The 135,372-nt window shown below is 41.2% G+C and overlaps 3 protein-coding genes and 1 long non-coding RNA gene across 8 annotated transcripts; 2 read left to right on the top strand and 2 right to left on the bottom strand.

The window, feature by feature from the left end:
* Positions 1–13,799: 13,799 nt before the first annotated feature.
* On the bottom strand, positions 13,800–76,953 carry galnt1 (UDP-N-acetyl-alpha-D-galactosamine:polypeptide N-acetylgalactosaminyltransferase 1). 5 transcript variants are annotated; one of them, XM_026317227.1, is made up of 15 exons: positions 76,537–76,953; positions 75,877–75,947; positions 46,275–46,385; positions 39,905–40,044; positions 39,658–39,826; positions 25,400–25,566; positions 24,616–24,743; positions 22,790–22,869; positions 22,242–22,412; positions 20,463–20,580; positions 19,953–20,133; positions 18,738–18,877; positions 16,843–16,941; positions 16,531–16,665; positions 15,732–15,878 (listed from the first exon to the last, which is right to left on the bottom strand). In XM_026317227.1, the coding sequence occupies exons 4-15, from the start codon at positions 40,041–40,043 to the stop codon at positions 15,732–15,734; spliced, it is 1,674 nt and encodes a 557-aa protein (XP_026173012.1). In that variant the 5' UTR covers position 40,044; positions 46,275–46,385; positions 75,877–75,947; positions 76,537–76,953. The 5 variants fall into 5 exon arrangements, with proteins under 5 accessions (XP_026173016.1, XP_026173012.1, XP_026173011.1 ...); XM_026317226.1 differs by having other exon boundaries at positions 75,877–76,953; XM_026317229.1 differs by lacking the exon at positions 75,877–75,947.
* Positions 46,979–71,824, top strand: LOC113136411 (uncharacterized). The gene is made up of 2 exons (XR_003296259.2): positions 46,979–47,421; positions 70,482–71,824. It is a non-coding gene; the product is annotated as an uncharacterized LOC113136411 (long non-coding RNA).
* A 12,115-nt stretch (positions 76,954–89,068) lies between the features above and the next one.
* Positions 89,069–91,737, top strand: ino80c (INO80 complex subunit C). Its single transcript, XM_026317264.1, has 5 exons — positions 89,069–89,398; positions 90,140–90,256; positions 90,346–90,457; positions 90,957–91,024; positions 91,121–91,737. Exons 1-5 carry the CDS (start codon positions 89,192–89,194, stop codon positions 91,250–91,252), a joined length of 636 nt encoding a protein of 211 aa, XP_026173049.1. The 5' UTR covers positions 89,069–89,191; the 3' UTR covers positions 91,253–91,737.
* An 18,639-nt stretch (positions 91,738–110,376) lies between these two features.
* LOC113136734 (vegetative cell wall protein gp1-like) lies at positions 110,377–111,387 on the bottom strand. Its single transcript, XM_026317771.1, has one exon. The coding sequence runs from the start codon at positions 111,385–111,387 to the stop codon at positions 110,377–110,379; it is 1,011 nt and encodes a 336-aa protein (XP_026173556.1).
* Between the last annotated feature and the right edge of the window lie 23,985 nt (positions 111,388–135,372).

The following is a 135,372-nucleotide window of genomic DNA, read 5'->3' as shown; positions in this document are numbered from 1 at the left end:
TTAAACGCTTTGATTCATGTAGCCCTCTGAAAAAGAAGTTAGTGATTCAGAGAAGACTAGCCCCATGGTATAATTTACATGTTCGTACCTTAAAGCAGGCATCACGAAGGCTGGAAAGGAAGTGGCGTTCCACAAACTTAGAGGAAATTTTTCTAGCCTGGAAAAACAGTCTACTAACATATAAAAACTCTCCGTAAAGCCAGAACTGCATACTATTCATCACTAATAGAGGAAAATAAGAACAATCCCAGGTTTCTTTTCAGCACTGTAGCCAGGCTGACAAAAAGTCACAGCTCCGTTGAGCCCAGTGTTCCCTTAGCTCTCAGCAGTGATGAATTTATGAGTTTCTTTACAAATAAAATCACAACTATTAGAGATAAAATTCAGCAGATGCTTCCTATACCTGCAATAAATGAATCTTTTACTACAGTAGCTCTTGAATCATCTGTAGGACCTCAGTTATGTTTAGACTGCTTCTCTCCTATAGATCTCTCTGAATTTACATCAGTAGTTGCTTCATCGAAATCATCAACGTGTCTCTTAGACCCCATCCCGACTAGACTGCTTAAAGGCACCCTGCCATTAATGAACTCATCTTTATTGGACTTGGTAAATTTATCTCTAGTATCAGGCTACGTACCACAGGCCTTTAAGACTGCAGTAATCAAACCTTTACTCAAAAAGCCTAGTCTTGATCCAGGAGTCTTGGCTAATTATAGACCAATATCCAACCTGCCATTTATTTCTAAAATCCTAGAAAAAGCTGTTGCTAAGCAGCTATCAGACCACTTACACAGGAATGAACTATTTGAAGATTTCCAATCAGGATTTAGAGCACATCATAGTACAGAAACAGCACTGTTGAAAGTTACCAACGATCTTCTCTTAGCCTCAGATAATGGACTTGTTTCGATACTTGTCCTCCTAGACCTTAGTGCAGCATTCGACACCATTGACCACAACATCTTATTACAGAGACTGGAGCATGTGATTGGTATCAGAGGAACAGCGTTAAAGTGGTTCCAATCCTATTTATCGGACAGATTCCAGTTTGTTCATGTCCATGATGAACCTTCCACACGAACAAAAGTTAGTTATGGAGTTCCACAAGGTTCTGTGCTAGGACCGATTCTGTTCACCCTGTACATGCTTCCTTTAGGATATATCATTAGGAAGCACTCTATTAATTACCACTGCTATGCGGATGACACTCAGTTATATCTATCTATTAAACCTGTTAACACAAACCAGTTAACCAGACTTCAAGCCTGTCTAACTGACATAAAGGCCTGGATGACCAGTAACTTTTTACTTTTAAACTCGGAGAAAACAGAAGTCATTATATTTGGGCCTAAAAATCTCAGAAATAACTGCATTCTTTCACCTGCGCAACATTTCCAAAATTAGGAACATCCTGTCTCAAAATGATGCAGAAAAACTAGTCCATGCATTTGTTTCCTCAAGGCTAGATTACTGTAACTCATTACTATCTGGATGTCCTAATATCTTAATAAAAAGCCTCCAATTAATCCAGAATGCCGCAGCCAGAGTCCTGACAGGAACTAGCAAGAGAGATCATATTTCTCCTATATTGGCTTCTCTTCATTGGCTCCCTGTAAAATATAGAATAGAATTTAAAATCCTTCTTCTCACATACAAATCCCTTCATAATCAAGCTCCTTCATACCTTAAAGACCTCATAGTACCATATTATCCCAATAGACCACTTCGCTCTCAGAGTGCAGGCCTACTTGTGGTTCCCAGAGTTCTCAAAAGCAGAATGGGAGGCAGAGCCTTTAGCTATCAAGCTCCTCTCCTGTGGAACCAGCTCTCAGCCTGGGTTCAGGAGGCAGACACTCTCTGTACTTTTAAGGCTAGACTTAAAACCTTCCTCTTTGACAAAGCATATAGTTAGGGCTGGCTTCAGGCAACCCTGAACCATCCCTTAGTTAGTTATGCTGCTATAGGCCTAGACTGCCCGAGGACCATCGGTGCACTGAGCTCCCCTACCCTAACCCCCCCCCCCTCTTCTCTCCCACCTCATGTATATTCCACCATTGAATGTTACTAACCTTGTGCTCTCTCTCTCCCCTAGTTTGTGCTCTCTCCCTCCCTCTCTCTCTCTCTCTCTCTCTCTGTACCTTCTGCAGGTGTCCCTGGTCCTGGAGCTGTTTATCGCTGATGTGCAGTTACTGGCCCCACCAACTTGCAGTGTCTATTTGTTGTTTATTGTTGCTGTTCTTTTCTCTCTGCTCTATCCACTCACCCCAACCGGTCGAGGCAGATGGCCGCCCAAACTGAGCCCGGTTCTGCTGGAGGTTTTTTTCTTCCGTTAAAGGGAGTTTTTTCCTCTCCACTGTCGCCAAGTGCTTGCTCATAAGGGAATTGTTGGGTTTTTAGTTTTAGTTTTTGTAAAGTGCCTTGAGATGATTTGTATTGTGATTTGGCGCTATACAAATAGAATTGAATTGAATTGAATTGAATTGAGTACTTTTACCTTTTTGCAGTGTGTTAGATGAATCCAGGAAGGTCTTTCAACAATTCTCACAACCATGAGTATAGACTGCAGTACTCGGTAAGGTCCTTCCCAGCACAGAGAAAACCAATACTTCCTCTTGATCATTTTTACAGTCCCAGTCTCCTGGTTTCATTCTAGAGTCAGGTTCAGGCTCAGGACCCTCCTGTTGTGCATTAATCACAGATACATTTTTATTATTCAACATTTTTGCCATATAATCGGCAATGATCTCAGTCATGTGAGCATCCTCCTTAATGAATGGTTTTAACTCAGGAAGATGATAACACAGTAAGATGTTTAATTACCCGATTTATAAAATATGTACCATTATCACAATAGATTTTCTCTGGAATTCCAAATCTGGGAATAATAGTAGTTGTCAGTGTTTTAGCTACTGTTAGTGCATCAGGATGCTGGAAACACTTCAGTCTATTTAGTTAATGATTCAATGATCACTAAACAGTATTTCTTTCCCTCACAGTTATTTAATTCCATCCATGCAAATGTCTTGAATGGATATTCAGGTAGTGGAAACTTCCCACTATTTCTTGTCACAATCTGTCCCTGTGGGTTATTTTTACACATATTTCACATTGTTAATTGTTTTTTTTTTAGAGTAGTTTGTAAAGCCATATGTTGTAAACACTTTGTTTACTAATCCTACCATCCCTCCTGCTGACGTATGCACATTAGCATGCATCAGTACAGCTGTGTATCTAAATAAACTTTTAGGTAACACTACTTTTCATCTTTACATCTTCAAACGTTATTGTCATTTAATTTACACTCTTTTATCTTTGTTTTTGTTGTTACCCATGAGTCTTTTCATTTCTAAGGTACACTGTTCTGCATGTCTTTAAATATCTGCTCATCAGGATGTTCAACTGTAACTGTAGCTTGTAAAGGCAGTGGTTTCTGTGCTACTGATTTAGCAACTTTGTCAGCTTTACAATTACCAAAAGAAATCGTATCTAGTCCTCACATTTGTGTCGAACTTACAATTAGCAACTTCTTTAGGCAGCTACACAGCATCTAACAGCTGTAAAATAAAGTCTTTGTATGTGATGGCCTTACCAGATGATGTGATCATTCCTCTGTTCTTCCACTGCTGAGCAAACACATGTACAGTTGAAAATCCATAATTGCTGTCAGTGTAGATATTAACTACTTTTACTTCTCATAATTTACAAGCTTCTTTTATGGTAATAAGTCTCACTGCCTGCAATGATAAATGAGATGGTAGTGATTCAGCTTTAAAACATCTTTAAGGGTTACAACAGTATCTCCTGTAGAATTAGATCAGTCTGATTTATTTATTTATTTTTTTTTTTTTTTTACAAGATCCATCTACAAACATTGTCATTTCAGCATCTTTATAAGGTGTGTCAGTTTGGTCAACCCTGGGCAACACTCTATTCTCAGTTTCAGCAATATAATCGTGGCCCACCATCCTCAGCTATAGGCATTAGTGTAGCAGGATTAAAAGTTGTACATCGTTCAATTGTGAGGTGTGGCTGTGAAAGCAATGTAGTCATCCAGGACAGATGTTTAGCTGGTGACAAGTATGCTAATCTTGTTTTGCAACAACAGGACAGAGACTGCATGTGGAACCTTTAGTGTCAGGATGGAACAACATGATGTTTGCTGAAGCTTGGACTGTCATGGAGGCTGCAACAGCTTGAATACACACAGGCATTGCTATTGGATCCAATCGGGCAGAATAATAAGCAATAGGCCTGTTTTGTCAGCACTGAAGTCATGTGACCATTTTTACAATCAACAGTTTGCATAAAACAGTTTTCATAGTTACGCAGTCCTAAAATAGAGGTGCTGGTCAGGGTTCTTTTAAGACCATCAAAGGCTTTTTCTGCAATTTCAGTCATTTTATTTTATCATACGTTGCCATAAATCAATAAATCAATTTCAACAATGGACTAGACAACTCTGAATACTTTGGCATCCATGCTCTGCAGAAGTTTGTCATACTTAAGAAAAACATAATCTGTCTTTTAGTTTGTAGTTTTGGTACTTTAAGTATAGCTTCTTTTCTGTCTGAGTCTAGAGCTCTAGGTATCACTGCTCTATTTACAGCTTGTAAGTCCTGCACCATCCTCCAGCCAGTGGATGGGGCAGCCTTTTTAACAGGAAACAATGGTGTGTTGCATGGTGAATCTGGACACTCTCTGATAATGCCTGATTTTAGTAATGAGTCAAATACTGGTTTAATTCCTTCAACAGCCTCAGGTTTTAGTGGATATTGTCTTTAAAAGGGCCTGAAGGTATCTTTTTGGTGTTATTGTAACTGGTTCTACTCCTTTGATCTTCCCTACATCTGCTCAAAATGTTAGCTTCAGTCAGATGTGTGTCTCGTATCTCTTTATTCTGTTCAGTGTGTGTATTTTGCATCTGACCTTTTTTTTTTTTGCTGTCTAGTCATGCAGAGTAGCCTGCTCCTCCCTCCTGGTGATCAGGGCGCGTCTTTCTCTGTGGGCAGCTCTTAGCCCAGTGTCCTGCTTTTCCACAGACGTAGCAGTAGTCATGATCAACTATCTGCTGTCTGCCAGGTCTCCGGCCACCACCTTGTCCCCGCCCCCTGCCCCGGCCATCAAGCCATAGCTTGTCCCCCTGAAAATAACACTCAGAAACCATTTCATTATTATAGTCAGTGAAAAACACTTCAGCTGTTTTTCTAACTTTCTTCTGTGCTTTTCCTCTTTGTTGGAGAACAGTGGCCACAATCACAGAATAATTTTTTGTATGTGTTAGGACACAAGTTTGCCAACCAATCTGATGCTTTCGAATAAAACCTGAAATTTCAGGTTTGAACCCATTAAAGAAGGCATTTCTTAACTGCTGTGCATAAGGCCCATCCCCATTTTCTGCAGCACTTTCAGGTACCAATATTCTACTGTGAGTGTTAAACACCTCTTTCAGTCTGTTAAAATAAGCCAGCACTCCCTCACTATCTTCTGCACAAGGAGATTGAGGCTGAGGCACAGGATCAGAAGGTGCTGTGGGAGGAAATATTGCTCCACCGACAGCACCCTCCTCTCCCTGGGCGTACTGATTAAGCTAAGCCAGTAGTGGATTATTAGGATGAGGAGGTGGTCTACAGCATGACATAGTTTGTTCATCTGTAAATTTAACAGTTTGCCCTAAATACAATGTTGGTGAAGAGGCTTTTACCTGTTTTTCTATTTGCTTCTGTCTCTTTTCTCCTTCCTTTCTCTCTCTCCCTCTCTGTCCACTCTAACTTTCTTTAACCACGTTAAACTTTAACCATATCTTTTGCTGCAAACAGCCCTTCTTTTCTCTGATCCTTCTGATTTCCCTTAGTCTTACTTTTTATGTCCTTCACTAAGTTTCTACAGTCCTCACAGTTTAACTTCCCCGAAAAACCATATTATTATTTTTCCATTTTTTCTAATTTTTCTATATTTTTTAGGATCCTTTTAATGCATCAATTTTTTGTCACCGGTGACTAGTTCTTCTAATTTAGTGTTCTTATTACCCATTTTATTTTCATTATTATTATTATTATTATTTTATATTCAGTTACTATTTGTTTTTACTCACTGCTACTCATTTATTTATTTATTATTATAATTATTGTAGGCCTACACTTATTATTTTAACAGGCTCCTTATCCCCCCCTTTTTTTGTTTTTTAAATTAATTTAATTACTGTTATTGTTTAGTTACTGACCTGATTGGAGGAGATGGAGCAGCTGATTAACTTGCTTTATGTCACTTTAATTATTTCTATGCTTTTATTTTCTTTCCTTGGTACCAATACTCTCTCTTGGCCTTATGCTCAAAAGCACTATCGACGCTGCATCGGGGTTCTTTTTGTTCCAGGTCTCCTACAGACCGCGGGGTTAGTTTACGTTGGGTCTCCCACAGACCTCGGGTTCATCCCGAGTTTCTGATTTCTTGAAAGCCCTGCCCGGTTTTACCCGAATACGTTTGATCCAGTGCGCCGGAGGCCACACAAATTTCGGTTTTGTTTGAATTTCAGAACTCAAGTCAAGTCAACGATATTTTTAGTCAGTGAGCCGTTTTGAAATCACCAACCCCTCAGCCTGATATGAGACCACAATTCACTGAGACTCTACTCAGCTTGCGTGACCCGAAGGACCCAGGACCACCCGGGGCTCCCAGAGAGCCAGAAACTCCCAGGGACTCCCTTCACACGGTTTTGTTTGGGCCCTAATTCCCTGAGACTCTACTCAGGTGACGGTTTTGTTTGAATCCCACAGACTCCCTGAGACTCTACTTAGGTGACGGTTTTGTTCGAATTAGACCCACTGAGACTCTACTCGGTTTTACCAAATTAAAATTCTCTTACCTTACAGGAGTCCGTCTCTGGTCTCTCTTTTCAAAGTTCAATCGTGTCACTCCTCTCCCCTCACAGCAGATCCTTGCCTCTCAATGCTCCAAACCGTTCCCTTATGGGACCGGGGCGGAGGGCTTTCAGTCAGGAGTCTTAGACTCCCCCGTGCACGGTTTTTAGGTCCAAACCTGGAAGGAAGAGGAGATATTGCGATCCCGGACGAGCCCCCAAGTTGTTAGGTAAATTCTTTTAACAAATAGACTCGGTACTTCGACTTCGACATAGACTTCGGTAAGATTATATAGAAGTTTTACTTGCAAGGAGTAACAGTCACACAGCACCTTGGTGAAGCATGAGGATCACTGGCTCTTAGCTGGGCAGCACATCATTTTAATACTATGATACAAACAGTCATGTGATAGAAGAAGAAAGAGGAGGCAGTTTCCCATGAAACTGCAAAACATCTGGGTTTCGATACTAAGTGTCTTATCAGTCTGTTCTGACCTTAGGAAGAGACAAGCAGTAACAGGCCCTACTCAACAGTGTTTTTGACTTACATTAAAGTAAAGCAGATTAACAACTTGAGGGTAACATTTTAATTTCTCTAACACACACACACACAAGGAATTTGTTTAGGTACAGGGGGGGTACTCCAGTGCAAACAAACATAAATACAAATGCTACAAAGGATCAAACAGTAAACATAAATGCTACAGAAATGCTACAAAAAACTAAAAGATCAGCGTATCTCTTACACCCCATTCTGACTAGACTGCTTAATTAAAGACACCCTGCCATTAATGAACTCATCTTTATTTGACTTAGTAAATTTATCTCTAGTATCAGGCTACGTACCACAGACCTTTAAGCTTGCAGTAATCAAACCCTTATTCAAAAAGCCTAGTCTTGATCCAGGACTCTTGGCTAATTATAGACCAATATCCAATCTACCATTTATTTCTAAAATCCTAGAAAAAGCTGTTGCTAAGGAGCTATCAGACCATTTACACAGGAATGAACTATTTGAAGATTTTCAAACAGGATTTAGAGCACATCATAGTACAGAAACAGAACTGTTAAAAGTCACCAACAATCTTCTCTTAGCCTCAGATAATGGACTTGTTTCTGTACTTGCCCTCCTAGACCTTAGTGCTGCATTTGACACCATTGGCCACAACATCTTATTACAGAGACTGGAGCATGTGACTGGGATCAAAGGAACAGCATTAAAATGGTTCCAATCCTATTTAACGGACAGATTCCAGTTCGTTCATGTCCATGATGAACCTTCCAGACGCACAAAAGTTAGTTATGGAGTTCCACAAGGCTTTGTGCTAGGACAGATTCTGTTCATCCTGTACATGCTTCTTTTAGGCAATGTCATTAGGAATCACTCTATTAATTACCACTGCTATGCAGATGACACTCAGCTGTATCTGTCTATGAAACCTGTTAACACAAACCAGTTAACCAGACTTCAAGCGTGTCTAACTGACAAAGGCCTGGATGACCAGTAACTTTCTACTTTTAAATTCAGAGGAAACAGAAGTTATTGTATTTGGGCCTAAAAACCTCAGAAATAACTTTTCTTAAATTATAGCTACTTTAGATGGCATAGCCCTGGCCTCCAGCACTACTGTGAAAAACCTTGGATTAAATATAATCATATTCTAATTTGGCAATTGAATGAATGATCATTAGTGTTGTAGCAGGTGGAGGGTGACCTCCGTTTAACCACTTAATATACATTATATTTTGGTTTGTTTGGTTGGTTTAAAATGTGTAAAAATGAACAAATCACATGTTTTAGATGTAAAATGTGGCAGGTAAGTAACAGCTTATTCTACCAAATACAGGTAATAAAATTAAAAAGTACAGTAGTACAGCTACCCCTAAAATGCAGTGGAGTAGTGGTATGTCATGAGGCGGCAGTACCGGTCCTCCCAATTACCTGGTGTCTCTATTCCCTTTCTACCTCAGTGTGTGATGTGCTGTCTCCCGTGTGTATTTTCCGCAGGTGTGCAACGGTAGCTGCTGATGAGCATCACCTGGTTCCAATTACTCACCGTCTACAATAAAAGCTCTGGTTTATCTCTCCAGCGTTCCCGTTAACTACATGCGGTAGCATCTCGCCAGCTTCACACAGTTAAGTGAATCTTAACAGCTGAATACTTACCTGTTCTTTGTTTCTCCAGGTCCCTGCATGTCAAGTCAACAAGTCATCCGTTCATTTTAGCCATTTTGGGTGTTGTAATTAAAACCAGTCAGTCAATGCAAACAGGAAAAGCGGTAACAGGAAAAGAGGTTCTGAAATATAATTTACCCTTTAGAAAGCAGTTTAGTGGCCTGCAGCGAAGGACAGTGAAGGTGTCCTGAAAAACTCACAGAGCAGATTGTGTTCAACTGTGTGAATTTAAAGCACACTACAAACTGAGAAAAAGCAGGGAGTCAAAATCTACCTTTTCCCTGAATAAAGTAAAGCAGCCCTCATGTTACTGGGAGTTGAGTCACAGCGTAATCTGTTCTGTAAAGGATTTACAGATTGTCAGTGTTTTCTTGTGAAGCTTTGCGCAGATGGACTGAATACATAACAAATCCAAAGAAATATATCAAGTTTCCAGTAAAACTAAGGACAATATCATGCATTGTGAAGCTAGTTACATTCAGACCATGACATATTCAATGTAAGTTAAAAATAATACATTCAGTATCACAAAGTGAAAACAGAAAATATGATCCTCCTACCTAAGAGCTGATGGTGAATGAAACCACAGATCCCACACACTGATAATCTGGGGGGAGAGTTGAAAAAAAAATCATAATCATAATTATTTATAATTATAAATAAATTCTGTCAAGCAACTGAATACCAAATAGTCATAATTTTTTAACTTAACATTGTTTGCCTTATTCATACAAAATTTTGCAGTAGTGTTAAATATTTTCAGTATTTCCATGCACCATCAGCTAAAACTCACTCATACTATGAAGTATGAATGAGTTATTTCTCTTGAGAAAACATTTAACATTGTTGCACAGAGACTTAGTGCAGTGTCTTAGTAATAAAATACAAAGATTTCACAAACAAGAATCAAAACACTAAAACAAATAAATTAGACATTTTCCTCCTCCCTGGGCTGTAGTCGGATTTGACTTTGATCCACATCTTCAGATCAAAGACTCCACAAAGTCTTTCTGAAGTTTGCAACACATAAACCGCAGCGAAATCTTCCTGAGCTCACCCAGCTCTAAATCTTTTTAACAGAATCATTCATTTCATTTGCACACAGGAACAGAGTAAAGCGTCTCTGAGTGGACACACAATCTTCAATGAGGACCAGGAGAAGGAAGAACAGGGTCAGGGTCACACTCAGATTTACACTTGAACATCTCTGCTCTCTGTGTTTCCAATCAGTGAAAGTCAAACCAATACAACTTGAAGAGCTGGACAGACAGTGGCTTCAGAAAAAGTTTAAACTTGATAATTGGATTTAAAATGCCCTGTTTGCTCATCAGTCTACATTGTTGGCCCTGTACTTGTTTTAGAAAAAGATTGCCAAAAATATTCAGAACACTGACTCAGTACTCTAGTTGCTCTTTGGCAGGAATCATAGATTCTAGACTGGAGCATGTGACTGGTATCAGAGGAACAGCGTTAAAATGGTTCCAATCCTATTTATCGGATAGATTCCAGTTTGTTCATGTCCATGATGAACCTTCCACACGAACAAAAGTTAGTTATGGAGTTCCACAAGGCTCTGTGCTAGGACCGATTCTGTTCACCCTGTACATGCTTCCTTTAGGATATGTCATTAGGAAGCACTCTATTAATTACCACTGCTATGCACATGACACTCAGTTATATCTATCTATTAAACCTGTTAACACAAACCAGTTAACCAGACTTCAAGCGTGTCTAACTGACATAAAGGCCTGGATGACCAGTAACTTTTTACTTTTAAACTCAGAGAAAACAGAAGTCACTACATTTGGGCCAAAAAATCTCAGAAATAAATTTTCTAAAATTATAGCTACTCTAGATGGCATAACCCTGGCCTCCAGCACTACTGTAAAAAACCTTGGAGTTATTTTTGACCAGGACATGTCCTTTAACTCACACATAAAACAAATCTCTAGAACTGCATTCTTTCACCTGCGCAACATTTCCAAAATTAGGAACATCCTGTCTCAAAATGATGCAGAAAAACTAGTCCATGCATTTGTTACCTCAAGGCTAGATTACTGTAACTCATTACTATCTGGATGTCCTAATATCTCCATAAAAAGCCTCCAATTAATTCAGAATGCCGCAGCCAGAGTCCTGACAGGAACTAGCAAGAGAGATCATATTTCTCCTATATTGGCTTCTCTTCATTGGCTCCCTGTAAAATATAGAATAGAATTTAAAATCCTTCTTCTCACATACAAATCCCTTCATAATCAAGCTCCTTCATACCTTAAAGACCTCATAGTACCATATTATCCCAATAGACCACTTCGCTCTCAGAGTGCAGGTCTACTTGTGGTTCCCAGAGTTTCCAAAAGCAGACTGGGAGGCAGAGCCTTTAGTTATCAAGCTCCTCTCCTGTGGAACCAGCTCCCAGCCTGGGTTCAGGAGGCAGACACTCTCTGTACTTTTAAGGCTAGACTTAAAACCTTCCTCTTTGACAAAGCATATAGTTAGGGCTGGCTTCAGGCAACCCTGAACCATCCCTTAGTTATGCTGCTATAGGCCTAGACTGCCCGAGGACCATCGGTACACTGAGCTCCCCTACCCTAACCCCCCTCCCTCCCTTACCCTCCCCTACCCTCCCCTACCCTAACCCCCCTCCCTCCCTTACCCTCCCCTACCCTCCCCTCCCTCCCTTACCCTCCCCTACCCTCCCCTCTCTTCCTCTCCTCCCACCTCACATATATTCCACCATTGAATTTCACTAACCTTGTGCTCTCTCTCTCTCCCCTAGTTTGTGCTCTCTCCCTCTCTCTCTGTTCTCTCTGTACCTCCTGCAGGTGTCCCTGGTCCTGGAGCTGTATATCGCTGATGTGCAGTTACTGGTCCCACCAACCTGCAGTGTCTATTTGTTGTTTATTGTTGCTGTTCTTTTCTCTCTGCTCTATCCACTCACCCCAACCGGTCGAGGCAGATGGCCGCCCAAACTGAGCCCGGTTCTGCTGGAGGTTTTTTCTTCCGTTAAAGGGAGTTTTTCCTTTCCACTGTCGCCAAGTGCTTGCTCATAAGGGAATTGTAGGGTTTTTAGTTTTAGTTTTTGTAAAGTGCCTTGAGATGATTTGTATTGTGATTTGGCACTATACAAATAAAATTGAATTGAATTGAATTGAATTCAATTGAGACTTTACGGACCTGGATTTGAGCATTCTTCTCGAGTAGATCCTTTAAAACACCATCAGAATGGATTGGAAGCGTCCGTGAACCGCTGTCATCAGGTCTCTTCACAGATGTTCTCTGGGGTTTAGGCAAGGACAGCCAGAGATTTGTCCTAAAACCACTGCAGTGTCTCTGTCTGTAAAATTCAGTTCATTGCCATGCTAAAATATAACCCATTGCTCCAGTTTCAGGTCACGTGCACTTTGGGATTGGTCTTAGCTCCATGTTTCCAATCATTTCAGTTTGTGACAGGTGGATCCAGTCAGGTATGAGACAAGATGCAGCTGATCAAAGCAAAAGGTGTGAATACTTTAGAAATAAGATTTCAGCTTTTGACTTTGAACAAATTTGCAAAATAGCATGTTTTTACCTTATTATGGGTTACTGAGTGTGGATAGATGGGCTATTTACACAAAATGGTCTGGATACTTAATGGAGCCAGTGTGTTAATTTATTCTTTTGAGTCTGTTTCAGGTGGAAGGTGGACTGATAATCTATAATGAAAAGCATTTTTAGTATGAATCCACTGCAGTGCCTTTAATATAAAGGAGATGCTTTCAGAAAACAATGTGGAGATAGCAACATGTAATATTAAAGATCTTTATCCAAAACACTGCTGACTAATACTGTATGTCTTCCTGGTGGCTCTCTGTGGGCATAATCCTGACTGATGAATAATTCAACAGATCAAGTCAAGGAGTTCGAATAATCCACTCTCCACAAAACATGTACCAAGTCCTGCCTGACTCTTAATACTACACTGCTCTGTCATGTTTATTAAAAAGACAGAAAGAGCCCCATTTCCCCTCAACACTTCTCTTGTTTCTGCCTAGACCTAACTTTCCTACAACCTTTTGTTACTGTGGGGAGATAAGAGAGATTAATGAGCATTCACACCCCATGACTGTATCACTCCTCCTCTTTCTTTTAAAAAACATTTTTCAAGCAGCAAGGCATCGAATTCAATTAAAGGTTCACTGGAGAGTTTTATCAAATGCTGTAGTTGATTGAGCTGTACAATAAGGGTCTAGCAAGCAATGAAAAATACAACTTCAAGCTAGGTAATATTTCACAATTTAAAATAATTTTAGATAATATGATAAAATGTTTGTGGACTGAGGAAACTGGAGTACCTGGAGAAAACCCACACAAACACAGGGAGAACATGCAAACTCCACACAGAAAGGCCCCTGCTGGGTTTCGAACCAGGAACCTTCTTGATGGCTAAAGGTAACAGTTCTAACCACAGATCCACCGTGCTACTATAATACTTGTTTGAATTATGAATTCTCAGGGGGAAAAAAAACAACAAAAAAAGAAAAAAAAACAATTACTAGATATATTTTAATATATTAATTTTTACTAATACTGGCCTAAAAAAAATCATTATTAGTCTGACTTTATTTAAGTTTATTTATTTAAAAATAAACTCACATTTTTGTGAAATATTTAACTTATTTCCTACTAGTTATTATCAGTGACCTTTGTACACGGTTACAGTGCCTGACTGAAGAACAACTGTGTGAGTTATATGCAGATAAAAAAAAAAGGCAGAAATCGATATTCTCCTTGTACTCTTCTGTAAACTTGTTCACCTTTATTTTCTACATTTGGATCAGCTCAGTGTGGAAGCCTGGACATGTCAGTTAACTTCAAATCCTTGCCCCATCCCAAATCAGAACAACTGATGCACTCTGTCTCACAACCCCCCAGAAAAACAAAAATGTTCACATCTCATCATGCAGTCACTGACGTGTTGTACATGTAAACCCTTCCTCCACTGGAGGAAGCTGAAATGGGTAAAACCTTTGTGACATCACTTCTCCTGACCTGACTCACAGCTGCAGGGGTGATACAAGAGAAAAAAGAAAGCAGGATGGTTGAAATGACAAACTCATAGCTGTTCTCTGAGATATGAACAGTGAGATACTGCAGGTGAACTTGTAAAGAGAGATATGTAATTAAGGATTTAGATATGTCACCTGCTACTGGTGTGCTCTTTGTAATCCACAGTGGAACCCTTTCGCTCCGTTCATGTTTAATTCTGCTCCTGACTAATTTTCCTAACACACCTCAGTCTGTTTGATATTCTAATAACTGCTTTCCATGCATCCTTTCCTATTGTAGATATGTCCTGAGGACAGTGTTTAGACTCAGCTGTTTAGGAAATAAATGCAGCTTTTTGTATAATGGAAGGAGTACACTGATCTCCTGTCAGTCTAGGGTATGGGCTCTTGGTTGTCCAACAGCGAGGAATCTGAAAACTGCTTGCTCTAATAAACAGGGAGCTGATGGACTGGAATTAGTAGAGAAGACACGCTTACACCCAAGCCGACAAAGCCATCACACACTCCACTGGAGGAAAGAAGCCCTTGGAGTGTATTTTTAAGAGGTCATTGAGAAGATATGACAAAATGAATTAAAGTATCAGACTAGTGCAGCCTTTTTCCTATGTGTGCAGAGGATGTGTGTGACTATGTAGTGTGTTATAGGAGAGTTCCCGATGCTTTAACACCACATTAGGCAGTGAACACCACTTATATATGCAGAATCCTCTGTGTGTGCGTGTATGTATTAGCTCTATGATAAACATCTTTAAAGACAGAAACTGACAGACCATAGGACTGGGGTTACTGCTCTGTGGCACTCACAGGACTGTAAAAACAGACAAAGCCAGGTAAAAACTGGACATAGAAATCTCAAGATATCACAAACATTTTTCTCAATCTCTAGGTCTCTGCTCTGGGCAGATGTCACATCCTCTCTTTAGTTTAAATGTGCAGTCCCTTGTAAATTGCTTCAGTTTGTGGGATGAAATACAGAGGAGTAACACCAGAGGGAGACATACACTGCTGCAAGACTGTAGGAGGGGCGCTAACACAAGCATACATCGCACTCACACACAGACACACACATCCTTCTATATAAGAGTTCATTTCCAAAATGTGTTACAAAATTAAATTAAAAAAAAAAAGAAAAATCAACAAGAAATTCAACCCTCTTCTCAAGGCATACATTCATTTCAGAGTACACACACACAAATAAGTGCACACACTCTCATAAGAGGCAGTCAACATTAAGTAATGTTGAGGGTGGACTGCTTTGCCCAGGGAAGCTGTGAGCGCAGAACCTCGACTTCACCGGCCAGTCACAAATTCATTCACAGGAGCGTTGCACTCTGGTTAAAATCTCTTTCTAAAAACACAAAACAAGTGTGAAACAACAGCCATTGTCTCCTAGAGGGAGTCTTTCCTCTCTTCCTGCTCTAAGGAGGGTCCTACACACTCTTCCTTCTGATCTTTGGCAGTGGTAGTACCGTCCATCTGTCCAGCACTCTTCCCAAATTCCGTCATGGGAAGTTTTTCCTCTCCCGGTGCCCATTTTTAATAAACATGTCCGCTTCCGATTGCTTGCTCTGGGCTGCTGTGTGGTGTGTGGTGTGTGGTGTGTGTGTGTGTGTGTGTGTGTGTGTGTTTGTGAGTCTGCAGAGTGTGGTCAGAAGACCTCTGGTAGTGTGACGTTGCGCAGCAGCCACTGTTGGGAGCGTGTGTGTGTGCAGTCTCTGACACTTGGCACTTGGCTGTCCTCTTCGCTGGCTTTGTCCAGACACTGGTTACTGTTGACGTGGACCAGAGTCAGCTTCTGCAAAGCAGGGAGACACAGAATGTATGTGTGTGTGAGAGGATGCAAATCAGGCATGTGACCATTGCTCTGAATTCACACAGCTGTAAAAAAAATCTTTATTCAACCATATATGTATGTACTATACATGTATACAGGGTCTTTTGCATATTCAATTTTAAAATTCAATATTTTTTTCAGATTAATCTTGATGTGGAGTTTAGTTTGGGTTCTCAGTGTGATAGTTACCTAACACCACCACAGTTTCTGTGGTCAAGTTGGATAATGTGGGTAATCTGTCAATTACAATACATCTCCCTATAATGCACGACAATAAATATCTGACTGAAATATGTGTTGGTAAACACAGCGGTGCTCCTTTTTATTTATTCAATAAAAATTGAGGATAATATAACTTAATTAGACTTGTAGTTTGGCTAATCAGCACCCACCTCATTTTGTGTTTTCTATTATTGGACCATTTCTTGAGGTGATTAGTGAACTAACCAATCTGTTCCTTTTAACAGATTTTGCATCACTTTTTGAGGTGTTATATTATTTTTAACTGTTCTGACAATAGATTAATTCATTTCAATATCAAATATTGTGAGCCTTTGGAACATAAACTTTGCAAGATTTCAACATTTACAAGTCCATAATTTCTTCCACTCACCACAGGGTCATATTCCCAGAGTTGGTTGCCTTTAAGGTGGTGGCACTTTAGCATCATGACGGGTCCATTTAACTTGGATACATCCAGACATAAGTCATCCGTTCTGATCTCTTTATTGGCTGTGTAAGAGAAAACCTGCAAAAACAGTTTTAAGATTTCAAAACAAATCATCTTTGTCTTCCTAAATCTTACTTGTGTTTGGACTGAAGATAAAAGTATCTACAATTAACCCCTCTGTTTATTTGGTGGTGTTTCAACATTTGTTTCTTTATGTTGTTTATTGCTTATTGCTCCATCTTGGTTCTCTTTTACCTGGTTGCCTCCCATGCCGTGGCAGTTGAAAATGCCAACCTTCTCATTCTCCTTGCGGGCCATATTGTCCAGGCACTGGTTGGTTTCCACATTACGGATCTGAATATACAAAGAAACCACAATGACAACCACCATTACCTGAACATAAAACCAATGCTTTTTAATTCCAACTCAGGCAGGTTTTATCCTTAAGGCAGTGAATCATAGATGCATCTCCATCTTATAGCAAATTATTCTAGTTTTGCGAGTCAAATATTATACAGTGGTGTAAAAAAGTGTTGGCCCCCTTCCTGATTTCTTATTTTTTTGCATGTTTGTCACACTTTAATGTTTCTGATCGTCAAAAATTTAAATATTAGTCAAAGATAACACAAGTAAACACATCATGCAGTTTTTAAATGAAGGGTTTTATTATTAAGGGAAAACAAAATCCAAAACTACATGGCCCTGTGTGAAAAAGTGTTTGCCCCCTAAACCTAATAACTGGTTGGGCCACCCTTAGCAGCAACAACTGCAATCAAGCATTTGCGATAACTTGCAGTGAGTCTGTTACAGCGCTGTGGAGGAATTTTGGCCCACTCATCTTTGCAGAATTGTTGTAATTCAGACAAATTGGAGGGTACGAGCATGAACCGCCTTTTTAAGGTCATGCCACAGCATCTCAATCGGATTCATGTCACAAGTTTGACTAGGCCACTCCACAGTCTTCAGTTTGTTTTTCTTCAGCCATTCAGAGGTGGACTTGGTGGTGTGTTTTGGATCATTGTTCTGCTGCAGAATCCAAGTTCGCTTCAGCTTGAGGTCACGAACAGATGGCCGGACATTCTTCTTCAGGATTTTTTGGTAGACAGCAGAATTCATGGTTCCATTTATCACAGCAAGTCTTCCAAGTCCTGAAGCAGCAAAACAGCCCCAGACCAATCACACTACCACCACCATATTTTACTGTTGGTATGATGTTCTTTTTCTGAAATGTGGCATTACTTTTACGCCAGACGTAATGGGACACACACCTTCCAAAAAAGTTAAACTTTTGTCTCATCAGTCCACAGAGTATATTCCCAAAAGTCTTGGGAACCATCAAGATGTTTTCTGGCAAAACTGAGACGAGCCTTTATGTTCTTTTTGCTCAGTAGCGGTTTTCGTCTTGGAGCTCTGTCATGCAGACCATTTTTGCCCAGTCTCTTTCTAATGGTGGAGTCATGACCTTAACTGAGGCAAGTGAGGCCTCTTTGGATGTTGTTGTGGGGTCTTTTGTGACCTCTTGAATGAGTCGTCGCTGCGCTCTTGGGGTAGTATTTTGAGTATTTTGGTCGGCCGGCCACTCCTGGGAAGGTTCTCCACTGTTCCATGTTTTCACCATTTGTAGATAATGGCTCTCACTGTGGTTCGCTGCAGTCCCAAAGCTTTAGAAATGGCTTTATAACCTTTTCCAGACGGACAGATCTCACTTTTTAATTTCTTTTTGAATTTCTTTGGATCTCTGCATGATGTCTAGCTTTTGAGGATCTTTTGGTCTACTTCACTTTGTCAGGCAGGTCCTATTTAAGTGATTTCTTGATTGCGAACAGGTGTGGTGGTAATCAGGCCTGGGTGTGGCTAGAGGAATTGAACTTAGTGTGATAAATCACAGTTAAGTTCACATTTTCACACAGGGCCATGTAGTTTTGGATTTTGTTTTCCCTTAATAATAAAAACCTTCATTTAACCTTCATAACTGTTACTGTAACAAGTAACTTTTACTTGTGTTATCTCTGACTAATATTTAAATTTGTTTGATGATCTGAAACATTAAAGTGTAACAAACATGCAAAAAAAATAAGAAACGAGGAAGGAGGCCAACACTTTTTCACACCACTGTATGTGTGTGTGTGTGTGTCTGTGTGTATACATACCTCTCCCAGGGAGTAATAGTGCCTGGGGATCTGGGAGTCTGGGTAGACATTTTCCAAGTACCAACTGAAAGGTTTACATTGAAGCTTTTGTCTGAGAGCTGTGCGAGACGTGATGTCACCGTAGTCCACTTTGGTCACACCTGGACACGGGCACGCACGCACGCACGCACGCACGGACACACACACACACACACACACACACACACACACGAGGGAGATATGGGGGGGGGGGGCATGCATGACTAAAGTGCAATAATCAAGATGAGAAATAAAAGCATTCATTTCCATATCTGTGAAAGAGAGGAAGGATTTGACTGTACTAAGTTGTCTCATTTGGAAAAAAAAAGCCCAATCACACAACAGAACTGACCAGCTTATCGAATATCAGGCCCTCATCAACCATCAGAGGATTTTAAATATGTAACTAGAGGTCCAATAACCATGTAAACAGTTACAGGAAAACATGCGTACACACTGTTGAGTCACATCATGTTTTAAGTTTTGTTTCGGTCTGCAAGTGAGGTTGACAGCTCTACAGAGAGGATACCCCTTAAACTAGCCGAATGGCTCTCAATAACTGTTACCACTAACCTCTGTTCTTTGTTGAGTTAAAATGATTCTGACAGGGTGGGTAATTCAGTGAGCTGAGTGTTCATAACAAAATTTATACCTCTCCCCAATCAAAAACCAGCCACCTAACCACCATGAACACAAATTCACACCAGATATGGATATAAAAAGAAAATGAAAGTTAAGGTGGTTAACTTTTAAATGCAGCAGCTCTTTGCATGTCTACAAATGCCAGTGTAGACATGCTGATATTTCTACAGTACATCTCTAGGTGTTAAAAGAAGCTGCTGTGTTAAACTGTTCTGATCCTTCAGTTGCTAAATGAAAGTGAGTGAATGATTTTGTTAGTGATATACTAAGAATATCTATGAGGTACTTTGCATTAAAAAAAATTCTCTGTTTAAGGAGTTGTGCTTAAATTTGGTCATCACTCTTTTGCCTAACTTATGTGTGTGTTTGTGCAAGTTAATAAATGCTTCGTAGTGTGAAATTACTCGCCGCCCCCTGTCCCGCACTGTTGGGTCACCACTGCAATATCACAGTGTCACCAGGTTAACAGATAGAGCATACCTGCCACAAAGATTAACTGCCACACATGAGCGCACATACATGCATGAGCACAAACACAAATACACACAAACTTACCAGGAGAGATGATATAGAAGAAGTTTTTAAATTCATCCATCCACACTTCTGCCAGACGTCGGTTGTTTTTGTTGATGATTTGTCCCGTTCCTCCAGGAAATGTGTAAGGTGTTGCCTTTCTGAAGACGTGACCCACGTGAGAGCATGTGACAATTTCTAGAGTTCCACCACACTGCCAGATCTGTGAAGATCAATCCACACATGTACAGCACACTGTGTAAAATAGACATACTGTAACATCTGGTCGGTGAAAGAGCAAAGGCTGACCAATGAGACGGATGACGCACATCAAACCTGTCTGTGCTGACAGAGGACTGATCTGTGTCTGAATAAAGTTTGATTGAGAGCCAGTCAGGATGACGCCTGACAGAGTATTAGTCAACAATTTAGTCAGAGTAGTCAAACTCAAAAGCAGAGTGCATATTTCTGAAACCAAGCAGAACTCCTGAACACCTGCCAGTAAATGGAAGAATACAGTCATGTCAACTGGCTACGAGCGTTTTCACTCACTCTGAAAGAGATTTCCAGGTTCTCTCCACCCCAGATATCCATGCCTGCATCATACGTGCCGATCTCCTGAAAATAGTCTCTGTCTATGGAGAACAAGCCACCTGCCATTGTTGGAGTCCTGAAAAGAGAGCCAGGCAGAATAAACTATGAGTGAGGTGAGCCAGTGCCATTTAAATCACTCAAGGGCTGCTTTCTAAAGGTCACACAGTATCTACAGATCCAATCAGAGTTTTACATTTCACTGGTCTCTACTCCAGGTCTTCGCCTTTTTCCTGTTTTTTTTTGTTGTTTTGTTTTTCTGCTCACTACTGTTGTTGAGATGTCATGTCAGTGTTTAATGACCTTAAGGTTCGCCCCCTGCAGAATGGTTTCCTCTGTTGTAGATCAGGCTTTCCTTACAGTGTTTTGCTTTCGTTTAACATCTAAGTTCACTTACAAACACAATACCTCGCAAACAAAATGAACAAACACAAATGAAACATATCCTGAGAGCACATGGGGTGATTTGGGGTGATGGACTTGTTTGCAGCATTTGGCTGAGAAATAATAAGCACAAGTAGAAAAAAACAATGCACAGATGTCGCAAACGTTACTACAATGAAAAACAAAAAACAAATAAAAAACGAAGCAATGGAAACTATAAAAGGTCTGTTTTTAAAAGTGCTGTGGTACACTTTCAAAGCTTTAAAGGGATCTAATTAAGTCAGTGTCATTTAATATGTTCAGAGGATTTTTCTGAACATCTAGGATACTTTCATTTTTCTATTCAATAGCTATAAACCTTGGATGTAGCCTCAAAATCTTGCACAGAAGAGTAAATTACAAGGTAGATGAGCCCATTACAGCTGTTTTAGCTGCTTAGGTTTCTTTCTGCACTCTGCTTGTTCTCACTGTGTGATGGCAACAAGCCTGTAGCTTGCTATGCAATTGCTAATGAAGATCAATTCCCTAGATAATGATATTAATAACCATTTTACACACACAAACACACACACACACAAATGAATAACACCAGCATACGCTACCGATTTCACACTGGCACATTCTCTGTGATGTGATTTATACTGCTGATTGACTAAAAACCAGTACCAGCAGCTTCATTCTAAAATCTTACTTGTTTATTTATAATAGCTTTTAATAATGAAGTTCAACTACTTTACTAATGTAAACCATGTCATCAATGCAAAGTTTGCCTTCATTTCCTGCCCTGACACAACAACCCACTTTTGGTTTTTTAGGCCACTTACAAGACACAACCCAGACAAGGCACCGTTAGGAAACATTTGTCACAGCTGTGAAATCCAACTGAAAACAGGGGCACGGAGTGTTGCATAAGGTATGTTATGTGTGTGTGACCTTAAATAATGGCATCAAGCATGCTGAGAAATAAGCTCATGATTTCCCTTTCAGGGCCTAGGCCATGAGAAATACACAATAAACAAAATTACACACAATACTGCATACACATCTAGACTTTAACTGTAGAGGAAAGTTCACTGTACTTGTTCAGTACTCCTACATTGAGAACAACCTGCTGAACATTAAATTTTGAAATATTATTATTCTAGTACATCAACTGATCAGTAGAGCTAAAGCTCACATTATTTTAAATAGATGACTAACAGAGCAAAGTGTTGTCGTATATTGCTAATGACTCAGTAACTTGTCAGTAAATTTTCTTTTCACTTCCCACAGGAGAAAGGTCAGAGGTAGTGGGGGAAGACAAATAAGGTGGACCCAGTTTATTCAGCTAAAGGGTTGTCCTACTCTATCACTAACCTGACAGGTAGTGTGCGATCTCCTTTGCGGCGGTCCATCTCTCGCTGTGGTACTGGATACCAACGGAAGTTGAGCTTCCAGTTAAAGCCTCCGTACGTCATGTCGGATCCTGCCATATACTCAAACGTATCATCACTGATCACGTCAATGATAGGGCACACCACTGTTTTCCTACAGCAAACAGGGACACAAACACATCAGCACAAACAAACAGCCGGCTGCTCATCAGTCACAAAGAAATGCTCATTTGCAAAGTGCACCACATCCAGAGGTAACTAGATTTAAACAATAGAGTGTGCTGTGACTTCCTATCAGCCATTACTCATCATTCATTACACCTTCTTAGACCTTATGTGTAGGTGTGTGAGAGTATCTGCTTGTGGGAAGCAGTAAAGAGAATGAGAAATGAAGCATCAAATAAACACAAGGGCAAGCCCCCTACAGGCTCAACAACAGCTTATTGATTTTTTTATGCTTTCCAATGGTGTGTGGGTGTGTGTGTGTGTGTGCGCATGTGTGTGTATCTTTCAAGGATGTGTGTGTTTTACCTGTCTTGCTTGATACGGGCAAGCAGAGGCTCTAGCCACCCTGTTGTGCATTCACAATGAGCATCTAGAAAGGTTATGACCTAGAAACATGGAGAAAAGACATAAGATAATCCCTGCAGTGCACACACCATATGGAGAGCAGGTCACTGGGGGGTGGCTGTCATATACAGTGGGTACGGAAAGTATTCAGACCCCTTTAAATTTTTCACTCTTTGTGTCATTGCTGCCATTTGCCAAAATCAAAAAAGCTCATTTTATTTCTCATTAATGTACACTCAGCAACCCAACTTGACAGAAAAAACCAGAAATGTAGAAATTTTTGCAAATTTATTAAAAAAGAAAAACTGAAATATCACATGGTCATAAGTATTCAGACCCTGTGCTCCGTATTGAGTAGAAGCACCCTTTTGAGCTAGTACAGCCATGAGTCTTCTTGGGAATGATGCAATACGTTTTTCACACCTGGATTTGGGGATCCTCTGCCATTCTTCCTTGCAGATCCTCTCCTGTTCTGTCAGGTTGGATGGTGAACATTGGTGGACAGCCATTTTCAGGTCTCTCCAGAGATGCTCAATTGGCTTTAGGTCAGGGCTCTGGCTGGGCCAGTCAAGAACGGTCACAGAGTTGTTCCGAAGCCACTCCTTTGTTATTTTAGCTGTGTGCTTAGGGTCATTGTCCTGTTGAAAGGTGAACCTTCGGCCCAGTCTGAGGTCCTGAGCACTCGAAGAGGTTTTCTTCCAGGATATCTCTGTACTTGGCAGCATTCATCTTTCCTTCAGTTGCAACCAGTCGTCCTGTCCCTGCAGCTGAAAAACGCCCCCACAACATGATGCTCCCACCACCATGTTTCACTGTAGGGATTGTATTGGGCAGGTGATGAGCAGTGCCTTGTTTTTCTCCACACATACCGCTTAGAATTAACGCCAAAAAGTTCAATCTTGATCTCATCAGACCAAAGAATCTTATTTCTCATAGTCTGGGAGTCCTTCATGTGCTTTTTGGCAAACTCTATGCAGGCTTTCATGTGTCTTGCACTGAGGAGAGGCTTCCGTCGGGCCACTCTGCCATAAAGCCCAGACTGGTGGAGGGCTGCAGTGATAGTTGACTTTGTGGAACTTTCTCCCATCTCCCTACAGCATCTCTGGAGGTCAGCCACAGTGATCTTTGGGTTCTTCTTTACCTCTCTCACCAAGGCTCTTCTCCCACGACTGCTCAGTTTGGCTAGACAGCCAGGTCTAGGAAGAGTTCTGGTCGTACCAAACTTTTTCCATTTGAGGATTATGGAGGCCACTGTGCTCTTAGGAACCTTGAGTGCTGCAGAAATTCTTTTGTAACCTTGGTCAGATCTGTGCCTTGCCATAATTCTGTCTCTGTGCTCCTTGGGCAGTTCCTTCGACCTCATGATTCTCATTTGCTCTGACATGCACTGTGAGCTGTAAGGTCTTATATAGACAGGTGTGTGCCTTTCCTAATCAAGTCCAATCAGTTTAATTAAACACAGCTGGACTCCAGTGAAGGAGCAGAACCATCTCAAGGAGGATCAGAAGAAATGGACAGCATGTGAGTTAAATATGAGTGTCATTGCAAAGGGTCTGAATACTTATGACCATGTGATATTTCAGTTTTTCTTTTTTAATAAATTTGCAAAAATTTCTACATTTCTGTTTTTTTCTGTCAAGATGGGGTGCTGAGTGTACATTAATGAGAAATAAAATGAACTTTTTTGATTTTGGCAAATGGCAGCAATGACACAGTGAAAAATTTAAAGGGGTCTGAATACTTTCCGTACCCACTGTATGTGTGCACACAGATACACACACACGCACCTGGCCAGTGGAGATGGATGCTCCCTTTAGGCGAGCACGGATAAGTCCGGACCGCTGCTCCATTCTCACCACTCTGACGGGGACTTCAAGTTTTCTGACATACTGCTCCAACGGCCGCTTTAGGAAATCTGCAACACAAACACATATATGAATGAAGAAGAACAAAATACAGACAGAGCACATGGATGTATTATTAGATACAAGTTATTCTTTCTCTAGCAGCAGAGCTCAACGTGTCTGGTTGTGTTTTTGCTTGTGTGGAGACATCCCTAGACAGACATGATAGACATCCCTTTCACCTGCAAAGAGTTTCCCTCTCTGCCCTCACACACATGCACAAACACTCTAACTTGCACCGTCCAAACTGAGGACTAGGAGGGTGAAACAGTGTTGTGTGGCGGCAGCTGGGGGGGATTGAGGGTAATAACTGAGTGTAATCCTTGCGGCTGGCGAATTAAAGACCTAATCTCCCACAAACAGGGATTAACAGCATTGCACAGGGTGGAGTGACACACACACACACACACACACACACACACACACACACACACACACACACACACACACACACACACACACACACACACACACACACACACACAAGAGATGCTGACTGGGTGATGAGACCAGAGCAAACACACATGCACAAACGCAGCTTCACATGCACCAAATCATACAGTAGCTCTTTAAAAAAAAAAAAAAAAAAAAGAAGGCTAAGCCTCAAACTAGAGGGAGTGGTGATATTATATGTAGTGTGTGTGTTAGAATATATGTGTCTATATACCTCTCTCGCTAGCATCATCCACCAGGACAATCTCCTCCAGCAGCGTGTGTGGAGAGCGGTCAATGACAGAGTGGACAGTTCGCAGTAATGTGCTCCATGCCTCATTGTGAAATACAATCACCACGCTGGTACGAAGAAGATTATCAGGGTATAACTTGTTTTTGCACCTATGAAATGAATAACACACAACCAAAAATAAATATTAATAGTGCAAACCAGCTTTCAGTGTCAAATGATGTGAAATTACTTATATGATTATACATGTGGCTATTCTGATGCTGAAACGACAACAGTGTCAAAAGAACAAAACTTCAAAATAAACAAGCGTGCAAATTGCACCAAAAAACAACATAGGCGTTAGAGATTAACAGACTTTGAACAGACAAAGCTAAGCTGACAGAGTAAGAGAGGAAGAGAAAAACATTCTAGCAGAGACATCACAGTCCAGTCTCTGTCTGATTGTAAGAGACTGATACAGACAGAGCTGCAGCTGAAGTGAGTCTACAAAAGGGAGAGCTGGACCAGAGGGAAATAGTTAACTATCAACTAAGCAGCAGTCGGTCACAAAAACACCAGATTAATCAGATCATCATTTATGGCCTTGTGAAAATCAGTTTTAATGACTTCAAAGAATACTGAGGGTGAGCAGTGAGAGGGCAATCGAGCGTACATCCCCACATTTAGACAGAGGCATTGACAGAAATAGTGGGTCCGCAAAGTGACAGCTGATTAGTGATGCTAATTGGAGTGTGCGTCATTATTGCAGTAGTGTAAAGCAAACATATTTACTGAGAGACAGAAGGATATACAGTGGGTACGGAAAGTATTCAGACCCCTTTAAATTTTTCACCCTTTGTGTCATTGCTGCCATTTGCCAAAATCAAAAAAGTTCATTTTATTTCTCATTAATGTACACTCAGCACCCCATCTTGACAGAAAAAAACAGAAATGTAGAAATTTTTGCAAATTTATTACAAAAGAAAAACTGAAATATCACATGGTCATAAGTATTCAGACCCTTTGCAGTGACACTCAAATATTTAACTCACATGCTGTCCATTTCTTCTGATCCTCCATGAGATGGTTCTGCTCCTTCATTGGAGTCCAGCTGTGTTTAATTAAACTGATTGGACTTGATTAGGAAAGGCACACACCTGTCTATATAAGACCTTACAGCTCACAGTGCATTTCAGAGCAAATGAGAATCATGAGGGCGAAGGAACTGCCCAAGGAGCTCAGAGACAGAATTGTGGCAAGGCACAGATCTGGCCAAGGTTACAAAAGAATTTCTGCAGCACTCAAGGTTCCTAAGAGCACAGTGGCCTCCATAATCCTCAAATGGAAAAAGTTTGGGATGACCAGAAGTCTTCATTAACCTGGCCGTCCAGCCAAACTGAATAATCGTGGGAGAAGAGCCTTGGTGAGAGAGGTAAAGAAGGACCCAAGGATCACTGTGGCTGAGGCTCCAGAGATGCAGTAGGGAGATGGGAGAAAGTTCCACAAAGTCAACTATCACTGCAGCCCTCCACCACTCGGGGCTTTATGGCAGAGTGGCCCGACGGAAACCTCTCCTCAGTACAAGACACATGAAAGCCCGCATAGAGTTTGCCAAAAAACACATGAAGGACTCCCAGACTATGAGAAATAAGATTCTCTGGTCTGATGAGACCAAGATTGAACTTTTTGGCGTTAATTCTAAGCGGTATGTGTGGAGAAAACCAGGCACTGCTCATCACCTGCCCAATACAATCCCTACAGTGAAACATGGTGGTGGGAGCATCATGTTGTGGGGGTGTTTTTCAGCTGCAGGGACAGGACGACTGGTTGCAATTGAAGGAAAGATGAATACAGAGATATCCTGGAAGAAAACCTCTTCCAGAGTGCTCAGGACCTCAGACTGGGCCGAAGGTTCACCTTTCAACTGGACAATGACCCTAAGCACACAGTTAAAATAACAAAGGAGTGGCTTCGGAACAACTCTGTGACCGTTCTTGACTGGCCCAGCCAGAGCCCTGACCTAAACCCAATTGAGCATCTCTGGAGAGACCTGAAAATGGCTGTCCACCAATGTTCACCATCCAACCTGACAGAACTGGAGAGGATCTGCAAGGAAGAATGGCAGAGGATCCCCAAATCCAGGTGTGAAAAACGTATTGCATCATTCCCAAGAAGACTCATGGCTGTACTAGCTCAAAAGGGTGCTTCTACTCAATACGGAGCACAGGGTCTGAATACTTATGACCATGTGATATTTCAGTTTTTCTTTTTTAATAAATTTGCAAAAATTTCTACATTTCTGTTTTTTTCTGTCAAGATGGGGTGCTGAGTGTACATTAATGAGAAATAAAATGAACTTTTTTGATTTTGGCAAATGGCTGCAACGACACAAAGAGTGAAACATTTAAAAGGGTCTGAATACTTTCCGTACCCACTGTAAGTGTCGAACAGAGGAGAGGATAAACGAGAAGATTAATATTAAGTGTGTGAAGACTGGAACATATCACTATAACATATAACCATACCAGTGCGTTTGCAGTGTAGTTCAAATGAGACCTCGGCACGACAGAGAGCATACTTATTGTTTAAAGGTTGATTTTCTACCTTCCATGCAGCCAATAATTAGGTTTTATTTTAATATGAAAGCAGTCCGGCATATTAAACCTTTGCAATACTTAATTTTATTTCACATGAATTTTCAGAAATCCCAAAATGTACTGCTGTATTTTATGATAGTTGTTGCTCTGGGGACATATCATATACTGTAACAGAACACTATCTAGATCGCCCAACCCTAGCTTGCAGTTTGGAAACACTTTTATTGGTTTGGCCAACAAAATCAGTTTTGGGGTTACAACCTCGCAATTGGCTGGTTTCTACAGAAGAATGACTGATGCCATTTTAGACAGTTCTATTTCCGTGTTCTGCAGACTACAGTAGATGCTGCTGAGATCAGAACAAATTCATATACAATAATAACAATAATGTATAAATCAGTAAATAACCACTGATGTTACAAAAAAAGGCAAATTGGAACATCATATTCACCTTTTCTTAAGGCATACAAGTGTATTATAATCTCACCATTCAAAATGAACAATTTAATATCAAAATGGCTTGGTAAGTATGCTCCACTCCCTGGGAATAACACAGATATTGCAGATGGACTGATTTGCACAACACATGGCACAGAACATGGACTGTTTCAGTTCTGTTAAGAGTCTCAGCAGACAAAGGCACACTGTAGGTCAACAATGACAAAGAATCATCACGTTCCATGCGTTTTTTCAAAAGGAGCTCTGTTATCTGTTGATGACAAAACGAAAGTTACGCATGTAACTACGGTTCTATGAATCCTGAATGACCGCCAGAGGGTGGTGCTGTAAGCACTGAATGTTCCCTTCGCGCATGCGCAGTTCGAGTATTTATACACGATGCAGCAAAAGGAAAAAGTGGGAGAGGGGAGCGTGAGTGCTGCCGTCACCAGTAGAGGTCGGAGGTACTGTCTGTCCGTCCCTCCTCTTGTCTCGTTTTTCTCTGTTTTGTTATATTTTTATATAATTAGGAAGCCAGCTACATCGTCCCGACCGCAGTGGAGACACGATGCAGCAAAAGGAAAAAATGGGAGAGGGAAACGCGTACGCTGCTGTCACCACCAGAGGCTACAGGCGTAGCGCCGTCAAAGAAAAACAACTGAGGCGGTTTAGCCGCAGCGGAAAACACAAGTAAATGTCTGTGATATTGGCAAGCGAAACACCGCTATGGTGGCGGAGCAATCAAATCATGCAGCCGACAACCAGCGGGAGAGGGGAGCGGAGACGCTACCGTCACCACCAGCACTGCAATAGCACTAACGAAAAACAACCACGGCATTTTCACCGAGGTGGACACACAATGCGTCCGATGCTGAGAGAAAAAGAAACAATGGGAGAGGGGAGCGCGATCGCCACCGTCCCCAACAAATTCGGCACTCCAACAGAAAACAACTTTTGCTGCTGCGGTGCACCCACAGCGAAAAAGCGTACAATTATTACCTCCCGGGTAATGTAACAACGGGAAGATCCCGAATCCACAGTCGCAGCCCCTGGAGGGCGAATCCGCTTCTCCGACCACTCGGGTCACGGGGCTCCCAGCAACTGGTAAGGAATGTGCCGCTTGCGAAGCAATCGGCCACCATGCGAACCGCGCGCGAGAAGAAAAGAGGAAAAGAGCCTTGGATGACGTCGGAATATATCACCTCCGGGGGTCATCCAGGATCACACGTGACTGTTGGTATAAATACTCGAACTGCGCATGCGCGAAGGGAACATTCAGTGCTTACAGCGCCGCCCACTGGCGGTCAGAAAGGATGAAATAGAACAGAAACCAGCATCACAATAGCCAAATAGGTTAACATGTGAACTCCTTCCCTCTCCTCTCCGCTGCTAATTCTGACACGGAATGTAACAGCAACAGAGGAGAGGAGGTAAAGAATATACTCCATCTTGCAGCTGCTTGTGGAGCATGTTAACCCTCTGGGGTCGACGCACGCGCCGGCTCGTTTTGACGCATCTTTTTCTGATAAGGCCGAAACAAACTTAAATTACTCCGTCAATTCTGATCGTACAGATAAAAGAAGTATATCATTCAAATCTGTAAAGGGTCTAGTTTTAGTGGTATACCATCATAATAACAACCAAACGTTGTGCTTTTTTTAAATAAAGAAAGCCGACAGGGTGCGCTCTCGGACTTTTCTGTCTCTGCCATTTCTCTTCACAGACGCGTAAATAAAACAACCAGAATCTCAGCGAATACTTGCCTCATAAAAATAAGAATTATATGGCTAGAAAGCTTGAAATGTTTTCTTTTGAGTGAAACAATTCAAGTCAAAAACAAATCATCACTTTTTATTTAATCCGTATGAACGTAAGGAGAAGTCCGTTTTTTCCTGTCTCACCTCATTACAGGTAATGCGACCCCGCCTTGTACACTGTCCACTGTTCACATGTAAATAATCTCAGGTGAACCAGGTAAATATGTGCACACCCCCGAGAAATGACAAAATATCAAACTTCATCATAGAATTTACTCACTTTTTCGGCCCGTTTGGATGATGGCGCGTTACGCACGTGAAGCGGCGCTCCTTACATTCCTCACAGAGACAAATAGTTTAGCTTGTCCTCAGAGTAAAAACACTGATTTTAACTCAAATGGGGATCGTTTGGCTCCTCATTGTGTTGTATTGTACAGCACTAATCCGTCCCATCTACATTGACTGAAAGGCTCATTATGCGCGGCTTTGTCTGGATGTTCAGTGCGTCTTTTGTGTTCTCAGGTAAATCACATGACTATTCATCCTCAGACACACCCTCTTGCATATGGCCTTTCTGGACAAAAAGTGTCTTAGAAAATTTAAATCAGTGTATTGTTTACTGTGAATGTGTGAACAAGATGACATTCACAGCACTCTGAAGTAAACACTTTAGCCTACAACATGCTGGTCTCCAAAGTCTTGTGAACCAATGTCCTGTTTGTGTTTTATGGTCTTATTTCAGTGAGTAAAAAATTGTAGTTTTTCACTAACCATGCATAAACACTTTTTTCTCAAAAACACAATAATGTATAAACTTGCTGCTCACATATTATTGTAGCCAATTTTGTGCTGATTACAGTGTTATTAGACTTTAGGCATTAATATGTTTAAAAGACACTGAAAAAAGCACAAATGTCAGAACATGTCAAAATTTGTCCAGGCCCCAATAACCCCCTCAGACCCCAGAGGGTTAAATAACACACAGTGAATTTGAGGCTCCTACCCTCTGCACAGAAGGCAGACTAACAAGTACATAAGATGATTCACTATAAACACAGAGACACCCATCGAGTCTTTCAACTTCTACACCCATCACTTCATTATTTAGTCTCTGTTTCAAAAAGGAAACGACCCAGACTTTCTTCAGTCATCTTTGCTCTGTAGCTGACAGAAAACAAGACATCTGTGTTTCTACCAAACAAACACAAGTTGGCGTATACACATATACGTCAGTAGTAGTAGAGTGGATTTTAAAAAGTGCGAACTAGTTGCGAGTCCAATGTATTCAAACAGTACGGAGTTGGAACAACATTTGGCAAGAGAAAAGCAGGGTAATAAGTTACAGGCTAGAATTTGTGGAATAGTTAGGATGGGTGGGCACAGTGGTACTGTTTGGTGTGACTTAACACACACACACACACACACACACACGTACGCACATGCACAATATATATACATATATTCACATAAAAAAAAATTTCCAGTCAGCATCTAAAAAGAGGAGAACAGAGGAGAGTTTTCTGTAAGGTGTGGTGATGGAAAGTGTAAAGTCACACATACAACAACACAGGCGTTAACACACTGGCTTGAATGCTTGTCATTTTCTTTTCTTTTTTTTTTTTTTTTTACACTCAGCAACTATAGTTGACACTGAATGAAAATAAATCATCAGTGAGTTTCCATTTCACATTTTCAGCTAATGATGACCTGCTTGGTTATGATGAGTTCATTTACAAGAGTTTTCCTAAAGCTGCTGATCCACACACACATGCACGCGCCCTTACTCGATATTGACTCTGTCTTATCTCCTAATTGGAAAAGAAGATAGACAGAGAGAAGGCTGAGTGAAAACACACCTAGTAATCAACTCCCGCTCAAAGACTAAAACCCATTTCGCGGATCAATGTCCTCTTTCTTTCCTGTCTCTCTAGTGCTGCATGTGCCCCTGTCTGTCAGTCTCGCATCTGTCAGTTTGTCCATCTACCTCTCTGAAAAACTTAATCACAGATGTATGTATGCTCCTATTTTTGGTGAAGCAAAGGGGGGCAAAGGGGAATGACACCTCAAGATGGTTTCCACCTGCTTGAACTAATCTTGACATATCTTCCAATCTACTGGCTGGATACATGCCTGTCTGCTGTTCTGTCTGTTTCTCCCTGTCTAAAGACTGGTCAACCTGCAGCCAATGGCACTAACACACTTAAATAACACTAAACTCCTGATTATAGAGAAGAGGGACACATAACTAGTATAGTTTATGTGTCACTAAAGTATTATAAAGAAGGGGCAGCACAACACATTGTAATCATTATCCTTGTTTTCCTAACATCTTAGTAAATCTGCCAAACTTTGCGTTTAAGGTGTGGTGCACCAGAGGTCAATGGATTGTTATCCTCAAGATCTCCTTAAATGACATCATTACTTCCTTAATGTGATGTATTTCCTGCTGAAACACAACAGTGAGGGATCAATCTTTAGAGTGAACCAATGGGAGAAAGACAGTGGAATTTGATGGGAAAGGCAGAAAAGTGGGATTGCTGAAAATCTGTCATTACATTATTGGTTGGACCAATAGTGCAGCATGAGGTCACCAGACAGAAATGTACTAACTAGCTGTGTCCCAGTTCCATACTGCATACTCTTTCAATGCAGGTTTTTGAGTCTGCAGTGTGTCCACAATGTAAACATGACCAAATAGAGTCAACGCACATTCTAATGATATTTTCACTATTGGTAAAAAAAAATTATTGTTTGCATTGTTGCGCTTTACTTTCGGAATACTTCATAATCACATAGTTTTGTTATGAGCCAATGAGCTATACAAATTAAGTTACACACTGACAAGTAACTGAGATTGGACAGTTTTGGCAACTGTCATCTTACATCAAAAGAGCCACATGCAGCCAAAACCTGGTAAATGACAGCAAGTTATTAAGCATCTTAATGCATGTTGTGTCTTCTCTTGTGTTAAAGTGAAATCACAGTTAAACAATTAATAATTTTAACTGGTATCATTATTGGAAATCCAAAGTGCAAGTGAGATGTAAACAATCCATAAGTTCTACTGAGGTGCTGGATCCATTCAGTCCATTCTGACTGTAGTCTGTATTAAGCATCTCTGTTATCAGAACAGCAGTCTGTTTGTCAGCAGCTCCTTAAAGGGCAGAGACCAGACACATATAAATTGTGTTTTTACACAGGCTCTGCACACAGCAGGCTCTGCAGAATGAAATCAACAATGCTTTTATGTATTGATTTGATTGATTTTGATCTGTTTCATGAGACAGGTGTGTAAATAACTCAAAATGGCGGCGCGTGCACAACGCGAGGCTCGACGTCTCTCCAGCTTTTGCAATCTAGCGTTCATTTACCTGGCTATTCTACATGTTCTCACTCGAAACATTCGAGCGAACTGTACCTACGGCAGATATACACTATTGGATATTCATAAAAGCTGCAAGAACTTTGTTTTGGATGACCCATTCAACTTCGACCATCTAGCCCCGGAGTTGATCAGACAGCCGTGACCTGATGAACAACTCATCCCGACCGGGTATGCTCGCCGCCGGCGACGTGACCGCAAACAGCGTCAGGGTAAGCGTGGTGGAGTGCAAGCTAGGTTAAGGCTCAACCCGCACCGAACTGCACACCCCAGCATATTTCTTGCCAACGTGCATTCTTTGTTGAACAAGCTGGACGAACTTAAGATCTAGACCCTCACACAGAAAAGACTTATGGACTGTAACATCATGTTTTTCACTGAAACCTGGCTTAACAAAGACATCCCAACCTCCGTGGTTGAACTAGAAGGCCGTTCTGTCTTCAGGGCGGACAGGACGCCAGAGGCTTTGGGTAAGAGCAGGGGAGGCGGTTTATGCATTTATGTAAACAAAACTTGGTGCATGGACTGCGTCACTGTTAGTACCCACTGCTCTGCTGAACTGGAATATTTAGCCATCAAATGCAGGCGCTTCTACCTTCCACGTGAGTTCAGCTGCATTGTTGCTATCGCTGTGTATGTACCACCTGATGCAAATAGCAAAGCAGCAATGAAAAAACTTTCCATTGCCATTAACAAGCTTCAGACTCAACACCCAGATGGGGCTTTTATTGTCACTGGGGACTTTAACCATTGCAACCTAAAAACTGTTCAACCTAAATTTCACCAAAACATCTCATGCTTCACTAAAGACAATAAAACCTTGGACCATGTTTATACTAATGTGCCTGGTGCCTACAAAGTCATACCCCTCCTCCACCTTGGTCAGTCCGATCACCTCTCTTTGTTTCTCCTGCCTAAGTACACTCCAGTCACTAAACGTGTGAAACCAACAACAAAAGCCGTTAAGGTCTGGATGGAAGATGCAGACTCCACTCTATAACAACTGTTCCAGCACACTGACTGGAATGTGTTTGCTTCTGACGCCACCATGGACTCCCAAACAAACATTCACACATACACCAACTTTGTCCTGGATTATTATCAACAAGTGTGTAGAGGAAGTGACTACACATAAAACAGTGAAACTATTCCCTAATCAGAAACCCTGGATGAACAAAGAAGTTCACCTTCTCCTCAAGGCTAGGGATGCAGCCTTCAGGTCGGGAGACCAGGAGGCGTACAGCTCAGCCAGATCCAACCTGAGGAAAGGAATATCCAGGGCCAAACACTCCTACAAGGAAAGGATTGAAGAGCACTTCAACTCCTCTGACCCCCGGCGTATGTGGCAAGGCCTACATACAATCACCAACAATTCCCCCTGCAACTCTCCCCTACCCTCCTCTACTTCCCTCCCAGACGAGCTGAACCACTTTTATGCTCGATTTGACCGGGAAAACAAGGAGACAGCCTTCAAGCCAGCTGTTTCACCAGATGAGGACATACTCCAATTTTCCACCTCAGAGGTCAGCGACATTCTGGGCAAGGTGAATGCTCGGAAAGCTGCTGGACCTGATGGATGGCGTGTGTTGTGAGCCTGCTCGGAGCAGTTGGCTGGTGTCTTCACCAACATCTTTAACATGTCTCTGGCCCACTTAACAGACCCCCACAGTTTCAAATCTGCCACTATTGTTCCGGTGCCTAAAAAGTCTACAGCCAAAGAACTGAATGACTTCCGCCCAGTTGCACTGACACCCAATAATTGGAAAGTGTTTTGAGAGGCTGGTCCTCTCCAAACTGAAGTCATGTCTGCCTGCTACACTGGACCCATATCAATTTGCCTACCGACGCAACAGATCAACAGAGGATGCCATCTCCACAGTGCTCCGTGTGTCTAGCTTTAAGTTCCTTGGAGTACACATGTCTGAAAATCTTTCTTGGTCCCTCAACTCCTCCAGTCTGGTGAAGAAGGCGCATCAGCGCCTTCACTTCCTACGTACCCTGAAGAAAGCTCACCTATGCTCTAGGATTCTAACAGACTTCTACCATTGTACCACTGAGAGCATACTCACTAACTGCATCTCTGTTTGGTACGGCAACTGCAACGCTGCTGATCGCAAGGCACTGCAAAGAGTAGTGAAATCTGCTCAAAGGATTATTGGCTCCCAACTCCCCTCCATCCACGACACATATCATAAACGCTGTACAAACAAAGCCAAATCCATTGTCAAGGACGCCACCCACCCAAATCATAGTCTTTTCAGCCTACTCCCATCTGGCAGGCGATACAGGAGCCTGCGCTCCCGCACCAGCAGGCTCAGGTACAGCTTCTTTCCAGAGGCTGTAGCACTACTGAACAAAACTTCACCTCCTGTCTAGCATTTGCACTTTAAGCTATTTCTAGTTACCTGTTTACTTTTTACTATTTGCACTGGTACCTGTTTACATTGACTGTATTGCACTGTTTATCAGTTTACACTACTCCTACACTGTTTCACCCAGGACTTGCACTGCTAACACCCCATGCTATACATTATATTTATATACATATATAGATATATTTATTTTTTTTATATTCCATAGCCTGCCCATATACCCGGGCAATATATTGTACATATATATTACATGCATATATTAGTTATATGGAAAACCTGTATTTATTCATCTATACACTGTACATTATTCATCTCTATTGTCTACACAACCATACTCTACCTGCACTTGGTACTTAATGCTTCTTTGCATTTCTGGTTGGATGTCCACTGCATTTCATTGGCTCTGTACCTGTACTCTGCTAAATGACAAAGTTGAATCTAATCTAATCTAATCTAAAGTCAAAAATTCATCTAAACATTTCCTATGAGAATTGGCCTTTCGACTAAAAATTGACCATGTTGTGCACACTGGCAAACAGGTAGAAATAGGAGGATAATGAGACATCTTGTATAGCGGCACTTTTCATGGGATCTCTGTGTTACTCATTTTTAATAGAATTTTAAAAAGTACTAAAAAAGCACAATACATTTTCAATGTTGACTAGGAAAACCTCAGATGCACATATGTATTACTATGGTTGAAGTTATTCTAAAAACTAGGGCTGTCAAAATTCATTTTAACGGCACTAATTTTATTAAGGTGCGATTAACATAGCTTGCATTTTCTGTTTGACCCATGGCCTAGCCCGTAGTAGGAGAAATAAAAAAATGCAGCTATAGACAAAGAGTGCAGCAGCAAACAGAAATGGAGAAATAAAAAGGTTGTCTGAGCGGTAAATTAATTTACAAAACGATGTCTGCAGATACTTAGCAACACCTGCCACATCCATACCTTGTGAAAGATTGTTTTAAGTGTCAGGACATGTTCAAAAAGCGAGCTGCCCTGTCATCTCAAAATGTAAACAGGCTTGTCTGGCTCAGTGCAAAGAAAGAGAAATAATGGAAACTTGTGTTTTTTCCATGATCTTTTTTCCATGTGTTTAACAGACATGAACAAGTTCTTTGAAAAACATACCTACCATCTTTGAAAAATGTTTATGTTCTTTATGCTGTATGTTTAGGGTAGTTTCACCAAGTTTCCTTTTGCATAAAGCATCCATGTTTGTCTCCCACATTGATTAGAGCTAAATTGATTAGAAAATTATTAATCTAAGGTACATTCAGAACAGATAAAAATGTGCGTTTAACTTGTGATTAATCACGAGTTAACTCATGGCAATCATGCAATCAATCATGATTTAATATTTTAATCGATTGACAGCCCTACTAAAAACACATATCTACTGTATCTACAGTATCTCACAGAAGTGAGATACTGTAGATAGAGAAGTGAGATACTTTTTGTAAATAATTTATTATATCTTTTCATGTGACAACACTGAAGAAATGACACTTTGCTACAATGTAAAGTAGTGAGTGTACAGCTTATATAACAGTATAAATTTGCTGTCCCCTCAAAATAACTCAACACACAGCCATTAATGTCTAAACCGCTGGCAACAAAAGTGAGTACATCCCTATGTGAAAATGTCCAAATTGGGCCCACAGCATCAATATTTTGCGTGACCACCATTATTTTCCAGCACTGCCATAACTCTTGGGCATGGAGTTCACCAGAGCTTCACAGGTTGCCACTGGAATCCTCTTCCACTCCTCCACGATGACATCTCAGAACTGGTGGATGTTAGAGACCTTATGCTCCTCCGCCTTCCGTTTGAGGATGCTCCACGGATGCTCAATAGGGTTTAGGTCTGGAGACATGCTTGGCCAGTCCATCACCTTTACCCTCAGCTTCTTTAGCAAGGCAGTGGTCATCTTGGAGGTGTGTTTGGGGTCGTTATCATGCTGGAATACTGCCCTGTGGCCCAGTCTCCGAAGGGAGGGGATCATGCTCTGCTTCAGTATGTCACAGTACATGTTGGCATTCATGGTTCCCTCAAAGAACTGTAGCTCCCCAGTGCTGGCAGCACTCATGCAGCCCCAGACCATGACACTCCCACCACCATGCTTGACTGTAGGCAAGACACACTTTTCTTTGTACTCCTCACCTGGTTGCCACCAGACACGCTTGACACCATCTGAACCAAATAAGTTTATCTTGGTCTCATCAGACCACAGGACACGGTTCCAGTAATCCATGTCCTTAGTCTGCTTGTCTTCAACAAACTGTTTGTGGGCTTCCTTGTGCATCATCTTTAGAAGAGGCTTCCTTCTGGGACGACAGCCATGCAGACCAATTTGATGCAGAGTGCGGCGTATGGTCTGAGCACTGACAGGCTGACCCCCCACCCCTTGAACCTCTGCAGCAATGCTGGCAGCACTCATACGTCTATTTCCCCTCTGGATATGACGCTGAGCACGTGCACTCAATTTCTTTGGTCGACCATGGCGAGGCCTGTTCTGAGTGGAACCTGCCCTGTTAAACCGCTGTATGGTCATGGCCACCGTGCTGCAGCTCAGTTTCTGGGTCTTGGCAATCTTCTTATAGCCTAGGCAATCTTTATGTAGAGCAACAATTCGTTTTCTCAGATCCTCTGAGAGTTCGTTGCCATGAGGTACCATGTTGAACTTCCAGTGACCAGTAATGAGAGACTGAGAGAGAGTAATAACACCATATTTAACACACCTGCTCCCCATTCACACCTGAGACCTTGTAACACTAACGAGTCACATGACACCGGGGAGGGAAAATGGCTAATTGGGCCCAATTTGAATATTTTCACTTAGTACCCACTTTTGGCTGTGTGTTGAGTTATTTTGAGGGGACAGCAAATTTATACTGTTATATAAGCTGTACACTCACTACTTTACATTGTAGCAAAGTGTCATTTCTTCAGTGTTGTCACATGAAAAGATATGATAAACTATTTACAAAAATGTGAGGGGTGTACCCACTTCTGTGAGATACTGTATATACTAACTGCAGAATAGCATTTAGTACATACTGTATTCACTAGGGAACTGGGACACATCAACAGCTTTTCAGTTGAAGTGGCCTTCAGGTCAACAAACCCTGTCTAGTTTACAAACAGAGAATCACAGTTTCATACTCATACTCAAAGCATACCTGTATGTGTATGATACATAAATTGTAGCTTTACAGATTTTCAGACTTTCATCTTTTAATTATGTCTGAATACTTCTTAATTTCATTTCTGTATATATATGTATATATACATACAATATGTAGCTTGACAAAACATTTTCAGATTCATTAAAAATAACAGTTATTATAGTTCAAATCATTTTGTTTCTGTGCTCCTGTGAAATGGTTGCTGTAGCATGGTAATTTCTCTGTGTATCTATTTACCAACCTAAGATTAATATCTCTATCCTGTCATATGTACCCATACAATTATCTCCCTCCATATCTTTATTCATAAATAATCTTCACAGCACGACAGTGGCTCAGGCAAAAGCATGTAGGTTTGAGCCCAGATGTCTGCCTTTTAGTTTACAATAGATCACCAGTGTGTATTATCATAACACAGGATGTCACTGACAGCCATTTTAAGAAAACTTAAAAAAAACAAACTTAAGAGCGGAGTAAAAGCAAGTGTCAGGACAGATGATCTGCTATAGGGAGGTTGCTTACCCTTCCAGGCGGACATCAGGCAGTGAACGATTGAGAGCAATCATCTCAGAGGCCATGAGGTTGAACTGGTTGATCTTAAACATTTCCTTCATCTTCTCCTGGTTCTCTTTAGGGATGACCACAGGCTTCCCTCCTTCACCAGGCCCGTCCCGCGGCCTGGCCAGGGCATCTGCAGCAGACACACATACACTGGATGAGAGGATGCAAGTGTGTGACTGTGATCACATGTGTGTTAGTATTCACCCACCGTCTCTTCCGGGCAGTCCTCTCTCCTTCTTGTTATCACACTTGTTGCACTCACTGAAGTAGAGCAGAATGAACATGTCTAGCATGACCCACACCAGAGACGTGGCTAACACCACCTTACAATACGCAAACCTCCGCATCCTAAAATGAAAGGAAAGAAACAGCTCATCAAGACTACAAAAGTTGCACACAGAAGATTTTCCAAAACTCTGCAGAGTTCACTATTTCTTCTTTGTTTTGTTCCTCTCACTCCCTCTACACAGTTATGCAGTATCTTCTCAACACCTCCATCTGCCCTTCACCTGTCTGCCTGCCTCTCTGACTCTTGGTTCCTTATCTGACTGTTGTTTATCAGCACCACTCAAAATGGGCACTGTGCACTGTTGTATTTCTGTCTTACCTCCCACTAGAGGAGAAATGGTAAATCTATGAGGACAATTGTAAAGGTTTATTCGTTAGATTAGTTTGTAGAACACTGACATTTCTGTTTTGGTATGTCATGGTATCTAAGCAGTGTTTTAGCTGTCAAGTGTCAAACTACATGGTGGAAACAGACATCTGCTGTATCACATTTTCCAAATACCCTGCAGTGTACAAACCAATCTACCCTTTGTACACTTAACATACCAAATCCTTGTGTGTTAAAGTGCAGACGTACGCACACGCACGCACGCACACACGCACGCACGCACACACGCACACACACACACAGCATAGTGATAGGAGCTGTGATAATAATTGCTTTTCTTTGGCAGGCGGTGAGAGAGAGACACGCACAGCCACATTAAAATTCCCCTGCTCCCCTTTCCTTCTCTCCTCGAACTCCCTCTCGCCTCTCTTTGGCTGATTCTCTGCTTCAATGATCCCTCAGGTTGCAGCACCACAAGCAGAAGGGAGAAAATTAATTTGGCTGTGGTGATTTCTCTCATACCCCTGGGAGGAAACAAAAAGGTGTTTGTGCATAGCTAGCTTAGCTTAGCTTACTTTAGCTTTGCTGAGCAGCCACAAAACACGGAGAACTGCAGAGCAGCATTTCTAAATTCCACCTGATAGGATTCTGTTGGCACAAAGTGCCATGAACAGCTGAAAACAAGATTGAAGATCTGCTGTTCCTACAAAGTTTGTCTTTGCTCAGACTTTTGTGCCTGTGGAACAGGTGTGTTCTGACAATGAAGAAAATTAACCAGTTATACAAGGTTAAAGCCATGTACTGCGTGTATATGTGCCTGCAAATATACATGTACTCTGCAGTGTAAAATCCAGAGCAATACACATATAATAAGTAACATAATCCTCATAATCATAACATCATAATACTGAATTGACCCCTATCACAAAATAGCTACCATAAAGATGCTATTTGTGTGAGGTGAGGGCTGTAATGGATACCCAGTAACAATGCTAAAGTTAGATTTTTTTTTTTAAATATTGGCAATACAAAGCTGATCCCAGCTAGAGAGTTACATTTCATAGCTCTTGCCCAGCTTGTCATGCAGTTCACTGGAGTTTTGAACACTTGCATGATTTTATCTTTCACGTTGACATAGAAACTGGTGCAGAGAAACCACTAGTAGATGAATGCGGTATTGTGATCTCTAGTTTCCAGCGAAGGAAATAAGACACACAATGACAAGTGCATCATGTGATACCATTTGAAAAAATCCCCTCCCCACTATTGCACAAACCACTTGCAGATTGAGTAATATTTAAAATTTGACCCTTGGTTTACAAATCTCTTGGCATCCACATTAAAAAAAAAAGAAAGTAAAATAACACATGATTAGCTGGCCTTTTTAAACTATCAACATTTAGCTTTGTTGTTGTTCCATAACCCCAGAAGTACTGACAATCTCAGACAGTGAAATACGAGGTGGTAAAATGAAAATGACAATGCTCTAAAATAAATTTTAAATTTGCAACTGCCTTTTCTCCATTATCAAACAATTCTTTAACAAATTCTTTTGCTTATAAACTGATAAAAGGATAGATAGATGGATAGAATAGATAAAAATGGCTTGCTAGGTTCTGTAGTGTCAGTCTTGAGTGCAGTCAATGTGAACTAGGTGCTACTCCTAGTGCATAAAGTGAAGAAGAAATGCATGAGTGACAGCTGAGTACTAGAACAAACTGGTTTGTTACCATATAGCATGTTGTCATAAACCTTCTTTGATATACATTATAATGTATGTATTTTGTTGTTCGTAAAAAAATAAAAAATCTGACAAAAAAAACCCCAAAAATTCAATTATATCCCTGCAAGGTAACCTTTTGAAAAATTCACAGATCCTCCTGGATATCCTTACAGAAATCATCAAATTGCTTGCCTCACTCTTTGAATCACTCCTCTCAAAATTCTTGAGATTCCTGGGATAGTGGGAAGCCTGATATTCAGACCTCGCTCTCCTATCTCTCCTTTTTGTTCCTCTGACTGCTGCTGGAGTGTATCGGCCTCGCTTGACCTTCACACAGTAACACGACACAACCCAATAACATAGCAGAAACATATCTCTCTTTTCATCTTACTTGGTGCACAGGCAGAGCTAGGTAAATATGCTAGACATATAGCAGCAATCTCAGATGAAGACAGATACGACACACATATTATTGTTCACAAAGTTATGTCAAACTGCTGTCAGAGGGATGTCAGTTGGTTTCCCTAAATACCATTTGATCATAGCAAATAGAAAAGAAGTAGACAGCAGTGCTCCCAGCAGCAGAGATTTATTTACCTGTACACTGACTGAAAGCATACATGCCTGCATGGAAGCACACACACACACACACACACACACACACACACACACACACACACACACACACACACACACACACACACACACACACACACACACACACACACACACACACACACTTTCTTTGGCTGTCTTTTAGCCATGCCTCTCCACTCACTGTAATCATGCATGCATGGCAGAGGACACCTCAGGTCTTCTCTGTGCTCATGGAAGCCCTGGGCTGTTTCTCTTTGTGTTGCATGTGTCTAAGTGTGTGTCAGTTTAGTTTATGTGGGGCGCTGGTGTCTTTGAAGTCTCTTTTAAAACAGCTTGGATCCCTATGACATTAAACAGACACACAACTCTCCATCCCTCCATCTCTATCCTCTCTCACTAATCCATTAACACTTTCCCTCAGTCAGTCTTTTATATCTCCATCCTGGATCCTGGGCATCTCATTCATTCTTTCTCAGCCACCCTACCCCCCACTCTCTGCTTGTCTCTTAGTGATATTGTCTACTTTCAAGAGCGGTTGCCATCACTACTTCCTTATAAGAACACAATTTCCTATTTCACATCTTTCTCTGTCTCTCTTCATTTACTGTCCTCTCCCCTTCTCCACAGGCTTAATCCCCCTTTAGAGATTGCACAACTAGTGTTTCTCACAACCGCTTGGAAAAACTCCACAAGAGGCTGTAGAGCGTCACAATTTATGACAACGAGCAAGGGGCCTCCCTTCTGAGAAAATGTTTATATGTCTAGAAGAAAATTAAGAGGAAGGGAGGAGATCCTATTTATGTGACTGATTGCCAATGACAGCGGAGGATTTGTGTGTTACTAATCCACACAAAGTTTATGATGCTCATTTATATAATAAACTGCTAACATCGCTTATTTGTTTTTGCTCTCTCAGGTCTAGTTTATTCTTTACCAAACCAGATGCCTTTTAGTCAAACTACTCTCTCTACCATAACCAACTGTGTTTAAAAGTGCATGTTTCTGTTAGAAGCATCTTCAATTTAGAAAGCCAGAGAAGATGGATGTGTGGAAGCTGTCCTTGGGTCATGTGGACTTGATAAGCTCAACAGTTTCCAAGACAACACTGATGGGAGTAGTAATTTTGCTAACAGTTGCAATGTCTCGCTCAACTGGAGCAGAACATGGCACAGACTAATATTAGGCAACTGAAACAGAATGAGGTGGTTCTAAACCTGTCAATGCCCATAGCGCAGGTACACAGCTGCTCCTGGCAGTTTCTGACTGGGACAGAAAGAGAGATGGAGAGAGACCTACAACTAGCTCACAGAGACAGAACATACACAGTAAATTTGATGCATTTGTGACTGTACTGATAAATGTACAAAATATGCATATATTCAAATTTCCTGCAGTGTTTTATGGTGAAAATTGGCCTCTTTGCCTAAAACGAAGACTACTAACCTCATAAAAGTTAATACATTTGAATAGGAGTATGAAATCAAGACATTACAGAGGTTCCCTTTCACACAACAGGTAGACTATTTCATGCGCCTTGCTATGTCTTATCTCAAAATTTTCAAAACTACAGAATAATGGAAATGTAGTAAAAAAAAAAAATAAAAAAAAAAGCGTGACTTGCTTCTGTGTGCTGCTCCAAAGCCTCAGGGGTTAAATGTTAGCAAAGTCAGCTAAACCATTTTTGACACTAGGACAACCTCCTCAACTACTGTCCAGAGGGAGGACTGATGTTTAAGTGATACTTTTTTAAAAAATATTTCTGTAACTATACTGATATATATAAATAAATATATAAATAAATGCAAAGGTAAAACGTAAGATTCCATGTAGGCTGTCAGTGGAGTTTAGTGTAAGACAGTTGCTCTGGACTGTACCTATGAGAAGGGCATAAATATTAGTGCTCATAACTGAAAATGAGGTTTACAGACATCTCTTGACTGTACTGTTTGGTTTAAGTATTTTATCAAAGGTCAAGAATTAACTTTGAAACTACATTTAGGGTCTTACTTTTTTTAAATGATTTATACAACTTTTAAAGTCTATCAAAAGTGTTGTGTTTACATAAAATACAAGAATAATGGTTAATACTGTATATCACTAATGTTCTGCATTATGACTATGTTCATAATTTTTTTTTTTTTTTTTTTATAAGGTAGAGCGGGAGACAGGAAAAAAAAAAAAGAATCAAAATGCAGTGTAGAAAAGGCAGAGTAAAACAATGAAACTGCACATGGCAGCATAAAAGTCCCAGCTGGAATCGATTACCAATGCAAAGCTTGGCACAGGTGCAAAGTGGAATTAAACACTCCAATCTCCAATCACTTGGGCATTTTCAGCCAAAATCAATACACATTACTGTCACAGGGGGTGTTTACTTGATGGCTGGACAGTGTGCAGCTGCCTGGCTACAAGCAAACAACAGACACGCACAGGTAAACTGCATATGAAAAAAGGAAAATAATCATAATACATAAACTCTGCCACCATGCTCCTTGCTTAAAAACTAACAATACATCAAAATTAGTGTTGTTACTAATTTACTAATCTTTCACATATCCAAGATGGTGATGGGGGTAAAAAAATATCCTGTCCACAATCACTTCCCTTCCCTTCCCAAAATCTGTTACATTATGAAATTGGCATTTAAAGGGTTAAAGGATAAAGTGATTTGTAGCTAAGTATTGTTGTACTGGTATTAATCAGCATCATTGTATTATTACAAATTACTACAGAACAATGAGTTTATTGGGCAGCATGGTGGATGAGTGGTTAGCACTGTTGCCTCACAGCAAGAAGGTCGTGGGTTTGCATCCCGGCCTTTCTGTGTGGAGTTTGCATGTTCTCCCTGTGCTTGCTTAGGTTTACTCTGGGTACTCCGGTTTCCTCCCACAGTCCAAAAACATGCATGTTAGGTTGATTGGTGACTCTAAATTGCCCGTAGGAGTGAGTGCGAGTGTGTGAGGTTGTCTGTCTTTGTGTGTCTATATGTGGCCCTGTGATGGACTGGTGACCTGTCCAGGGTGTACCCCTGCCTTCCACCCGAGAGAGAGCTGGAATAGGCTCCAGCAGATCCCCGTGAGCCAGGAAAAGCGGGTATAGAAGATGGATGGACAATGAGTTTATTTATCAATATGCCACCCACATCAGCTTTTATTCAAAGCTGTTTCAACACACATGTACAAAAGGAAATTAACTTGTCATCTTCTCCTTTGGGCTGACTAAAAAGTATCCAAAGACCATATTACACTGGGGTGCACACTTTTTCTCTCTTCATTCAAAACCACCAAACTGTCACCACTGTAAGAAGTTAGAAAAACTAAAAGAACATTCCTGATTAGCACGGTCTAGCAGCTTCGACTGTTGGGTAACCTATAAATCCTCATTGCAAGCTGGTGCAAGCATGACATCTCATCAACAGCTGACACGGAGTTTAATTCTCAACTAGTAGGGCAGCAAAGCAAGAAAATAAGTCATCCTCAAACTGGGACTGTTTTATATACAGTATCATGATAGAAAGAAAGAAAAGAAGAAAAGAAGAAACAAACAAAAAAAAAAAACAAACATCTCACAGCTTATGAAACCATGGTTTCATTGTTGTGCCTGAACTAACATGGTACTTTATTTCATACAGGTCTATCATACCTGTCTGAGCAGCTACAGGGATCTCTGTGAGATGTGCAGGGTGCTCCACCAGCTAAGGGGGGCGGAGCGTCAGATCCCACGTCCTCGTTCGGTTGTCACTCAAACATGCTCCTTGAAGAGACAAGAAAATGAAATCGTTTCACTTCTGATGTAAAAATAATGCAGCATGCTGACTAAACAGTTACACAGAAATGTTACACTTGTGTGATTCTGAAACTGAAAGCTTAAGGCAGAAAATAATCTGTCTCTGCATCTAACTTTTTGCTATTCCCTATAACATTTCATTTACAGTCAGTCGACCAAAACCTGCGTCTTTCCAAATGACATGGACAAGAGAACAGGAATGTTTTGACCACACGCAGAGGACACAAATCTGCAACATGACCATAGGAAGCCTGCAGTAGCTGTCAATCACCAGGCCTCAAACACACATCCTGGCTGTACCAGCACAATAACACTACTCATCTCTTTCACATACTCAACCTCACAATGTCACCAGCATGTTTCCAGATCCACCAACACTCCCTAGTATTAGTGAAAACACCTCATCATTCAACAGCAGACTATGAAAAATTGTCAATCATTTACTCAATTTTCAGCATGGCTCGGTATTTCTTAGTACTAGATTATGAATCCACCATCCTCCCTCCTTGCACACCCACTCAAAGGTCAAACATAACCAAAGACACTCTGCCAGCCTTGAAGTGGGATAAAAAGAGGAGGGTGAAGACAGGAATGAAGGGGTAGAGGGAAATAGACATAGAAAACTGACTCTCAGAACTGCTCATTTCACTGGATTAATCTGCTATTTTTGAAAAATCCGCAGAGAATGAAGATGAGAGTGAATATGACTCAATGTGTGTGATTTTGAGTGTGCGTATGTGCACGCATGTGTCCTTCAATCTGGTCCTTGGCCTACTTTAAAGCCAAGTCATCATTCTGGTCCACTGGGAGTTTATATTGCCAGCCTGTGTCTATGTGTATTAAGTGTTTGCATTACAAGAGGAGCCATACCATAAATCTCTTCCTACCAGCCCACACACTCCTGGTGTTACTGAGTGTGAGGACGCAGTACTGCAGTGCAGGTATGCTTCAGTGTGTTAGGGGTCCTGGCCAGCAGACCTGTCTGTCTATCCGTCTTTCCTGGGTGAGTCATCATTCCTCATCTCCTTTCTCCTCTGTACCTTTTGTCATAAATTCTCTCTCTTTCCTTGCCTCTTTTTTCTTCCTTTATCTTACACACACCTCCACAAAGTTTGAGTGGATTGTAATCCCTCTGCAAATTGGTAGCAGGACAAGCAAGAGCTTCTATAAATATTCATCAGATTCCCTTGACAATCATAAAATAAATCTACAGCACCACACACAACACTGCAGTGCAAATAGCAATCTCTGTCAGCAAAGCAAGCCTCTACTTATTTCCTTTCTGCCTGTCTCAAACATCAGACTTTGCATGAGTGCCATATGTTGAGGAGGAGAAAGACCAATGTGGAAACCACAAGGATGAAGACAGACAGAGAGTGAGGGATAAATATTGTACTACATGGTTTTGCCATACTGTGCTTAATTATTGTCATGCTAAGTCAAATTTAGATTTTAATGAAAGAGAGAGAAAATATTTTGTTTAGCTGGGCGCCTGCCTGGATAGCAGCAAAGTTGGGAGATTTCCAGCATATGCAGCTACTGCAACTTTCCCTACACCTGGGCATTAATCGTTTTCTTATGAAATGTGAACCCTGACCTCATACTTACTGTAATAGCTACTGCTGTTCAAAGACTAACGTGATTTCCAGACACACACAAATCCAGTGGCTTTTCAACACAGAGAAGCACACACACCTCATATACCTATTACATCAAGGTGTGTCCACTCTGTTGCAGGTTAAAAGAATAGGTGTTTTGAGTGCTAGTCTTACTGCCACTCGCACTAGTAAATGTAGCTTTTCTTAAATCCATACACACCCTTTTTTGTAGGAATGCACTGAATGAATACAATGAATAGAACTACTGACCAAATCTTTGCGCAAATATAGCCAAGATGTCATCAATCCATGTTTAATGTCCAGTCCCACTTGACACTGGACGAGAGGTGGGGTACACCCTAGACCACAATTGGCACGCTGAGAGAAAACCCACGGTATGCCAAGCACATTTGACCAGACGTACTCCTTTTCCCATCTTTTTGGGGCCATAAAAAACGTGTCTGGCCGGAATTGCTAAATCACCCCAAAATGTTCAGGATTTTAATTCTACCACAGTCAGACTGCATTTTTCAAACTGACATTTATCATTACGTTCCACCTTCTGGATGCAATTCAGACAATCTTCATGTTAATGGCACAGCACTTCAAAATGGTTGCCTAACCTGGCCCTAGACTGTCAGTATATCACAGGGCTGACACACAGAGACATATAAAACACTCACATTCACACCTATGGGTGAATTTGAGTCACCAATTAGTCTTACCCCAAACTGCATGTCTTTGGACTGAGGAAGGGTGCTATGGTATCCAGAATAAATTCTCACAGACACATGGAGAACATGCAAACATGTCCTCATCATCCCACCCTTTCTTTTGTCACTATCTCTGTCCATACAGAACTACCTGTTATTGATGAGTACAGGCTAAGTGTCTCCTTTCCCCACATAGGCTTCTTTGCATCTGGGTTGTTCAGTTTGCGGTTAATAAAAAGGACAGTGACTAAGCCACACTAATATATGCAAAAGTGACATTGAGCTTATGAGTGGACTACCAATATAATCTCTGGTCTTGTTTAAGCAAGCAGAAATTGCTTAAATCAGTGTATGCATGTCTTCAACACTGTGCACACTAAAACTTGAGATTTCAAAGCAGGACTGGAGCCAAAAAAGGTTGAGAAGCTCTGAAATGACCTTTGTTCTGGACAATTTAAAGGCTAGTGTGGGCTGAGCTAAAACTAACAGCCAAATCAGTCACAATTCCCCAAGCTTAGTGTGAAAACTCTGTGACTAACCAGCCATGGTCAAGTGTTAAACCTAACTGTTCCGCCCTCTCTAAAAAACTGCCACAGAAATTCACAGTGGAGAGCTGAAACTAAGGCAGGGAGAAACATCCCTTTTCAAAAAGACCATGTGTGACCATGTGTGTGTGAGTTTGGTTCCTAGCCAGGGTTTTTGTGTCACACACTTTTTAGCACACTTCATAACTGAGGGAGTCCAAAGATGACATCTTTGGTTTTAGCAATAATGAACAGTGCTCTACCAATCATGTCCTAGCTGCACCTCCACCACCAGCTTTGACCTCCTGCTCTGACAGCCACCTCACGGTGTGGTAAAGAAAGGCCTTGATGGGGCCTGTAGTACCCCAGGAAGAAAGGCAACAAAAGATGAACTGCATCTGCAGTTCAACTGCTATCACAGACAAGTGCAACTGTAGCTCACCATTTCTGACAGCCTTCCAGGGAAAGCCTAGGGAGGAAAAACATGAATGCCAGAAATAGAAAAGAAGAAAATAGGTAAGAAGCAGCTGGTCCAACCTCCCATGGACATACCGTTATGTCACTCTTATCCTGAATGGCGCACCGTTTTGCTTTCCATAATATGAAGATGCTCCTGGAGCCTGTCACTTTCAAGATACATTATATGTACATTATATGGGGGAGGAAGGCAGGATAGGAAAAGGAAGAAAAAAGGGGCCAAAGGACAGACAGAAAGGTATAAATGAAAGAAGAAAGTCAGAGAAAGAAAGAGGACCTGCTTCCTGTTTATGGAGAGTAGAGAGCACAGGAAAATGAACAGAGGGCTGCTACACCACTGTTAGCAGGAATGACAACAATGACAATACAAACACATCCTCACTACCTTCCCTCCCCTGTGTCCTGAGCGATTATGCAGAACAAATTAAAACTCAAAACCTTCCCGTCTATCTCCACGTGTCTTGGAGACATCTGAAGACTTGACTTGTTCTTTGTTCCATACCTCCCTGCTATTCCTGGTCTTGCCAGCAGCCGCGTTAACAGGATAAAGTGTATGCAGGCCCCCAGCTGTGTGCTTACATGTTCCCAATCCAGGATAAACTTTCCATCAATTCAGCATGCAAACTCTTGTGGTGATATAACAAATTTTATGCCACATAAAGAACAATAACATTAATGATCCAAAAGTTTCCATATATCATTTAGCAAAAGTATTGTGAGTATTTAAAAATTTACATAAAAGCAAAGGATGGTAAAATATACAGGACAAGAGCATTTCTAAGAAAACATCTTCAGAACACATTCTAAAAGAAGTAAATATTAAAAGCTGTAAGGAACAATAAGAAAAATTACATAAATTCACATCAACTGTACAAAGATTATGGCAGACATCATTCACACCCTCGAACAATATGCTCTGCACAAAAGCTCAGCGCAGTGAAAAACATGGACATTTTCTTAAATAAATAAATAAAACTAGGAAAATCACTGTGCAGGTTAAACAGATGCAAACTGTTGGACCTAAATGCGGGGCTCAGGAGACTGGATGAGGTTTGGAAGACAAACACATTTCTCAACAGTAGAAAACATTTTAGGTGTGCAAATAATCACAACAACAAAATAACACTGCCATCTAAAACTGATAATATTTGCATTTAGCAGATTAATAAATCCTTATTTTATGTGGTATAATGGACTTATCTGATGTGACCTGCTGGAAGCATGTAGCACAGCTCTTATTCACCACTTTGACTGCTATTCATTTAAAATAATCACATTGATTTGTGAGGAAAATTTACACCTTGACAGACATCATGTCTGTCAACTCCCAGTGTGAACGTAGCAGACAGTATGTCTGCTACCTCCCTGTGTGACCTATGTGAATTCAACAAAGACTTTTGACACTGCTTTGTATTTCATTAGGAAGCAGACAAAAAGTCATGGACACACTAATTATATTATGTATGCCACCAGGCTGGCATGATTTACATGTAAGTGACTCTGATGTGCAAATTAATGCTGCTGAACGGCTATAAAAGTTGATCATTTTCTGTGTTCTCAACCCGATACTGACCTGTTCTGCAGATCGTATGCTCTGGTGTGACTCTGCTGCTTTTGCCTATTGAACTTGCCATCCTATAACGTGAGATTTGCCTCCCAGTATTTTTTGCCATGACAGATTTGGTGTCAGTGAGTGGGATGAACGCGCAGTCTGGACTCTGAAGGACATAGAGTAGCAGTGTGCACTAAATAGCGATTCCTGCCTGCGTGTTGAGAAGCTTTCATCCAAGGAGCCCAGCCGCCGATCCAACCTCGCAAACAAAAGTACGGACCAACGGCGAAGCAGCAGAGACACACAGGCAAACCCGTAACGTTACGGTAAGAGAAAACGCTAAACTCACTATGTGGTTGAATAGTTGATGAGACGTCGTCTTGGTAGAGACCGTTGTGTTATTGATTAACTGTTGTATGCAGCACAGTGAAAGAATGAGTTGCACCAGGAAAGATGATAAGAGAGAACGGCTACTAGAGAAATTTATTACTACTGGGTACTAAGAGAGAAGCTAATGCCTGGTCATTTTCCGGTCTACCAACTTATTTGTCTCTGTTATGTGAAGAAATTAGAAAAAGTACAATGCAAGTCGTAAGCAACTGGTGGGAGCTGGGATTTCCTGTAGAGTTTAGTCTGAGTAATCGGCAGTTAGCTAACTTAAAAAAAAGAAGGAAAAAGAGCGCAGAGCAACACAGGTCTTTGTCCAAAAGAGATAAAAAAGAAACAAGGTGTTCCAAGCTGACTGAAAAGTCATATGAAGGACAGCAGTAAGTTGAAATATGAAGGACAGTGGTATGTTGAGGTATGAAAGGCTGTGGTATATTGAAGTATGAAAGAAAATAAGGAAGTGGAAGTGATGCATTTGACACATGTCTATTGGACAAAGACTGCTGCTGTTGCCTGTTCTACTCTCCCCTACCTAGAAAGAATTTTTTACTGGAAACACTCCACACATCCCACTGGTAAATCTTGTTGACTGGAGTTGGAAAGACCTGAGCCGCTGGTTGCAGAGCTTGCTACTCCTCTAGGACTTTCAACCAACAGCATCAGATCCTAGGACAGAGCATAGCAAGAAGGGCCATAAATATGATGTAGGCCTTGTAAAAAAAAAAAATGCAGAGCCTCGGATAGTACATCCAAAATCAGAGTACAGGCCTTGTAAAAAGCTGTGCCCTTTAAAACAGGAAGCCATCGATGGTATAAAGTCTGTGTTCAATTCTTTGTTAAAAGCTGGCATAATGATTCCATGTGAGAATTCTCAAGTGCGCACTCCCATTTTTCCAGTTAAAAAGATAAGATACCAAGGTCAACAAACTGAATGGTGCTTTGTGCAAGATTTACAGGCGGTGAATGCAGCAATACACCCCCGAGCGCCAGAAGTAAGTAATCCTCAAACCATCTTGTCTCCGGTACCGCCAAATTCGACTAATTTTTATGGACCAGATGTTCCCAGGGTTCCTCTGAAAGTCTGAGTTACTTTCATCAGACTCTATGTAGAAACCTTCAAGGCCTTTATTTACCTGCTGGCTCAGCATTACTACAGTATGTAGATGATTTGCTGATATGTAGTTCATCTGAAGAAGCATGCAAAATAGATACAGTGCACCTGCTAAAACATCTTGCAAAAAATGGCCATAAAGTCAGTCTTTCCAAACTGCCGTTTGTACAACAAAAAGTGACATATCTGGGTCACATCATCACACCAGAAGGAAAGACACCGTCTTTGACCTCATTATGCCAGCTTTTAACAAAGAATTGAACACAGACTTCTGCTGCAATTCAAAATGTTCCTCAGCCAATTACTAAAACAAATTAGTTTTCTTGGCATGACATCGTTTTGCAGGCAGTGGATCCCAAATTACTCGCTGCGTGAAACTCCTTTGTCTGCTATGGTGCATGGTAAACAACTCTCTACATATGACAAAATCATGTGGACTCCTGAAGGAGAAAAGGCCTTTCTGGATTCAAAGGCAGCTCTCACTGTAGCTCCCACATTGGGTCTGCCTAATCCTAACTTAACCTTCACTCAGTTTGTCGACCAAAAAGACAGTTACATGACTTCTGTGTTATGCCAACCTCACGGCGGCAAACTGCGACCTGTTGCTTATTTTTTGTCAAAGCTGGATCCAGTAGCAACAGGCCTTCCTGCATAGCCGTCGCTGCAGCAGAGAAAGCCGTTCTAGCATCACGTGATTTTTTTGGCTATTCTGATCTGACATTAAAGGTTCTGCATGCTGTTGCACACATATTGCACACACAAAAAACTGCACACTTCAACACAGCGCTGGTTAAGATATCACACTATTTTACTTGAAATGCCTAACATCACTGTTAAAAGGTGTAACAACCCTGCAACTTCTTCTCACAAAAATGATGGAGATGCTCTTAACTGTACTGAGATGTTGGAAACCATCTGTACTCCCAGACCTGATCTTGCAGACACACCAATCTTGAATGCAGAGATGGAGTTATTTGTTGATGGCTCTGCTTCCCATGAGGTCAAAACAGGCAAAAATCAAGTAGGGTTTGCAGTTGTCACAAAACATAGAGTGATTTCTAGTGGCAAATTGCCTTCTCATCTATCTGCACAGGCTGCTGAACTAACTGAAGCCTGTAAATTGGCCAAAGATGAAACAGTAAACATTTACACTGACTCAACGTTATGCTTTTGGTGTTGTCCATGATTATGGTTGTCTGTGGAGACAGAGGAGTTTCCTTACATCAGCTGGAACACCCATTGCACATCATGCTCTTGTCGCAGCTCTATTAGAGGTCATCCTGTTGCCTAAACAAATCTCAGTTATGAAATGTGAAGCTCACACTAACAAAAAGGATCCCATTTCTATAGTAAACTCAGCAGCAGACGCCACTGCAAAAGCTGCAGCCACGACGGGTCAGAGGTTTCACCTCACTCAACTTTCTCTTTCACAGGAGCTCAACCTACAGCCTGACTTGTCAACCATGCAGTCACTAGCAAGTAAATCAGAAAAAAAATTTGTGGAGAAACTCTGCCGCAAAATTACAAAAACGGATTTGGCTTGGCCCAGACAACAAACCTTGTTTACCTAAAGCTTACAGTGGGTACGGAAAATATTCAGACCCCTTTAAATTTTTCACTCTTTGTGTCATTGCAACCATTTGCCAAAATCAAAAAAGTTCATTTTATTTCTCATTAATGTACACTCAGCACCCCATCTTGACAGAAAAAAAAAAAACAGAAATGTAGAAATTTTTGCAAATTTATTAAAAAAGAAAAACTGAAATATCACATGGTCATAAGTATTCAGTCCCTGTGCTCAGTATTGAGTAGAAGCACCCTTTTGAGCTAGTACAGCCTTCTTGGGAAATGACATAAAATATCAAACTTCATCATAGAATTTACTCACTTTTTCTGCGCGTTTGGATGATGGCGCGTCACGGACATGAAGAAGCGCTTCTTGTATTCCACAGAGAGACAAATAGTTTAGCTTGTCCTCAGAGTAAAAACACTGATTTTAACTCAAATGAGGATCGTTTGGCTCCTCATTGTTTTGTACTGTGCTGCACTAATCCGTCCCATCTACATTGACTGAAAGGCTCATTATGCGCGCCTTTGTCTGGTCGTTCAGTGTGTCTTTTGTGTTCTCAGGTAAATCACATGACTATTCATCCTCAGACACACCCTCTTGCATATGGCCTTTCTGGACAAAAAGTGTCTTAGAAAATTTAAATCAGTGTATTGTTTACTGTGAATGTGTGAACAAAATGACATTCACAGCACTCTGAAGTAAACACTTTAGCCTACAACATGCTGGTCTCCAAAGTCTTGTGAACCAATGTTCTGTTTGTGTTTTATGGTCTTATTTCAGTGAGTAAAAAATTGTAGTTTTTCACTAACCATGCATAAACACTTTTTTCTGAAAAACACAATCATGTATAAACTTGCTGCTCACATATTATTGTACCCAATTTTGTGCTGATTACAGTGTTATTAGACTTTTAAACATATTAATGTCTAAAGACACTGAAAAAAGCACAAATGTCAGGACATGTCAAAATTTGTCCAGGCCCCCAAAACCCCCTCAGACCCCAGAGGGTTAATACCCACTGGTACACCAGGAGATTTTCTGCATATGCAGCTGAGTACTGTGAGTACCTGTGCAGCACATAATGCCTCTGCTGCCATTAAAATGAAATTGCAAAGCCATCCCCCACCTGATGGCCCTTTTCAACATTGGATGATTGATTTCATTGAACTGTCAACAAGGCAGAATAGGAAATATTGCTTGACTATGGTCTGCATGTTCAGCAAGTGGGTAGAGGTTTTTCCTTCTTCCAGACAGGATGCATCTACAGTGTCAAAAGCCCTGACCAGAGACATCATTGTACAGTGGGGTATTCCAAAGAAGATCAGCAGTGACAATGGTCCTGGGTTTGCCAACAAAGTGTTGAAAGATTTGTCTGACTACTTTGGGTTTGATTTCAAATACCATTGCTCTTATCATCCACAGAGGGCAGGTGCAATAGAACAGAAGAATGGCATTCTCAAGAGCAAATTAACAAAATGCTGTGAAGAAACAGGTTTGACATGGATCCAAGCACTACCACTCGTGCCATTTTACATGTGTACAAGAACAAAAAAATGCACATGGGCTAAGTCCATTTGAAATCATTTTTGGGAAACCTCCTAGTGTAGGACTTAGTCCAAACAAACAAGCTCTAATGAGTGGAAGTCATGAAGATGCACTGATTATTGTGCAAAGCTTTTCTGCCTCTCTTTCAGCCCTTCGTCCACAGGTGAAAGCAGCTCTGTCTAGCCCTGCAGATACCACACTGCATGATCTCAAACCAGGTGACTACGTGCTTCACCGGCAGAATACGGCAGTAAAGGTGGAGGGACGTGCTTCATGGCTCCACGCCAGTCACTGTAAGAGGATTCCAACACTGGACAACGACCCCCACCCAGACGTACCCTGACCGGACGAGGAAACAGCTGCCGCGGAAGACGATCAGCAAGGCACAGAGAGTCAAATTTGTCACCTGAATTGTTCACCTCATGAGGAGGGAGAAGTGCTGATTGGGCAGGGCCCGCACTTCGAGCTCCAATGAATGTCAAGACAGGTTCAGCTGTGTTTTATTAAATTGATTGGACTTGATTAGGAAAGGCACACACCTGTCTATATAAGACCTTACAGCTCACAGTGCATGTCAGAGCAAATGAGAATCATGAGGTCAAAGGAACTACCCAAGGAGCTCAGAGACAGAATTGTGGCAAGGCACAGATCTGGCCAAGGTTACAAAAGAATTTCTGCAGCACTCAAGGTTCCTAAGAGCACAGTGGCCTCCATAATCCTCAAATGGAAAAAGTTTGGGATGACCACAACTCTTCCTAGACCTGGCCATCCAGCCAAACTGAGCAATCGTGGGAGAAGAGCCTTGGTGAGAGAGGTAAAGAAGGACCCAAAGATCACTGTGGCTGAGCTCCAGAGATGCAGTAGGGAGATGGGAGAAAGTTCCACAAAGTCAACTATCACTGCAGCCCTCCACCAGTCGGGGCTTTATGGCAGAGTGGCCCGACGAAAGCCTCTCCTCAGTGCAAGACACATGAAAGCCCGCATAGAGTTTGCCAAAAAAACACATGAAGGACTCCAAGACTATGAGAAATAAGATTCTCTGGTCTGATGAGACCAAGATTGAACTTTTTGGCGTTAATTCTAAGCGGTACGTGTGGAGAAAACCAGGCACTGCTCATCACCTACCCAATACAATCCCTACAGTGAAACATGGTGGTGGGAGCATCATGTTGTGGGGGTGTTTTTCAGCTGCAGGGACAGGACGACTGGTTGCAATTGAAGGAAAGATGAATACAGAGATATCCTGGAAGAAAACCTCTTCCAGAGTGCTCAGGACCTCAGACTGGGCCGAAGGTTCACCTTTCAACTGGACAATGACCCTAAGCACACAGTTAAAATAACAAAGGAGTGGCTTCGGAACAACTCTGTGACCGTTCTTGACTGGCCCAGCCAGAGCCCTGACCTAAACCCAATTGAGCATCTCTGGAGAGACCTGAAAATGGCTGTCCACCAACGTTCACCATCCAACCTGACAGAACTGGAGAGGATCTGCAAGGAAGAATGGCAGAGGATCCCCAAATCCAGGTGTGAAAAACTTGTTGCATCATTCCCAAGAAGACTCATGGCTGTACTAGCTCAAAATGGTGCTTGTACTCAATACTGAGCACAGGGTCTGAATAGTGATATTTCAGTTTTTCTTTTTAATAAATTTGCAAAAATTTCTACATTTCTGTTTTTTTCTGTCAAGATGGGGTGCTGAGTGTACATTAATGAGAAATAAAATGAACTTTTTTGATTTTGGCAAATGGCTGCAATGACACAAAGAGTGAAAAATTTAAAAGGGGTCTGAATACTTTCCGTACCCACTGTATTACGTATGCTACCAGGCCGGCATGATTTACATGCGAGTGACTAATGTATAAATTAATGCTGCTGAACGGATATAAAAGTCGATCATTTTCTGTGTTCGGGGTCAATCGGTATTGACCCGTTCTGCAGATCGTATGCTCTGGTGTGACACTGCTGCTTTTGCCTAATAAACTCGCCATCCTATGAACTGAGATTTGCCTCTTAGTACTTTTTGCCATGATAGATTAACTAGCATTCTGTCTTTAAAGGGTCTTTATTCATCTTAAAGTTTTGAATTGTCTTTCTGTGATCTCTGAGGTTAGAATATGCGGCAGTTTTTTTGACAAATTGCAAGAAAGTGTCACTTTTTTGCTTTATCTTGCAAGAAAAAAAAAAGATTTTTTTTTTAAACTGCAAAGCTGTGAAAAAAAAAACAACTGGAGCTTGGGGACAATGCAGATGCTGAAATCTCTGCCTAAAAATAATGTGATGATCTTATTGTGCATAATTAAAACTGCTGGCAAGGAAGTTGTACTGTTGATATAACAGGCCAATATAGTAAAACCTGAGTTTGTCACAATCTGTCTGGATGTGATCATTTCGTGTAGAATGGAAACATATTTGACCAATGTGGTAGATGAAACAAATGCCGGATCTCGTAAATACTTTTAGTCTCGAGTCTTGAGCACCTATAAATGAAGACAGTGATCAGTATGTAAAACACTACACTGTTTCAATACTTGTTACTTGCTTGTTTTTAAAGTACTGCCAGAAAAGTCTTAATGCTTACGTGATGTCAGTTGAAGAGCACCTTTAATGTAAACTTTACTAGGGCCAGAGTTAGGATAACGTGATGATGTGTGGTGGACATCTGGAGATACCATATAACCTAACTGGCAAAGTGAATGTGCTGAGTCATTCCAAGTGCACTATATTGCTTTACCCTCCAACAAAGTGCTGACACAGAGATCTGTTGCAGAGTGAGCAAACAGAATAAAGAGATTTTTTTTTTCAATTCAAAGTTCAATCATTGCCATTAAAAGTGACAAAGACATCTTCTATTAGCTGCTGTTTGTCAATAGACGTCTGCAGCATCATGTAGCTAGCCATGTGTTGGGTCCTAGGTCCTGATTAATCCTGCCATTTAACACCAACAGCAGCAAGCTCAAGCAGTTTGATCTATGAGACCATATTATTGTTTAAAAAAAAAAAAAAACTAACAAAAAAAAACAAAAAAAAAAACAGACACTCAATTGCTTATTGGCTGCTGTAAAATGGACAATCAATCACTGGCAAAGATCTAAATACACACACACACACATTTCCTAACCAATCTGGTCCTATCAATATTTAATTTAAGCAGCTCCTCAAGGGGTCAATAGCCCCACGCACATGCACACACACCCAGTCACAGTACATAAGCGGCAATAACCTTTAAATGGGATTTCCAAATGGTCAGCAACTGACTTCAGCTTAATGAGTGCAGGTGAAATCCACCAAGAGCCCCAAGGCACGACTCCCCTGGCAATCTTCTGTCCAGGCTAGCCTTTTTAAGCAGTCACACATCTGTTCCAGTAAGTCTAGCTCCATACACATTTTAGATGGCCATGTCTGAATATTTTATCTAAGCACACAAAGGGTATGTGAAAAAAAAAAACAAACAAACAAAAAAAAAACAACTATAAATTTAAAGTCAAACCTCAAGTGCAGGCTGGCTCCTGCTATACTCTGCATTATTGGTAATGCTCCGTAAAGCCAGAACTGCATACTATTCATCACTAATAGAGGAAAATAAGAACAATCCCAGGTTTCTTTTCAGCACTGTAGCCAGGCTGACAAAAAGTCACAGCTCCGTTGAGCCCAGTGTTCCCTTAGCTCTCAGCAGTGATGAATTTATGAGTTTCTTTACAAATAAAATCACAACTATTAGAGATAAAATTCAGCAGATGCTTCCTATACCTGCAATAAATGAATCTTTTACTACAGTAGCTCTTGAATCATCTGTAGGACCTCAGTTATGTTTAGACTGCTTCTCTCCTATAGATCTCTCTGAATTTACATCAGTAGTTGCTTCATCGAAATCATCAACGTGTCTCTTGGACCCCATCCCGACTAGACTGCTTAAAGGCACCCTGCCATTAATGAACTCATCTTTATTGGACTTGGTAAATTTATCTCTAGTATCAGGCTACGTACCACAGGCCTTTAAGACTGCAGTAATCAAACCTTTACTCAAAAAGCCTAGTCTTGATCCAGGTGTCTTGGCTAATTATAGACCAATATCCAACCTGCCATTTATTTCTAAAATCCTAGAAAAAGCGGTTGCTAAGCAGCTATCAGACCACTTACACAGGAATGAACTATTTGAAGATTTCCAATCAGGATTTAGAGCACATCATAGTACAGAAACAGCACTGTTGAAAGTTACCAACGATCTTCTCTTAGCCTCAGATAATGGACTTGTTTCGATACTTGTCCTCCTAGACCTTAGTGCAGCATTCGACACCATTGACCACAACATCTTATTACAGAGACTGGAGCATGTGATTGGTATCAGAGGAACAGCATTAAAGTGGTTCCAATCCTATTTATCGGACAGATTCCAGTTTGTTCATGTCCATGATGAACCTTCCACACGAACAAAAGTTAGTTATGGAGTTCCACAAGGTTCTGTGCTAGGACCGATTCTGTTCACCCTGTACATGCTTCCTTTAGGATATATCATTAGGAAGCACTCTATTAATTACCACTGCTATGCGGATGACACTCAGTTATATCAATCTATTAAACCTGTTAACACAAACCAGTTAACCAGACTTCAAGCCTGTCTAACTGACATAAAGGCTTGGATGACCAGTAACTTTTTACTTTTAAACTCAGAGAAAACAGAAGTCATTATATTTGGGCCTAAAAATCTCAGAAATAACTTTTCTAAAATTATAGCTACTCTAGATGGCATAGCCCTGGCCTCCAGCACTACTGTAAAAAACCTTGGAGTTATTTTTGACCAGGACATGTCCTTTAACTCACACATAAAACAAATTTCTAGAACTGCATTCTTTCACCTGCGCAACATTTCCAAAATTAGGAACATCCTGTCTCAAAATGATGCAGAAAAACTAGTCCATGCGTTTGTTTCCTCAAGGCTAGATTACTGTAACTCATTACTATCTGGATGTCCTAATATCTTAATAAAAAGCCTCCAATTAATCCAGAATGCCGCAGCCAGAGTCCTGACAGGAACTAGCAAGAGAGATCATATTTCTCCTATATTGGCTTCTCTTCATTGGCTCCCTGTAAAATATAGAATAGAATTTAAAATCCTTCTTCTCACATACAAATCCCTTCATAATCAAGCTCCTTCATACCTTAAAGACCTCATAGTACCATATTATCCCAATAGACCACTTCGCTCTCAGAGTGCAGGCCTACTTGTGGTTCCCAGAGTTCTCAAAAGCAGAATGGGAGGCAGAGCCTTTAGCTATCAAGCTCCTCTCCTGTGGAACCAGCTCTCAGCCTGGGTTCAGGAGGCAGACACTCTCTGTACTTTTAAGGCTAGACTTAAAACCTTCCTCTTTGACAAAGCATATAGTTAGGGCTGGCTTCAGGCAACCCTGAACCATCCCTTAGTTAGTTATGCTGCTATAGGCCTAGACTGCCCAAGGACCATTGGTGCACTGAGCTCCCCTACCCTACCCGCCCCCCCCTCCCCCTTCTCTCCGACCTCATGTATATTCCACCATTGAATGTTACTAACCTTGTGCTCTCTCTCTCCCCTAGTTTGTGCTCTCTCCCTCCCTCTCTCTCTCTCTCTCTCTCTCTGTACCTTCTGCAGGTGTCCCTGGTCCTGGAGCTGTTTATCGCTGATGTGCAGTTACTGGCCCCACCAACTTGCAGTGTCTATTTGTTGTTTATTGTTGCTGTTCTTTTCTCTCTGCTCTATCCACTCACCCCAACCGGTCGAGGCAGATGGCCGCCCAAACTGAGCCCGGTTCTGCTGGAGGTTTTTTTCTTCCGTTAAAGGGAGTTTTTTCCTCTCCACTGTCGCCAAGTGCTTGCTCATAAGGGAATTGTTGGGTTTTTAGTTTTAGTTTTTGTAAAGTGCCTTGAGATGATTTGTATTGTGATTTGGCGCTATACAAATAAAATTGAATTGAATTGAATTCAAAACGCACTGTTTTCATTGTTTTATAGCCAGGCGAGTCCTCAGTGTACAGGCAATATCCTGCTTTCGGGTCTCCCTGCAGAGCTGAAGCCACACTGACCCACATCCCAGCCTCTGGCAGATTGCAATGCAGCACACACAACACACACACAAACACACATGCAAATATTCCCAAGATACATGAGCACAGTGCATCTGACATTTGTGGTTCACAGAAATGCAATTTCTGATGGCTTAGCATACACCCCGACACCCCCACACCCATCACACACACACAGAAAAACAACAGCCTTACTGTTCTGCAGCCCATCAGCCAGAAGTTAACTGTTGATATGGCTATCGGTGTGACTGGGCCAGAGCAAATCCACTCAAAGAGACCTCAGACACACAAATATCCTGGCCAACACACAGGCCTGGTAGAAGACAGGAGCTAGCTGGATGATTGTGTGTATATGGGCCAACAGCGAGCACTCTTGATAATACAGTCACACCTTTGATAGTGAAGTCTTGTTTTCTTTGTGGATAGATTTTACTAGGGCTGTAACGAATACTCGAGGAAATCGATGAATTTGAACAAGCTATGCACCATTTGAAAGCTAACACTAAGTGGATTCCAACAGTACAAATCCTAATTTTTCTATCACTAAAATGCAGTGAGAGACCAGCCAAGGAATTGTTGAAATAAATGTCCTATTATAAAGCGATTATGCATTTTATCTTACCTTTGCTGTTTTCTGATCAAGTTGTTTTATATATAAACAAAGCTTTAAAAATGGCCCAAGGTTTAATAGGTTAAATAATACATGACTTCATGTGAAAACATTGCAGTAAAAACAAAGGACAGTCATCTAGGTACAAATAGTGTTCACTTTTTTTTTTTTTTTGAAGATAAAAGCAGCTGCAGAGTTGAACCTTAAATCTGTCCTCTCCTGCTTTTTAGGACTTTTAGCAGGTCTGTGGATACAGTAGCACAGTAGCTCAGCATTAAGAAGTATTACCTCAGATCAATAAGGTCCTGGGTCTGATCAAGGTTGAGCAGTGGTGATGGATATTCTACAGTAGGCAGTAGTACTGCTGCTGCCCTTGACTAGCTAGCCCTAGCTTCAGAGCTGGGGTTAATCTCAGCGCACTATACTGTGGCTGCCTTCCCTCACCTGAGCAGTAAGGCTTAGTCAAATGCAGATGTCAAATAGCCCCATAGAGATCAATAAAGTGTAACTCAGCCAGATCGCCATGCATGAACAAAATACCCTGCCTTTAACTGACAGGTTGACAGTGATGTTCTTTTTAAAATGTAGCAAAGGAAAATGGTATTGAAATTCAAATGACATAATATTTTACAAAACAAAGAGACCAGGACACACTAGTCAATATAAACAAACAGTGTGAAAAAAATAGGAACACATTTACTTCAGGCCAGAGTGAAGAGAAACATCTGTGGGGAAGTGGATGCCACACAATGGTTTCTCCATGAGTCAGCAGAAATTGGACATACTACACTTCTTATGGTGGCTTTGAGGGGGATGGGCAATGAGCAAGGCTGTCACCATGGAAACTATGTCTCTTTCTGTGAGGTCATATCTCAGACTGAAAGAGATGCTGCGAGCAACATATGGAAACATGCACAGCAGACTCAGCAGGTAACTGTTGGAGCTAAGCTGAACACAGAGGTTACTCAGTGCTACTGTTGCCATCCATATTATTTTACTCTATGTGTTTAAAAGTGACTCTCAACGCTTCCTGCCATCACAACACAAGCATCCTGCACACATTTCAAATTTACACATCATGCAGATATTGAGAAACATTAGCAATTACTTAAGAGTGGCTTCTGGCAGAATAAATCATATAATTCACACTCCCTTTAACTAGTTGCTAACGCCCGCTGTCTCATATTTGGTGCTAGGCAGGTATTGTCAATTTGTTGGTGAGGGAGAATCAAAAAAAAATTTAAAGAAGGTGCATGACATACAAGCAAAGACAGAAAGCTGAAAGAAGCAACAAACAGAATCTGCAAATGCTTCTTAATCTGCTCTTGGTGACAAGAAGACAGATTTAGGAGCCAATACACTATTTTAACCTTTCCCTGCCCATTTCTCCCACAATGAACTCGGTAAGTACTGTCAAATTCTTTACACAACTGGTTTTGAGTGAAAATTTAAGTAAAACCCTATGACTGTCCATAAGGCTGCTTGAGAATATGTAGTCCCTATATTTAAGAAAAACACAGCACCTTCACCCTCTCTCTAGTGGCCTGTTTTTCACACTGCCTCCAAGTATGGCTAAATAATAATTTGGCTTCCTGGCTGAATGTCAGTTCCCTTATTTTTAATGCTCCTTGCAGTTGCTCCAATACAGACTCATGGACGTTGTTATTAATTACTGTTGTATGCAGCACAGTGAAAGACTTTGGGTCGCACCAGGAAAGACAGATGTCAATATTTGTCACACTTGTCATTGTGTACTGTCCACCTGTCCCTTACTCAGAGATTTTAACTGAATTCCCTGACTTCCTGTCTGATTTAGTGCTTAGATCAGATAAAGTCATTATAGTGGGAGATTTTAACATTCATGTAGATGTTGAAAATAACAGCCTCAGCATTGCATTTAATTCTATATTAGATTCAATTGGTTTCATTCAAAATGTTAATAAACCCACCCACTGTTTCAATCACACCCTTGATCTTGTTCTGACCTATGGCATCGAAATTGAACATCTAATAGTTTTTCCCCCAAATCCTGTTTTGTCTGATCATTCTTTAATAACTTTTGAATTTAAAATGATGGATCATGCAGCGTTTGGGAGAAAATTCCACTACAGCAGATGTTTATCCGACAACGCTGTTAATAAATTTAAGAAAATTATTCCATCTTTATTTACATCTATGCCAAGTATAAACATAGTGGAGGGCAGCTGCTCCAATCCCACTCCCTACTAAATTGATCATATTGTTGACAGCGCTGTAACCTCACTGCGTGAAACGCTTGATTCTGTGGCCCCTCTGAAAAAGAAGTTAGTGAATCAGAGAAGACTAGCCCCATGGTATAATTTACATATCCGTACCTTAAAGCAGGCATCGCGAAGGCTGGAAAGGAAGTGGCGTTCCACAAACTTAGAGGACATTTTTCTAGGCAGCCTGGAAAAACAGTCTACTAACATATAAAAAAGCTCTCCGTAAAGCCAGAACTGCATACTATTCATCACTAATAGAGGAAAATAAGAACAATCCCAGGTTTCTTTTCAGCACTGTAGCCAGGCTGACAAAAAGTCACAGCTCTGTTGAGCCCAGTGGTCCCTTAGCTCTCAGCAGTGATGAATTTATGAGTTTCTTTACAAATAAAATCACAACTATTAGAGATAAAATTCAGCAGATGCTTCCTATACCTGCAATAAATGAATCTTCTACTACAGTAGCTCTTGAATCATCTGTAGGACCTCAGTTATGTTTAGACTGCTTCTCTCACATAGATCTCTCTGAATTCACATCTGTAGTTGCTTCATCTAAATCATCAACGTGTCTCTTAGACCCCATCCCGACTAGACTGCTTAACCCTCTGGGGTCGACGCACGCGCCGGCACGTTTTGACGCATCTTTTTCTGATAAGGCCGAAACAAACAAACATAAAAATAAGAATTATATGGCTAGAAAGCTTGAAATGTTTTCTTTTGAGTGAAACAATTCAAGTCAAAAACAAATCATCACTTTTTATTTAATCCGTATGAACGTAAGGAGAAGTCCGTTTTTTCCTGTCTCACCTCATTACAGGTAATGCGGTCCCCACCTTGTACACTGTCCACTGTTCACATGTAAATAATCTCAGGTGAACCAGGTAAATATGTGCACGCCCCCGAGAAATGACACAAAATATCAAACTTCATCATAGAATTTACTCACTTTTTCGGCGCGTTTGGATGATGGCGCGTTACGCACGTGAAGCGGCGCTCCTTACATTCCTCACAGAGACAAATAGTTTAGCTTGTCCTCAGAGTAAAAACACTGATTTTAACTCAAATGAGGATCGTTTGGCTCCTCATTGTGTTGTATTGTACAGCACTAATCCGTCCCATCTACATTGACTGAAAGGCTCATTATGCGCGCCTTTGTCTGGTCGTTCAGTGCGTCTTTTGTGTTCTCAGGTAAATCACATGACTATTCATCCTCAGACACACCCTCTTGCATATGGCCTTTCTGGACAAAAAGTGTCTTAGAAAATTTAAATCAGTGCATTGTTTTCTGTGAATGTGTGAACAAGATGACATTCACAGCACTCTGAAGTAAACACTTTAGCCTACAACATGCTGGTCTCCAAAGTCTTGTGATCCAATGTCCTGTTTGTGTTTTATGGTCTTATTTCAGTGAGTAAAAAATTGTAGTTTTTCACTAGCCATGCATAAACACTTTTTTCTCAAAAACACAATAATGTATAAACTTGAAGCTCACATATTATTGTAGCCAATTTTGTGCTGATTACACTGTTATTAGACTTTAGACATTAATATGTTTAAAAAACACTGAAAAAAGCACAAATGTCAGGACATGTCAGAATTTGTCCAGGCCCCAAAAACCCCCTCAGACCCCAGAGGGTTAAAGACACCCTGCCATTAATGAACTCATCTTTATTAGACTTGGTAAATTTATCTCTAGTATCAGGCTACGTACCACAGTCCTTTAAGACTGCAGTAATCAAACCTTTACTCAAAAAGCCTAGTCTTGATCCAGGAGTCTTGGCTAATTATAGACCAATATCCAACCTGCCATTTATTTCTAAAATCCTAGAAAAAGCTGTTGCTAAGCAGCTATCAGACCACTTACACAGGAATGAACTATTTAAAGATTTTCAATCAGGATTTAGAGCACATTATAGTACAGAAACAGCACTGTTAAAAGTTACCAATGATCTTCTCTTAGCCTCAGATAATGGACTTGTTTCTATACTTGTCCTCCTAGACCTTAGTGCTGCATTCGACACCATTGGCCACAACATCTTATTACAGAGACTGGAGCATGTGACTGGTATCAGAAGAACAACGTTAAAATGGTTCCAATCCTATTTATCGGACAGATTCCAGTTTGTTCATGTCCATGATGAACCTTCCACATGAACAAAAGTTAGTTATGGAGTTCCACAAGGCTCTGTGCTAGGACCGATTCTGTTCATCCTGTACATGCTTCCTTTAGAATATGTCATTAGGAAGCGCTCTATTAATTACCACTGCTATGCAGATGATACTCAGTTGTATCTATCTATTAAACCTGTTAACACAAACCAGTTAACCACTTCAAGCCTGTCTAACTGACATAAAGGCCTGGATGACCAGTAACTTTCTACTTTTAAATTCAGAGAAAACAGAAGTCATTATATTTGGGCCCAAAAATGATGCACTTGTGGTTCCCAGAGTTTCCAAAAGTAGACTGTGAGGCAGAGCCTTTAGTTATCAAGCTCCTCTCCTGTGGAACCAGCTCCCAGCCTGGGTTCAGGAGGCAGACACTCTCTGTACTTTTAAGGCTAGACTTAAAACCTTCCTCTTTGACAAAGCATATGGTTAGGGCTGGCTTCAGGCAACCCTGAACCATCCCTTTGTTATGCTGCTATAGGCCTAGACATTCATTCATTATGTCACAAAATTGTCCTGTAAATTTATTGGGTAGAGATTTGATATGTCATTTTGGCATAGTGTTACATTCAACACCTAATGGAATAAAGGTCCTGAAACGGTCCGGATTATCCAACACAACTCATTCACAATTTGCATATAAATGACAGGTTGAAGGTGAGACTCCTGTTACACACACAGACTTTGCACATTCACACTGTACACAAGCAGGTACCCTCACACAGCATAATTCACTACACTGCACAGCACATGTAGATGTAGGACCAGAAGAGGACTATGAAAGGCAGTGGTATGTAGAAAATAAGGAAGTGGAAGTGATAAATTTGACACGTGGACAAAGACTACTGCGGTTGCCTCTGTTCTACTCTCCCCTACCCAGAAAGAACTTTTGACAGGAAACACTCCACACATCCCACTGGCAAAACCTGTTAACTGGGGGTTGGAAAGACCTGACATTGGACACTATTTACATCAGTTGTACAAATTCATTGACCAGTTGAGCTCATTAAGAGCCAGTGGGTACAAACTAGTTATACCATCACAGAAACTAGTTTACCACCAGAGCTCGAGCAAATTCCAAAATTTCTCTGGGCAGCCCACAAGTATGATGTAGGCCTTGAAAAATGCAGAGCCTCTGAAAGTACATCCAAAATCAGAGCACAGGACTTGTAAAAAGCCGTGCCCTTTAAAACAGGAAGCCATCGATGGTATAAAGCCTGTGTTCAATTATTTGTTAAGAGCTGGCATAATAATTCCATGTGAGAATTCTCAAGTGCGCACTCCCATTTTTCCAGTTAAAAAAAAATAAGAGACCAAGGTCAACCAACTGAATGGTGCTTTGTGCAAGATTTACAGGCGGTGAATGCAGCCATACACCCCCAAGCGCCAGAAGTAAGTAATCCTCAAACCATCTCGTCTCTGGTACCACTAAATTCAACTCATTTTTCAGTAGTAGATTCGGCCAATGCTTCCTTTTCTGTCCCTGTACAAAGGGACAGCCAGTACTGGTTTGCCTTTTCATTTGAAGGAAAGATTTACACCTGGACCAGATGTCCCTAAGGTGTATGTAATGTAGATGATTTGGCTGATTTGTAGTCTATCTGAAGAAGCATGCAAAATAGATACAGTGCACCTGCTAAAACATGTTGTAGAAAATGGCCATAAAGTCAGTCTTTCCAAACTGCAGCCTGTCCAACAAAAGGTGACATATCTGGGTCACATCATCGCACCAGAAGGAAAGACACTGTCACAAAAAAGAATTGCTGCAATTCAAAATGTTCCTAAGCCAATTACTAAAAAACAAACAATGAGTTTTCTTGGCATGACATCATTTTGCAGGCAGTGGATCCCAAATTACTCGCCGCGTGAAGCTCCCCTGTTTCCTATGGTACATGGTAAACAACTCTTTGCACATGACAAAATCATGTGGACTGCTGAAGGAGAAAAGTCCTTTCTCGATTTAAAGGCAGCACTCACTGAAGCTCCCACACTGGGTCTGCCTAATCCTAACTTAACGTTCACTTAGTTTGTCAACCAGAAGGACAGTTACATGACTTCTGTTATGCCAACCTCACGGCAGTAAACTATGACCTGTTGCTTATTTTTTGTCAAAGCATCAAAAGGCCTTCCTCTCTGTCTGAGAGCTGCTGCTGCAGCAAAGAAAGCCATTCTAGCATTCTAGCGATTTTGTTGGCTATTCTGATCTGACATTAATGGTTCCGCATGCTGTTGCACACACAGAAAACTGCACACTTGTCAACACAGCACTGGTTAAGATATCACACTATTTTGCTTGAAATGCCTAATATCACTGTTAAATGGTGTAATGTGTTAAACCCTGAAACACTTCTTCCCACAGAAAATGATGGAGATGCTCATATCTGAGGTGTTGGAAACCATCTGTACTCCCAGACCTGATCTTGCAGACACACCAATTTTGAATGCAGAGATAAGAGTTATTTGTTGATGGCTCTGCTTCCCATGATGGCAAAAATCAAGTAGGGTTTGCAGTTGTCACAAAACATAGTGTGATGTCTAGTGGCAAATTGCCTTGTCATCTGTCAGCACAGGCTGCTGAACCAATTACTCTTACCAAAGCCTTTAAATTGGCCAAAGACAAAACAGTAAACATTTACACTGACTCACGTTATGCTTTTGGTGTTGTCCATGATTATGGTTGTCTGTGGAGACAAAGGGGTTCCTTACATCAGCTGGAACACTCATTGCACATCATGCTCTTGTTGCAGCTCTGTTAGAGGTCATCCTGTTGCCTAAACAAATCTCAGTTATGAAATGTGAAGCTCACACTAACAAGAAGGATCCCATTTTTATAGAAAACTCAGCAGCAGATGCCACTGCAAAAGTTGCTGCCACAACAGGTCAGCTGTTTCACCTCAATCAACTTTCTCTTTCACAGGAACTCAACCTACAGGCTGACTTGTCAACCATGCAGTCACTAGCAAGCAGGATCTGGAAAAAAAAAATTGTGGAGAAACTCTGGCACAACAAACAACAAACCTTGTTTACCTAAAGCTCATTTCCATCTCTATGCAAAGCTTGCTCATGGTAAAGATCATGCATCCAAAGGAGGGATGTGCACATATGTTAATACCCACAGGTACACCAGGGGTTTTTCAACATATGCAGCTGAGTACTGCAGAAGATGTATAATCTGTGCAGAACATAATGCCTCTGGTGCCATTAAAATGAAATTGCAAAGCCATCCCCCACCTGATGGCCCTTTTCAACACTGGTTGATTGATTTCATTGAACTGTCAACAAGGCAGAATAGGAAATATTGCTTGACTATGGTCTGCATGTTCAGCAAGTGGGTAGAGGTTTTTCCTTCTTCCAAACAGAATGCATCTAAAGTGTCAAAAGCCCTTATCAGAGACATTATTGTACAGTGGGGTAGATCAGCAATGACAATGGTCCTGGGTTCGCCAACAAAGTGTTGAAAGATTTGTCTGACTACTTTGGGTTTGATTTTAAATACCATTGCTCTTATCATCCACAGAGGGCAGGTGCAACAGAACGGAAGAACGGCATACTCAAGAGCAAATTAACAAAATGCTGTGAGGAAACAGGTTTGACATGGATCCAAGCACTACCACTTGTGCTATTTTACATGTGTACAAGAACAAAAAATGCACATGGGCTAAGTCCATTTGAAATCATTTTTGGGAAACCTCCTAGTGTAGGACTTAGTCCAAACAAACAAGCTCTAATGAGTGGAAGTCATGAAGATGCACTGTTAGATTATTGTGCAAAGCTTTCTGCCTCTCTTTCAGCCCTTCATGAGAGAGGTGAAAGCATGTGCTCATCAAGGACCTCCGGAGGAAACACTGGAAGCAGAGACGATTCACCGGACCACATCAGGTGCTGCTGACTATGAATACGGCAGTAAAGGTGGAGGGACGTGCTTCGTGGGTCCACGCCAGTCACTGTAAGAGGATTCCAACACCGGACAACGACCCCCACCCAGATGTACCCCGACCGGACGAGGAAACAGCTGCGATCAACAAGGCACAGAGAGTCAAATTTGTCACCTGAATTATTCACCTTGGTGAAGGGGGAGAATTGCCAATTGGGCAAGGCCCGGACTTCAAGCTCCAAAAAATGTCAAGACAGGTGAATACAGGAAGGTGACAAAGGCGATATCTGGTGCCTAACAACGGAGAACCAGGCACAACAAGTGCATCCTCTTTCTTCACTGTGATTTTAACAATCACGTGAAAGTGTTACAAATTATGGCAAGATCAGTAGATCACTCAGTAGTTCACCACCAATACAAGACTGACTGAATCTCTTTACATCTCTGATTGGGAAGTTCCTTTTCATGAAGACAACATCAGTGTCTAGCCCTGGGCATTATTTCTGGGAAAATTATGACAAAATGTTAGAAATCTTTAAAAATCTTTGTGAATTAACATTTCTGAGAAAACATCCTGCATTTTGCTCTGCCTTGAGAAATCATGACCATTTTTACTTTTGTTTTTTAATTTTGGTTATCACAGAATGATAAAAGGAGGGATGTGTGAGGGAAATTTACACCTTGACAGACATCACGTCTGTCAACTCCCTGTATGAATTCAACAAAGACTTTTGACACTGCTTTGTATTTCATTAGGAAGCAGATGAAAAGACAGCTGATGGACATGCTAATCATATTACGTATGTCGCCATGCCAGCATGATTTACATGTGAGTGACTCTGATGTGTAAATTAATACTGCTGAGCAGATATAAAAGTTGATCATTTCCTTTGTCTGGAGTCAATCGGTATTGACCCGTTCTGCAGATTGTATGCTCTGCTGTGACTGCTGCTTTTGCCTATTAAACTTGCCATCCTATAACCTGAGATTTGCCTCTTAGTACTTTTTGCCACGACAGGCAGGACTAAGACGCAAGAAAAAGATACAAATGAGTGAAATATGGATGCAATTAGTGGAACAGGGAATTACCCACAAGTGGCCAAAAAGAAGGCTGTAAGAACTCTAAAGAAATTTGGAGTGCAAACCAGGTCCTAAAGTATCTTGTGAGTAACTCCTAGATCACTTGCAAATTGAGACACACTTCTTCAAATTATTCATGTATTCCAAGCCACAACAATGCATCACAAATTTGAGTTCTTCTTGGAAAGTTCATTTACAGAGTTATTTATTGTGGGTTGCTGCATAGTAAACACAGAGGAGGAAAAGGCTGTGTAAATACTACAACAGTTTTGCTACTGACCCCAAGAAACTATTTTCACACTCAAGGGTACCCATTCACTTTTATTTGTATTGGATGGATGTTAATTGTGATCCCTATCACACTGTGCTATAATTCAGTCCTAAACTATGCTTATATTATGTCTTCTCAATTCAACAATGCAGGAACAAGCAAACAGAAATAGACCATTAATTCTCTGTCAGAGGAGAACAAATGCAGAAAACAAGAGATTTTAGTATAAACCTGTGCCACATACTGGGCTAAATCATATTTCCTTATCATTAAGCCAGTAGAAATACTTTGTCCATCCAGCTGTGACATGCTGTATGTGACAGGCTCTGAATCATCTGTAAAGGCCTTATATGCAGTCATACTGCACCATAGCTTAAGCTTGCTGCTGATCGCCTTCACTCATTTACAATATTTTAGTTTCCAGCACAGTTTTTTATGGAGTCAAAGTACAGTGAATAAGAGATGGACATATATCAGTGAATGACAAATAGCAAAGATCACACACTGTGTCTGCATAATGAATACTCACAATAACACATACAACTAAGGTTTATGTGTTTGTGTTGGCCCTGAGGTGGTTCCAGCCTGGGCTGTAGCAGAGAGCTGGCAAGACTCCCTGGTGGCACTGGTTGACCCACTTCTATGCAACTCTATCCCTAATGTGACCCGCTGGAAAGCCAGAGGACACACACATACGCAAGGAAAAACACACACTCACAACTGCCTGTCTACAAAACCTAGAGGACTGAGAGGAAAAATGAAAAAGACTTTTAAATGCTTTTGATGGCTATCTCTCTCCTTATCATCCCTATCTATTTTCCATTTTAAGCAGAAAAGTTGGTTTAATCACTAAAGGAATTATAAACTGATAGCAGATCCAAGCTCAATTTTTTCAATTAAAAGAATGATAAATGCATAACACTGTTAATGGCTCAGATCCAACCAGGGACCTCTCCTCACCACGAAACCCTTTAAAATTTCAAGGTACAAAGTTTATATTAAATTATACCAGTCACACTACATGCTTGTTCCCTTCCCTAAACAAACAAAATCTATGTATGTTAATGTGGCCCATCATTGTTAAGCTTATTACAATTGGTGGAAAGGAACTTACACAATACAATAGGTGGATCTGTGAGAAGCAGTTTGTGCTGTGCTACCACATTGCTAAAACTAATGAATGCAAAGTTTGGAGATAAGTCTGTCTCTTGTGTGAATGACCAGACAACATTATTATAAACAAAAACCGCTTTAAATAATTAGCTGGCTGGGGAACAGTCAGTAATCAGGTGTCTTACTGACGGTTGACATTCGTGCAGTGTGTTCATGGGAGATTTGATAGAAAAACCCATATGCGACATAAACATCAAACCTAAATATCACCAGCTATAACAAATTCACAGAAGAGGTGTCACTATTAATGCTCTAATCCTTTCATGACTATAATTATCCATATCTGTGAATTAAATTTGAATGGTAAGGTCAAAGCTCTTCATGTTTAGTTGATTTTGGTCTGCAAGTAAGTATTTATTTTAATAATATATTAATCTGTCAGTTCTTTTTTGATTAAATGATTCATTATTTGGTTTGGAAAATGACTGACCTTAGTGGAAACTAATCTTTAAAATTTCAAGGTGACGTCAAACCACTGAAAATTTTTGTTTACCCAAAAACCAAAAGCTCATGAGCAATATTGAGCAACATCTTTCCTTAAATTACTAAAACAATTAACTGCTGTTAATTCATTTTCTGCCAATCAACTGATTTATTGCTCAATCATTTCAGAATTAGTTGCAGTTTTAACAACATGACACTCTCCTCACATGCCTGTGTTAGATTGGAGATCGCAGATTGCAGGTTGGAGATCATCGGCCGAGTTGGAAATATTGACAGTGCTTTGTAGCCAAAAATACTAACCAGCCACTCAGGCGAGTGTATTTTCCTGCAGTTAATGTCAGATTTTAGCAGCAGTGCAGTCACATGCCTGATGTTTCACTGCATGTTTTTGGAAGCAATGACAATGTAACAAAAAAGGGTGTCCTAACTTTTGGGGGACAGGCAGGCTACGAGATCCCCTTACATGCTCTGTACATGTCACTGAATATGTGCATGTGCGTGTTTTCATGTGGGTCTGATCTGGCCATAGTCTGGAAGGAAGAACAATGGCATTCCTGTGCTCTGAGCTCCAGGTGGCTCTGGAAACCCAATCCCAAACCAAGCCTTGCTGGCACACAGAGTGCAGGGAACGCCGAATACTGCTGCCTCCCTCCGGAGACATGGGCCAGAATAGAGCTATTGTTCCAGTCCAGCTCAGAGACATAAACGCCCCACAATGCCCTTATATGACAAACACACACACAAATACCAATGTGCTCAATAACTGTGTGTTTATCAGAGATTTATACCTGTATATATATTTCACTTTCAGTTTTATTTACTGAACAGTAAAATCAAGGGAAAGAACACTCTACTCATTTTTGATGATAAAAAATTGGAAACAGTAAGATACCTTGGCTGCATCTGTGCATATGCTCTGAGTATGGCAAAAATTAAACTAATGACATCTTAAAGAATGTCATCGTCCATTATAAACAACTGTAATGCCATTGCACAGGGGAAACACACTACCTGTTACTTATACATACCATCTATAGAAATTAAAACCACACTATTTTTTATTTTTATCCATGTTGATGGGTCCTAGTTCATGTTAGCAACTTCTTAGAGGAAAATAAAATATTTGCATCTAGTAAAATCGAGGTCACAAAGATCAGCCAAAATGTTTCTTGATTTGCAAAAATATCAATTCACCCCTCAGAAATCTCAAAGGAGGGAGACACACATACACACACAAACATCTGCTGTGGCTTAAACACACGGTTAATACAGACACAGAGTGCAGGAAACACATCATGCCGAATTGACGGCCTTGAAATGAGGAACATGATTCATTTCCTTTCAGTGCTGGACAGTCATGCCTCAGCATTGGGTTGAGTTAAGATCCACAGCTCTGAGACAATGTCCTAAATGTGACATGCACAATCCATGTCAGGAAAAACACATGCAAAAACCAAAACTGCATACATTTCACAGCAATAAGCACTGTATTCTACAATACGGACTTACAAGGTCAAATCTGTACTCTCTTTTTGCACTGTAGCTGTACCCCATAGATATTCCTGCTAAAAAACATGATCAAAGTTATCAGCTACAGGTATCACACACACATACAGCTTCCCTCCAGCAATGCACCTTATTATCCTACCGCACACATTCAGGCAGCGCTGCACACAACCTGGGGATAAATAATACATAGGAACATGACAGATTAATTTAACCAGAGCCAACAGCTTCATCCATTTCATCCAGAAATCCCAATGCTTGCAGTGTTGATAGTGAATCAATTTTCTTATTGCTAAAAATAATTACAGCACTGTGGATGCATGAACACACATGCATGTTCAATCTTTGTTCATTCACTCACTACGTTTTGACTTCCACACAGACATGCTTCAACCAAACCATATAAAGATTTTAGGGACTGAATTACATGAAATGTGTTTAACCTGGTCAACAGAGGAGGAGGAAAGCCCTAGAGATTTGCAGTCCCACAAGTTAATAAAGAGGTTAATTTTGGCCACTTGCTTTTTTATCTCATCGTGTTTGTATGAAGCTAAATGATCTGACCTCTATCGGGTCACAGGAGAAATTCCGTGTGTACAGCTCACACTTCCAGGTTGTGATGCAACACCGAAGCTCTGAAATGTTCAGAAATAAATGAGGAAACGTGCACCAGGGCAGCTGCATATACCGTCCACTTTTATATTCAACTTTACACATAAACTGCTGTTTTGAATTTATGCATTGGTTTAATCCTTGTCGATAAGTGAATGTATTTAATTTGAAAACTATCTCAACACTGAATTTGAATAACGCCTTACGAAAAGTCCCTGCAGTCAAATGCGGCAAGTGAGATATAATGTTAACCTGGCCCATTCAGCACGGCGACAGTCAGGAGTCAACGCTGACATTACAAGACTAAAAAAAGTATTTAGGAGCGTCATTGCAGACAAAACAGGCTGTTTCCCAGTTAGTATGTCTAAGACTGAGTTCAGAAGTCCAACTGTCGGTTAATTAGCTGCCAAGTAAAGTGAAATTATGTGTGTTTAACGGCGAGTCGCATCTTATGTACAATGCTTGGCCGCTTCTGTCAACAAGAAACCCTCTGCATACTAGCGCCAGTCTGCTGCTACGCTACTGCTTCACTGGCCGTGAGCAAGACTGCGGTTCCCAATGTCGGTACGAAAAACAACAGTACAAGGTTTTTCATATATATCGTCCGCTTACCCTGAGTGACGACTCGCCTCGATCCAGTAGCTCCAGGAACCGCAGGCTAGCTACGCGGCAGCAAAGTGACGCCGTTGACGATGAAACAAAGTACCGTTATCGCAGCTAAGTTAGCGGGCTAGCTAGCTTAGCGCGCTAACGGCGGGGTGTATGGTCCTCTCCGCGTCGTCGAGACGAACCAAGCCGGGGGAGTGAGGTGTTTCTCGCGATGAACGGGGCTACGACAGCAATGTCGAGCGACAAAAGGTGTTATCGGAGAAGGCATCCATTTGAAAAGACCGTGAATGAGCCTGTCGTTTCAGTCGGCTCTAGCGCTATGCGGTGCGAGCTCGCTTTCTGCGGGTGGACGTGCAGACTCTGCCTCGGTGTGTGTGACTGAGAGAGAGGAGTTCGGCTGCTGATGTGCGGAGCAAACACAGACAGCATCACTACTCATCCCTCCCTACACAACCCGGAAGAAATACTATACCTGATCCCATCGTTGTTTTACATAAATTCTTTTCATCTACAGCTGCACCGTGCGTCAAGGTCAGTTAGTCACGACCAGTGTCTTAGACAACACTGAATTCAAGTCTAGCAGCCAGAGAAAACACTAAATATATTAATTTGTACATGATGTGATTTATTAAAATGTACTTCGTTGAGTTTCGTTTGAGACTAAGCTGAATTGCATGAGCTGAGTACAGTCACTAGGTATATAACAATAAAACTACCGGGGATGCAAAAGGATTTTATCTTAAAGCCTAAATATGATAACTTTTCAAAATTTAAAATGAGTGATGTGGTCCATTGTTGTCAAAGAGTAAGATGAATCATATATGTAACAGATTAATATAATAATATAAGATAAAGCATTCAGTAAATCATACCAGTATCCAAAAATGAAAATCCATGTCACCACCTTCTTGCATGAGTTGGTCAGTAGAACAGTGCCAAGAAAAAGTAAGTAAACTTTTTTGGAATTGTCTTCATCTACAAATTTGTCTTAAATTAAGGACAGATCCTCACTTTAGTAATGTGAATTTACAAGTTTATAAACTTGAAACAAGTAAAGCTTGGTTGATGCAGCTGGAAGATGAGACTGAACATCAAAGTAAATCTACTACATAATTAAATTCCTCCTTTTGGAGTGGCTCAGTCAGAGCCCAGACCTTAACCCAATAGACATGCTGTGGAATAACCTATGAGCTATTCACACCATGTCATAAGAATAAGGCCGAGGTGAAGCAGTTCGGTAAATAAGCGATCTGTAAGGCAGGTCTGAGTCATTAAATACAAGGGATCACGTATCTTTTTCCACCAGCATTGTGAATCTTAAATGAGTGCGTATAATTAAAACACAAAAGATTACAGCTGTTTGTGTATTATTAGTTTAAACACATTGTGTTTGTCCACATGTGACTCACATATGACCAACTGATGCAGAAAACAAGGTCATTCCATTGTATTCACCTACTTTCTCTTTACACTGCATCTAGTGGGTAAAAGGCCTACCCTTTTTGTACAGAAAGAAATAGCAACACTATGAACTTAAGGGAATCTACTTTTTCATGCAGTAATTTAATATCACACAAAAGACAAAGGAAAGAAAAGAGATGAAAACATACTTTCAAACCTTGCTAGCCCTTTATCAAAGTGTGAAAAACTGGCAGCTTGCTCTCCTCCCATAAGCATTAAAATGTCTATTTGTTTTTGAACAATTCATACAAATGAAGGCATTGCCACTCTGTTTTAACTGAAAGGAACATGCATTCAAAGCAAAGAATTTAAAACACATTAGAAAACCACCAGCCTGCCTAAAGTTTTTTTAAAAGTTTGGAACATTTCATGGCCCAAAAAACAGAATATTAAGGAGCTCCCCTCAGTCTCCTATCAGTCTGTATTAATCAAAGCTACCTTCTGTTCCAGTATTCTTGTCATTAGATGATTCAGCCTTGATAGTGAAAATATTGTGAACATTGTTTTAAAAATTAATTCACCAGCTGTCTGTCTTTTGGAAAATATATGCATATTCTATGAAGCCCTTTGTTTCATTATCTGTGAAATACACATTTGTATTGGAATAAATGCACATAAGCCACAAAACAGGGTACAGGCCAGCCTGCTGGAGAACCATAACTTTGTTTTATTGAGCACTACTTGCAAACATACCATCAGTCCAAACCTTCAATGTAGTTTATGGTTTGTCATATATTTCTATATTCTGAGAATAAAAACTAGACTGAAACAAGTAGAGAAAAGAGAGTTGGTCTCTTTTCTACCACAAGGAACTGTTTATGGCAAATGAGATACTGTGGGTAACAAGAAACTATAAATATGATGTCAACAGTATTGCTCACTATTACCTGTTCCATCAGGGGAGTGTTTAAATGTCTTGACTACAGACATAACCTTTTTTCATTGCAATTTATTACCAGAATAAGAGGAGCACTCAGGAGTGCTCAGACCAGTGCCAATATCAGGCAGAGCTAGCTGTCTCACTCAGTCAGTTCATTTTCTTCAGTTGATACCAATTTATTGACTGCTCATTCAGAGGGGTGGTAAATTCTGTTTCTGATTGGCAATGCAGTCCTGGGTGTAATTCTGAGAAAATTCACTGTGGCCAATATAAGGCTTGCAAGATATTGTGTCAGTCCAATTTCTCAGAGTTACATATGCAAATTGGTTTGTGTCAGTATCACTGCCAAACTCCTGTTGCATATAATGAAATCAGTGAGGAGCTGTGTCTCATTTTTATGACTTGAGAGTCTACCTGCATATACTGAAAACACTCTGCCTCAACTTGATGAGATGTGAATAGCAATCCAGCTGCACTTCTAGGCCAGGTCATGGAGAATATATTTAGGAACTAAGTGAATGATTAAATATGTGATACACGCACCCAATTTGCATTCTCCCCTGACAGATTTGCCATCTTGTATTAGTCATTATACATCTGTGAAAAGCTCTCACAACCTTGCTTTTTTCATTCAGAACAGTCAATCTACTATGAGCTGCACTAAATATACAAATTCATTTTTGTATTTTTTTTAAATAAATAAATATTGTCACATTTTCGAGCATGTGTATAGGTTAGAAAAGCTGTCTTGGAATTGAGTTTTAGTTTAAAACACAAACCATGGTTAGAAATAAGAGAGGCTCTTCCTAGGCCCAAACTCTACTGACACACCCTTGAACAAGGCACTAAAACACTTCATAATTTATCATTTCATTTACATATGCATTCATGTATGCACACATGTGAGACATAGCCATTCTCAATTATGAACATTGACACATGTCCAACACCAGTCAATAGCCCGCTGACACAGATCAATATGTGGTGCTTCAGACTGTGGTTTATATATTTGGCTGTAGACTGCACAGAGTGACTAGAGCAGAAAACACAACCAACTGGCTTACAAAATCACTTTCATGGTGAAAATGCTTTGTCTTCAGCTTTTTGTAAAAAAGGACAGTTACAAGAGCGTATTAGACAGCTAAGATTGCTACAAACCAGCCTTCCTTGTTTGATAGAAGGGCTCTGTGTGGCACCCAGGTGTGTTAGACTGTAAGTTAGAGTACAGCTGGTGCAAAAATCTTTTCTTTGATGTTGCTGGTTCTAGCATGCTGCTCGAGCCTGCTGTCTTCCTGATATAGCTGCTGATGTGTTCATAAGGATTTCAGTGTGTGGGTCCAGTTGCTCACAGTCATAGCTCATAGTTTAACTTCACCCATGAAACATTCATATCTATTTGCAACTGAGCTTGCATAGAGTCTTTAGATATACTTTATTCATGTAGCTAGCAGCAGCTTTGTGCAGGTGCTGAAAAATGAATGAGACATTTGGAAAGACCTTCCTCTGAATCTCCTGTGAGTATGGTCCTCAAATCATCATGAGACAGGACAAGGACAGCAAAATAGGACTATGGCTTCTCTGTGTGTGTGTGTGTGTGTGTGTGTGTGTGTGTGTGTGTGTGTGTGTGAGAGTGTCTGTCTGTCTGTCTCAAATACTCAAATACACCTCAGCATCCTTTAGTTCACTGGGGTCTCTGCAGCAGCTCAGAGGGCACTGTGTTGAATTTGGATGTGGAACATCTTTGCTGTGTAGATGCTGACAAGGCGCTCCCTGGTGGGCCAGCACAAACTGATGGATATGCTAGAGGCACTTTCCCCTCAAATGTGTTTGTGCAAAACACTGACTGAATGACAGAGGAATAACCATGTACCTCCTAAGGCATGGCATCCTGCTTCAGTCAGCTAACAGATTACTGAAGACTACTTCACCCTGCAGAGTTATGCTGACAGGTAAGTTTATTTAAGATACTGTTATAGATATAGGACTTTTATAAGTACTTGTGCAGGTTTACACACACAGTACACACAGTTGTACTGCAGTACTTTCCAATCTGTGGTTTGGAACAATGCAAGGTGTTGCAAAATAAATGAAAAGAATTGCAAAATGATCATTGGGACAGGAAAAGAGGAAAATAATGTCTACACAATTTTAAATTGTTATTTCTGTAATTTCTTTAGCCTAGATAGAATAATGGTTTTCTCCTAAGTCCTCTAACACTTTCAGATTCAGAAAAAATGGGGGAAGTTACAGTTAGGTAAAACTGCTCTCAAAGGGGAAACAAACATATGTTGTTTCATTTTAGGGATTATTAGACAAAAAGGGTAAGACACTGTTTCATGGCAGCTCATCAGAAACAAAAATGAGATCAGCATAAGGTTAATTCATTCTATTTCTTAAGAAATGAAAACACAATTGCTACCTATATTTGGATTTTTGTATGTGCGGTTTGTAGTGTGAAAACAGAGCACCTACACTAACAGGTTGCAAGCCAGTGGGTGGCTAACTCATACTGTTAATGTAGAGCACATTAATTATTTACAGTATCTGACTTGCTCCTGGGTCACAATACAAGTCATCTGAAGTGGCTCCTCAGTTTTCTGACAATACTGAGTGAACAGTGTGAACCTTCATGCACATTTAGCAGGAGCACTAATAATTAGCCAAAAACCGATAGGCTGAAACTAAGGTGGCAAACTTAGGCACATAATGAAATGAGATGTAGCTGTGCAATATATAAGTTGCCATATGTGTTTACATAAAAACCTGTGTGTTTGGTATAGATGTACTTCTTACAGCTGTATTATTTCTGCAAATAGAGCAACCTTCTGGCAGAAGTGTTGTCAGGGAGGAAAACATTAATATACAGGTTCTTCAAGACGAAAACTTTATATCTGACAGTATAATATTTTGTGTATATGGATGTATTTAGTTGTAAGTTATTACTTTAAGATAATGATTGTATCTTGAAACGTATAAATCTCAAAGCTCGACTGGAGCTGAAACTCAGGGCCATACTATTATGGACCTGCTTTGATCATTACAACAAAAACACCATCAATCAAAACTGGCTCCAAATGCTGCTATTTGTTCCTTATTTTAATACAACCTTAGGATAAAATTGGGCTGAAGAAGAAAAGGCAGAAATGGAGCTGAGAAGAAAAATGGGTCCCTACTTAACTATTTAAGACGGTAAGTTAAAAAGTAAAGTAAAAGTATTTACAAGAAGGTTAGCAGCTTTATTTTTTGTGTACACTCAGGAGCAAAAAAATTAATTTCTTGGCCTTATATGTTCATCCATTGTGTGATGATCCTCCTTTTCTATGAATTAATAGTCCATCCAACCATCCATCCATTATCTTATTCCTTAACCAGGGTCACAGTGAACTGCTGGAGCCTATCCCAGCACTCTTTTGGGTGGAAGTCAGGGATAAACCCTGGATAGGTCACCAGTCCATCTCAGATGAATTAATAGTCTGGTTGCTTTTTGAGTGTAGAACCTCCCATAAAACACATGAGGGCAGCAGTGCTCCACTGACAGGAGCATGTGTTTGGTTCTGCTGCTGAACCTGTAGGTTGCTACTGTGTCCACACTATCAGTATGATTCTTTTCGTTTTTCTACTAAAATCGATCTTTAAATGTAATTTTAATGCAGTTATATTTTTTATGTAAAGTACTTCAAAACTAACTAGACATATGCATTTCCTGCAGAAAATGCGTGTGAATGCTGAAAGCTGAGTAAGGCTGCCCAACAATGCTGAAAAACTATGAGACCTATCAAAATAATTTCACTAACAGTGCCAGGAGGATTCAACGAAGAGACTGATCCATTTTTTGTGAAGATATTCCAAAAAATGAAGGATTGGTGGCGAGTTAGAAATAGCTTTCATGTATGTTTTTCACCAGAACTCCTGGACCTCTTTTATAATGGGAATGAATGAGAGATTGAGCAGTCACTCTCTGTGGTTTTGGCCACCTGGTGGAAAAACCGTGGGTCCTATCAGAGTGAGAGTAGCATTACCTGAAAAAAGACAAAAATCTCTACTACTTTAAAATATAAATTGTTTATAAAACTGAAAGTTAACACAAAAAGAGAAGAAAACAGACAAAAAAGTTGAAAACAGTTGAAGAGCAAAAGCTAGAGTGTGTGATATCATCAGGGACGTCATGCACTCTAGCTCTGTCCAACAGACACCAATGTAAAATTCAGAAAAGGCCTAAAAACCCCATAAAACGTAAACTGCGATTAATCAAAAACCGTAACAGATATCAAAAAGCTGAATACAAGACTAATAAATTAATGCCTTCTGACCCGTTTAAAGGTCAAATGGTTCTAGCTGAAAGTATGCTGACACAGCTAAAGCTGAAAGAGGACAAAGCTGAAGAGGAACATTCTCTCCATTCATTTCAATGGGACAAAAAATTTGAAAAAAGCTGAATATCTTAAAAAATATAAAAGATATCAAAAAGCTGAATACAAGCCGAAATGTCCTTAAAAAGCTGAACATTTTGATACCTGAATGGTCTTTCTAGCACAAAGTATGCGGAAGGAGTTAGAAATGGTGGAATAATAATAATAACAATAAAGACACAGGATAACAATACTGTGAATGCTGAATCAACATTCACACTACTAATAGACACAGGAAAACAATACTGTGAACGATGAATCAGCATTCGCACTAACCAGAAAATTGCATTTCCTGCAGAAGATGCATGTTAATGCTGAAAGCTGAATGAAGCTGCCCAACAATGCTGAAAATGGCTGAAATGCATTGCTGAATAAGCTGAAGGCTGAACTACAATGCTGAAGAATCCTGGAAGCTGAAATATAAACCTGGAGTTGGAAGCTTAACTTGTTAAGCTAAAAAAACTACCCAACACTGCTGAAAAGAGTGGAAAGAGAATCATATGATGTAGAAATTGCTAAAGAAAGAAGTGTTAAACTAATATAAAAGAAGTGCAGGAATTTTGTAGTAGATTTGAAGAGAAGGAAGGAAGAACTCAAGAAACCAAATATGAGTTAAAGAAAGAAAAAGGGAAGAATGAAACAGCAAAAGAGTTAAATTGTAGAAAGACTATATAGTGGTGTTAAAACCAATAAATATCGTTGAAAATTACAGAAGATAACAAAAGCAAGAATATTTGAAGGAAGTTTTTCTTATGGAGAAAGAAGAGAAGATGGAAGGAAAGACTGAAAAAAGGGAAGAATTGAAGGAATGAAAGTAGTTTGAGTAAAAAATAAACTGATGTGCATTGGTCAAAAGGCTGAAAGGAAAATATGTGCTGGAAAAGAGCAAATATTAGCGAATATTAAAGAGGCTTCCTTTTCCCTGGGCACTTCCTCCAGCAATTCCAGGGGTACACCGAGGCATTCCCAGGCCAGTCGGAAGACATAGTCCCTCCAGTGTGTCCTGGGTCTTCCCCGGGGCCTCCTCCTGTTGGGACATGCCCGGGACAGATGCCCAGGAGGCATCCGGAACAGATGCCCGAGCCACCTCAGCTGACTCCTCTCGATGTGAAGGAGCAGCAGCTCTACTCTGAGCTACTCTCGGGTGACCAAGCTCCTCACCCTAGTGCCCAGCCACCCTGCGAAGGAAGCTCATTTCAGCCACTTGTATCCGAGATCTTGTCCTTTCGGTCATGACCCAAAGCTTATGACCATAGGTGACAGTAGGAACATAGATTGACCGGTAAATCGACAGCTTTGCCTTTCGGCTCAGCTCCTGAGATGAAATCCTGTGGTCCCTGAACTGGACGCCCTCCGGCCCCTGGCTGCGCCTAGAAATTATGTCCATAAAAATAATGAACAGAACTGGTGACAAAGGGAAGCCCTGCCAGAGTCCAACTCCCATGAGCCCTTGAGCACCCTCGAGAGTGTATAGAGCTGGTCCAGTGTTCCATGACCAGGACGGAAACTGCATTGTTCCTCCTGGATCCGAGGTTCGACCACCGGCCGGATCCTCCTCTCCAGCACCCTGGCATAGACCTTCCCGGGGAGGCTGAGGAGTGTGATCCCTCTGTAGTTGGAACAGACCCTCTGTTCCCCTTTCTTAAAAAGAGGGACCACCACCCCGTCTGCCAATCCAGGGGTACTGTTCCCGAACACCACACGATGTTGCACAGGTGTGTCAGCCATGACAGCCCAACAACATCCAGAGACTTGAGGTACTCGGGGCGGATCTCATCCACCCCCGATGCTTTGCCACAGAGGAGCTGCTGAACTACCTCAGTGACCTCAGCTTGGGTGATGGATGGATCAGCCTCCGAATCCCAAGCCCCTGCTTTGTTTATAGAAAATGTGTTGGGGGGGTTAAGGAGATCCTCAAAGTATTCCTTCCACTGTCCGACAATATCCCCAGTTGAGGTCAGCAGCTCCCCACCTCCACTGTAAACAGTGTTGGCAGAGTACTGCTTCCCCCTTCTGAAGCGCCGGCTGGTTTGCCAGAATCTCTTCGGGGCTGACTGGTAGTCCTTCTTCATGGCCTCACCGAACTCCTCCCATACCCGAGTTTTTGCCGCTGTCACCGCCTGGGCTGCAGCACACTTGGCCCGGTGTCAGCTGCCTCGGGATTCCCACAATCCAACCAAGCTCAATACGACTCCTTCTTCAGCTTGATGACATCCTTACCTCCGGTGTCCACCACTGGGATCAGGGATTGCCGCCATGACAGGAAACACTAGAGTAACTGTAGACTTTTATTGTGAAAATGAAAATGTAGCAGATATGTGAATTTAATTTATATTTCACCAAAACCCCATCCCTTTTTGTTAGAAATGTACGTTTTTGTTTTTATTTTCAAAGGAGCTTATATTTTGACAACTTGTGTGACCTTTGACCTTAGATGTCACCTCCAATTTGTTCCGCGCTACATGTTTGGCTGCAAGAAGACCACAGTGCTGAAGTTTAAATGCCTAAAGCTGTATCTTACTAAACAAAGTTGATTTTAAGCTCATATTTGTGTTTCTTGGCTTTTATATTAAAATCATACAGTAAAAAGGCTTTAATTTTGAAAGAAAGGCATGTTGCAGAATGATTATATGACGTTAAATAAATCTTAACATTAATTATGAATATTTATCAAAGTTTAGAAAGATGCATTAACTTCATGCAAATAACTGTAGACTTTTATTGTAAAAGTCTGACCATATGCTCCTGAAGAAGACACTACGCCTGACATTTAAAATGGCCTCAGTTGGTGCCTGAAGCTGTATGCCAATTGCAAAGTCCGTTTTAAGGTCATGTTGCGGTTTCGGGACTTTTATTTTGAAAGGATGGTATACAAAGGCTTTTATTTTGAAAGGAGAGAGTGTTGCAGGAGACCCATATGATCACAGATTACAATCCTAACTTTACTTTCAATATTCATTATACTTTACAAAGTTGTAATAACTTCTTACAAATAACTGTAGTCTTTTATTTTGAAAGCTCAGACATGGCCTCCTGAGAGAACACACCATGGCTGATGTGGAAGACATCCTAAGTCAGTGTGTAAAGCTGTATGCCAATAGCCAAAGTACATTTTAAGCTCATATTAGTGTTTGTTGAATTTTATTTTGAAAAAAGGCTATAAAAAGGCTTTTATTTTCAAAGGACAAAGTGCTGCAGGAGACTCAAGTGATCTTAGATTACAATCATAACTTTGTTTTGAATATTCCTGATACGTTACAAAGGTGTAATAACTACCTACAAATCACTTTCATTGTGAAAAGCTGGACATGGCCTCCTGGGAGAAGACACCATGGCTGATGTCAAAAAACAAAGGTTTATTCAACACAAGATCACTGGAGAACTTAGGAGAACGAAGGACCTCCAGGAACTAGCAGGGATTCAGCTTGTACCGAGTTCCAGCCGTAGATCACGGAAGGCGTGGGATCTGGAAGAGGGTGAACAAAAAAACCAGGTAAGTAATTAGTGACCAAGGCGGATATCTCAAAACAGACGGATCTTCCACTACCGCGTGGGTAAACGGACGAACTGGCGCCGAGGTTGTGAAGATCCAGGGCTTTTATGGAAGCAGGTGAAGGTGAGTGACAGGTGGAGCTCATCAGCGCCTCACGGCCTCAGGTGACGCACCTGCAGACAATCAACAGGACAAGACAACACACACTGGGGAAAAAGGGAGAGAAACAAGAGGTACAGAGGAGCCCGTACTGCCGCCTCATGACAAATACTCACTGTATTGTCCTGTTCCTAGTCGCTAGCAAGGACACTACTTACTACCAGAAGACGTGTCTGATGTGTTGTCCGACTTGTTGGTGATAAAATTAAATGATGGCCTATCAGCCATAGGTACGAATTAAATGTTTACAACTTTATTAAGTCCAAAGATACTGATCCATCGATGTACAATAATGTTAAAATACATAAAACCTAACCAACAAATCTTCCCGCACAACGGTCAAAAGACTGTTGCTTCCTTCAGGTAGCGTCGCAGGAAAGGACCAGCTGCGTCTATTTAACCCCCCCAAACAATCAGACAGTGATCACCTGACCCCATGTAGTGTCAAACCAAATAATACAAAATAAAGGGAGACAAACAAACAAAATATTAATTTGGCTCTAACACCCACTATACTTCAGAAAGGTGCACTCACTTCCTGTAAATAACTGCAGACTTTTATTGTGAAAGTGTTGTCACATCCTGCTTGGAGAAGACAACATGTCTGACACTGAGAATGGTCCTCATGTGTAACAGCAGTGGACATTAGGCAGCCAGTCAGTCTAATTACCAACCACAGACAGCTGTTGTCCTGCTATTACTGTTTGAGCTGTTGCTATGGTGACCTGAGCCCAGAGTGGGAGGGGGAGTGACAGTGACACAGCGTTTTACACACGCAGAATAGAGAAGCTGAGAAAACTTCACCTCACAAAATGGAAGACTATAGACAAACTATAAGACCTATCAAAATAATTCTTTCACTAACAGTGCCAGGAGACTTCAACAAATAGGCTGATCCATTTGTGAAGATATTCCAAAAAATGAAGGCTTGGTGGTGAGTTAGAAACAGCCTTCATTTGTGTTTTTCACCAGAAGTGCTGGAGCTCGTTTTTATAATGGGAGTGAATGAATGAATGAATGAGCAGTTACTCTCTGTGGGTTTGGCCACTTGGTGGAAAAACCGTAGGTCCTATCAAAATGAGAACAGCATTACCTGAAAGAAGGCAAAAATCTTTACTACTTTGATATATATATTGTTTATAAAGCTGAAGGTTGACACCAGAAGAGAAGAAAAGAGAGAAAAAAGTTGAAAAAAGCTGAAGAGCAAAAGCTCTCTCCCATAGACACCATTGTAAAATTCAGAAAAGGCCTAAAATCACCATAAAACGTAAACTGCGATTAAAGAAAAACAGTAACAGATATCAAAAAGCTGAATACAAGACAAATAGATTAATGCCTTCTGACCCATTTAAAGGTCAAATGGTGTTTCTAGCTGAACGTATGCTGACAGTTAAAGCTGAAAGAGGACAAAGTTGAAGGGGATTTGAACCTCTCTATTCATTTCTATGGGAAAAAATTCCAACAAAACCTGGAATATCTTGGAAAATATAAAAGATATCGCCAACCCTCTCCTTATCGAGCTGAATGAGTGATGTTTGAATGACGTTTCTACGTCGAACGGTGTAGGACTAGATAAACGGCGGAATAATACTAATAAAAAAAACTAGACGATGCAATTTCTGAAGAAAAGTGATATCTTCCTATAAATAACTGTAGACTTTTATTGTGAAAGTTTGACCATGTCCTGGGAGCAGACACCATGGCTAAAATGACCTCAATTGGTGCCTGAAGCTGTATACGATCATGTTGCTGTTTCAGGGCTTTTATTTTGATAAAATGCTATAAAAAAGGCGTTTATTTTCAAAGGGAGAATCATGAATCAGCATTCACACTATTGCAGCATTTCTTGCGTGCGTTTTCTCTCTTGTATGTTTTGGCTGTTACGCCGTTTCTCTCTTGCATATATTTTGGCCGTTGCGGCGCGTTTGCCCTTGTGGGCCACCGTAGGGTAAAGGCAGGGAAATCACCGTTTATCATGGACAGAGCAAAATAAGAAATTTAAATATCTATATTATATTATATAGAGAGTATATGAAGTATCTGAAAAATCTGTGTATTTACAATTTGAGATAAAACAGAAAACAAATAATACAATTAATTTTAACATTTGCTAAACGTCAAAGGAAATGAATTAATTGTATTTCCGGGTGAAGCCGTGTTTACAGTTCGGATGATGGATGGCTAGTGCTCACTGTCGAGTGAGAAAGCAGCGTTCACGTCGTACATTACAACTCATCTCAAGCCGTGTCACTGTAAATGGCATCTCAGATCCCCATCACAGTCAAAGCTCAGCCGGCTGCTGCCAGCGTTGCCGCTCTTCGGGCGAAAAAACGTCCCGGGAGTCCAGGGGTTTCTGGTGCTCAGCAGGGCCCCGGTAGCAGCAGCAGCGGCGGCGGTGGCAGCTGCAGCGGCAGCAAGAAGAAGAAAGGCCAGCTGACAGCGACACCTGCAGCACAGACACAGGTGAGAGCCAGACAGAGTCTCATACACACAGCATCTGTGCATTAAAGTTATTGAAGCCTATTGTGGTTTGTTTGTTTTACATTAGTTTACGGTTTTCATACCGAGTGATTCTAAGTGTATTTATCAGTTTGTGTACACTGTATTCAAAGACGGCACTGTATAATACAAACTTATCTCGTTTTCCTCGTATATTACAGTCTCAGCCTCTGAACGCAAAGCAAACCTGATTGTATTTGTTTTACATGGAGCAAATCTAAACACATACCTAATTTAACTTATCTGCCTATTGTTATTTCAGTTAATAATGTGGGCTATTATTTTTTTATGGGTTATTATTAATTAACAGTAATCGTCATATGATTCCTCTCTGCATGGAGAAAATAAAAATATAATGTTATTAGTGTTAACTGTAATGTAGCGTTATGATTATTACTTAAAACTCAAAACAATATTAGTGACAGTATATAAAAGACAAAAAGTACAAATAAGCAGAATAGCACAAATGCATCAGTTATACAGAACTGTAGTATAGACACAAAGTGAAAACATGTTTGTGGAAAGTTTTTCAAAATATGACTGAAACTCATATTGATATGCATGTTGTAACAGCTACATTACAGAGTTGTGTGTTTAGTTTTCAGGTTAGAGTGGATATAGCCATCCTTAGACTTTTTTACATTCAGAACACCTGAAAAACAAAATCGTATCTGACTGTTGCATGTCTGCTTTATGTTTCATCAGGTAACGGCAGTAGAGACCATGGCAGACGTGAAGTCAGTGGTGTCAGTAGACAGTGGACCAACAGCCACTACAGAGTCCACAGCGAAGCCTCCACCATTCAAAGACTCCACATTTATGGTGAGTGTCCACATGGGTTTCAGGTTATCTGTTTGTTGCTTCTCCCTCAATTTCTACTCACACTTTTCCTTCTCTTTTAATTTTGGCAGCATTCTGGGATTGGGGGAGCAGCTGCCGGAAAAAAGAACAGGACCTGGAAGAATCTCAAACAGATTCTGGCTTTGGAGCGAACTTTACCCTGGAAGGTCAATGATCCCAACTGTAAGATTTTATACCTTATTTTACCTTTGATATGTTTCACATTCTCAATAGCTCTAAACAATTATTTCCTTATTCAAATGTATATATATTCCTATGAATGCAGAGTAATAGCTGTGACATACTTGTCTGTTTTATAAATATTTTATGGTGTGCAACAGACCCTTTGATATTTTTTTAAGGACTCTGGTTTTAAAGCAGAATTATATCTTACTGTTTCATAAACCTAACCCTTCTTGCTGTGAGGCGGCAGTGATAGGCTTTCTACTGATGTCTGATTTGAAACTTAACGTCACTTAATAGCAAAATTAAATTCAGTTTGTCTTCAAACGTATCCTTTTAAATCTGGGTCTTTATAGTATAGTGTGTGTCAAAGCTGTATAATATTATTGCATTAAGTATAAGGCTGCAGTGATATGCTATTGTAGAAATTTAGGAAGGAATGCCCATTATTGTATCCTTCTAATCAGTAGTTCAATTTATCACCTCTGTGTGTCCACAGACTACAACATTGATGCCCCATCTTCCTTGAAGCCAGCCAAGAAATACTCTGATATCTCTGGACTCCCTGTGAGTAACTGTGTTGCTTAAATCTTTGTCTTACAATTAATAACTTTTAAGCTGTGTACAAAGCACAAGCTAAAAAAATCTCTCGTCTTTCCTCAGGCAAACTACACAGACCCACAAACAAAGCTCCGCTTCACATCCTCAGAGGAGTTCTCTTACATCCGCCTCCTTCCGTCCGATGTTGTTACAGGATACCTGACCCTTCGCAAAGCAACTTGCATCGTACCCTGAGAGAAGATTGAGACTTGAAACCTGAAACGGGTTCAAACCAGAACTAAACTCGTGCAAATGTATGATGCTGTTGGGCCAGCCAGGAGACACTGAGAGCACACACAGAGACAACCAAGTTGTGAACATTAATGAAAGGATTGTTTATCACAGGCTGATCACCGTAAGGCATTGTTTTTTTAGAAGGCAATCTGAGTCATGATTGTTACTGCATGACAAATGTAAAATGTTTATTTGTTCATTGAATTTAATGTTAAATATTTTTGTGTCTGTTTTTTAGATGTGCCCTTTTTATCTGCTAATTATCTATGTTCTAAATTAAAAATAAAAGCAAATAAAATTTCTGACTGAAATTTTTTCCATCTCACTTTTGCTTTTATGACAACCGGTAAGCACACTTGTTGGACATTGATATAAATCATTTGATAATGATTGCCTTAACTGAAACATTCACACCATACATAACTGTTTTTTAGATAATTTGTTGCACCTAATTTCACATGTGGGATATGTAAATGTTGAATTGGTTCCACATGGTTTTAATTCCACAGCTGCATTTAAGTTACGATTTGCTCTCTGACTGGTAGAGTAAGGGTGTCTCATTAATCACACAAGACAGGCATCCAGGATCCACTTATTTTTCACAAACGTAATGAATGAGGTCTAATGTATTTATCATGAGAATTATCCCTGTTATGCAAATTTCATATTGTATTTACATTTGTATATATATATATATTTATATACGTATAATTATAAATTATATGTGTTATAAAATATTTATATTTAAATATGTATTTATATGTATCAAATTGTATTTCACATATTCATATCAAATTTCCCCTTGGGGATTAATAAAGTACTTCTTCTTCTTCTTCAAATACTAAGAATAAAGGCACCAGTACAGTCATAGAGAGTCATGAGCTTGTGAAAATGACAAAAGTCTGCAGCAAAAATCTGATTTGCAACTCCCCTAAGTCAATTCCTTACCGGACTTTAACTGTTAAGTTTGGGAGACAGACTCACCAATCTATATAAGTATTAAGTTATTTTTTGATATTTGGTTTATATAAGTGGTGTGGGTACATGTTGCCTAAGTAGATTTGCTGTGACAAATGCCTTGTATATATTACAGAAGAATAGCAAATGTGTTACCATTTGAGGATAAGTCTAGTTATAATCTATATCTGTCTCATTACTGTCAAGTGGACAGACTAAAACCCCCAATTAATGGATCCTACTAATAAGTCTGATATTTATTCCTCTCTGCTATTAACCTTTACTGCTTTTTCAAGAGCTATTAAAACACAAAAATGAGTCATGTTTTTACACTAGATGATGCACTCCAGAAATACAAACATATTAGTATTTCTGCAAATGACCAGTCACATTACATGCCTAAGTTGCAGCTAATATCCCAGCTCTGGCCTCAGATGAAGCTGATGAAGTATGGTACATCTGAAAGTCAGACCAGCATTTTCATTCCTGCTGTGGCATCAAAACCTCAGCATAGTGATTAATGAATAGTGTCAGGGTTTTCTGCTACTCAAGCATGCAATCCAAAAGAGTTTGTCTGTGTATGTACAAGCAGGTGCATATGTGTGCATTTCTGCAGTGTTTCCAGCCGAGAACATTTAATTCAATTCAATTCAATTCAATTTTATTTGTATAGCGCCAAATCACAATACAAATCATCTCAAGGCACTTTACAAAAACTAAAACTAAAAACCCAACAATTCCCTTATGAGCAAGCACTTGGTGACAGTGGAGAGGAAAAAACTCCCTTTAACGGAAGAAAAAAAAACCTCCAGCAGAACCGGGCTCAGTTTGGGCGGCCATCTGCCTCGACCGGTTGGGGTGAGTGGATAGAGCAGAGAGAAAAGAACAGCAACAATAAACAACAAATAGACACTGCAAGTTGGTGGGGCCAGTAACTGCACATCAGCGATAAACAGCACCAGGACCAGGGACACCTGCAGAAGGTACAGAGAGAGAGAGAGAGAGAGAGAGAGAGAGGGAGGGAGAGAGCACAAACTAGGGTAGAGAGAGAGCACAAGGTTAGTAACATTCACATTTACAGGAGGAGTATTTGTTTTATTTAGGAGTATGTTAAAGTCACGATCAGGGTAGGGTTTAAGGAATCAGTGTTATCATATCCTATAAAGTGAAGTGACATGAACTTGTGATATGCATGTTGTATATGAGCATATATCTCACATGTACTACCTACCAAAAGAAATTGAAATATTGTGTAACCTAGAGTAATGGTATGTCACCTGTTACACAGCCAATAAATCCTGCAGGTACACCTGTCTTTACGCTTTGTCACCACCTGGGTGTGCCAGAGATCTGCTCATCCTGCCATCAAACCATGCTGAGTCTCACAGTGAGTCAGTAAGGTTACATGAGTGTCCATTTCTAAACCAACTAGAGCTTATGCATCAGAACTTGTATTTATTCAATCACACTTCTCAGACTGCCTTCCACATTGTGGTGGTGAATAAATACTACTAATGTATAAGTAAATGACTGAAAAATCGAGCAAACATGCTAAATAATAATACAATTAATAAAACTGATATGAGTATGAAAAGAAGTACTGTTACACCTTAGCTGACAAACACACCTTGATAAAGTGCATATTGACAACAATTAATATAATTTCATAATAATCTATAATAAAAACATGGGCAAACTGATTTGAACAGGACAAATTTAACCACGGACACAGAAATGGATGTAAGCAATTGGGACTACAGCTCAATCATATAACCATAATTAAGAAATTGATTGTCGTATGCATGAAATGGCTCATCATTTGATGGAGGATTTGGCATTTGCTGCATTGCTCAGGATGTGTTCTCTCAGAGCGCACACACTAATAACTGATACCAAGGAGTGGCTCCTGTGACAATTTTGTATTCGCGCTGAACAGTTTGCTGAACGTCTGGAGCCAAGTTTCTCGAGTACATGGGGGATACACTGAATGAACTTATGTCATCTCGGTGCCCAAGCCCTCTTTATCCTTGGGTGTTTGTCACATTTTAGCACTAAGGGAGAGGGCATCTGTGTTGTGTAATGCAACACAGAATTACATTGTACAGTAATTACATTGTTTCTCCCACTTCTTAGATCATGCTGCTTTTCTTTCACCTGTGGCACTGGATCAATTCTGAATCTCAGAAGCAACTACAACATTATCATTTGACAAACTAGCTTTTGACTTGGTATTTTGTAGACAAGTCGATCATATTTGATGCACACTTGAATGGCCAGGTCAGATCAGTTGCTTCATTATCCAGCGTGTTCCATCAGACTCAGGAAGTAGCTGTGACAACAATACGCACATAAGACCAAGCCTTCCACAGTAGGTTGATGAAAGGCTGTTTACTGAAGTCATATCATATTACTCTTCTGACCTGTCTTTTTTCCTAAAATACATGAGAAAAATTCATGAAAACCATCCTCAAATGTCAGGTCAGAAAAATAGACTCCAGCTCTGGTAAGCTGATCGATAGCTCAACCAATTCCAGTGCCTGCTCTGCCAGCAGAACTTTCATATTTATGTTTTTGACCTATTGGAACAGCAGAAGAAGGATAGTAAACTTCTTTACTCCCTGTTAACAAAGACATAATAGTTTAAAACTGTTAGATGCAACTTCACCATAAATAATTTTGCTACAGCGGTTACAGTTCTATATTTATGATGAACTTCAGTTCTGCAGTAGCTTAAACATGATGATGTTGAACATAGCTGTCTACAAACAAGGACCTAGCTCAGTTGATCTTCAGGCAAAGACGTCTAAGAGATGTCTTAAAGCTGAATGCTTCCACTAAAGTCCTGTTCAGGCAGCTAGAAAGTGAACAGATGCTTTTGTAACGCTCACAATAGTTACGGTCATTTTTTACAGCAAATAGTAGATGTAAAAAAGGGCAGATCTCCAAGTGAGTTTCAGAGCCTCTGTTGGAGATGAGATGAGTGCAGCTTAAAATCTAAATCAAGTTTGCTGGAGATGACAGACGGACCCTCCCTGCACCACCACTTTATGTAAAGCTGGTATTCAATACACACTCAATATTCAATATAAATGTTTTATATCTGTAAATGTAACACTTTTCATTTCTGTACTCTTCTTATAGTACTCCAGTACTCTTGCAGGATGGAGTGCTTAAACTTTTCACTATGTCAGACTGGATTTACTTCCTCATTATAGGGTAGATTCTATGTTTCAAGCAGCAAACAGATTTTCTCTTCTGGGTAGAAATTTTGAGTTCTAAACAGTAACAAATGTTCATGTATCATTTTGTGTGCATTAAACAAATCTGTAAAATTTTAATTAGTAAGCTTTAATAGTGTTCATAGGTAGGCTAAGTTAAACTAAGCAAGTGCTGGCTCTTGTTTCAAATTTATAGTACAGATAAGACATCACTATTGATCTTCTGATCTAAATCCCAAGAAATAATGCCAAGGTATTCTTGCAATGGTTTCCTCTCTACTTGTGCTGTATTATAGTGCTGAGCCGATATTTCCCCTATAAGTCCCATCCTGCCCTCTATTCCTTCCACATCATCACAATTTCCTCATATGTGGCCATCTTTAATCATTGCGTGCATCTGCATTTGTTCTTGCATTCTTTTCTTTTCAGGAAACCTTTGGCCTTCGTGGTTGTACTGCTTGCATGATTTCTCACTGTATCAAAAGGGACAAATCACATAAAAACTGATTTTTAACTGTTACTGATAATTACCATATCTGACCACATAGGGACACAGTTTCATGGTTCGTTTAGCTGAGAAAAACACTGATGACTGCCTCAAGGAGTTCCATGTTTTTTTCTTTTCTGGTTTTAATGCAGCCTGAGAAAATGTGATGAGTTACCAGTTGTAATTGGGCTGTAGAGGTCAAGCGGTAAGGGGTGTCATCAGATAGCTAATCAACTCATTCAGACATCATTATACTGGACTAAATCCCTGTTAATCCCACTGAAGATTCAATCAGTGTTGTCTCACAGGTCAACTTGTTCCTTGGTGTGTGGCATTTCTTTAAGTTGATAGACAATGATTGCCCTTCAGTGGGCCACTTCTTCTTCTTCGTCTTCTTTCATGTCCTGTCTGCTCCTATTTACTCTATTCTCCTTTTCGGTCTTCTCTCTCCTCACCTGGCTCTTCTTCTATCTCTCTATTGGCTAAAGGATTAGCACTTGGCTTTGGTCTTTGGCTGATAACTCCTATGTCAGCCTATTGCTATCATTCTGTGTCCTTGTATAGTTGCATCATCCCCTGTTCTCTCATCACTCATATACAACTCTGTGGACAGAACAACTTGATTGATGATTAATGATCTATCTCTATCTATCTATCTCTCTATCTATCTGTCTGTCTGTCTATCTATCTGTCTGTCTGTCTGTCTGTCTATCTGTCTATCTATCTATCTATCTATGTGGCCCACCACCTCATCTATCACAGACCTACATTTAGGTGAATAAAGTGTTGTTCGACACAGAGAGAGGTAATAGGAGGGATGTGACCCTGCAACTCTTTCCACGACAGCTGGAACGAATCTCACCAATGTCAGACAAACTATGTATTCATACCTACTTACGTACCCACCTATCTACCATGGTGTGTTTGTGTGTATGTGTAATGCACATCCATTCACACTGCGGCTGGTGGTGCAACTCAATACCTCACTGTGCTTAAAAGCTATTACATGTCATGACTGGAATTGTGTGCTTTCAGGTGTGTGTGTGTATCTTTGGACCTGTATCTGAGACCTGATATTCTATCACTAGCTCTGCTCCAAAAGCCAGTTTACCATCTAATGGCTGAATTGCATACTGGAAAAAAATAATCTTGGATGACTTTCAATTAACTTCTAAATGTTCTATGTACAATATATGCTATAGTATTTTGTATTAATCCATACATTAATACATAAATAGGATTGTCAAAACTTATATTTTTATTAATATGTTAAAAAAATTAAAAGTCATTTGGCAAAATAAAACTAAAAAAGCAAAACCCTGCTGTAAATTGTTCCACCGTGTAGCTGTAGTGAAAGTTCATACTGATACTGCGGAGGCTTTATGAGATAAAGTGTCTCCAATAACTACTCCCCCTTCTCTCTCTCTCTCTCTCTCTCTCACACACACACACACACACACCCACACACACACACACACACATATATATTTACTGCATGTCTCCTAGCCATATTCATACACTGGATACACCATAGAGAGAGGAAAGAGGTAATTGCATTGACTTTAGAAGTAAAAAACAGTTACAAGTTTTATGTGTGCATGTGTGTGTGTGTGTAGTGTATTTAAATCTTTCATCCATCCATATCGTTGTGCCCGTAAGCTCTGGTCCATTCTGTCTTACGCTTTCTGCTTGCCCTTGGGGAACAATACAGTGTCTATTGACTACAGCAGATATAAGCTGGTCTTTTGTTCATTTACCTTTAAAGGCATGTGTGTGTGTGTCTGTGTGCATGCTTTGTACTTGTCTATGGATATGTGTATACACGTGTGAGAGAAAGAGTGAGACAAAAAGTATGTATATGGAGAGAAAGGACAACCCCAACCAGACCCGCACACACACACACACACCCACACACACACAAACACACACATACTCAGATGCACAGTTAGTGTTTGGGAGAGTGTGAGGGTAAATGAAGCGTGAAATGAAGAGTCAGAGATGTTAGAACATTCCTTCCCCAGGGAACCTCTACAGCAGACTGACACACACCAGGCCAAGATGGATCAGGGTGGCCAAAACTAAACCTTCAATCTCACTCCATCAACACGCCCTCTGGTGGGGAGATGATCATGCTTCCTAACCTTAACCCTGTGTGGCTAAGAATAATATTTAACGAATGTCCTTTTAAAGGTTTTTATGGTCATTTTGAAATGAACATTATCAGTTGTTTACACATCCATAATCATGCTTCAGAAGACCTTTTGTGAGATAAGAGGGCAGCAAGTGCCTTTTTCCCCAATTTGTACAATAGCTCCTGTCTTTCTTCCAACCTCTATCCCTGAACTCTTTGTCAGGTCATCCCAGACATCTTCATTGGCTAAGCTAATTAGCTGCCTCTGACAACTTGCACATCTTTATCGAGGTGATGTGCTTCTATGTGGAGTGCACTAATTCAGACCTCATATGAGTGACATATTTTTACATTAAAAATAAGGTATTACTCTTTAATGGCCATTGTTAACATTATTATCCCAGACTTGACTCCGTAGCAGGTCACCTAATTCTATTGGAGACAGCCTCAGCCTTTCTCTCCTCGACCAGAGTCCATTACATTCAGGTCTTATCTGTTCTAATATGCACTGCTGTTAATGAACAATCAGTCCCGTTAATGTCCTGCTAATTAATGGCCCATCAGCCTCTTCAGAGTAGTAATTAAGTGCTAGTTGAGGCGTCTAATTGCCATGGTTTCTGATTGGATCAAGTCACGCTCAAACCGCTGGAACACAGGAAGTGAAAAATAGCCTTGTCATCGTTGTGGAGAGGACTTTTACAAAGACTGCTGACTTGCTTGTTTAAGAAATAGAATCATCTTGTTAACCCAAGCAGAAGTAAAGTGAATGACAGTTTCACTTGAGTAATTCTGTCATGTGAGAATTGAAGAACTATCAATGACAGATGCCTGTTTTCCTCAGCACATTGTAAATAATTGATTGACAGCTGTCACAATGGTGTTTTACAACATATTAAACCAGCTTTCAGGGTAATGCATTTCCACTCAGTGCCCTATAAAGAAGATTAATGACACCAAATGGTGCAGTATCTGGCATATTTAATACTAGAAATATATTGTTAAATTGGTATTGATTTTTGAGGCCACAAGCTGATATATCATCACCTCATAAAGTTGTTGAATAACATGAATGTGATATTAGCAAGCAGTTGCTTATTTAGATATCCAACAGACACAGAGCAACATTATTATTAATTTCAAGTCGTCCAGTATTGCTTCCCTTCAATCTGTTATTTTCTCTCCTGACACAGAATATTTTTGTGCTTGAATCATTAAATGCACAAATGACAGATAAACTTAACTAGCTGTTAACTTTATCTGTCTGCTGTTTGGTGTTAGGGAGGGTGTGAATTTGTTACACTCACTGAACATAGCTGTTTACCCTGACTAATAGAAATGCTATGAGAGTGATAAGACTGAACCAAAACAGTTAAGTTACAGGCTGGAAAACAATGAGAACCATATTAAAATGTTCTGTGGATTTGATGGGAGCCGCATGCAGTCATGTAATCTGTTTTTAACACAGAAATATTGACAGCAACTTTGAGAGTAGTAAAATTAAAAAAATATTTAGTTTTGTAAGGAATACTTTAAAAATGTTATCCCTTAATGAAGGACAGGAGAGACAAAGCTTACAGCTATCACAGTTTTTGCATAAACAAGGCTACCAAACACGTTTCACACATGGCTGATAGTGAGCTCCTTTACTAATTAGCTACACTGTGAAAAAATAACACAATAGGCAAACACAAGTTCAAACCAGCTAAAATTATGAGGTGTATTCACATATGGCTGGACGCTGGCTGCTCAGTTAATTAGTTTGATTGTTAAAGAACAGAAATAGCTAAAGGTTTAGGACAATGTTTAAGGGAAAGGGCAGGCTTGATATAATACAAATTAACAGTGTGTGGTGACAGTTTTCACTCACATATGGTGACTGGTTGCTTCAAGCTGTTGGATAATGAGTGAGAGAAAGGTAAAGAGAAAGGGGGAGGGAGAGGGAGAGGAAGTGGGATAGGAGGGTTGGAGTTATAATGAGGGGACAGAAGAGACGAACACCTGAGTAGCAAGTGAGCAAAAGAAGTTCAGAGGCAAATAAAGACTCCATTTGGCAGCTACTGCACACATACACAAAAACACACGCACACACACATACATGCACGCGCGCACAAACAGACTGATGCACAGAGTACACTGCTTGGAGCAGCTTGGGATAATAAGAAACACAATAAGGTGGTTTTTATAATGAGAAATAACAGCTAAACCACCGATGGCATGGAGGAGGGTGCAGAGGGTTGCAGGCAATGGACAGCTCCACTTACTGTACGAAACAAGGTTCTGCATGGAAATAGAAAGTTATTATATCATGCTTATACTTACTGACAAAAATTACAGCAGTTAAGCTGTTTATTGCATCTCCAAGTAAAGTCCTGGCCCCATATATGATATATATATATATATCTAAGAATTTCCTCTTAATTTTACATTTTTCTATGGAGCCATGCAGGTGGCAAAGCTAACAAGCTGCGAGATTATTGTCAGTCACTGGAAATTTGTCACATCTTCTTCTTTTGAGCCCTGTCTGGAACCAAGGCGACCATTGTCAGCATGACCTTATTGTCAGCATGACAATGAGGTCCATCATGTCTGTTAACAGACTGAATGCAAAATCCACATTCTGGACCCTCATGATGTGGTGTAATGCATCGGCCGTAAAGTCACGCCTCTGCCAGGTTCAAAAAAGGGAGTTGTCTCCATGTTGGTGGAAAACCACACAGTCCACCCAGATTCAGGATCCTCTGAATCCCCCTTGCTTTCAGTGGAAAAAGCTGAGAGGTGAGGTACATATTCTGATTTTCTTAGCCACCTCACGGTTAACACGCAAAGGTGGTCTCTTTGCTCTCTCTCTCTCTCTCTCTCACACACACACACACACACACACTATAATATGCTGATATAGTCCACATAAAACTCCATATAAAAGCCAGAAACTACTTTTAGTGCACAGGCCTGTGTAAAGGGTTAATGGGGCCACTTGGTTGTCAACAGCACAAATCACAAATTTTACCTCTTCCCAACAGGGGAAACCACCAACCATCAAGAATGGATGATTATATAGTGTCATGGCTGTGCAGTCAAGAAATGTCATTATAATGGCAGTCAATGGGGCAAAAACATCCATGAACAGTAAATTAGTCAGGAAAAATTAAAATCTGATGCTGAACAAAAACTAACTTCAAACATCAAAATCAATGTTGTTACTAATCTTTGACATATCCAAGACTGTGATAAAAAGTTAAAAAAATATCCTGTCCACAATCACTTTTTATATTGAAAATAAGTCATATTGTGCCCCCCCCCCCCAAATTTGTGACATCACTTATGAAATTGGCATTTAAAGAGTTAAAATCCTGGAAATGTTTTATCATTTAGCAGTTTTGATTAGGACTGAAGTTGATTAACAGATGAATGCAAAAAAAGTTGAAAAAAATATTTATCTTATATGTTTTCATAGCAGTTTATTTTAGTGGATGTTTTCATCCTGAACATAACGAAAGGGTAGTCACTAATCAACCTGCATGTCTTTGGACTGTGGGCGACTCAGTACCCAAAAGAAAACCAGTTGAAGTGACATTGCTACCCACTTCACAACAGTGCCACCTTCACCGTATTAAATGTAAAAAAGTAATTGTTTTGAGTTGCACAATTTGAAAAGCTTGTTTTTCAGTCTTTGTGTGTGCATGTGAGGCTATGGAGTGAATACTGGGGTGTGTGTGTGTGTGTGATCTGAGAGCTCTACAGCCTTCTTTTTTTCTCCTGGATAAGCACTTTGTTGTCCTTGGGAGACTGTTGGTGCTTGGCTTCTCGTGCACAGTTGCCAGACGCTGTTCCACTGAGCCATGCATGTGAGGTGACCTTCCTTTGCCTCTGGCTCAGTCACACTTCTGTGTATGTCACACACACACGCGGACACACACTTACAAAAAACAGTTACATACCTTTTGGGGTGTCAGGATGGCATCCTCTGTCCCCTGTGATGTTTCAAACTGACAGACGTCCTGTACTGTTCACTTTAATGGACCATCAGGAACCCAAACTACCAGATTTACACACATGAACACATACAAAACCATAGCACATTATCCTTTATCCACCACCCGCACACATGTATATTAAAAATATTGTCATTTATTCGTTGTCACTTGTCTTTGCCCTGAATAATATGAGACTGAACTTACACAAAGGTTCAGTCCTGTATACAAATGTTCAATTGTAAAATGTTATTTTATTAGTGCAGTAATAGCACTGTACTGTAACTGCACATTGCTGCCTAGTTAGATTTTTCTTCAAAGAATTTCCTTATTCACCACCTTATTTCCTTATTAGAAGTCCTCCTCTAAAGTGCATGCTATCAAGAGAAACACTCAAAATTACTTATTGCAAATATCTCCTGCTTTAATACACTTATATACCACTAATATGGAACAGCAATTTCTTTTGGGAATGTTTGTAATATAGGTATCTGCAAAGTTGCATATGTTCTGCAAAATGTTCAATTTAAAATATTTTCATTTTTTTCTATAATAGCTAGGTTTCCATCCAAAAGTTTTAGTGGACATTTAAATTGAACACTTCATGTACATTAATGATTTAATTCTTTTGCAATTTATAACATTTTGCTTTATTATGCCAACTTTTTTACCTCAGCCAGGCATAAAAACATTTAAGCAATAATTTGTAATTTTCTTGAAATGTCAGTGTTTACACCAATGTATATTTACGTAAATGTTACACTCTCGTGGTGCTGGTGAAGGAAAGAACAGGTGAGGACCCAAATGCAGGACAAAACAGGCAGGTTTATTCCCCTGGATCGTCCAGGGCTCAGGCAAACACAAACGTCCTCCGCTACTCGGCGGACAGGCAGACAGGACAGGCACGCTCTTCACACTACCAATTCTCATTGGTACACTTAACTAATGTTCTGGCAGGGAACAAAGGAAAACCAGGGACATACAGTGGGTACGGAAAGTATTCAGACCCCTTTAAATTTTTCACTCTTTGTGTCATTGCAACCATTTGCCAAAATCAAAAAAGTTCATTTTATTTCTCATTAATGTACACTCAGCACCCCATCTTGACAGAAAAAAACAGAAATGTAGAAATTTTTGCAAATTTATTAAAAAAGAAAAACTGAAATATTACATGGTCATAAGTATTCAGACCCTGTGCTCAGTATTGAGTAGAAGCACCCTTTTGAGCTAGTACAGCCATGAGTCTTGTTGGGAATGATGCAACGAGTTTTTCACACCTGGATTTGGGGATCCTCTGCCATTCTTCTTTGCAGATCCTCTCCAGTTCTGTCAGGTTGGATGGTAAACGTTGGTGGACAGCCATTTTCAGGTCTCTCCAGAGATGCTCAATTGGGTTTAGGTCAGGGCTCTGGCTGGGCCAGTCAAGAACGGTCACAGAGTTGTTCCGAAACCACTCCTTTGTTATTTTAGCTGTGTGCTTAGGGTCATTGTCCTGTTTAAAGGTGAACCTTCGGCCCAGTCTGAGGTCCTGAGCACTCTGGAAGAGTTTTTCTTCCAGGATATCTCTGTACTTGGCCGCATTCATCTTTCCTTCAATTGCAACCAGTCGTCCTGTCCCTGCAGCTGAAAAACACCCCCACAACATGATGCTCCCACCACCATGTTTCACTGTAGGGATTGTATTGGGCAGGTGATGAGCAGTGCCTGGTTTTCTCCACACATACCGCTTACAATTAACGCCAAAAAGTTCAACCTTGGTCTCATCAGACCAGAGAATCTTATTTCTCATAGTCTGGGAGTCCTTCATGTGTTTTTTGGCAAACTCTATGCAGGCTTTCATGCGTCTTGCACTGAGGAGAGGCTTCCGTCGGGCCACTCTGCCATAAAGCCCCGACTGGTGGAGGGCTGCAGTGATAGTTGACTTTGTGGAACTTTCTCCCATCTCCCTACTGCATCTCTGGAGCTCAGCCACAGTGATCTTTGGGTCCTTCTTTACCTCTCTCACCAAGGCTCTTCTCCCATAATTGTTTAGTTTGGCTGGACGGCCAGGTCTAGGAAGAGTTCTGGTCGTCCCAAACTTTTTCCATTTGAGGATTATGGAGGCCACCGTGCTCTTAGGAACCTTGAGTGCTGCAGAAATTCTTTTGTAACCTTGGCCAGATCTGTGCCTTGCCACAGTTCTGTCTATGAGCTCCTTGGGTAGTTCCTTCGACCTCATGATTCTCATTTGCTCTGACATGCACTGTGAGCTGTAAGGTCTTATATAGACAGGTGTGTGCCTTTCCTAATCAAGTCCAATCAATTTAATTAAACACAGCTGGACTCCAACGAAGGAGCAGAACCATCTCAAGGAGGATCAGAAGAAATGGACAGCATGTGAGTTAAATATGAGTGTCACTGCAAAGGGTCTGAATACTTATGACCATGTGATATTTCAGTTTTTCTTTTTTAATAAATTTGCAAAAATTTCTACATTTCTGGTTTTTTCTGTCAAGATGGGGTGCTGAGTGTACATTAATGAGAAATAAAATGAACTTTTTTGATTTTGGCAAATGGCTGCAATGACACAAAGAGTGAAAAATTTAAAGGGGTCTGAATACTTGTGTTGTGTGTATATACCCACTGTATATACACACAACTGATAAAGATAAAGAGACTTTATTGTCATTGTAGTTATACAACGAAATTTGTTTGGTAGCTCACAGAGGCCAGCAGCAATAAACCAAGAAGCAGCATAGTAACATAGTAAACATAGTAAACGTAGTAAAAGTATAAAATATAGAAAATAAATAAAAAGGCACTTAGTATAGTAAATAGACAAAAGGAATTTAAGGATAGAAATATAACAGTATTTACAATATGGTAGTTGAGTGCAAACAGTATAATATAATATAACAGTATTTACAATGTGGAGTGCAAACATGAATGTCCCATAAAGTGTCTAATAAATATAACAGTATTTACAGTGTGGTAATTTAGTGCAGACATTAATGCCCAGTAAATGACTTTGTGCATTAGCAGCAGACATGACATGGGGTAGAGGAGAGAGAGGGAGCGTTAACTATTGTATGTTGGGGGGGTGACACAGGCTACAGCTCTGGGGAAAACGCTGTTCTTTAGTCTATTTGTGCGGGTTCTGATTGCCCTATATCTTTTCCCTGATGGAAGGGATACAAAAAGTCTGTGTCCTGGATGAGTTGGTTCCTTGATGATGTTGCTAGCTCGCTTCTGTAGACGGGAGGTTCGGGAGTTTGGTCCTGGGCAGTTTTGACGGTCCAGGTCAGAGCTCGACGATTTTCTGCAGTGCAGCTGGAGTACCACACTGTGATGCAGTGACAGAGAACTGAAGAACCAATTAAACACAGGTGAACAGGCACCCCCTGTTGATGTTGCTCTCCGGGTAAGCGAATCACTTTTGTCTTGAAAGCGTGTCGTGTTGTGTGTGTTGTATAGTTCGTCTACAGACTAGCAAAAGACTAGCTATAGTTTAACACACCTAAAAACCAACTAGCTAAACTCTAAACAATTCATTAACTGCTACATTCCGGTACAAGTGAAGTACCTTTCTATTTTGACCGGTATTTATCGCTATTTCCTGACTAAGCGCTCGTTAGCCTACCGGTTAGCTTAACTAGCTAGTTAGCTTAGCTAACATGGCCTCTCCCTCTCTATCTCTTTCTTGCTCGGTGTGCCACATGTTTAGTTATTCCTCTGCCTCCTTTAGCGATAATGATACCTGTAATAAGTGTAAGGTTCTGTTAGCCTTGGAGGCGAGGATCACTGATTTGGAAGCGCGGCTCCGCACCTTCGAACAAAAGCCAGCTAGCCTAGCCCCGTTAGCTGGTGCGGAGCCACCGAGCTCAGGGTCTGTTAGCGGTCCAAGGGCAGCTCCGGAGCAGCCCGGAGAATTAGCCTCGGCGACAGTCCGACGGAAACGTACTCCTAAGCAGAAGCCCATGACTCATCACCTGCCTGTTCACGTTTCTTCACGTTTGACTATAGTCAAATGTATTCCCGGGGCCAGAGCGGGCGACATTGAGTCAAATCTGAAGCTGCTGGCTAAGGCTAATCGTAAATATGGAAAAATTGTTATTCACGTCGGCAGCAATGACACCCGATTACGCCAATCGGAGGTCACTAAAATTAATGTTGAGTGGGTGTGTAATTTTGCTAAATTAATGTCGGACTCCGTAGTTTTCTCTGGACCCCTCCCTAATCTGACCAGCGATGACATGTTTAGCCGCATGTCGTCGTTCCGTCGCTGGCTGTCTGGGTGGTGTCCAGCAAACGATGTGGGCTTCATAGACAATTGGGCCACTTTCTGGGGAAAACCCAGTCTGGTAGCGAGAGACGGCATCCATCCCACTTTGAATGGTGCAGCTCTCATCTCTAGAAATTTGGTCAAGTTTATTAGCCGACCTAAAGCCTGACAATCCAGGGTGGGGACCGGGATGCAGAGACTCAGTCTAAAACGCCTCTCTGCAGTTTCCTTAGAGCCGCCGCCCCCCTCAAACCACATAGAGACTGTGTCTGCCCCTCAAACATAAAAATCAAATAAATCGGAAGTTAACAGAAGAGGAGTTATTCATAAAAACTTAATAAAAATTAAGACCACTCCTCTTATTGAACAGAAAAACAGAACTGTCAAATGTGGATTATTAAATATCAGGTCTCTTTCATCTAAATCTCTGTTAGTAAATGATTTGATAACTGATCACCAAATTGACCTACTTTATCTTACTGAAACCTGGTTACAGCAGGATGAATATGTCTGAATGAATCAACCCCCCTCAGTCATAAAAATTATGTTCCTCGAAGCACAGGTCGAGGTGGAGGAGTAGCTGCAATCTTCCACTCAAACTTATTATTAAACTTTCATCCTCAGAACAGTTATAACTCATTTGAGAGCCTCACTCTTAGTCTCTCGCATCAAAACTGGAAAACACAAAAACCAGTTCTACTTGTCATTGTGTACCGTCCACCTGTCCCTTACTCAGAGTTTTTAACTGAACTCCCTGACTTCCTGTCTGATTTAGTGCTTAGATCAGATAAAGTCATTATAGTGGGAGATTTTAACATTCATGTAGATGTTGAAAATAACAGCCTCAGCATTGCATTTAATTCTATATTAGATTCAATTGGTTTCATTCAAATGTTACTAAACCCACCCACTGTTTCAATCACACCCTTGATCTTGTTCTGACCTATGGTGTCGAAATTGAACATCTAATAGTTTTTCCCCCAAATCCTGTTTTGTCAGATCATTCTTTAATAACTTTTGAATTTAAAATGATGGATCATGCAGCATGTGGGAGAAAATTCCACTACAGCAGATGTTTATCCGACAACGCTGTTAATAAATTTAAGAAAATGATTCCATCTTTATTTACATCTATGCCAAGTATAAACATAGTGGAGGGCAGCTGCTTCAATCCCACTCCTGAAGGCAAAGCGAAGGCTGGAAAGAAAGTGGCGTTCCACAAACTTAGAGGAAATTTTTCTAGCCTGGAACAGTCTACTAACATATAAAAAAGCTCTCTGTAAAGACAGAACTGCATACTATTCATCACTAATAGAGGAAAATAAGAACAATCCCAGGTTTCTTTTCAGCACTGTAGCCAGGCTGACAAAAAGTCACAGCTCTGTTGAGCCCAGTGTTCCCTTAGCTCTCAGCAGTGATGAATTTATGAGTTTCTTTACAAATAAAATCACAACTATTAGAGATAAAATTCAGCAGACGCTTCCGATACCTGCAATAAATGAATATTCTACTACAGTAGCTCTTGAATCATCTGTAGGACCTCAGTTATGTTTAGACTGCTTCTCTCCCATAGATCTCTCTGAATTTACATCAGTAGTTGCTTCATCAAAATCATCAACGTGTCTCTTAGACCCCATCCCGACTAGACTGCTTAAAGACACCCTGCCATTAATGAACTCATCTTTATTAGACTTGGTAAATTTATCTCTAGTATCAGGCTACGTACCACAGGCCTTTAAGACTGCAGTAATCAAACGTTTACTCAAAAGGCCTAGTCTTGATCCAGGAGTCTTGGCTAACTATAGACCAATATCCAACCTGCCATTTATTTCTAAAATCCTAGAAAAAGCTGTTGCTAAGCAGCTATCAGACCACTTACACAGGAATGAACTATTTGAAGATTTCCAATCAGGATTTAGAGCACATCATAGTACAGAAACAGCACTGTTGAAAGTTACCAACGATCTTCTCTTAGCCTCAGATAATGGACTTGTTTCGATACTTGTCCTCCTAGACCTTAGTGCAGCATTCGACACCATTGACCACAACATCTTATTACAGAGACTGGAGCATGTGATTGGTATCAGAGGAACAGCGTTAAAGTGGTTCCAATCCTATTTATCGGACAGATTCCAGTTTGTTCATGTCCATGATGAAGCTTCCACACGAACAAAAGTTAGTTATGGAGTTCCACAAGGTTCTGTGCTAGGACCAATTCTGTTCACCCTGTACATGCTTCCTTTAGGATATATCATTAGGAAGCACTCTATTAATTACCACTGCTATGCGGATGACACTCAGTTATATCTATCTATTAAACCTGTTAACACAAACCAGTTAACCAGACTTCAAGCCTGTCTAGCTGACATAAAGGCTTGGATGACCAGTAACTTTTTACTTTTAAACTCGGAGAAAACAGAAGTCATTATATTTGGGCCTAAAAATCTCAGAAATAACTTTTCTAAAATTATAGCTACTCTAGATGGCATAGCCCTGGCCTCCAGCACTACTGTAAAAAACCTTGGAGTTATTTTTGACCAGGACATGTCCTTTAACTCACACATAAAACAAATTTCTAGAACTGCATTCTTTCACCTGTGCAACATTTCCAAAATTAGGAACATCCTGTCTCAAAATGATGCAGAAAAACTAGTCCATGCGTTTGTTTCCTCAAGGCTAGATTACTGTAACTCATTACTATCTGGATGTCCTAATATCTTAATAAAAAGCCTCCAATTAATCCAGAATGCCGCAGCCAGAGTCCTGACAGGAACTAGCAAGAGAGATCATATTTCTCCTATATTGGCTTCTCTTCATTGGCTCCCTGTAAAATATAGAATAGAATTTAAAATCCTTCTTCTCACATACAAATCCCTTCATAATCAAGCTCCTTCATACCTTAAAGACCTCATAGTACCATATTATCCCAATAGACCACTTCGCTCTCAGAGTGCAGGCCTACTTGTGGTTCCCAGAGTTCTCAAAAGCAGAATGGGAGGCAGAGCCTTAGCTATCAAGCTCCTCTCCTGTGGAACCAGCTCTCAGCCTGGGTTCAGGAGGCAGACACTCTCTGTACTTTTAAGGCTAGACTTAAAACCTTCCTCTTTGACAAAGCATATAGTTAGGGCTGGCTTCAGGCAACCCTGAACCATCCCTTAGTTAGTTATGCTGCTATAGGCCTAGACTGCCCGAGGACCATCGGTGCACTGAGCTCCCCTACCCTAACCCCCCCCCCCCCCCCCTTCTCTCCCACCTCATGTATATTCCACCATTGAATGTTACTAACCTTGTGCTCTCTCTCTCCCCTAGTTTGTGCTCTCTCCCTCCCTCTCTCTCTCTCTCTCTCTCTCTCTGTACCTTCTGCAGGTGTCCCTGGTCCTGGAGCTGTTTATCGCTGATGTGCAGTTACTGGCCCCACCAACTTGCAGTGTCTATTTGTTGTTTATTGTTGCTGTTCTTTTCTCTCTGCTCTATCCACTCACCCCAACCGGTCGAGGCAGATGGCCGCCCAAACTGAGCCCGGTTCTGCTGGAGGTTTTTTTCTTCCGTTAAAGGGAGTTTTTTCCTCTCCACTGTCGCCAAGTGCTTGCTCATAAGGGAATTGTTGGGTTTTTAGTTTTAGTTTTTGTAAAGTGCCTTGAGATGATTTGTATTGTGATTTGGCGCTATACAAATAAAATTGAATTGAATTGAATTTTTAGTTTTAGTTTTTGTAAAGTGCCTTGAGATGATTTGTATTGTGATTTGGCGCTATACAAATAAAAATTGAATTGAATTGAAATTGAATTGTGATTTGGTGCTATACAAATAAAATTAAATTGAATTGAATTGAATTGAACACAATCTAACTGATGACCAAACGAAAACACAAAGCTACCTCGAACTAACAGAACAGGAACCCAGGAAACTGACCAAAATAAAATGCAAACAGGAAGACAAGGCTCGGGGCCTAACAGTACCCCCCCCAAAAGGCCGGCTCCCACATGGTTCCATCACAATGTCCAGGTTGGGAGGGAGGGAGCAGTGTCCATCATGAGGCCCGACAGGGCAGAGTTCAGTGTCACTCTGGGGATCGACCCCTGGGGCGAACATAGACCGAAGCCGTTCGGGCAGACGGCCTCACGAGCAGGCGTGGGTCCGAAGCCGTTCGGGCAGACGGCCTCGCAGGCAGGCGCGGGTCCGAAGCCACTCGGGAGGGTGGCCTCGCAGGCAGGCGCGGGTCCGAAGCCACTCGGGAGGGCGGCCTCGCAGGCAGGCGTGGGTCCGAAGCCATTCCGGAGGAGGACCTCGTAGGCAGGCGTGGGTCCGAAGCCGTTCGGGTGGACGTCCTCGCAGGCAGGCACGGGTCCGAAGCCGTTTGGGAGGAGGACCTCTCCGGCGGACGAAGGTACGGGATGGGACGGGAATCCCAGACCGTCCCAGAGAGGCAGGACCAGGGGGCGGCACGGGCTCTGGATCTGCAGCACTGCTCCCTGGGAGGAGTGGCGGCAGCCCCAGGCTCTGGCTCTGGCTCTGGCTCTGGCTCTTGCTCTGGCTCCCGCTCGGGCTCCGGCGGCTCGGGCGGCTCAGGCTCTGGCTCCTGCTCCTGCGGCTGAGGCGGCTCGGGCTCGAGCTCTGGCTCTGGCGACTGAGGCGGCTCGGGCTCTGGCTCTGGCGGCTCGAGCTCAGGGAACTCTGCTGGCTGCCGCTGCGGCTCAGGGAACTCTGCTGGCTGCGGCTCGGGATGCTCGGGATCCTCGGGATGCTCCTGCGGCTCTGGCTCAGGATGCTCTGGTAGCTGCTGGGAAGGTTCTGGCGGGGCGAGGCGACCGGGAAGGTCCTGGCCGGAGAGACGACTGGGCTGGAGACGACTGGGCTGGAGACGGTAACAGGGCCTTGGCGCGGGCACCTTCATCGCGACACAGAGGAACCGGGACCGGCAGGACAGGAGCAGGCGGGATGGGAACAGGCTGGACGGGAACAGGCTGAATGGGAACAGGCGCACACTCAGGTTCCAAGGGCAGCTCTGGGGTTTCCGTGGGGACGCCACCATCGGCACCCGGCCGTTCGGGAAGCAAGACGGGGACCTCATCGACGGCGCACTGAGGCTCAGGAACTTGGACAGGGACCCGGACTGGAGCCTCAGCGGGGACGTCGTCGTCGGCGCACGGAAGCTCGGGGACCTGGACGGGGACCTGGACTGAAGCCTCAGCGGGGTCGTCGTTGTCGGCGCACTGAGGCTCGAGAACCTGGACGGGGGCCTTGGCGGCGACGCCGGCACTGAGGCAGCCGGGCTGGAGGTTCCTGTGGCTGGGCAGCAGCGAGGAGGGATTCGGGCTGGGCAGCAGCGATGGGAGCCGAGTCCCAGGGAGCCAGGGGCTTTGCCTTCAGTTCCTGCCAGATGGCACGCGCCTCCGCCAGCGTCAGCGACTGCGGGACCGGTGCTGCAGGCAGGATGGTCGGCGGTGCAGCGTGGAGAGTCACGGAGGTAAGCCGGAGGGGTTTTGGCGGCTGGGACGCCGGGGACCGGGGATCTGGCGGCTGGGACGCTGGGGACCGGGGATCTGGCGGCTGGGACACCGAGGACCGGGGATCTGGCGGCTGGGACGCCGGGGACCGGGGATCTGGCATACTGGCTAGGAGGTCAGGAAACAATGGCTGGAGCTGGGTCAGGCAAAGCCGCCTGGCGACGGAGAAGGGGACCGGCAGATTGCGGCATGTCTCCAGCATGGTGTGAATGGCGGAAAAGAGGTCACATACCTTCTGCCCTCTCTCCCTCAGCGTCTCGTGGAGGGCGCACCGGAGCACCCGTTCCTGCTGGACACACCACCCAATCGGCGCCGCATAGTCCTCGGCCGACTGTAGGCGGCCGATAAACAGTCGAGGGAGACCTTCGCTCCGTCTTTCCTCGGTGTTCGCTGGGTCCGTATTTGGCATCAAAGGAAAACCAGGGACATATATACACACAACTGAAGAACCAATTAAACACAGGTGAACACAATCTAACTGATGACCAAATGAAAACACAAAGCTACCTTGAACTAACAGAACAGGAACCCAGGAAACTGACCAAAATAAAATGCAAACAGGAAGACAAGGCTCGGGGCCTAACAGTAAAAATTAAACATGTCCAGGTTTTATAGTCCTGTTTTTTGACAAGTGAAAGCAGTTAGTTTAGTTTGGAAAGGATTGTTATATTGGGTAAATACTGACATAGTCAAAACTGATTTGAGGTGCCTAGACAGACATATTTGCTCTTATTTACTGTATTTACCACACCGCAGTCTGTCACTAACTTTATTCTCAAACTGTAGGATGCAGGATGATATGAAGAAAGTGTATAGTCACAATACACTCCAAACACATCTGTACCATGTTTGTTATAAAAGAACACACTTCTGGGACTGCAAATAGGTTGGCTAAAACACTTAGTAATATATAAAGATCATTTCTAGGAGATATGGTTGATCAGCACTAGTGGTATTACAGATTAGCAGCTTATTTTAATGACAGCCGTGATAATAGAGGTGCAGGGTGAGAGGGTTGTTCTTTTAGCCCAGATGTTGACCTCGCTGGAGAGCCTCAAAGCTGGTGTGGGCATGGGCAGTAAATCACCCTGGGTGTTACCATAGTTATCATGTCTGTACTGACAGATGCTCATTAGAACAAACAAGGACACATACACATGCACACACAAGCCTGAACCCACGCATTCACTCATACTCACTCACGCAGTCAATAACTTTATAGTTTCGCCTCACTTGAATAGTTGAGTGCTTCTTTCTCTCTGTGCTTCCTCTAGAAGCTGTTCAAAGAAGAAGGAGCAATACTGGTGCAAGGGAGGCATGGGCAGTGTGTAGAGAACATGCCTAATTTATTCTCATGTATTTGATGTTTAGATTAGTCTTCTGAGAATGCGTTATATTATTCATTACTCCAAATTTACAGCCAATAATCAGGCGGGAGCTTAGGAGAACCACCTCTGATTCTTTCACCCACAACTCACAACTATGGCTCCCTGAAGAATGATTATAATCACATTTTTGATTGCTGCCTTGTTAATTTTCTTGCTGCTTTGTCTTTCATACTTTTGATTCACACATTTCACTGACACATAGCATGCTGAAATTGTTTTGACAGTGTCTTAATTGGGATTTAATTTCAAAATATTTGAGTTTATATTCTTTCTTTGAAAGTATGTGTTATGTTTTGTTACTGGTGGTGCTTCAGTGTCCCAGTTCTTCTCCATAGAGAATATAAAATTTTAATTTTCTCTTAATTTTCTCTTCTCTGGTCTTTCCTTCTCCGCTTTTCTTTAACTGACCTAGTATGCTAGGTTAAAGACACAGACACAATTTGTGTTTTTGCAAGTATATAAGACAGTGGATGCATGAAAAACATTTTGTGTGTGTGTGTGTTTTATTTGTTCCAAAAAATAACAAAAGCAATGTATATACTGTATACAGGACAGAGGAGCAAAGAGCAAATCATGAGCATTATTCTCCATAGAGACAGCTATATTTATTCATAGATTCACATCATCAATTTTTAATGTGACGGTGATTTTTTTTTTCATCATCTTATGACTGAATGTGACTAGAAATATTCTTCAAATTTTTTATCCAGTCTGTGCATCTTCACAATACACCTGAGTTTCGCTATTCTGCATTTAAAAGCTAGCAGCAGGTCACAAATGTACAACACATTAGCATACAGTAATGGTTATAAGCAGGCAGGCAAGTGTTAATCATCCTCTAAGGACTCATATATTTATTCATGGATTCACTTTAGCCTAATTCTGTTCTTATATAAAAATGCATCATGATGCCCCACCCAGTTTTCCTCATTGTTTTGATGTAACTTTACTGTCAGCCCCAGTGCACAGACAGAAGGTGTCATATCAAATCTTCGTCACAAAGGAGGCTTCTGGTTTTATTGTATAACTATATTTACTGTCTGTGCAGAAAAACATGAAAATATGATGATTTTTTTGTAGAGAGATTTTTTTGTATGGTAGATTTCCTGATTTCTTGAACATAGTAACAGTTTCACCATTGATGCATTATACATTTTGATTGCTTTTTAAAAATATAACCTATAACTTAAAATTGATTCATTGATATGCCCTGTATTTCATGTTAGTTAGTTATTTAACTTCAGAGCAACACAAAACTCAGTGACTGGGATATTTGAATATTTGTTATTAAGAATTAAAATTTTTAATCTCCTGTGTCTGTTGAGTTTTAAAAACTGAGAGCAAAAACAAAGATTCCTGTTCTTGTGTTGTCCCATTTAGGCCTACATGTTGCTGAATTTCAGTGTTTTATCATGCAAGTTCACAAAAAACAATTTATCATTTAAAGCCTTGGGGAGTATTTTTAAATTGAGCAATTGTCTTCTTCAGGGAGTCTCTCAAAAGTTTTTATTTTTTCAGTTTTAATTAATTTGGGCTTAACACAGTATACTGGAAATTCTAAATACACAATATTTAATTATTCAATTTAAGTGTAGAAAAAATATACAAGGCTTGCTTACATTGAAATAAAAGGACAGATTGAATAAAATTATTTAATTTACTTATGCTATTTAAATTTACTTACGTTTATCCATAACATCCATTAAAAGAAACATAGAAGCCCTAAAATATGCAGAGAAAGCCAGATTTAACACATTTCTGTTTTTTAATAGTGGGTCACTTACCTTCATTGTACAGTAAGCACAGTAAGCAGACAGCTTTGTGTAAATAATTCTCTGATGCCTCAAATTTTTATTCATAGATTCAGTTTACTCTAATTTTGCCAGCTCATTGTTGTGTCTGTTGCAGGCTCCTCTCTGGCGGCATTGTGGCTCATGAATATTAATGATGTAAATCAGCATAATTACATGCAGTGTTACGATAATAATAAAGGCTGGCAGTATACTATATCTCTAAAAAGCAGCCTAGACCTCAGATCACATCTTTGAGCTTTGACCTAGAAAAGAATGAAGAAGGCTGTATTGCCAAGATCCCTTGTTGGATCTGCAGCCATGGGCAATGAAAGGCTGAGACATACACAACTTTACTGTTTTGGTACTCAGGACAATAAGTAATGAATTAAGTACGACAATACATACTGGGTATGCAGTGTTATAGAAGAAGTGTTTGCAAATTGTGCAGTTCTATGGGATACACTTTAACAATAAATCAGAGTCTTGACAGTAATTAACACTGTTTTGCATGGTGGATTTCATTCTGTCTCTCTTTGTTTGTTTGTTTGTTTCTCCCTCTGTGCTTTCTTCAGCTTTGTCACACCATCTCTACCATCTTTTGTCATCCACCTATCTTTGTCTCTCTCTGCACCATGACGTTATATGATCAATTAAAATATAGTTGTCACGTGCCATCAATACTAAATGCCTTACCCTAACCCTATAACCTTAACCCTGCAAACAAGTCTTAACCCTCAAACAGTGTCTGAAAAACTTAAGGACCCACCAAAATGTCCTCACTCCAATAGAATTATGGTCAACATGGTCCTCACAAAGCTAGAAGTACAAGTACACACCTATACATGCACACGCACAGTGATAATAATTAGCTAACCTGCAGGGGTGTTCCCTTCTTTGAATCTGGATTTAGTGTGGTTTTGGAGTTTGATATCCACTTTAACATTGCATGCAGTGACTCATCTAATTACAGACACACACAAATTGCACTTATACACAATATCAGAATCAGGCACACATTTTCTCATGAGCTTGTATAGTTAGTTAATGCGAAGATGCATGTACAGAAACATACACATAGACAACATAGAATATATACACATGGAAATAATCCTGTTTAGCCTCCCTGCCCCCACCTTCTCTCTCACACACACTTATACACACACACATTCTGTTTTTATCCTGTGGTCTGTGTGTGCTGATAAGGGTTTAATCCTGATTGGAGCCTCAGTTAAACGCTTTGTTATGAACACTAAATAGACTGGCCCTCGGCGAGCACACTGGGATACTGCTGATAACATATACACATGTGCACGGACACACGCAAAATGGATACATGTAAACACATAGATGTTTACATACATATCCATACCCACAACACATCGAAAGTCAGGGTCTCTCTTTTTACCCCTCTCTCTTATATGCACATCATATACTGTATATTCTACACACACATACACACATCACAATATCACTCCGTAAAATCACGTGTCTGTATGTAAATGTGTGTGTGTGAAGTTTATCAGTGGCTTGATAAACCTCTGGAGAGCAGTGTTGGCAGACTCCAGACTGAATACGCTGTAAATAGACTACTAATAGAGAGAGAGAGAGATTAGAGTTGTGAAGAAGCACACAGCAGAGGAGAGATATGAAAGAGAAGAACAGGTAGATGGAGATGAGGTAGGAATAGTAATGTCAGCAGAGCCACATCGGCCTCCCCGATATAAACCCGAGTGGTGTTCTTTTGTTGGACTTCTGTGCTAGTCACAATTTGTCCATAACGAACACCATGTTCAAGCATAAGGGTGTCCATCAGTGCACATGGCACCAGGACACCCTATGCTGGAGGTCGATGATCGACTTTGTAGTCGTGTCATCTGACCTTTGGCCGTATGTGAAGAGAGGGACAGAGCTGTCAACTGATCACCACCTGGTGGTGAGCTGGATCCGCTGGCGGAGGAGGAAGCGGGACAGATTTGGCAGGTCCAAACGTACTGTGAGGGTCTGTTGGGAATGTTTGGCTGAACCCGCTGTCAGAAGGGTCTTTAACTCCCACCTCCGAGAGAGCTTCAACCGTTATAGTCTGTTATCCCTATCTTGTCGCCTTCCATCTTTTTGTCAACACTTGGCTCATCACCCAGAAGACCCATGTTTGAAAACTGGCATGAAACTTGGTTAATCCAGCATGTGGACATTGAGTCCAAATGGACCATGTTTTCCACCTCCATTGTCGACGCGGTGGCTAGGAGCTGTGGCCGTAAGGTCTCGGGTGCCTATCGTGGCGACACTCCCCGAATCTGGTGGTGGACACCGGAGGTAAGGGATGCCGTCAAGCTGAAGAAGGAGTCCTACTGAGCTTGGTTGGCTTGTGGGACTCCTGAAGCAGCTGATGGGTGCCGCCGGGCCAAGCGTGCTGCAGCCCAGGTGGTGACGGTGGAAAAAACTCGGGTATGGGAGGAGTTCAGTGAGGCCATGGAGAAGGACTACCTGTCGGCCCCAAAGAGATTCTGGCAAACCATCCAGCTCCTCAGGAGGGGGAAACAGTGCTCTACCAACAGTCTACCTCGACTGGGGATATTGTCGGACGGTGGAAGGAATACTTCGAGGATCTCCTCAATCCCATCAACATGTCTTCCATAAGGGAAGCAGGGGCTGGGGATTCGGAGACTGATCCATTCATCACCCAAGCTGAAGTCACTGAGGTAGTTTGGAAGCTCCTCGGTGGCAGAGCACCGGGGGTGGATGAGATCCGCCCCGAGTACCTCAAGTCTCTGGATGTTGTTGGGCTGTCATGGCTGACATGATGCCCCACCCATACATATCGATAAACCTCTGGAGAGGCTGTGCAACATCGCGGGGCATTCGGGTACAGTACCCCTGGATTGGCAGACCGGGGTGGTGGTTCCTCTTTTTAAGAAAGGGGACTGGAGGGTATGTTGCAACTACAGAGGGATCACATTCCTCAGCCTCCCGGGGAAGGTCTATGCCAGGGTGCTGGAGAGGAGGATCCGGCCGGTGGTTGAACCTCGGATCAAGGAGGAACAATGCAGTTTCCATCCCGGTCGTGGAACACTGGACCAGCTCTATACCCTCTCGAGGGTGCTCGAGGGCTCATGGGAGTTTGCCCAACCAGTTCACAGGTGCTTTGTGGACTTGGAGAAGGCATTCGACCGGGTCCCTCGTGACATCTTGTGGGAGGTGCTCCAGGAGTATGGGGTCCGGGGCCCTTTGCTGAGGGCTATCCGGTCTCTGTACAAATGGAGCAGGAGCTTGGTTCGCATTGCTGGTAGTAAGTCAGACCTGTGCACCAGGGCTCCCCTTTGTCACCGGTTCTGTTTATTACTTTTATGGACAGAATTTCTAGGCGCAGCCAGGGGCTGAGCCAGGAGAGTCCAGTTCGGGGACCACAGGATCTCATGTTGACCTGTTGACGTTGACGTTGACCTGTTGGCTCCATCGAGCCAGGATCTCCAGCGTGTGCTGAGGCGGTTTCCAACCGAGTGTGAAGCGGCTGGGATGAGAATCAGCACCTCCAAGTCCGAGGCCGTGGTACTCAATCGGAAAAAAGTGGCTTGCCATCTCCAGGCAAGGGGAGAGATCCTGCCTCAGGTGGAGGAGTTTAAGTATCTCTGGGTCTTGTTCACGAGTGAGGGAAGGACGGAACGTGAGATTGACAGACGGATCGGGGCATCGGCAGCAGTAATGCTAAGCCGAAAGGCGAAGCTCTCGATTTACCGGTCAATCTACATTCCTACTCTCACCTATGGTCATGAGCTTTGGGTCATGATCGAAAGGACAAGATCTCGGATACAAATGGCTGAAATGAGCTTCCTTCGCAGGGTGGCCGGGCACTAGCTCGGTCACCCGGGAGGAGCTTGGAGTAGAGCTGCTGCTCCTCCACATCGAGAGGAGTCAGTTGAGGTGGCATTTGTTTTGGATGCTTCGTGGGGCCCCCTGAGGAGGTGTTCCGGGCATGTCCCACCGGGAAGAGGCCCCGGGGAAGACCCAGGACACGCTGGAGGGACTATGTCTCCCGGCAGGCCTGGGAACGCCTCCTGGCCCCCCCAGAAGAGCTGGAGGAAGTGTCCAGGGAGAAGGAAGTCTGGGTATCCCTGATTAGGCTACTGCCCCCGCGACGTGGTCCCATGATAAGCGGACGAAGATGGATGGATGGATGGATGTAAGTATAATGATTCCTACTTTTCAGAAAGGAGTTAAAATATTCTATGAACAGTAATACAGTAGATAGGACACTATAATGAAAGAGAAACTAATAATTGGAAACAAATAATTAGAAAAGCACTGTAAGAAAAGAGTGGGAAAATATTTTTCATGAGTTGGCTTGCACACAACAGCAACAGAGACACAACTCCAACAGAGTCTTAATGTGTCCAGAAAGTGGTCTAACCTAATCCATTTATTGAGTAGCGTTCATGTTGGAGCTAATACTGATAAAAAAGAAAAAAAAGCTTAACATTGGCAGGATCAGTACTTTTGCTATTGATCCATACATTTCTATACCTCACTCTCTGTTACCAACAAAAAAGAGAAAAAAATAAAAAATGACTAGTATTAGATCTAGTTGGTCCCTTCGGTGAGAACCTATTGATGTTATTCTCTTTTCTGTCCTTCTCTAAATCCTGACTCATGTGTTAAACAGAGCAACTCTAACCTATAATCTTTGCTAACAGACCCCCAGATTTTCCTCCCTGCACTATTTCTCTGAATTGACTGTCTAGTCACTTAATCAATAGATCCAGCCCCTTACCGAGGTCACTGGGGCTGTGGGGCAACTGCTCTTGACCTTTCATCAATGACCTCCCTCCTGCCCAGAGGTCATTAGATGTATCCCAGTATCATTACAACTGTTCCAAGAGGTCAGGCCTATGGTCAAGGCTGTTCTTGGAGGTCAGAGGTGAAAGGTTACTTCTCTGTCATCAACAACAAACAGGGTGTAAAGTCTATTGTTGTTTACAAGTGACAGGCAGGGAAGGATGGGTCTGGTCCCACAAGGGGACATCAGCAACATCAGCTTTTCTTTGTTTGCATGTTTTAAAAGGCACAATACATTATGCACTACAGCTGCACTATGTGTTGCCCTTTTTGTGTTTAATACTCACTGAAGATAAATGTTCACCTTGTGCAGTTCCGTCAGTTGTTGCTTTTTCATGCCATGCATACAGGCTTCACTGATTCTGTCTGCAGGTTTGTACTAGCTCAAATAAATACACACATATTTATTTGAGCAAATATGCTTCGCAAGTGTCTGAATCACTGGATCACTGCTTCATGTCCTCAATGAATAATCCTGTTCCTTCTTTTTTTGGCATCCCATTCCACTGAATAGAAATATTGTTCAATGTGACTACATTGAGCAACATTTGTACATTCAAAATACATAAAAAATGCTGACGTATACGTGTCATTGGATTATGCATATCTTGAATGTCATGTGAGCATGGTCCAGCCGCCCATCCAAAGTGGCTCTCTGGTGCAGTCTACTCTTCACACTCATAAACAACAAACAAAGCTTCAAACAATGAAGCCATCTGCTTGCATTAAGATGGCTGCTGGCTCCAGTGGCTTGTACATTCTCAAAAGAAGAGTGTTTTCTGCTGTTTTGGACTTTTCATTGAAGACAACAATCTTTTTTGGGAGGGAAAAGCCTAAAACTTATTGTGTGGTTGGAAAATTTTAGAGTAGCGTTTTCAAATTATGGAAATGGCCTCTATCACCTCCTGGCTTGTCGCAATCCTTACCTTGTTTGTTTCTTTACTTTTTCTCATTTAGCTTTTTCCCTGCTTTATTGTCACCTGCATGTCCTTGTTCCCTTCTACTACCTCAGATTCTGACATACCCTTCTCCTTCCCATCCTACCCCTCCATCTGTGTAACCTTGCAGGGCAAAGCTCCATTGACATCTGCTTCATAAGTATTCAGGACTCAGTGCCTTTGACATTAATCAGACTACAGTACATTATCTCCCCACTCCTCTCCTGTCCCCTCTATCCCCTTTTTGTCTCCTGTTCTTCCTCTCATCCCTCTCACTGCTCTTTCACCTCTCTTCTCTTCCCTCCTCTGCCTCCCTTTGCCCCCCTTTCCCTCTTCTTTGCCTTCCTCTCCAATGCAATTCAATTCAATTCAATTTTATTTGAATAGCACCAAATCAAAATACAATCATTTCAAGGCACTTTACAAAACACAAAAAAACCAACAAATCCCTTGTGTGGAAGCACAAGGCGACAGTGGAGAGGAAAAACTCCCTTTAATGGAAGAAAAACTTTCCAGCAGAACCAGGCTCAGTTTGGGTGGCCATCTGCCTCGAACGGTTGGGGTGAGTGGATAGAGGAGAGAGAAAAGAACAGCAACGATAAACAACAAATAGACACTGCAGGTTGGTGGGGCCAGTAACTGCACATCAGCAATATACAGCTCCAGGACCAGGGACACCTGCAGAAGGTACAGAGGGAAAGAGAGGGAGAGAGCACAAATTAGGTGAGAGAGAGAGAGCACAAAGTTAGTGACATTCAATGGTGAAATATACATGTGAGGAGGAGGAGAGGACGTGAGGGGAAGGGAAGGGAGGGTAGAGTTAGGGTAGGGGAGCTCAGTGCATCGATGGTCCTCGGGCAGTCAATTCAATTCAATTCAATTCAATTCAATTTTATTTGTATAGCGCCAAATCACAATACAAATCATCTCAAGGCACTTTACAAAAACTAAAACTAAAAACCCAACAATTCCCTTATGAGCAAGCACTTGGCGACAGTGGAGAGGAAAAACTCCCTTTAACGGAAGAAAAAACCTCCAGCAGAACCGGACTCAGTTTGGGCGGCCATCTGCCTCGACCGGTTGGGGTGAGTGGATAGAGCAGAGAGAAAAGAACAGCAACAATAAACAACAGATAGACACTGCAGGTTGGTGGGACCAGTAACTGCACATCAGCGATATACAGCTCCAGGACCAGGGACATCTGCAGAAGGTACATAGAGAACAGAGAGAGAGGGAGACAGCACAAACTAGGGGAGAGAGAGAGAGCACACTGTTAGTGACATTCAATGGTGGAATATACATGAGGTGGGAGGAGAGGAAGAGAGGGGAGGGGAAGGGAGGGTAAGGGAGGGGGGTTAGGGTAGGGGAGCTCAGTGCACCGATGGTCCTCGGGCAGTCTAGGCCTATATCAGCATAACTAAGGGATGGTTCAGGGTTGCCTGAAGCCAGCCCTAACTATATGCTTTGTCAAAGAGGAAGGTTTTAAGTCTAGCCTTAAAAGTACAGAGAGTGTCTGCCTCCTGAACCCAGGCTGGGAGCTGGTTCCACAGGAGAGGAGCTTGATAACTAAAGGCTCTGCCTCCCAGTCTGCTTTTGGAAACTCTGGGAACCACAAGTAGACCTGCACTATGAGAGCGAAGTGGTCTATTGGGATAATATGGTACTATGAGGTCTTTAAGGTATGAAGGAGCTTGATTATGAAGGGATTTGTATGTGAGAAGAAGGATTTTAAATTCTATTCTATATTTTACAGGGAGCCAATGAAGAGAAGCCAATATTGGAGAAATATGATCTCTCTTGCTAGTTCCTGTCAGGACTCTGGCTGCGGCATTCTGGATTAATTGGAGGCTTTTTATGGAGATATTGGGACATCCAGATAGTAATGAGTTACAGTAATCTAGCCTTGAGGTAACAAATGCACGGACTAGTTTTTCTGCATCATTTTGAGACAGGATGTTCCTAATTTTGGAAATGTTGCGCAGGTGAAAGAATGCAGTTCTAGAGATTTGTTTTATGTGTGAGTTAAAGGACATGTCCTGGTCAAAAATAACTCCAAGATTTTTTACAGTAGTGTTGGAGGCCAGGGTTATGCCATCTAGAGTAGCTATAATTTTAGAAAATTTATTTCTGAGATTTTTTGGCCCAAATATAATGACTTCTGTTTTCTCTGAGTTTAAAAGTAAAAGGTTACTGGTCATCCAGGCCATTATGTCAGTTAGTGTTGGAAAATCTTACATTATGACTTTCCCCGAGTTCATTAATGTAGGGATAAAAGAAGACGGAATGTAAGTTAGGAATCGACACCGGTTTATTTTAAAAGTACAGAGACGTCTCCAGACATCCACTCACACATGCAGGCAGAGAGATCTAAACAATAGATGGAAACTATACAATGTTTAAACTGTTGGGGCAGCGCCCCACCAAAAGGAATTTATGATATTACCTTATACGGAGTTGTTATTGCCAACTGTCTTCTATGTGTTCTGAGTGGGGGTCGTTTGAGCAAACTAAGGCCAGTTACTTCCTTTATCTTATATGAAGCCGCCATAGGTGCGTCTGCATTCCACAGTTAGACACGCTTGAAGTCTGGTTAACTGGTTTGTGTTAACAGCTGGTTTGTGTTTAATAGATAGATATAACTGAGTGTCATGTGCATAGCAGTGGTAATTAATAGAGTGCTTCCTAATGACATATCCTAAAGGAAGCATGTACAGGGTGAACAGAATCGGTCCTAGCACAGAGCCTTGTGGATCTCCATAACTAACTTTTGTTCGTGTGGAAGGTTCATCATGGACATGAACAAACTGGAATCTGTCCGATAAATAGTATCGGAACCATTTTAATGCTGTTCCTCTGATACCGGTCACATGCTCCAGTCTCTGTAATAAGTTGTTGTGGTCAATGGTGTCGAATGCAGCACTAAGGTCTAGGAGGACAAGTATCTAAACAAGTCCATTATCTGAGGCTAAGAGAAGATCGTTGGTAACTTTTAACAGTGCTGTTTCTGTACTATGATGTGCTCTAAATCCTGATTGAAAATCTTCAAATAGTTCATTCCTGTGTAAGTGGTCTGATAGCTGCTTAGCAACAGCTTTTTCTAGGATTTTAGAAATAAATGGTAGGTTGGATATTGGTCTATAGTTAGCCAAGACTCCTGGATCAAGACTAGGCTTTTTCAATTCAATTCAATTCAATTCAATTCAATTTTATTTGTATAGCGCCAAATCACAATACAAATCATCTCAAGGCACTTTACAAAAACTAAAACTAAAAACCCAACAATTCCCTTATGAGCAAGCACTTGGCGACAGTGGAGAGGAAAAAACTCCCTTTAACGGAAGAAAAAAACCTCCAGCAGAACCGGGCTCAGTTTGGGCGGCCATCTGCCTCGACCGGTTGGGGTGAGTGGATAGAGCAGAGAGAAAAGAACAGCAACAATAAACAACAAATAGACACTGCAAGTTGGTGGGGCCAGTAACTGCACATCAGCGATAAACAGCTCCAGGACCAGGGACACCTGCAGAAGGTACAGAGAGAGAGAGAGAGAGAGAGAGAGAGGGAGGGAGAGAGCACAAACTAGGGGAGAGAGAGAGCACAAGGTTAGTAACATTCAATGGTGGAATATACATGAGGTGGGAGAGAAGGGGGGGGGGGTTAGGGTAGGGGAGCTCAGTGCACCGATGGTCCTCGGGCAGTCTAGGCCTATAGCAGCATAACTAACTAAGGGATGGTTCAGGGTTGCCTGAAGCCAGCCCTAACTATATGCTTTGTCAAAGAGAAAGGTTTTAAGTCTAGCCTTAAAAGTACAGAGAGTGTCTGCCTCCTGAACCCAGGCTGAGAGCTGGTTCCACAGGAGAGGAGCTTGATAGCTAAAGGCTCTGCCTCCCATTCTGCTTTTGAGAACTCTGGGAACCACAAGTAGGCCTGCACTCTGAGAGCGAAGTGGTCTATTGGGATAATATGGTACTATGAGGTCTTGAAGGTATGAAGGAGCTTGATTATGAAGGGATTTGTATGTGAGAAGAAGGATTTTAAATTCTATTCTATATTTTACAGGGAGCCAATGAAGAAAAGCCAATATAGGAGAAATATGATCTCTCTTGCTAGTTCCTGTCAGGACTCTGGCTGCGGCATTCTGGATTAATTGGAGGCTTTTTATTAAGATATTAGGACATCGAGATAGTAATGAGTTACAGTAATCTAGCCTTGAGGAAACAAACGCATGGACTAGTTTTTCTGCATCATTTTGAGACAGGATGTTCCTAATTTTGGAAATGTTGCGCAGGTGAAAGAATGCAGTTCTAGAAATTTGTTTTATGTGTGAGTTAAAGGACATGTCCTGGTCAAAAATAACTCCAAGGTTTTTTACAGTAGTGCTGGAGGCCAGGGCTATGCCATCTAGAGTAGCTATAATTTTAGAAAAGTTATTTCTGAGATTTTTAGGCCCAAATATAATGACTTCTGTTTTCTCTGAGTTTAAAAGTAAAAAGTTACTGGTCATCCAAGCCTTTATGTCAGCTAGACAGGCTTGAAGTCTGGTTAACTGGTTTGTGCTAACAGGTTTAATAGATAGATATAACTGAGTGTCATCCGCATAGCAGTGGTAATTAATAGAGTGCTTCCTAATGATATATCCTAAAGGAAGCATGTACAGGGTGAACAGAATCGGTCCTAGCACAGAACCTTGTGGAACTCCATAACTAACTTTTGTTCGTGTGGAAGCTTCATCATGGACATGAACAAACTGGAATCTGTCCGATAAATAGGATTGGAACCACTTTACCGCTGTTCCTCTGATACCAATCACATGCTCCAGTCTCTGTAATAAGATGTTGTGGTCAATGGTGTCGAATGCTGCACTAAGGTCTAGGAGGACAAGTATCGAAACAAGTCCATTATCTGAGGCTAAGAGAAGATCGTTGGTAACTTTCAACAGTGCTGTTTCTGTACTATGATGTGCTCTAAATCCTGATTGGAAATCTTCAAATAGTTCATTCCTGTGTAAGTGGTCTGATAGCTGCTTAGCAACAGCTTTTTCTAGGATTTTAGAAATAAAATTTTTGAGTAAAGGTTTGATTACTGCAGTCTTAATCGCCTGTGGTACGTAGCCTGATACTACAGATAAATTTACCAAGTCCAATAAAGATGAGTTCATTAATGGCAGGTTGCCTTTAAGCAGTCTAGTCGTGATGGGGTCTAAGAGACACGTTGATGATTTCGATGAAGCAACTACTGATGTAAATTCAGAGAGATCTATGGGAGAGAAGCAGTCTAAACATAACTGAGGTCCTACAGATGATTCAAGAGCTACTGGTAGTAGAATATTCATTTATTGCAGGTATAGGAAGCATCTGCTGAATTTTATCTCTAATAGTTGTGATTTTATTTGCAAAGAAACTCATAAATTCATCACTGCTGAGAGCTAAGGGAACACTGGGTTCAACAGAGCTGTGATTTTTTGTCAGCCTGGCTACAGTGCTGAAAAGAAACCTGGGATATTTCTTATTTTCCTCTATTAGTGATGAATAGTATGCAGTTCTGGCTTTACAGAGAGCTTTTTTATTTTTAGTAGACTGTTTTTCCAGGCTAGAAAAATTTCCTCTAAGTTTGTGGAACGCCACTTTCTTTCCAGCCTTCGCGATGCCTGCTTTAAGGTACGAATATGTAAATTATACCATGGGGCTAATCTTCTCTGATTCACTAACTTCTTTTTCAGAGGGGCCACAGAATCAAGCGTTTCACGCAGTGAGGTTACAGCGCTGTCAACAACATGATCAATTTAGTAGGGAGTGGGACTGAAGCAGCTGCCCTCCACTATGTTTATACTTGGCATAGATGTAAATAAAGATGGAATCATTTTCTTAAATTTATTAACAGCGTTGTCGGATAAACATCTGCTGTAGTGGAATTTTCTTCCAAACGCTGCATGATCCATCATTTCAAATTCAAAAGATTTTAAAGAATGATCAGACAAAACAGGATTTGGGGGAAAAACTATTAGATGTTCAATTTCGATGCCATAGGTCAGAATAAGATCAAGGGTGTGATTGAAACAGTGGGTGGGTTTATTAACATTTTGAATGAAACCAATTGAATCTAATATATAATATCTGAGGCTAAGAGAAGCTCATTGGTGACTTTTAACAGTGCTGTTTCTGCAGGTGTCCCTGGTCCTGGAGCTGTACAGTATATCGCTGATGTGCAGTTACTGGTCCCACCAACCTGCAGTGTCGATTTGTTGTTTATTGTTGCTGTTCTTTTCTCTCTGCTCTATCCACTCACCCCAACTGGTCGAGGCAGATGGCCTCCCAAACTGAGCCCGGTTCTGCTGGAGGTTTTTTCTTCTGTTAAAGGGAGTTTTTCCTCTCCACTGTCGCCAAGTGCTTGCTCATAAGGGAATTGTTGGGTTTTTAATTTTAGTTTTTGTAAAGTGCCTTGAGATGATTTGTATTGTGATTTGGCGCTATACAAATAAAATTGAATTGAATTGAATTGAATTGGATGGTACACAATGACAAGTAGAACTGGTTTTTGTGTTTTCCAATTTGGATGTGAGAGGCTAAGAGTGAGGCTCCACCCCTTCTTCTGTTCTTCCTCCCCTCCTATCACGCTACTCTGCTTTCCATTCGCTGTTTTCTTATCATGGTGTTATAACGAGAAGAGAAAAGGGCATTACAAAATATGTCTGATTCCTACCTGAACATCTAGTTATCGAGATATTTTTTGTGGAATGCTACAATAAGTCTATCTGTTTGCTTGCCACTCTTAAAAACAAGACAGCAACTTTACAGCAAGGTCAATTCAGTGCATATGACTAGAAGAATTCAGAAAAAGTGTGTTTAACTAAACAATTGGCAGGTAAAGAGCAGTAGCTGAGACAAGCACATCCATCCATCCATGCATTTTCTCTACCCACTTTTTTCCTGAAAGCCAGGGTCACAGGGATCTGCTGGAGCCTATCCCAGCTCTCTCTCGGGTGAAAGGCAAGGGTACACCCTGGACAGGTCACCAGTCCGTCACATAGAGAAACACAAAGACAGACAACCTTACACACTCACAGTCAATTTAGATTCATCAATCAACCTAACATGCATTTTTTTGGTCTGTGGAAGGAAACCAGAGTACCCGGAGTAAACCCGCACAAGCGCAGGGAGAACATGCAAACTCCACACAGAAAGGCTAGGTTGCGAACCCACAACCTTCTTGCTGTGAGGCAACAGTGCTAACCACTCACCCACCATGCTGCACCAGACAAGCACCAAGGCAAGGCAAGGCAAGGCAAGTTTATTTATATAGCACAATTCATACACAGAGTAATTCAAAGTGTTTTACAGAAATAAAAGACAAGTTAAAAATACATAAGCAAGAAATAATAATAAAAAGTTAAAAATTAATATTAAAAGAAACTGAGTGCAGATAAATCACTTTGGATAAAACACTGTCAGTTGTCAAATGTTATATGCCACACTAAAAAGAAAGGTTTTTAGCTTGGACTTAAACATTGCCAGAGATGAGGCTTGTCTAGCATCATCAGGAAGACTATTCCAGGTTTTAGCTGCATAGACCTGAAACGCTGCTTCTCCCTGTTTAGTCTTGACTCTGGGCACAAGCAGAAGGCCTGTCCCTGATGTTCTCAGAGTCCGAGATGGTTCATATGGCATCAGCATGTCAGAGATGTAATGTGGTGCTGAGCCATGAAGAGACTTATACACAAGCAGTGCTGTTTTGAAATCTGTTCTCTGAGAGACAGGAAGCCAGTGCAGAGATCTGAGAACAGGAGTAATGTGATTGTACTTCCTGGTTCTAGTCAGGACCCGAGCAGCAGCGTTCTGAATGTACTGTAGCTGCCTTACAGCTCGTTTTGAGAGCCCCGTGAACAGGCCATTACAGTAATCTAACCTGCTAGAGATAAATGCATGGATGAGTCTTTCTAAGTCTGGTTTAGACATGATCCCTTTGATTCTGGCAATGTTTTTGAGATGGTAAAAAGCTGACGATGTTATCGATTTAATGTGTTAAATTCAAGTCTGAGTCCATGATTACCCCCTTCTAACTTGATTTTTAAATTTTAGAGAAAGAGACGAGGTGACTGCTGACACTTTCTCTTTGTTTCTGAGGCCCAAAGATGATTATTTCAGTCTTGTCACTGTTTATTTGGAGAGAGTTGTTTTGCATCCACAGAGTGATCTGTTCAATACAGCTGCACAGTGAGTCGACTGGTCCATATTCACCAGCTGTGAGTGAAATGTAAATCTGAGTGTCATCTGCATAGTTATGGTAGGACACATTATTGCTGCGTATTAACTGGCCTAAAGGAAACATGTAAAGATTGAACAAAAGGGGTCCCAAGATGGACCCTTGGGGGACCCCACATGTCAACACCATTTGATCTGAGACACAGTTACCAACTTCAATGAAATACTTCCTGTCTTCAAGATAAGATTTAAACCATTTAAGGGCAGTACCAGAGATGCTGTGATGGGGCCCAAAACCTGACTGAAAATCATCAAAGCAGTTGTTTAGCATGAGAAAGTCAGTAAGTTGTTGGTAAACAACTTTTTCAATTATTTTGCCTAAAAACGGCAGATTTGATATGGGCCGGTAGTTGTTCAGTACCATGGCATCAAGACTGCTCTTCTTCAGGAGAGGCTTGATGACAGCAATTTTCAAGGCCTTTGGAAATGTTCCAGACTGTAATGAGTTATTAACTAATTGAGTGAGTTGTGATAACAAACTGCTTAGTACTGATTTCAGAAATCTAGTGGGTAAAACACCAAGGCAACAGGTGGATGAGCTCAGACTTGAGATGGTCTCTTCAACTGTTATGTCATTTACAGGTGTAAAGTGTGTCAGTTTTACCAAGCATCTCCTGGATGGCTGCAGAGTTGGTATCTGTCTTGTGCAATTTATTGTTTGCTTAATACCCTGAATCTTGTCATTAAAAAATAGTGCAAATTCATTACATTTAGATGTTGAAATTAGTTCCAATGGTAATGGAGATGGAGGGCTTGTCAACCTACTCACTGTAGCAAACAGGACACGTGAGTTGTTACTACTGTTGTTGATGATTTCAGAAAAATACATTTCTCTCTTTCTACGTAGAGTTTCATTGAACACACACAGCATCTGCTTATAAATGTCATAATGAACCTGGAGCTTTGATTTACGCCATCTTCGTTCGGCCTTCCGGCACTCCGTTTTCTGTGCCCTGACCGAGTCATCATTTCTCCACGTTGGCTTTTGCCTGTTCCTGATTAATTTATCCTTAACAGGAGCAATCACATCTATGACATTTAGTACACTAGAAGTATATGAATTCAACAAATCTTCAACATGAGAGAAAGTGGTATTTTCAAACCTAATCATCTCCGTAAACAGTTTCCTGGTGTTATCATTTATGTGTCTTTTCTGAACAAGTGTAGGTCCAGTTGCGTCTTTGGGAATTATGGACAAATCAAAAAAGACACAAAAATGGTCAGACAAAGCAACATCAGTCATAGTGATATTAGAAACGTTAACACCCTTAGTAATGACAAGGTCCAGAGTGTGACCTCTGGTATGGGTCGGCTCTCTAACGTGCTGGCTAAGGCCACATGTTTCAAGGACGGCAGAAAGTTCTTTGGCATATCTGTCACAGGCCTTATCCATGTGAACATTAAAATCACCTGTAATAACCAAACAGCCAAACTCTGTGAGGACAACTGAAAGCATCTCAGTAAATTCATCAATAAAATTTTGACAGCAATGGGGAGGTTTGTAAATGATAATAAAAAGTACAGAGGGAGATAATTTTTGCTCCATTTTAAAAGATACATACTCAAATGATAGTAACTCCCCAAATGACAACCTATGGGTAACCATATTATCCCTAAAAAAGGCACAGACGCCACCACCCTTTTTGTTTTCTCGTGTTTCTGATAGAAATATAAAATTAGGTGGGGTGGATTCAATAAGAACTGCATTTGCTGTCCTGCTATCTAACCATGTTTCTGTTAAAAATATAAAATCAAGATTGTAAAAGGAGATAAAATTATTGATTAAAAATGATTTGTTACATAGAGATCTGACATTGAGCACTGCAAGTTTCAAATTAGCTTGAGTAGGACCTGAAACTATCTGTTTGCAAAAGATTTGAATTAGATTTCTCTGATTGGACAGTCTAACTGTCACTCTTTTAGCCACTCTGCGTGTTTTGACTATAGCTATAGCACTAGGGGAGAGTGTTCTCTCCCTGGGCCTCAGGTCGATAAGTGGTTTATTATGGCTTTTAGTCCTAGAACAGCAGAGGCCCTGGGTGTCCTAGTTGCTGATAGCAGCATTGATGCTAGTCAGGATCTTTGGTCCAGGAGCAGGTGGGGGGGGTCTGACAGGGGTGCTCTGAGGAAAGACAGGTGTAGGTGTTGGCCGAGGTGGTCGAGATGGTGGAGTTTTAATTGATTGAGAGACATAGGTCATGCTCCTGGGTGGCAAAGGGGGTGGTGTTTGCTGGGGGGATGAATTCATTAACCGTCTCACTCCACTCCTGCTCAGATATGGGCCCTTTCCCTTGAACAGGTCGTCACGTTGCCAAAACAGGAAAAATTATCAATGAAGTGCACTCCTCTTATCTCACAGGCCTTGGACAGCCATGTGTTCAATGCAAGCAGCCGACTGAATTTATTAATCCAGACATATCCATACATACATATCCAGACACCAGACATATTTATGTTAATTTTAGCTTTGATATGACTGGACTGAGACATCTATGGCTTGTCTTAAGTCTCCATTTCTGAGTTATAAGCATATCAACATCAAGTGTACTGTTTGTTCAGAACATGCTCAGATTGGCTCCAGATCCTCTCAAATCTAAATAAAATATGTAGGTATAGAATAAAAAAGACTATTCTGCATGTGGCTATTGTGCAAAGGTTGTTCAGAAAAAACAAAACATTGAACAAAACAGGGTTAACTACCTTAGATTAAAAAATACCAAAAACAGCACTTGATTAAAAGAAATGCAAAGGTTTGTATTGGTGAAATTGTGTTGTTTTAATCATTTATTTAACCATTGCCACAGACATTGCACTGTGTTGCCAGTTAATGTAATGATATGATGCAGAAAAGGTTGAGCCAGGTTCAACTGTTTTTACTATACAACAATGCATTGTTTTTGTATGTCAGAGCCCACTGTGCCATTCTCACTGAACTCTATAAAAGGGCTTCTCAGCGTCAGCGTCAGACTAAAGACAGCCTTACAGCTGTTTCAACCTACTGACAACTGCACAATAGTTTGTGCAAGGTAGTGTAGAAATAGAGCAACACGTAATCTGCCAAAGCTGCTATAGCTTGGATGCTAGGAACTGCATCCTGATATTAACTTTCTAACCAGGTATACCCCTCATATTTTCTGCCATGTTTGAGATTTTTACTTATGTACCATTAAAAATGAAAAGTGCAGTTACAGATGCTTGAATTCAGTTAAAACATTCAGTGAAACATCAGTCATTATATTCTCTTGTATCAATATCAAAACCTAATAGGACACATGTTATTCTCCATAACACCAAGTAGATAGTGTGTCTCTAACATTAATGCCCTTGGCAACTACAAATGGCTAATATCAGCATACATACTTTACAGTTTGAAGTGTTATAGTATTTGTAGTGTTCCTCCTAAAGCCAAGACTGAGAGATTCAGGAAGTTTTTTGTGTCCACGGCCATAAGACTCTATAATTCCACAATATAAACACTAACGCACACACACACACACACACACACACGCACGCACGCACGCATGCACGCACACAAACCCCCCAAAATAATTACTTTATTACTTTTCTATATGCAAGTTAATTAGTTTATTACTTTATTAATTACTATTAATTAATATGATTTAAATAATATTACATTTAATAACTTTAAATTAGAATAACTGCTGTAACAATTGAATTTCCCCTTGGGGATTAATAAAGTACTTCTTTTTCTTTTTCTTCTTCTTCTTCTTCTTCTTCTTCTTCTTCTTCTGCTGTTTGCTTTAGATGGAAAGGAGATGGTCCTGATAACAACTGTGGCACCTATCATCACAGTAGCCGACAGAAGGAGTAGATTATGGGAGTAGATGAGGACAAGGCGAGGTGTATAGCTGTCGCACAGTGCTCAGATTAACTCGGAGGTGTGATGTATGCCTCTGCTGCTAGCTAACAAGGGATTATAAAGCTTCACATAATTGTGGATGGGCGGACCGGCTCAGGACTCTCACTGTTACTGCATTAGCATTAAGCATTAATAGTGCCCTAGCATTAGTGTTAGCAGCTAATAGTGTCCCAGAATACATTAACAGCTAATAATGCCACACTGTAAGATTAGCATTAAGTTATAATAATGGCATAGCATAATTATATGTGTGTGTGTGTATGTGTGAGTGATTTGAACAAAGTGTATGTAAGGCCGGTTCTCTGCGTGTAGTTAATGTGTATATACAGTATGTGCCAGTGTTGTGTGTAGGGGCACCCATTTGCAAATGGTGAAAATGTACAGTGAGACAATAGAAGGTTACTGAAAACACTGAAGGACGGAAGAAGGAGGATGAAACAGGTAAGGGGTTTACAGAGTGTGGAGAAGCATGCATTAGAGCAGCCACTGATGCAGCGATCTGTCTTTCTCTCTCAAACACACACACACACACACACACACACACACACACACACACACACACACAAGGTCATTTCACAAAAGATACATCATTTTCTCATATGCCACAGGAGGGTCAATTAAAACACAGGCCTGAATTGAATCTATTATGAATCGACTGAGGACAATTTACAGTGTTTTCACTGAATATTGGGTCAAAGCATTTACCTTCAACATATACTGTATTTTTGATCTGACACACTTATTGAGAGAATTTATGATTCATGTGGGTGAATGAACTCTAGCCCTGTCAATAAGGAAAAACAAGGACTGGAGCATAGAATAAAAAAGAATAACAAAATGACAAAAAATAGAAAATAATACAAATAAAAGTTAAAAAAAGAGCAATGGACAAAGAGGAGAGATGCAGACAAAAATGCAAAAAGGGGGTAGAAGACAAACATCGCACAGAAAGAGGTATAATCATGCAGCTATTCAGCAGAGTCATTATCGGGCTGCAGGCTGTTCGGTTCTTTACAGAGTAACAGCGGGGGTTCAAAGGAGCTTCTAAACCACCCACAGATACACACTGAGAAATGTCCTGCCAGCTACAGCACTATCTTTAGCTGCAGTTTTTTAAGTGGCATATCACTCAATCTCAGATTTTCTGAATCAGGATTTGTGAAATTGCAGATTAAACTGTGTTTTCATGAGGAGGCGATGAACTGCTTAAATGGTGGGTTTGATGCTGCTAATATTCTTAAAAGATTACAAGAAAAACAGGCAAAGAGAGGGAAAAAGACAGATTCACTAATTTTTGGTATCAGATGTTCATGGATCTGCGATGGACTGGTGACCTGTCCAGGTTGTACCCCTGCCTTCCACCCGAGAGAGCTGGGATAGGCTCCAGCAGATCCCCGTGACCCTGAGCCAGGAAAAGCGGGTATAGAAAATGGATGGATGGATGGATGTTCATGGATAACATATGTAAATTACTCCTGTTAATGATGCCATAGATTATCATGCTAGATGACACAGGAAGGTTTGCATCTGAGACAAAAGGCAGCAGTGTGTGTGTGTATGTCTCTCATGGTCACTTCCCAAGGTGCTTGGCATCACAGTGCTATTAGAAGTGCATGCAAGTATGTGTAATGGTGTGTGTGTGTGTGTGTGTATGAAAAATCCAGTGTAATTGCTCTGTCTATCCATATCGCCCACAGCACCATGTGGGACCCTGGCTAAAGTGGCTGCTACTGCATCAATTTAGAAATGGCTGTCTAAATGGCTAGGGGGGATACCCCATTGTCTTGATGGTCACACAGCTCGGCCTTAAGGGACCCATTTACTCACTCACGCCTACAAATAGAGGCCAGAGAAATTCTTTCTTTGTGTGACATGTGTTGGATTTTCATGGAAATACACTGTGGAGAGTTGCAGTTGAAAGTTTTGGAGCGGCATCGTTAGAGTTCTTACTTTGCACAGTAGACCTTTCATGTAAGCCTCAGAAATCCCAGTTGTCTGGTCTGCTGAACAGGAAGGTACAATTTGATCACATTTGCCTTGTTAAAGAGACATCTTGACATTTAATTAACGTTTTAATTCATAGAGCACATTGTGAAAAAAAAAGTTTCCACATTTGATGCTCATTTATCCACTGTTGGGACAAGAACTTCACCTGTGTCCCTCCGAGTTGGTTTATTTGAAGAGATCAGTCAGTAGCCTATTGAAGATTCTATACTTTTATTGTTTCCACAGCAAAACAGATTACATGAGCAAATACAGTCAGATATATCTGGAGTTCTGTGACACTATTTCTAATGCATGTAGCCACAGAACTGAAAACAAGGAAACACACAGTGGTTATATAGTCTGATTACGCCCTTCTCAACTGTAACTCTTGCTGCTCAGCTCGTTCCCATATATGGCCTTTACATCAGTGTATGCTCAATAATATTTCACCTCCTATATATGGTCTCTACACCAGTATA

Source organism: Mastacembelus armatus, chromosome 16 (genome assembly GCF_900324485.2).
Source record: "Mastacembelus armatus chromosome 16, fMasArm1.2, whole genome shotgun sequence".
Lineage (NCBI taxonomy): Eukaryota > Metazoa > Chordata > Actinopteri > Synbranchiformes > Mastacembelidae > Mastacembelus > Mastacembelus armatus.
The sequence above is the reverse complement of the archived record's forward strand: the minus strand, read 5'-3'. Positions and strand labels throughout refer to the sequence as shown.

Coding starts and splice junctions, on each gene's coding strand:
- galnt1 (XM_026317226.1), bottom strand. CDS start 40,043: ATGCGGAGGTTTGCGTATTGTAAGGTGGTGTTAGCCACGTCTCTGGTG. Junction 22,870..24,615: donor CATCCATCTCCACTGGCCAG/GTGCGTGTGTGT, acceptor CCATGTTTCTAG/GTCATAACCTTTCTAGATGC. Junction 15,879..16,530: donor TCTGGGAATATGACCCTGTG/GTGAGTGGAAGA, acceptor CCTGCTTTGCAG/AAGCTGACTCTGGTCCACGT.
- ino80c (XM_026317264.1), top strand. CDS start 89,192: ATGGCATCTCAGATCCCCATCACAGTCAAAGCTCAGCCGGCTGCTGCC. Junction 89,399..90,139: donor CACCTGCAGCACAGACACAG/GTGAGAGCCAGA, acceptor ATGTTTCATCAG/GTAACGGCAGTAGAGACCAT. Junction 90,257..90,345: donor TCAAAGACTCCACATTTATG/GTGAGTGTCCAC, acceptor TAATTTTGGCAG/CATTCTGGGATTGGGGGAGC.
- LOC113136734 (XM_026317771.1), bottom strand. CDS start 111,387: ATGAGGTCCCCGTCTTGCTTCCCGAACGGCCGGGTGCCGATGGTGGCG.